We start from the raw sequence: 144,179 nt of genomic DNA on the forward strand, positions 1-144,179 counted from the left end.
CTCTAAGTTGTCTATTCTCATTGGCATTTCGTCAAATTTTTTTTCAAGGTTCTTAGTTTCTTTTCATTGGGTTAGAACATGTTCTTTTAGCTCACAGAAGTTTCTTACTACCCACCTTCTGAAGTCTGATTCTGTCATTTCATCACACTCATTTTCCATCCAGCCTTGTTTTCTTGCTGGTGAGGAGTTGTGATCTCTTATAGGAGGAGAGGTGTTCTGGTTTCTGGTGTTTTCTTTTTTGTGTATGCTCGTTTCTTCCCATCTTTGTGGATTTAACCACCTGTTGGCTTTGTAGTTGCTGACTTTCATATTGGGTCTCTGAGTGAACTTCCATTTTGTGGATGATGAAGTTATTTCTGTTTCTTAGTTTTTCTTCTGACAGTCTGGCCCCTCTACTTGTAGGACTGCTAAGGTCCACTCCAGGCCCTGCTTGCCTGGGGATTACCTACAGCAGCTGCAGAACAGTAAGAGTTGCTACCAGTTTCTTCTGCTTCTATCTTTGTCCCAGAAGGATACCCACCAGATGTCAGTCTGTTCTCTCCTTTATGAGGTGACTCTTTAGATATACAGGAGTCAGGGAGCTGCTTGAGGAGACAGCCTGTCCTTCATACAAGCTCAAGTACTGAGCTGTGAGCTCTGTTGTTCATTCAGAGATGCTGGGCAGGTACTTTTAGGTCTGCTGCAGCAGAACTCATAAACTCCTTTTCTTTTTCCCCAGGTACTCTGTCCCAGGGAGTTAGGGCTTTATTTATGAGTTTCCATTGTGCCACTGCCTTTTTTGGGGGGTGGGGGTGGCTGCCCTGTCCAGCGAGGTGGCAGCCTAGTCACTTGCAGAGGCTTTGCTGAGCTGCTGTCGGCTCCACCCAGCTGCCGTGTGATCTTCCCTGCAGTCCTGTTTATGTGGGTGTAGTTAGAACTGCCTCAGCAATGGTGGCCCGCCTCTGTAATAGCGGACTCTCTCTGTAATGGCAGGTTGCCTCGGCAATTGCGGACTGCCTCAGGTGGTGGCAGACTACCTCCATAGTGGTGGAGTGTCTTGGTAATTGTGGACGCCCCTCCCCCACAGAGCTGGACCATCCTGGTTTAGCTGTGCTTGCTGTGAAACTCTCAACCCAGAGCATTTTCAATTGCTGTTTTTTTGGTTTTTGGTTTTTTTCTTTTCTTTTTTTTTTTTTTTTTTTTTGTAGGGGTGGGACGAGCCAAGCCTGATCACCTGGCTCCCTGACTCAGAGACTTTTTTTTTTTTTTTTTTAATTGAACGGCTGACTCTCTCCCAGGTGTTCCAGTCACCTGTAGAAAAGGCGCTGGGGTCTGTGTGATTTCCCATGTGGCAACTCACTGCGCCAGCTGAAACAGCAGTGCTGAGATTCCTGGAGGGTTTTTGCCTGGGAGTCTCCTGGCCTGGCTCCCTGTTTCAGTTACCTTTTAAATCAGATGAATGGGTGATCTGCCTTCCTGGGGCTCCAATTGCCAGCTAAAAGGGCACCCGGACCAGTGTATTTTGTACAGAGAACCGCCACACCAAGGCACTGGCAAAGCAGCCATGCTGGCCAAAACAGCTGCACCAGCCAAGACAGCCCCACCAGCCAAAACAGCTGCTCTGGCCACTCGTGGGGCTTTTCTGCCTGGGAATCTCCTGGTCTGTGGGAAATAAAAATTCGTCTGGAAATGCAGCGTCGACCCACCCTCTGCGCTTTCACTGGGAGCTGCAATCCTGAGCTGTTCCTAGTTGGCCATCTTGGATCCTCCTTCAGTTTGCTAGTGTTTTGTTGATAATTTTTGCATTGGTGTTCATCAGTGATATTGGCTTCAAGTTTTATTTTTGTGTATGTGTCTGTCAGCTTTTGGTATTTAGGTGATGCTGGACTCATAGAATGAGTTGGAGAGACATTCTTTATCCTAAAAATTCTAGAATAGTTTCAGTAGGATTGGGATGAGCTTTTTTTAATGTCTGGTAGAGTTTATCTGTGAATTAGTTTGCTCCAGCACTTTCTCTGGTTGCTAGGTCTTTTATTACTAATTCACTTTTAGAACTTGTCATTGGTCTATTTGGGGCTTCAGTTTCTTCTTGTTCAATCTTGGAAGATTGTGTGTTTCCAGGAATTTATTCATCTCTTTTAGGTTTTCTAGTTTGTGTTTATTAAAATTGTTTGTAATATTATCTGAGTGTTTTTGTATTTCTGTGACTTTGTTGGTAATGCACTTTTTGTCATTTTTGATTATGTCTATTTGGATCATTTTTCTATTTTATTACTAGTCTAGCTAGTGTTCTATCAATCTTATTTACTCTTTGAAAGAACCAAATTTTGGTTTCATAGATCTTCTATATGGTTTTTCTAAACTGCATTTCATTCAGTTCATCTCTGATTTCAGTTGTTTCTTTTCTCCTAGTTTAGGGTTGGTTTGCTTTTATTTTTCTCATTCTGCTATATTTGATATTAGATTGGTAAGTCTAGATCCTTCTAACTTTTTGATGTGGGCATTTAGCATTAAAAACTTTTCTCTAACACTGCGTTAGTTGTACAGAAGCAATTCTGGTATGTTGTATGTTTACTATCAGTAGTTTAAAACATGTTCAGATTTTTGTTTTAATTTGATTGCTTATCCAAAAGCCATTCAGAACAGATTGGTTAATTTCCATGTAATTGTATGGTTTTGAGAGATTCTTAGTATTTATGTTTACTTATTGCTCTGTAACTTGAGACTGTGGTATGATTTGGGTTTTATTTTATTTTTTTAAGCATTGCTTTATGATTGACCATGTGGCCAATTTTACAGTATGTGCCATGTGAAGATAAGAAGGAGATATATTTTGCTGTTGTTTGGTGGAGTGTTCTGTAGATGCATGTTAGTCACATTTTGGCAACTGTCAGCTTTAGGTTTTAAATATATTCAATAGTTTTCTGAGTATATGATCTGATACTCTCAGTAGTGGGCTCTTGAAGACACCATCTACTCTTGTAGGGTTATCTAAGTCTCTTCATAGGTCTCTAAAAACTTGTTTTTATGAATTTGGGTGCTCATGTATTCAGTGCATATATATATATATATATATATATATATATATATATATATATATATCTTTTTTATTGCATTTTAGGTTTGGGGGTACATGTGAAGAACATGCAACATTGTTGCATAGGTACACGCATGACAGTGTGATTTTCTGCCTTCCGTCCCCTAGTCTGTATCTGTCATTTTTCCCCATGCTAACTCTTCCCACATTCCCACCCCCCATCCCTCGCCCATTTCCCCTCAACGGACTCCAGTGTGTAGTGCTCCCCTCCCTGTGTCCATGTGTTCTCATTGTTCAACACCCGCCTATGAGTAAGAACATGCGGTGTTTGATTTTCTGCTCTTGTGTCAGTTTGCTGAGAATGATGGTTTCCAGGTTCATCCATGTCCCTACAAAGGACGTGAACTCATCATTTTTGATGGCTGTGTAATATTCCATGGTGTATATGTACCACATTTTCCCTATCCAGTCTATCATCGTTGGGCATTTGGGTTGGTTTCAGGTCTTTGTTATTGTAAACAGTGCTGCAACGAACATTCGTGTGCAGGTGTCCTTATAGTAGAATGATTTATAATCCTTTGGATATATACCCAGTAATGGGATTGCTGGGTCAAATGGGATTTCTATTTTTAGGTCATTGAGGAATCACCACACTGTCTTCCACAATGGTTGAATTAATTTACATTCCCACCAACAGTGTAAAAGTGTTATATATATATATATATATATATATATTTAAAACAGATATTTTTCTTGGATTGACCTCTTACCATTATGTAATGCTCTCCTTTGTCCTTTTCAATCATTGTTATTTTCAAGTTTGTGATAAGATTTGGCTCTGTGTCCCCACCCAAATTTCATGTTGAAGTATAAACCCTATAATTCCTACATGTCATGAGAGGAACCCAGTGAGAGGTAATTGAATCTTGTGGGTGGTTTGCCCCATGCTGTTCTTGTGATAGTGAGTTTCCACAAGATCTGATGGTTTTATAAGGTGCTTCTACCTCTGCTCATCACTTATTCTCTCTCCTGTCACCCTGTAAAGAGATGCCTTTAACCATAATTGTAAGTTTCCTGAGATTTCCCCAGCCATGCAAAACTGTGAGTCAGTTAAACCTCTTTTCTTAATAAGCTGCCCAGTATTGGTATTTCTTCAAAGCAGTATGAGAAAAGACTAATATAGTCTCTTTTGTCTGAAATTTGAAGAGCAACCCCTGCTTTCTTCTGTTTTCCATTTACTTGCTAGATTTTTCTCTTTTATTTCACTTTGAGCCTATAAATGCCATTGCATGTAAGATGGGTTCCTAGAAGACAACATACAGTTGGGTCATTTTTCTTTATTTAGCTTGCCACTCTATAACTTTTAATTGGAAGCATTTAGCCTGTTTACATTCAAGGTTAATAGTGATATGTATGAATTTGATTCTGTCATCATGTTTTTAGCTGGGTTGTTATGCAGACTTGATTGTGTAGTTGCTTTCTAGTGTCAATGGTTTATGTACTTAAAATTGGTTTATTTGGTGGTCAGTAGTGGTCTTTCATATCCAAGTTTAACACTCCCTTAAAGAGTTTTCCTATGACTTCTGAATTTCTGCTGAAAGATCCACCGTCATCCTGACAGGGTTCCCTTTGATGTTGACCTTACCTTTTTCCTTGGATGCCTTTAATATTTTTTCTTTCACATGGACATTGAACAAGTTGATAAGTACATGTCTAGGGGTTAGTAATTTTGTATAGTACCTCACAGGGGTTCTCTTAAGGATGCAGATTTGAATGTTGACACTTAGATTTGATAAATTTTCATGAATAATAGCCCCAAATATGTTTTTCCAAGTTGCTTGCCCTCTCACCCTGTCTTTTTTTTTTTTTTTTTAATTTTATTGCATTTTATTGCATTTTAGGTTTCGGGGTACATGTGATGAACATGCAAGATTGTTGCATAGGTACACACATGGCAGTGTGGTTTGCTGCCTTCTGTCCCCTCACCTGTATCTGTCATTTCTCCCCATGCTATCTCTTCGCACCTCCCCACCCCTCCGTCCCTCCCCCATTTCCCCCCAATGGACCCCAGTGTGTAGTGCTCCCCTCCCTGTGTCCATGTGTTCTCATTGTTCAGCACCCGCCTATGAGTGAGAATATACGGTGTTTGATTTTCTGCTCTTGTGTCAGTTTGCTGAGAATGATGGTTTCCAGGTTCATCCATGTCCCTACAAAGGACATGAACTCATCCTTTTTGATGGCTGCGTAATATTCCATGGTGTATATGTACCACATTTTCCCTATCCAGTCTGTCATCGTTGGGCCTTTGGGTTGGATCCAGGTCTTTGCTATTGTAAACAGTGCTGCAATGAACATTCGTGTGCACGTGTCCTTGTAGTAGAATGATTTATAATCCTTTGGATATATACCCAGTAATGGGATTGCTGGGTCAAATGGGATTTCTATTTTTAGGTCCTTGAGGAATCGCCACACTGTCTTCCACAATGGTTGAACTAATTTACATTCCCACTAACAGTGTAGAAGTGTTCCTATTTCTCCACATCCTCTCCAGCATCTGTTGTTTCCCGATTTTTTAATGATCGCCATTCTAACTGGTGTGAGATGGTATCTCAATGTGGTTTTGATTTGCATTTCTCTGATGACCAGTGATGATGAGCATTTTTTCATATGTTTGTTGGCCTCCTGTATGTCTTCTTTTGTAAAGTACCTGTTCATGTCCTTTGCCCATTTTTGAATGGGCTTGTTTGATTTTTTCTTGTAGATCTGCTTTAGTTCTTTGTAAATTCTGGATATCAGCCCTTGTCAGATGGGTAGGCTGCAAAAATTTTTTCCCATTCTGTTGGTTGCCGATTCACTCTACTGACTGTTTCTTTTGCCGTGCAGAAGCTGTGGAGTTTGATTAGGTCCCATTTGTCTATTTTGGCTTTTGTTGCCATTGCTTTTGGCGTTTTGGTCATGAAGTCCTTGCCTACACCTATGTCCTGAATGGTTTTGCCTAGATTTTCTTCTAAGGTTTTTATGGTGTTAGGTCTGATGTTTAAGTCTTTAATCCATCTGGAGTTAATTTTGGTGTAAGGTGTCAGGAAGGGGTCCTGTTTCTGCTTTCTGCACATGGCTAGCCAGTTTTCCCAACACCATTTATTAAACAGGGAATCCTTTCCCCATTGCTTGTTTTTGACAGGTTTGTCGAAGATCAGATGGTTGTGGGTATGTTGTTTTTCCTGTGAGGCCTCTGTTCTGTTCCATTGGTCTATATCTCTGTTTTGGTACCAGTACCATGCTGTTTTGATTACTGTAGCCTTGTAGTATAGTTTGAAGTCCGGTAGTGTGATGCCTCCTGCTTTGTTCTTTTTGCTTAGAGTTGACTTGGCTATGCGGGCTCTCTTTTGGTTCCATATGAAGTTTAAGGTGTTTTTTTCCAGTTCTGTGAAGAAGGTCATTGGTAGCTTGATGGGAATAGGGTTGAATCTGTAAATTACTTTGGGCAGTATGGCCATTTTCACAATGTTGATTCTTCCTAACCATGAACATGGAATGTTTCTCCATCTGTTTGTATCCTCTCTTATCTCATTGAGCAATGGCTTGTAGTTCTCCTTGAAGAGGTCCTTTACGTTCCTTGTTAGTTGTATTCCTAGGTACTTTATTCTCTTTGTAGCAATTGTGAATGGCAGTTCGTTCTTGATTTGGCTCTCTTGAAGTCTATTACTGGTGTACAGGAATGCTTGTGATTTTTGCACGTTGATTTTGTATCCTGAGACTTTGCTGAAGTTGTTTATCAGTTTCAGGAGATTTTGGGCTGAGATGATGGGGTCTTCCAGATATACAATCATGTCATCTGCAAATAGAGACAATTTGATTTCCTCCTTTCCAATTTGAATACCCTTTATTTCTTTTTCTTGCCTGATTGCTCTGGCTAGAACTTCCAGTACTATATTGAATAGGAGTGGTGAGAGAGGGCATCCTTGTCTAGTGCCAGATTTCAAAGGGAATGCTTCCAGTTTTTGCCCATTCAGTATGATATTGGCTGTTGGTTTGTCGTAAATAGCTTTTATTGTTTTGAGATACGTTCCATCAATACCTAGTTTATTGAGGGTTTTTAGCATAAAGGTTGTTGAATTTTTTCAAAAGCCTTCTCTGCGTCAATTGAGATAATCATGTGGTTTTTGTCTTTGGTTCTGTTTATGTGGTGAATTACGTTTATGGACTTGCGTATGTTGAACCAGCCTTGCATCCCCGGGATGAATCCTACTTGATCATGGTGGATGAGCTTTTTGATATGCTGTTGCAATCGGTTTGCCAGTATTTTATTGAAGATTTTTGCATCTATGTTCATCATGGATATTGGCCTGAAATTTTCTTTTCTTGTTGAGTCTCTGCCGGGTTTTGGTATCAGGATGATGTTTGTCTCGTAAAATGATTTGGGAAGGATTCCCTCTTTTTGGATTGTCTGGAATAGTTTCAGAAGGAATGGTATCAGCTCCTCTTTGTATGTCTGGTAGAATTCCGCTGTGAACCCATCTGGACCTGGGCTTTTTTTGGGTGGTAGGCTCTTTATTGCTGCCTCGACTTCAGACCATGTTATTGGTCTATTCAGGGTTTCGGCTTCTTCCAGGTTTAGGCTTGGGAGGGTGCAGGTGTCCAGGAATTTATCCATTTCTTCCAGGTTTACTAATTTATGTGCATAGAGTTGTTTGTAATAATCTCTGATGATGGTTTGGATTTCTGTGGAATCTGTGGTGATATCCCCTTTATCGTTTTTTATTGCATCAATTTGGTTATTCTCTCTTTTCTTTTTTATTAATCTGGCTAGTGGTCTGTCTATTTTGTTGATCTTTTCAAAAAACCAGCTCCTGGATTTATTGATTTTTTGAAGAGTTTTTGTGTCTCTATTTCCTTCAGTTCTGCTCTGATCTTAGATATTTCCTGTCTTCTGCTAGGCTTTGAGTTTTTTTTATCTTGCTCCTCTAGCTCTTTCAATTTTGATGATAGGGTGTCAATTTTTGACCTCTCCTTTCTTCTCATGTGGGCACTCATTGCTATATATTTTCCTCTAGAGACTGCTTTAAATGTGTCCCAGAGATTCTGGAATGTTGTGTCTTCGTTCTCATTGGTTTCGAAGAACATCTTTACTTCTGCCTTCATTTCATTGTTTATCCAGTCAACATTCAAGAGCAAGTTGTTCAGTTTCCATGAAGCTGTGTGATTCTGAGTTAGTTTCTGCATTCTGAGTTCTAACTCGATTGCACTGTGGTCTGAGAGACTGTTTGTTATGATTTCTGTTCTTTTGCATTTGCTGAGGAGTGATTTACTGCCAATTATGTGGTCAATTTTAGAGTAGGTGTGATGTGGTGCTGAGAAGAATGTATATTCTGTGGATTTGGGGTGGAGAGTTCTGTAAATGTCTATTAGGTTTGCTTGTTCCAGGTCTGAGTTCAGGTCCTGGATATCCTTGTTGATTTTCTGTCTGGATTATCTGTCTAATATTGACAGTGGGATGTTAAAGTCTCCCACTATTATTGTGTGGGAGTCTAAGTCTCTTTGTAGGTCATTGAGAACTTGCCTTATGTATCTGGGTGCTCCTGTATTGGGTGCGTATATATTTAGGATCGTTAGCTCTTCTTGTTGCAGTGATCCTTTTACCATTATGTAATGTCCTTCTTTGTCTCTTTTGATCTTTGTTGCTTTAAAGTCTATTTTATCAGAGATGAGAGTTGCAACTCCTGCCTTTTTTTGCTCTCCATTTGCTTGGTAGATCTTCCTCCATCCCTTTATTTTGAGCCTTTGTGTATCCTTGCATGTAAGATGGGTTTCCTGGATACAGCACACTGATGGGTTTTGGCTTTTTATCCAGTTTGCCAGTCTGTGTCTTTTGATTGGGGCATTTAGTCCATTGACATTTAGGGATAGTATTGTTATGTGTGATTTTGATACTGTCATTTTGATGCTACCTGGCTGTTTTGTTGGTTAGTTGATGCAGATTCTTGATTGTGTCGATGCTCTTTTACCATTTGGTGTGTTTTTGGAGTGCCTGGTACTGGTTGTTCCTTTATAAGTGTAGAGCCTCTTTCAGGAGTTCTTGTAGAGCAGGTTTGGTGGTGATGAAATCTCTGAGCGCTTGCTTGTTCACAAAGGATTTTATTTTTCCTTCGCTTATGAAGCTTAGTTTGGCTGGATAGGAGATTCTGGGTTGAAAGTTCTTTTCTTTAAGGATGTTGAATATTGGCCCCCAATCTCTTCTGGCTTGTAGGGTTTCTGCTGAGAGATCTGCTGTGAGTCTAATGGGCTTCCCTTTGTGGGTAACCCGACCTTTCTCTCTGGCTGCCCTTAGCATTTTCTCTTTCATTTCAACCTTGGTGAATCTGACGATTATGTGCCTTGGGGTTGCTCTTCTTGCGGAATATCTTTGTGGTGTTTTCTGTATTTCCTGGATTTGAATATTGGTCTGCCTTACTAGGTTGGGGAAGTTTTCCCGGATAATATCCTGAAGAGTATTTTCCAGCTTGGATTCATTCTGTTCATCACATTCAGGTACACCTATCAGACGTAGATTAGGTCTTTTCACATAGTCCCACATTTCTTGAAGATTTTGTTCATTCCTTTTTGCGCTTTTTTCTCTGTTCTTGCCTTCTCTTTTTATTTCATTGAGTTGATCTTCGACCTCTGATATCCTTTCTTCTGCTTGGTCAATTCGGCTGTTGAAGCTTGTGCATGCTTCACGAAGTTCTCGCGTTGCGTTTTTCAGCTCCATCAATTCACTTATACTCCTCTCTATGCTGTCCATTCTCGTCAGCAGTTCGTCCAATCTTTTTTCAAGGTTCCTATTTTCTTTGCGTGCGGTTAGAACATGTTCTTTTAGCTCGCTGTAGTTTCTAACTACCCACCTTCTGAAGTCTGATTCTGTCATTTCATCACTCTCCTTCTGCATCCAGTCTGGTTCCCTTGCTGGTGAGGAGTTGTGATCCCTTTTAGGAGGAAAGGTGTTCTGGTTTCGGGAGTTTTCATCCTTTTTATGCTGGTTTCTTCCCATTTTTGTGGGTTTATCCACCTGTTGTCTGTCTCTGTCCCAGGGAGTTGGAGCTTTATGAGTTTCCGTTGCACTACTGCCTTTTTTTGATTTTTCTTTCAGGTCTGACCCGCCCAGCTCGCAGCAGGCCTAGCCACTGCCTGCCCACAGGGGCTTTGCTGAGCTGCTGTGGGCTCCGCCCAGCTGCCCTGAGCTCTTCCCTGTAGTCCTTTTTATATGGGAGTTGTTAGAACTGTCTCGGCAACGGTGGCCCCGCCTCTGTTATGGCGGACTCTCTCTGTTGTGGGAGGTTGCCTCGGCAACGGCAGCCTGCCTCTGTAGCGGTGGAGAGTCTCAGTAATGGCAGAAGCCCCTCCCCCACGGAGCCGGGCCGTCCAGGTTCAGCTGTGCTTGGTTTGAAGGGCTCAACCCAGAGGGTTTCCAATTACTGTTTTTGTTTTGGTTGTTGTTGGGGGTGGAAGGCTGGGACCAACCGAGCCTGATCACCTGGCTCCCTGACTTCGAGTCTTTTCTTTTAAGTTGAACGACCCCGCGTTCCGGTCGCTTGTTGAAAAGGCGCCGGGATCTCCCGTACTGCGACTCACGGAGTCGGCTCGGACTGCGGCGCCGGCTCCTGGTGGATTTTCTGCCTAGGAATCTCCTGGCCTGACTCGCTATTTCAGATGAATGGCCCACTCTGCCGTCTCAGGGCTCTGCTCGTCAGCTAAGAGGGCTCCCAGACCAGTGGTTTTTGTACGGAGGACCGCAGCAACAGGGAGTGGTCACAGCAGCCGCGCGGGCGGAATCAGCCCCACAGGGGCCAAAACAGCCACACCGGCTGGGACTGCGACACTGGCGACCCCTCTGCCTGGGTATCTCCTGGTCTGTGGGCAATAACAGTTCGTCTGTAAATGCGGCGTTCACTCACCCTCTGCACTTTCACTGGGAGCTGAAGTCCTGAGCTGTTCTTAGGCGGCCATCTTCCCAGCATTCCTCACCCTGTCTTTTAAGAATGCCAATGTGTTATAGGCTTGAGCTATTTGGTATGTTGTGTTTTCGTTTTAGTATTTGTCAAGGAATTTTTGTGATTATCCTTTTCAATATTTTAAACTCAATGGCTTATATGAAATGTGTTGTGTAATTTCCACATATTTTTTAAATTTTCAATTTTACACCTGTTATTGATTTATATTTTCAATTTTGTTCAAAACAGATACGTGATACAATTTTAACCCTTTTAAATTTGTTTGGACTTGTTTTGTAACCTAATACATAATCTATCCTGGTTTTCTTGTGATGTAGTTTTCTTAACTTTTTTAAAGTTCTCACAAAGGTATTTTGGGTCACACTTTGTTGTTTATTTGGTGTTTCAATGGGAGAACAAGGGTTTTGAGCTTCTTAATCTGCAATCTTACTGATGTCATATTTTATCATTAATTGATTTTTGATTGAGATACAAATATATTCTGTGGGAGAAGTCAGTCTATTCAGCAAATGGTGGAGGGAAAATTGAATATCCATATATAAAAAACATAACTTTGAATCATATCTTATTTAAAAATGAAGCCAAAATTGATATAGATTTTAAAGTAGATTTCAAAAGTTTTAAACTTCTAGAATAAAACCTAGAAAAGGATCATGATTTCGGATTAGAAAAAAGTTATTAGGTATACCATCAAAAACATAATATATAAAAGAAAATTTAATAAACTGTATGATATGGTTAGGTTTTGTGTCTCCACCAAAATCTCATCTTTAATTGTAGTTTCCATAATACCCATACGTCATAAAAAGGGCTAGGTGGAGATAAATGAATTCCCTCATCCTGCTCTCATGATAGTGAATAAATCTCAAGAGATCTGATGGCCTTATAAAACCCTATTTTAAAAGGCTGTTTCCCTGTAGTAGATCTCTTGTCTGCTACCATGTGAGAGATCTCTTTCCTCCTCCTTCACCTTCTTCCATGATTGTGAGGCCTCCTCAGATGTGTAAAACTGTGAGTACATTAAACTTTTTTTCCTTATAAATTATCCAGTCTCAGGTGTACCTTCATTAGCAGTGTGAAAATAAACTAATATACTGTATTAAAATTAAAATGATGACTGCTTAAAAAGACATCTTTAATCAAAATTTAAAAATCCACATGCTGGACTGAAGTATATTGGAATTATATATGTGAAAGAGAACTTGCACACAACTCATTAATCAGAAAAACAATCTTGAACATCCTCAAGACACATAATTGTTAGACTGTCCAAGGCCAAAACAAAGAAAGAATGTTAATGGCAACGACAGAGAAAGGGCAGGTCATCTACCAAGAGAACCACATCAAGCTAACAGCGGACCTCTCATCTTAAACCCTTCAAACCAGAAGAAACTGGGGACCTATATTCAATATTTTTAAAGAAAAAATCTTCAACCTAAAATTTTATATGGAGCCAAACTAAGCTTCCTAAGCCAAACAGAGATAAGATCTTTTTAAGATCAGCGAATGTTGAGGAAATTGGCTATTATCAGACCTGCTTTACAAGAGATCTTAAAACGAGCTCTAAATATAGAATGTCTACACTAGCTAATATAAAAACACAGTTAAAAACACAAACCAGTGTCACTCTAAAGCAAACACACAGACAAACCAGTATTAAAATCAGCTAATAGCACAAATGACAGAATGAAATTCACAAATATCAATTCTAAACTTGCTAAATGCCCCGTATAAAAGGAAGAGAGTGGCAAGCTGGATATAAACAGAAGATTAAATTGTATGCTATCTTTAAGAGACCCATCTCAATGTACAATCATGTCATCTGCAAGGAAAAACAATTTGACTTTCTCTCTTCCTGTTTGAATTCACTTATTTTTTTTCTATTGCCTGATTCCTCTGGCCAGAACTTCTAATACTATGTTAAATAGGAGTGGTGAGAGGGCATCCTTTTCTTGTGCCAGTTTTCAAGGGGAATGCTTCCAGCTTTTGCCTATTAAGTATGATATTGGTTGTGAGCTTGTCATACGCAGCTTTCATTATTTTGAGATATGTTCCATCAATACCTAGTTTATTGAGAGTTTTCAGCATGAAGGGGTGTTGAATTTTATTGAAGTACTTTTCTGCATCTATTGAAATAATCATGTGTTTTTGTGTCTTTGGTTTTGTTTATGTGATGGATTACATTTATTGATTTGTGTATGTTGAACCAGCCTTGCATTCCAGGGATGAAGCCAACTTGATTGTGGTGGATAAGCTTTTTGATGTGCTGCTGGATTTGGTTTGCCATTATTTTACTGAGGATTTTCACATTGATGTTCATCAAAGATATTGGCCTGAAATATTCTTTTTTGTTGTTGTTGGGCGTTTGCCAGGTTTTGGCATCAGGATGATGCTAGCCTTATAAAATAAATTAGGGAGTCATCCCTCTTTTTCTATTGTTTGGAATGGTTTCAAAATGAATGGTACCTGTAAGGTTTATTGCCAATGTAAAATGAGGAATCTGAGGCTAGTATAAAAAATTGAGAAGCCAATTTATTCAGCTCCTGGGTGAGGTTCTGTGGTCCAGGAAGGGGCCATAGAAGTTGCGCCCAGCTGCTTACATCATGGGGTTTTATTGGGGTGGAAGGCGATTGATTGGCTATTGGGGAAACAAAGCAAAGGCAATTTTATTGGCTGTTAGGAAGCAGGAGATGCTTGGAGCTAATGGGTAAGGGTCAGTGGGCAGAACCTTGGACCTTGATTGACTGTTGGGGAAACAAAGGGAAGGTAATCTTATTGGATGTCAGGAAGTAGGAAGTGCTTGGCACTAGTGGTTATGGGTAGGTGGGCAGGACCTTGGGCCTTGATTGACTGTTGGGGAAACAAAGTGAAGGTAATCTTATCGGCTATTAAGAAGCAGGAAATAATTGGAGCTAGTAGTTATGGGTAGGTGGGCTTTCTGGGGGCATACAGAGCAGACTGCTACCAGGCAGGGTTTGATGGGGCTTCTTTAAAAAATTTTCCTGCAGTGTTTATCAACAGCGGACTGGGTGTTGAATGCATAACTTAGTGTGGAATATGGGCTTGGATCTGGTATGCGGAGGCGGGTGCGGGAAAGCCATGAGGCAAGGCCTGATAACGGGCTTGGGTGATGATGCAGTTATCAGGCATGGAGAGAGATGGATGTGTCCGTTTTAACCCTCTGTGAGGTAGCTGGCCTTACATTCCGACCTTTTTCATCATATAGCATGTTGCTTCTTTCTGGCTACTTCTTGCTGAACAGGGGCAGAGTGGGGGGGTCAGTTGTCTGGTGCCTCGGTTGTGAGTCGGTTGTAGGGGTGAAGCAGCATTTGATTTACATCTACCCTGGAAATTTCCCTTATGCGAGCTTGTAAAAACCTGAGAAAGAAAGAGGCTAGCATTAACAAAGACAAATTAAAATATTGGTAGTGATGATAGGAGTTGGCCAGGTAAGTATGGGGGACTGTCACCAGTTAAGAGAAGAGGCTGGTACACTTTGTCTTCTTTGAAGGTCTTCTTGAAGATGATAGTGTTGACATTCTCCTCCCCTAGACTGGTTTTATTAATGTAATAACAACATTGTTTCTGGAGAAATAAGTAGGTACCTCCTTTTATTTGCTGTTAACAGGTTTAGGGCCCACCAATTTTGGAGAGTTACCTGAGCCAGTGACGTGATTTGTTGTTGGAGGAATGCCAGAGAGGCAGCTTATGTTTTAATGGCTACCCGGAGTTTGTTTTCCAGTTGAGGGGCTGAAGTGACCCTGTAACTTAGAGTGCCACTCCCTACTCTTACGGTTGGTAGACAGGAAGCTAGGGAGAGGCTGACCATTATTGGGAGGAAGATTAGTTAGCCCTCCCGAGGTTTAGTAAGTGTATTTATGAGTTTAGGACAGAAATAGGCTGGGGAGGGAGAGTGAAGCAAAAGAAGAAGCAGAGTAGCTGGGTTGAGTGGAGACGTAGGATGGAGGCTGACTGAATGATTTTTAATAAAGAGTAGATTAAACTTTTGTAGGCAAGAGGATCTTAGGTGAGTGAGAGATTTGTGTGAGAGAAGGTCAGTTAGCTGATGAGGTGAGAACACTGAAATGGACTAGCCTAAGGTAAGTTTTAGGATTTTTTGGTTAATTGTGTTTTTGCTTTTAGGGCTTGTAGGCAAGGCTGCCACCCTTTGACTGTGGGGTTAAACTGTTTGGACAAATAGGCTACAGGACAATATGTGGGGCCCAGAGGTTGGGTTAAGACACTGACCACTATTTTTTTTTTTTTTTTTTTTTTTTTTTTTTTTTTTTTTTTTTTTTTTTTTAGTGGACAGGTGGAAGGGGCGGTTAAGATTTGGCAATTGAAGTGGGGGTGCCATGGACAAGACAGTTTGTAGGGTTGTAAAAGCTTGTTTTACAACCCCTGGATGGGAGAGGGGTGAAAAAGTGAGAGACTGGGTGTCCCTCGAGGTTACAGGCTAAGGAAGGAGTCTGGTTAGGGCAGGAGGGCTTTTCATTAATTCCCATAATTGACACCTGGGAAGGTATGCTAGGTCCTGAGTAGGAAGGCAATACAGAATAAGTAGCCCCCATATTTACCAAGAAGTAAATGGACTTACCCTCTACTTGTAGCATCACCTTGGGCTTGGCAAGGGTGATAGGGGTCTACGAGTCTGGGCCACATTAGTCATCCAGGAGGCTGAGGAGTTCAAATGAAGGGACTGCATCCTTTGGACCGGCTTGCCCCTCACATGGAGGTGTGGAGGGTGAGCCCGTAGTCCAGAACAGGCCGTCTACCTTCCAGTATCCGGTCCATTTTCAGGTAGGGCAGGGTCCAGGGGCCGGATGCAGACAGGGGCACTGTCGGGCCCAGTGTCCCTCCTGGCCACATTTGAAACAGGGCCCAGGTGGGACCTTTGAAGCAGTCTGAGTGGGTTCAGAGGGTCCTGAAGGACCCTCTTGAGGGGCTTTGATAGGACTTTTGCACCAGACACTTGGTGAGTTGTCAGCCTCAAAGCCATTACAAGAGCTTGGGTTTGGAGGCTTACCTGTTGCTGTAAATGGGCCTGGTGGGTGGCCTCAGCCTTTTCCTCTCGGCCATTAAAACTTTAAATGCCAGATTTACCAAGTCTTGTATGGGACTTTGGGGGTCCTCCTCTGCCTTCTTTAATTTTTTCGTAATATCTGGGGCTGACTGGGAGATAGAATGGACCGCTAGGAGGGTAGTCCCAGCTAAAGAGTCTGGATCTACTTGGATATGAAGGACCATAGCATTAGTTAGTTGGTCTAGGAAGGCAGCTGGATTTTCAGTAAGACCTTGAGTTATTTCCCGCAGTTTATCATAACTAACTACCTTCTGGGCTGCATTTTTCATGCCCACTAGGAGGCACTGCAGCATCTGGTCTAGGCGGCGGTGGCCATTTTGGCCAGTTTGATAGTCCCAGTTAGGATTAGCCTTAGGGACCACCACTGCACCCACTGGCATCTGAGGATCAGTGAGATGTACCTGATCAGCGTATGCCTTGGCTGCCACAATCATATGCTGAGTGAGATAATGAAATTCCTTGATGTAAGCAGTAGGATTAGCGGAGAATGACCCTAAATGTTTTTTAATGGCGGACAAATCAGTAACGGAGAAAGGAACGTGCACTTGGACAGCACCCTCTGCTCTGGCTACCTCACGGAGACGACAAAGGAGGGAATTTTTGTCACTGGGCGTGCAGGACAAGCAAGTGTGAGCACTAACAGGAGAGTCTATGTCAGAACTTGGAAGAGGAGGAGCAGGAGGGGATTGGGGGTCCGTATATGGTGGAGGAATTAGAGGGTCAAGTGGGGGTAGGGAGAGTTCCTCAGGCAGATTGGGGTCAGCAAAAGAAGAGGAGGAGGTTGGCGAAGGGGCTGAGGGCAGTGCAGGGACGTTTTTTGCCAGGAGTACTTGGGCAGTACTACAGGATGAGCAGAGGCCGGGGTGGGAATGGAGATGCCAGAAAGCCTGAATATAGGGAACCTCCACCCACTTGCCATTCTTCTGGCAAAAGTTGTCTAGATCTGTTAAAACGTTAAAGTTGAGGGTGCCCCTTGGAGGCCACTTGGACTGGTTGTTTAGAGGATACTGTAGCCAGGCTACAGAGGAGAGGAAGAGTAACCTTTTCTTTTTTATAGAAAGACCCAGTTTGGGTAGATTTTGGACCAGGCATCCTAGTGGTGACTGGGGGTCTGGGCGGGATTTCTGACTACCCATATGTTATTTTCCCCGTGGTCTAAAGGTGAGAAGTGGATACAGAAAGAAATTACACCCAACATGGGCAGAAAAGCTCTTTTCCCAGAGGGGGTGGCTGAGAGAACCTACAGGCTGCAATGACAACAATGAGAAAGAAAATAAACATGGACAGGGCTAGAGCTATTTGCCACATGGCAGAATTAGAGAAAGTGAAAAGAGTGGAACCGGGAAATGGGGTTTCACTGGCAGAAGAAAAGTAGAAAGAAAAAGGAGAACAGAATTATTTTTAGAGGCTAGAACTTAATGAAGGTCCCCTGAAGCCAGTGGTCTGTTACCTACTGTAGAATATCTGTTACCTCAAGGGAAGCAGGCTTTAACCACTGTATATTGGCTAGTAAGCTAACAAAGCTGGCAAATCTACAGTAGAGACAAGACCACATATAGGATTGACAGACAAAGGGTGGGTGCTCCCAGGTGGGAGACCAGTCTGATGCCTTCCCCGCCACATCTCTGAAGAGATGTTTCAGGGGCATCTTGGCTAAGGTGTACCCTTATAACCCCCCGAGCCTTGTCACCTCAGAACTGTTAGCCCTGAGGTGAATCACCGTTATGCCTTATGACGTCCCCGTGGAACCGCGAGTGGAGGCCCACACAAGCCCTGTAGCCGTTAAGCCATAAAACTACACATAAACTCACTCACTCGCACACTCTCTCAGGAATAAAGAGAGAGAGAGAGAGAGAGAGTGAGAAACCAAATGTACCTAGGTGGGAGCTGGCCTGCCAAAGGGCAAGTTTTGAGATTGAAAGCCAAAGGTCTGATTTTAGTCCTGGGCAGAGCCCAAGCTTGTGAACAGGGCTTCTGATCACCCAAACTTTAGCCACTGCTGCAGAGATGATCGGAAGTGCAGCTCAGCATCCCGGGCCGTCCCCTCAAACACCGGAGACTACAAGAGGGTTCAGGAAGGTGGGGACGTCTCCCTCAGATTCCTGGCCCTGTGTTACCCCTTATGAGGAGAATACAAGAGTGTAGGGACATCCCCGCTATGCTCAGGTCCTCGGAATGAGGCCGGGGCCCCAGGCCCATGGCGAGAGACGAGAAGGAGTCCCCAACGTGGCCGTGGTTACAAGCAGGGAGTCCACAGAGCAGGCAGCAGGAAAATTTATGGGCAACAGAAGGCTTACCTCATGGCAGAGTGGCTCCTAGTCTGGCCTCAGGTGGAGGTGTCAGTTTCCCCCCAAGGAGGGGGTCTTACAACTCCTCCCGGGTTTCCGGCACCAAATGTAAGGTTTATTGCCGATGTAAAATGAGGAAACTGAGGCAAGTATGAGAAAATGAGAAGCCAATTTATTCAGCTCCTGGGCGAGGTTCTGTGATAGAAGTCGCACCCAGCTGCTTACGTCATGGGGTTTTATTGGGGTGGAAGGCGATTGATTGGCTATTGGGGAAACAAAGCAAAGGCAATTTTATTGGCTGTTAGGAAGCAAGAAGTGCTTGGAGCTAATGGTTAAGGGTAGGTGGGCGGAACCTTGGGCCTTGATTGACTGTTGGGGAAACAAAGGGAAGGTAATCTTATTGGCTGTCAGGAAGTAGGAAGTGCTTGGAGCTAGTGGTTATGGGTAGGTGGGCGGGACCTTGAGCCTAGATTGACTGTTGGGGAAACAAAGTGGAGGTAATCTTATCGGCTATTAAGAAGCAGGAAATGTTTGGAGCTAGTGGTTATGGGTAGGCAGGCTTTCCAGGGGCATACAGAGCAGACTGCTACCGAGTAGGGTTTGATGGGGCTTCTTTAAAAAATTTTCCTGCAGGGTTTATCAACAGCGGACTGGATGTTGAATGCATAATTTAGTGCTGAATCTGGGCTTGGGTCTGTTATGCGGAGGCAGGTGTGGAAGCCGTGAGGCAAGGCCAGATAACGGGCTAGGGTGATGATGCAGTTATCAGGCTCAGAGAGAGATGAATGTGTCTGTTCTAACCCTCTGTGAGGCAGCCAGCCTTACAGTACCAGTTCCTCTTTGTATCTCTGGTAGAATTCAGCTGTGAATCCATCTGGCTTCTTTTCATTGGTAGGCTACTAATTACTGCCTTGATTGCAGAATTGTTATTGATCAATTCAGTCATTTGACTTGTTCCTGGTTTAGTCTAGAGAGGGTGAGGGTGTCCAGGAATTTATTCATTTCTTCCAGATTTTCTAGTTTATTTGCCTAAAGGTGTTTATAGTATTCTCTGATGTTAGATTTATTTTTGTGGAAGTTGTGGTTTCCCCTTTACCATGTTTTATTGTGTCTATTTGATTTTTCTTTCTTTTCTTCTTTATTAGTCTGGCTAGCAGTCTATCTATTTTGTTAATCTTTTCAAAAAAACAACTCCTGGATTCATTAATTTTATGAAGGGTTTTTCCAAAATCTCCTTAAGCTGTTAAGCAATTTCAACAAAGTCACAGGATACAAAATCAATGTACAACAATCACAAGCATTCCTATACACCAATAATAAACAAACAGAGAGCCAAATCATAAGTGAACTCCCATTCACAATTGCTTCAAAGAGAATAAAATACCAAGGATTACAACTTACAAGGGATGTAATGGACATCTTCAAGGAGAACTAAAAACCACTGCTCAAGGAAATAGGAGAGGACACAAACAAATGGAAAACATTCCATGCTGATAGATAGAAAGAATCAATATTATGAAAATGACCTTACTGCTCAAATTAATTTACAGGTTCAATGCTATCCTCATTAAACTACTATTGACTTTATTCACAGAATTAGAAAAAACTACTTTAAATTTCATACGGAACCAAAAATGCGCCTGCATAACCAAGAAAATCCTAAGCAAAAAAACAAGCAAACAAACCTGGTGGCATCACACTAACTGACTTCAAGCAATATTACAAGGCTAAAGTACAGCATGGTACTGTTACCAAAACAGATATATAGCCCAATGGAACAGAAAAGAGGCCTCGGAAAGAATTCCACATGTCTACAATCATCTAATCTTTGACAAACCTTACAAAAACAAGCAATGGTGAAAGGATTCCCTATTTAATAAATGGTATTGGGAAAAAATAGCTAGCCAAATGCATAAAATTGAAACTTGCCCCTTCCTTACACCTTATACAAAAATTAACTCAGTATGGATTACAAGTGAAATGTAAGACCTAAAACTGTGAAACCCCTAGAAGAAAACCTAGGCAACACCATTTGCACATAGGCATGGGGAAAGACTTTATGACTAAATCAACAAAAGCAATGGCAATACAATTCAAAATAGACAAATGGGATCTAATTAAACTAAAGAACTTCTGCGCAGCAAAAGAAACTATCATCTAAGTGAACAGGCAACATACAGAATGGGAGTAAATTTTTGCAATTTATTTATCTGACACAGGGATAATATCCACAAGTTCTACAAGGAACACAAACAAATTCACAAGAAAAAGAAAACCCCATCAAAAAGTTGGTGAAGGATATGAACAGACACTCCTCAAAAGAAAATATTTATGCAGCCTAGAAGCATATTTTAAAAAGTTTATCATCACTGATCATTAGAGAAATACACATCAAAACCACGATGAGATATAACCTCACACCAGTTAGAATGATGATCATTAAAAAGTCAGGAAACAACAGATGCTGGAGAAGATGTGAGGAAATAAGAAGGCTTTTACACTGTTAGTGGGAGTGTAAATTAGTTCAACCATTGTGGAAGACAGTTTGGCAATTCCTCAAGGATCTAAAACCAGAAATACCATTTCACCCAGCAATCCCATTACTAGGTATATACCCAAAAGATTATAAATCATTCTACTATAGAGACACATGCACACGTATGTTTATTGCATTACTATTCACAACAGCAAAGACTTGGAACCTACCCAAATGTCCATCAATGATAGACTGGATAAAGAAAATGTGACACATATACTCCATGGAATACTATGCAGCCATAACAAAGAATGAGATTATATTCTTTGCAGTGACATGGATGAAGCTGGAAACCATCATTCTTTGCAAACTGACATAGGAACAGAAAACCAAATAATACATGTTTTTACTCGTAAGTGGGAGTTGAACAATGAGAGCATATAGATACAGGAAGGGGAACATCACACACCAGGCAGCTAGGAGAGTGGGGGGACTAGGGAAGAAATAGCATTAGGAGAAATACCTAATGTAGATGATGGGTTGATGGGTGCAGCAATCCACAATGGTACATGTATACCTATATAACAAACCTACACATTCTCCACATGTATCCCAGAACATAAAGTGTAATAATAATTAAAAAAAAGATACCCATCTGACACATAATGTTCCTCAGAGTTTCAAAATAAAGGCATGGAGGAAAATCTACCAGGAAAATTAAAAACAAATAAATAGGAATTGCAATTCTAGTTTTAGACAAAATGTATATTAAAACAACATAGATCAGAAAAGACAAAAAAAAATGGCAATACATAATGGTAAATGCTTAATTTCTGCAAGAAGAGCTAACTATCCTAAATATATATGCACTGAAAACAGGATCACCAAAATACATAAAGCAAGTTCTTAGATACCTATAAAGACACATAGACTCCTACACAATAATAGTGGGAGATTTCAACACTCCACTGACAGTATCAGACAGATGATGCATAAAATTACCAAAGGTATTCAGGACCTAAAGTCAACATTGGACCAAATAGATATGATAGACCTTTACAGAAGTCTTCACACAAAAATAATAGAATATAAGTTGTTATTATCAGCACACATGCTACATACTCTAAAATCATCCACATAATTGAACATAAAGGAATATTTAATAAATAAAAAACTTAAATTATATTAAACACACTCTCAAACCACAGTGCAATAAAAGTAGACATCAAGACTATGAAAATCACTTAAAACCATGCAATTACTTAAAACCGTGCAATTACTTAAAACCATGCAATTAATTTAAACCATACAATTACTTCCATGCAGTTGTTTAATGGAAATTAAACAACTGGCATCTGAGTTACATCTGGGTCAATAATAAAATTAAGATAGAAATGAAAAAGTTCTTTGAAATTAATGAGAAGTAAGATAAAATATAACAGAATCTCTGGAACACAGCTAGTGCAGTGTTAAGAGAAAAATTCACAGCATTGAATGCCCACATCAAAAAGTTAGAAGATCTCAAATTAACAACCTAACTTCACAACTGAAGAAATTAGAGAAGCAAGAACAAATGAACCCCAAAGCCAACCGAAAACAATAAATAATAAAATCAGAGCTAAACTGAAGAAAACTAAAACATAAACACCCATTCAAAAGATCAGCTAATCCAGGAGTTGTTATTTTGAAAAAAATAATAAAATGATAGGTCACTAGCTAGACTAATAAAGAAAAAAAGAGAGAACATCCAAATAAACACAATTAGAAATGATGAAGGGAATGTTATTACTAACCCCACAGAAGTGAAAACAACCACCAGAGACTACTATAGACTTCTCTATGCACACAAACTAGAAAATCTAGAAGACACAGATAAATTCCTGGACACATTTACTCTCCAGAGACTGAGCCAGTAAAAATAATTTTCTGAAGAAACCAATAATGAGCTCTAAAATTGAATCAGTAATAAATAGCCTACCAAAAAAAGAAAGCCCAGTACCATATGGATTCATAGCTGAATTTTACTAGATGTACAAAGAAAAGCTGGTAACATTCCTACAGAAACTATTCCAAAATGTTGAGAAGGGACTCCTTTCCAACTCATTGTATGAGGCCATCATCATCATGATTTCAAAACCCGGCAGAGACACAACACCAACAACAAAACACCTTAAGACCAATATTCTTGATGAATGTTGATGCAGAAGTCCTCAGAAAAATACTTGTTACCTGCATTCAGCAGCCCATCAAATAGCTAATTTACCATGAACAAGTAGGCTTCATCCCTGGGATTCAAGATTGGTTCAACATATGCAAATCAATAAATGTGATTCATTGCATAAATGGAACTAAAGACAAAAAATGCATGATCATTTAAATAGATGCAGAAAAGGCATTTATTAAAATTTAAAACCTGTTTATGTTAAAAACTCTCAATAAACTATATATCAAAAGAACATACCTCAAAATTATGAGTGATGTACGACAAACCCACAGCCAACATTGTAACAAATGGGCAAATGCTGGAAGCATTCCCCTTGAATATTGGCACAAGACAAAGATTCCCTCTCTCAGCACTTCTATTCAACATAGTATTGGAGGTTCTTAGTCAGAGAAATCAGGCAAGACAACAAAATAAAGAACATACAATGAAGAAGAGAGGAAGTAAAAATATTTCTGTTGACAGACGACATGATTCTATATGTCGGAAACCCTACAGTCTCAGCCCAAAAACTCCTCCAGCTGATGAACAACTTCAGCAAATTTGCAGAATACAGAATCAATGTACAAAAATTGCTATCATTTCTATACACCAACAGCCAAACTGAGGGCCAAATCAGAAATAAAATTGCATTCACAATTGCCACACAAAAAATAAAATACCTAGGAATACAGCTCACTAGCCAAGTAAAAGATATCTACAATGAGAATAAAAAAAACACTGCTCAAAAAAATCAGAGAAGACACAAACAATTTTTTTTTAAAATCTCATACTCATGGATTGAAAGAATTAATATTATTAAAATGGCTATATTGCCCAATGCAATTTGCAGACTCAATGTTTTTTTCTATTAAACTACTAGCAACATACTTCACAGAACTAGATAAACTTATTTTAAAATTCATATGGCACTAAAAAATAGCCCAAATAGCCATGGCAATACTAAGCAAAAATAACAAAGCTAGAGATATTACATTACCTGAGTCCAAACTATATTGCAAGGCTGCAGTAACTGAAACAGCATGGTATGGTACAAAAACAGATACATAGAACAATAGAATAGAGAGCCCAGAAATAGGCCACACATTTACAACCCTGTGATTTTCAACAAAGCTAACAAAAACAAGCAATAGGGAAAAACTTTCTATTCAATAATGGTCCTAGGATAATTGGCTAGCCATATGTAGAAGATTGAAGCTGGACCCCTTTCTTACTTCATACTCAAAAATCAACTCAAAATGGATTCCAAACTTAATTGTAAAACCCATAACTATAAAAGCCCTTGAAGACAATCTGGACAATGCCATGCTGGACATAGGAACATGCAAAGATTTTATGACAAGAACTCCAAAGCAATCACAATAGAAGCAAAAATTGACAAATGAGTCTTAATTAAACTAAACAGCTTCTGTGCAGCAAAGGAAAGTATCAAGATGATACACAGATGACCTACAGAATGGCAAAAATATTTGCAAACTATGCATCTGACAAAGGTCTAATATCCAACATCTATAAGGAGCTTGTTATGGTTAATATTGAGTGTCAAAGTTATGGGATTGGAGGATGCAAAATATTGTTTCTAGGTGTGTCTGTGAGAGTGTTGCCAAAGGATATTAACATTTGAGCAGTGGACTGGGAGAGGTAGATCTACCTTCATACTGGGTGAGCACAATCTAATCAACTGCCCGCATAGCTAGAATGAAAGCAGACAGTAGAACGTGGAAGAATTAGACTCATTGAGTCTTCTGGCCTTCATCTGTCTCCTATGCTGGATGCATCCTGCCCTGGAACATCAGACACCAGGTTCTTCAGCTTTTGGACTTACACTTATACCAGTGGTTTGTCAGAGTCCCTTGGGCCTTTGGCTACAGGCTGAAGGCTGCACTGTCAGCTTTTTTATTTTTGAGGTTTTGGGATTCATACTGGCTTCCTTCTCCTCAGTTTATTCTGGAGCTTCACCCTGTAATTGTGTGAGTCAATACTTCCTGATAAACTCCCTTTTATATATAAATCTATCCTGTTATTTCTGTTCCTTTAGAGAACTCTAACAAAGAGCTTAAACAAATTTGCAAAATAAAAACAACCCCATTAAAAAGTGGACAAAAGACATGAGCAGACACGTCTCAAAAGAAACATAGGTACTGCCAACAAGCCTGTGAAAAAAGCTCAATATGACTGGTCATTAGAGAGATGTAAGTTGAAACCACACTGAAATATCATCTCACACCAGTCAGAATGGTATCATGGTATCATTAAAAAGTCAAAAACATAACAGACTGTGGATAAAAGGGAACAATCATACACTGTTGGTGGGAGTGTAAATTAGTTCAACCGTTGTGAAAAGCACTATGGTGATCCCTAAGAGTTAAAAGCATCACTACTATTTGACTCAGCAAGCCCATTACTGGATATATACCCAGAGGAATATAAATTATTCTACTATAATGAAACATGCATGTGAATATTTAGTGCAGACATATTTCCAATATAGAAGACATGGATTCAACCTAAATGTCTATCAATGTGGTACATATACACCATGGAATACTGTGTAGCCACAAAAAGAACAAGATTGTCTTTCTTGAGAACATAGATGAAGCTGGAGGATATTATCTTTAGTTTAAGAAAATCAAATATCACATGTTCTCACTTGTAAGTGAAAGCTAAATGATTGGGATACAGGGACACATAGAGAGGAACAACAGACATAGGGGTCTACTTGAGTGGGGAGGGTGGCAAGAAGGAGAGAATTAGAAATGATAACTATTCAGTACTGGGCTTAATATATGGGTGATAAAACAATATGTACAATAAACTTCTGTAACACATGTTTACCTATGTAAAAATCTTCACATGTAACCCAAATCTAAGATACAAGTTTTTAAATATCTCAACTTAAAAATGAGACAAAGATTTTAATATACATTTTACCAAAAAGATATACAGATGACTAATATATGTAAAAAAATGCTTTATATTATTGGACATTAAAGAAATACAAATTTAGATTACAATAAGATATCACTCATTCACACTCACTAGAATAGCTGAAATAAGAAAAAACACAATGCAAATGTTAGTAAAAATGAAAACAAAATAGAACTGGATATCAACTCTCATTACTACTGGAAATTTAAAATGGCACAGCAGCATTTAAAAGTAATTTTTCAAGATCTTACAATGTTAAACAAAAATTTACTAATGACTCAGAAATTCCCATCCTAGTTATTTATATAAAGAAAGGGCAAACCAAAATATGCACAAAGACTGGTATGCTCAAAGATCGATACATTTACATCATTATTTAAAATAGTCAAAAACTGGAAACAATCCATATGTCCATCTGGTAAATAAATGAGCATAATGGGTAGATTTATACAACAGAATATAATTCAGCAATAAAACAAAATAAACTATTAGGAGATACAAGATGGCCAAATAGGAAGAGCTCTGGAGTGCACTTTCCAGTGAGAACAATGCAGAGGGTGTGATCACTGCATTTCCAAATGAGTTTTTAACGCCCACAGACCAGGAGATTCCTGGGCCAAAAACCCATGGGGTTTTTGCACAAAAACAGACAAATCTGGGTGGCTGTTTTAACTGGCACTTGGAATGTCTGGGAGACAGAGATGCCCATTCAACTGAAAAAGAGGGAGCTGAAACAGGGAGCCAGGTGATCTGGCTTGGTGCATCCCACCCCCACAAAGACTAGCAATCTGAGACGTTCTGGACTGAGAGTTCCACAGCAAGTGCAGCTGGATCCAGGATGGTCCAGCTCGGTTGGGAGAAGGGCATAAACAATTACCAAGCAGTCCACCACTCCAAAGGCAGTCTGCCATTACAAAGGCAGTCCATCATTACCAAGGCAGTCCACCATTACAGAGGCAGACTGCCATTACTGAGGCACTTCTAACTGTACCTTTGTAAAGAAAACCACAAGGAAGTTTTCACAGCAACTGGGCAGAGCCCATAGCAGCTCAGCAATGCCTCTGCTGACAGATGTGACTAGACTACCTCCTTTCTGAGCAGGGCATCTCTGAAAGAAGGCAGCAGCATATCAGGAACTTATAAATAAAACTCCACCTTCCCAGAACAGAGCACGTTGGGAAAGAGGCAGTTATGAGTTCTGCTGCAACAGACTTAAATGTACCTGCCCAGCAGCTCTGAATGAAACAATGGAGCTCTCAGCACAGCACTTCAGCTCCTATAAGGGACAGACTGTCTCCTCAACCAGCTCTATGATCCCCGTATATCCAAAGAGACACTTCATAAAAGAGATCTCAAGCTGTCATCTGGCAGGTATCTTTCTGGGATGAACATAATAGAAGAAGAATCTGGCAGCAACCCTTACTCTTCTGCAGCCTCGGCAGGTGATCCCAAGGCAAGCAGGATCTGGAGTGGACTTTCAGCAGTCCTACAGCACAGGGGCCTTACTGTTAGAAGAAAAACTAAAAAACTGAAAGAAATAGCTTCAACATCAACAAAAAGGACATCCACTCAGAGACTCGATTCGAAAGTCACCAACTACAAAGACCACAGATAGATAAATCCATGAAGATGGAAAAAAAAAAAAAAAAACCAGTGCAAAAAGGATAAAAAGACTAAAAAGCAGAATGCCTCTCCTTCTTCAAGGGATCCTAACTTCTCAACAGCAAGGGAGCAAAGCTGGATGGAGAATGAATCTGATGAAGTGACAGAAACAGGCTTCAGAAGGTGGGTAATAACAAACTTCTCTGAGATAAAAGAACATGTTCTAACCAATGCAAAGAAACTAAGAACCTGAGAAAAAGGTTAGACAAAATGCTAACTAGAATAAACAGCTTAGAGAAGCATATAAACAACTTGATGGAGTTGAAAAACATGGCACTAGAACTTCACAAAGCATACAGAAGTTTCAATAGCTGAATCAACAAAGCAGAAGAAAGGATATCAGAGACTGAAGATCAACTCAGTGCAAATGAGAAAGCAAGATTAGTGAAAAAAGAGTGAAAAGAAATGAACAAAGCCTCCAAGAAATACAGGATTATGTGAAAAGACCTAATATACATTTGTAGGTGTACCTGAATGTAATGAGGATAATGAAATCAAGCTGGAAAACACTCTTCAGGATATTTTGCAGGAGAACTTCCCCAACCTAGGAAGACAGGCCAAAATACAAATGCAGGAAATACAGAGAACACCACAAAGATATTCCTCAAGAAGAGCAACCACAGGCACATAACCATCAAATTCATCAGGGTTGAATTGAAGGAAAAACTGCTAAGGGCAGAGAGAAAGATGGCTTTACCCACAAAGAGAAGTTCATCAGACCCACAGCAGATCTCTTGACAGAAACCCTACAAACCAGAAAAGAGTGGGAACCAATATTCAACATCCTTAAAGAAAAGAACTTTCAACCTAGAATCTTCTAGATTTCCTGGTTTATGTGCATAGGGTTGTTTGTAGTAATCTTTCATGGTAGTTTCTATTTCTGTGGAATCAGTGGTGATATTCCCTTTATCATTTTTTGTTACATCTATTTGATTCTTCTCTCTTTTCTTTATTATTAGTCTGGCTAGTGGTCCATTTTGTTGATCTTTTCAAAAAAACAGCTGCTGGATTTATTGATTTTTTGAAGGGTTTTTGTGTGTGTGTCTCTATCTCCTTCAGTTCTGTTCTGATCTTGGTTATTTCTTGTCTTCTGTTAGCTTTTGAACTTATTTGATCTTGCTCTTCTAGCTCTTTCAATTTTGATGATTGGGGTTCAATTTCAGATCTTTCCTTACTTTTTATGTGAGCATTTATTGCTATGAATTTTCCTCTAGAGACTGCTTTAAATGTGTCCCAGAGATTCTGGTACTTTGTGTCTTCATTCTCATTGGTTTCTAAGAACAGCCTTATTTTCATTGTTTATCCAGTTGTCATTCGGGAACAAGTTGTTCAGTTTTCATGTAGTGGCCCAGTTTTGAGTGAGTTTCTTAATCCTGAGTTCTAATTTGATTGCACTGTGGTCTGAGAGACTGTTTGTTATGATTTTTGTTCCTTTGCATTTGCTGAAGAATGATTTACTTCCAATTATGTGGTCAATTTTAGAATAACTGTGATGTGGTACTGAGAAGAATGTATATTCTGTGGCTTTGGGATGTAGAATTCTGTAGATGTCTATTAGGTCCGCTTGGTCCAGATCTGAGTTCAAGTCCTGGATATCCTTGTTAATTTTCTGTCTTATCGATCTGTCTAATATTGACAATGCAGTGTTAACATCTCCCACTATTATTGTGTGGGAGTCTAAGTCTCCTTATAGGTCTTCAAGATCTTGCTTTGTGTATCTGGGTGTTGCTGTATTAGTTGCATATATATGATACTTAGCTCTTCTTGTTGCATTGATACTTTTACCATTATGTAATGCCCTTTTTCATCTGTTTTGATCTTTGTTGGTTTAAAGTCTGTTTTGTCAGATATTAGGATTGAAATGCCTGCTTTTTCTTTGCTCTCCATTTGCTTGCTAAATCTTCTTCCATTCCTTTATTTTGAGTCTATGTATGTCCTTGCACATGATATGTGTCTCCTGAATACAGAACACCAATGAGTCTTGACATTTTATCCAATTTGCCAGTCTGTGTCTTTTGATTGGGACATTTAGCCGATTTACAACTAAAAAACAAAATTTCAGACCAATATAAATGATGAACATAGATACAAAAATCTAATATAATACTGCCAAAATGAATACAACAGCACATCAAAAAGCTTATCCATTGCAATCAAGTAGCTTCATCCCAGGGATGCAAGACGGGTTCAACATATGCAAGTTTATAAAGGTAATGCATCATATAAACAGAACCAAACAAAAATCACATGATTATCTCAATCAATGCTGAAAAGGCCTTCGACAAAATTCAAGAGTGCTTTATGCTAAAAACTCTCAATAAAGTAGGTATCAATAAAACTTATCTCAAATTAATAAAAGCTATTTATGACAAAACCACAGCCAACATCCTACTGAATGGGCAAGAACTGGAAGCATTCACTTCAAAACCAGCAGTAGACAAGGGTACCCTCTCTCATTATTTCTATTCAACATAGTATTGGAAGTTTAAGCCAGAGCAATAAGGCAAGAAAAAGAAATAAAGGGTCTTTGATTAGGAAAAGAGGAAGTCGATTTGCCTCTATTTGCAGAGGACATAATTGAATATTTAGGAGACCCCATCTCCTTGCCCAAAATCTTCTTAAGATGGTAAGCAACTTCAGCAAAGTCTCAGGATACAAAATCAATGTGCAAAAATCACAAGCATTCCTATACATCAATAACAGACAGAGCCAAATCAAATGCGAACTCCCAATCACAATTGCTACAAAGAGAATAAAATACCTAGGAATACAACTAACAAAGATGTGAAGGACCTCTCCAAGGAGAACTACAAACCACTGCTCAAGGAGATAAGAGAGGACACAATCAGATGGAAAAACATTCCATGCTCCTGGTAAAAAAGAACCAATACTGGGAAAATTTCCATACTGCCTAAAGTAATTTGTAGATTCAATGCTATCCTCATCAAGCTACCATTGACCTTCTTCACAGAACTGGAAAAAAACCACCTGAAACTTCTCATGGAACCAAAAAAGAGCCCTCATAGCCAAGAGAATCCTAAGAAAAAAGAACAAAGCTGGAGGCATTATGCTACCTGACTTCAAACAACACTACAAGGCTACAGTAATCTAAACAGCATGGTACTGGTACCAAAACAGAGGCATAGACAAATTGAACATAACATAGACCTCAGAAGTAACACCGCATGTCTACAACAATCTGATCTTTAACAAAGCTGAAAAAAGCAAGCAATGAGGAAAGGATTCCCTGTTTAATAAATGATGTCGGGAAAACTGGCTAGCCATGTGCAGAAAGCTGAAACTGGACCACTTCCTTGCATTTTATAGAAAAATTAACTCCAGATGGATTAAAGATTTAAACATAAGATCGAATACCATAAAAACCCTAGAAGAAAACTAGATAATACCATTCAGGACATAGGCAAGGACTTCGTGGCTAAAACCCCAAAAGCAATGGCAGCAAAAGTCAAATTAGACAAATGGGATCTAATTAAACTAAAGATCTTCTGCACAGAAAAAGAAACAATCATGAGAGTGATCTGGCAACCAATAGAATGGGAAAAAAATTTTGCAAGCCACTCATCTGACAGAAGGTAATATGCAGAATCTACAAAGAACTTAAACAAATTTACAAGAAAATACAAACAACCCTATCAAAAAGTGGGTGAAGTATATTAACAGACACTTTTCAAAAGAAGACATTTATGTGGCCAACAAACATATGAAAAAATGTTCATCATCACCGGTCATTAGAGAAATGTAAATCAAAACCACATTGATATACCATCTCATGCCAGTTAGAATGGCAATCATTTAAAAATCTAGAGACAAAAGATGCTGGAAAGGATTTGGAGAACTAGGAATGCTTTTAGAGTGTTGGTGGGAGTGTAAATTAGTTCAATCATTGTGGAAGATAGTGTGGTGATTCCTCAAGGATCTAGAAATAGAAATACCATTTGACCCAGCAATCTCATTACTAGGTATATACCCAAAGGATTATAAATCATTCTATTATAAAGACACATGCCCACGTATGTTCATTGCAACACTGTTTACAATACCAAAGACCTGGAACCAACCCAAACGCCCATCAATGATAAACTGGATAAAGAAAATGTGGCACATATACACCATAGAATACTATGCAGCCATAAGAAATGATGAATTTATGTCTTTTGCAGGGACATGGATGAATCCGGAAACCATCATTCTCAACAAACTGACACAAGAACAGAAAACCAAACACCACATGTTCTCACTCATAGGTGGTTGTTCAACAATGAGAACGCATGGACACAGGGAGGGGACATCATACACTGAGGTCTGTTGGGGAGTGGAGGGCTAGGTGAGGAATAGTGGGGTGTGGGGAGATCAGGGAAGGATAACATTGGGAAAAATACCTAAGGTAGGTGATGGGGGGATGAAAGCAGCAAACCACCATGGCATGTGTATACCTATGTAACAATTCTACAAGATCTGCACGTGTACATCAGAACTTAAAGTATAATTAAAAATATATACATTAAAAAAATGTTTGACCCCTTTCCCATATACCAATTCTATATACCTGCTATTTATTAGGCCCCTTCTGACCAGATTTTCCCAAAGGTATATACTACCACATAGGCATATTTGGGGTTAGTGTATATAGGGTCCTCTTGACCTTCAGTATACTTCAGAGCCTGGTTAAGGACATATAATTCACATGTCTGGGCTGACCAATTATTAGACAGCCTCTTCTCACATTAGAGTTGTCTGTTTCTATCAGTGATAGTGTAGCCATTATGTCTTTTACCATCTATCACTTGGGATGACTCATCCACAAACAGCCTTATTCTATCATGTAGTGGAGTATTTTTTAAGGTCTGGTCTAACTTTAGTTTGATATTATATGATATTTAAACAGGTATGGTCTGATATCTTCTCATTCTCCTCTACTTTCCTTAAGAAATTGGCTGGAATTATGTTAGGCACCACCCCAGGGCCCACTGACCCCAGGGAAGAAACTTAGGGAGGCAAGAGACTGACCAGCTGGCCAAGGTGCCTTTGGCCCAGCCCTTCTGGGTTTGGCTTTAGGTCAAGAGGTGCAGGTTTGAAGAGCTGCCAGCCTGTGTGTCTTCCCTGATAATCCCTTTTATCAGCAAAGGCATTCCTGGTTTTGCCCTCCTTCTTTCTTTGTTTTGAAGGCACCATCCATCGCCCTGGCAGGCCAAGGGCTGCACTGTTTGTATTCCACTCCAGCCCCGCTCATAACCCATCAACTGCAAAGGGTCTCCAGTTTGTCCCACTGTAGGAGGGGACTCAGTGGCTTTACCTCCTTCTCAGCTATAATGATTCTCCCCTGGCCCAGCCCTGAAGCCCTTCTTCTCATTATTTGCTGGCCCAGTAGTCATTTGAGTTTAAAACCTAGTTCTGATTTTTCTTATGTAGCCTCCCCACCCCCAATCCCCCGCCCGCCATTCTGCAGCCTTACTAACAGCTGCCCCTGGTGAACTTACAACCTCTCAGTAAAACAAAACAAAACATTTATGATCGTCTCATCCATTTACCCTTCCATAACATGAATCCTTTCTACTGCCTCCTGACAAACAGCCACCTAGTCTTTGCTGTAGGCAAGCCACTACTACTCAAGCAGCCCGATCCTAAACTCTCATCCACATTCCTTTCTCACTTGCATCCCCCAGTTCCCAGGCTCTGTTCCTCATCAGTGGCTGCATTGCACCCTTTCCCTGCACTCCCTTGATGCTTTGAGCCTCCAGAACCTTCCTGAAGCCCTACCAAACTCTCTGCATCCTCTCACTTCCTCTTTTACTCTTTGTTCCTTTTACATTATTTTTCTCCCCAATCTCACCTTCTATGTCTCTTTTTGATCTATCTTTTTCAGTCTCTCTCTTGCTCATTTCTCTCTCTCTCTCTCTCTCTCTCTCTCTCTCTCTTTCTCTCTTTCTCTCTCTCTCTCTCAGTCATCCTGTTTACTTTCTCCTTAAACTCAGTTGCTTTCTTTTTGTCTCACTGGGCATGAGCTGAGCCATGCTGTGCCCTGACTTCCCACTGTCAATCTGCAAAAATGGACAGATTTGACTGTCTTTCTCTGGGCACCAGCGTACCTGCACGGTGTCTTACACTGTGTGTCCTGTCTCTGCTGCTTGGTCAAGTGGCTCCCCAAAACATAGCTGTGCTGCCAGCTCTCCCTTGCCTTCAGGGTTAGCAGCTTAACTTTTTCTCTCTCTTCTCTGGCCCTCTACATTTGCCGTTTTTTCCCCCTTTCTCTTTTGAAATTTTTTTTATTGTACTTTAGGTTCTGGGGTACATTTGCAGATCATGCAGGATTGTTGCATAGGTACATACATGGCAAGGTGGTTTGCCACCTTCATCCTCCCATCATCTATATCTGGTATTTCTCTCCATGTTATCCCTTTCTACCCTCCCCACTCCCTGCTATCCCTCCCCTAGCCCCCCCAGCTGACCACAGTGTATGATGCTTCTCTCATTGTTCAACACCCGCCTATGAGTGAGAACATGTAGTGTTTGGTTTTCTGTTCTTGTGTCAGTTTGCTGAGAATGATGGTTTCCAGATTCATCTATGTCCCTACAAAGGACACAAACTGATCCTTTTTTATGGCTGCATAGTATTCCATGCTGTATATGTGCCACATTTTCCTTGACCAGTCTATCATTGATGGGCATTTGGGTTGGTTCCAGGTCTTTGCTATTGTAAACACTGCCACAATGAACATACGTGTGCATGTGTCTTTATAACAGAACAATCTATAATCCTTTGGATATATACCCAGTAATGAGATTGCTGGGTCAAATAGAGTTTCTATTTCTAGGTCCTTGAGGAATCGCCACACTGTCTTCCACAATGGTTGAACTAATTTACACTCCCACCAACAGTATAAAACTGTTCTTATTTTTCCACATGCTCTCCAGCATCTGTTGTCTCTAGATTTCTAAATAATTACCATTCTAACTGGCATGAGATGGTATCTCAATGTGGTTTTGATTTGTATTTCTCTAATGACCAGTGATGATCATCACGTTTTCATATGTTTGTTAGCCTCATATATGTCTTCTTTTGAAAAGTCTCTATTCATATCCTTTGCCCACTTTTTGGTGGGGCTGTTTTTTTCTTGTAAATTTCTTTAAGTTATTTATAGATTCTGGTTATTAGTCCTTTATCAGATGGGTAGATTGCAAAAATTTTTTCCCATTCTGTAGGTTGCCAGTGGTTCACTCTATTTATTGTTTCTTTTGCTGTGCAGAAGCTCTTAAGTTTAATTAGATCCCATTTGTCTATTTTGTCTTTTATTGCCATTGCTTTTGTTGTTTTAGTCATGACGTTCTTGCCCATACCTATGTCCTGAATGGTACTGCCTAGATTTTCTTCTAGGGATTTTTATGGTGTTAGGTCTTATGTTTAAATATTTAAATCACCTTGAGCTAATTTTTGTATAAAGTGTAAGAAAGGGATCCAGTTTCAGCTTTCTGCATATGGCTAGCCAATTTTCCCAACATCATTTATTAAATAGGGAATCCTTTCCCCATTGCTTGCTTTTGTCAGGTTTGTCAAAGATCAGATGGTTGTAGATGTGTGACATTACTTCCGAGGCCTCTGTTCTGTTTCATTGGTCAATATCTCTGTTTTGGTACCAGTACCATGCTGTTTTGATTATTGTAGCCTTGTAGTCTACTTTAAAGTCAGGTAGCATGATGCCTCCAGCTTTGTTTTCTTTTTGCTTAGGATTGTTTTTGCTATGCAGGCTGCTTTTTTTCCATATGAAATTTAAGATAATTTTTTTCCAATTCTGTGAAGAAAGTCAATGGCAGCTTGATGGGGATAGCATTGAATCTATAAATTATTTTAGGCAGTATAGCAATTTTCAGGATGTTATTTCTTCCTCACAATGAGCATGGAATGCTTTTCCATCTGTTTGTGTCTTCTCTTACCTCCTTGAGCAGTGGTGTGTAGTTCTCCTTGAAGAGATCCTTCACATCTATTGTTAATTCTATTCCTAGGTACTTTATTCTCTTTGCAGCAATTGTGAATGGAAGTTCACTCATGGTTTGGCTCTCTCTTTGTCTATTATTGATGCATGGGAATGCTTGTTATTTTCACATATTGCCTTTGCAGTCTGAGACTTTGCTGAAGTTGCTTATCAGCATAAGAAAATTTTGGACTGAGACAATGGGGTCTTCTAAATATACAAGGATGTCGTCTGCAAATAGAGACAATTTGACTTCCTCTTTCTCTAACTGAATATCTTTTATTTCTTTTTCTTGCCTGATTCACCTAACCATAACTTCCAATATGATGTTGAATAGGAGTGGTGAGTGAAGGTATCCTTGTCTTGTGCCGAAGGATATGAAAAAAACACTTCTCAAAAGAAGACATTTATGCAGCCAACAAAATTATGAAAAAAAAAATCAGCTCATTATCACTGGTCATTAAAGAAATGCAAATCAAAACCACATTATGATACCATCTCACACCAGTTAAAATGGTGATCACTAAAAATTCAGGAGACAACGGATGCTGGAGAGAATGTGGAGAAATAGCAACACTTTTACAGTGTTGGTGGGAGTGTAAATTAGTTTGATCATTGTGGAAGAGAGTGTGACAATTCCTCAAGGATCTATAACTAGAAAGACCTTTTGACCCAGCAATCCCATTACTGGATATCTACCCAAAGGATTATAAGTTGTTCTATTATAAAGACACATGCACACGTATGTTCATCATGGCACTGTTTATAATAGCAAAGACCTGGAAACAACCCAAATGCACATCAATGACAGACTGGATAAAGAAAATGTGGCACATATACACCATAGAATACTATGCAGCCATAAAAAACGATGAGTTCATGTTCTTTGCAGGGACATGGACGAATCTGCAAACCATTGTTCTCAGCAAAATGACACAAGAACAGAAAACCAAACACTGCATGTATTCACTTATAAGTGGATGTTGAACAATAAGAACACATGGATACAGGTAGAGGAACATCACACATTGGGGCCTGTCAAGGGGTAAGGGGCTAAGGCAGGGACATCAGGGTGTTAGTAGGGGTAGGGTTGGGATAGCATTAGGGGAAATACCTAATGTAGATGATGAAATGATGGATGCAGCAAACCACCATGGCACCTGTATACATATGTAACAAATCTGCAGGTTTTGCACATGTACTCCAGAACTTAAAATATAATAATAATAAATTTTATAAAGAAAGTGTCTCATCAATTATGTGTTGCGTGCACAAACAAATAACTGAATGTGAAGAATAACGCAGTGTTTGATGGTGTAGACCCTGCACTGGCGTTTGATGTATGAAACAGATTATTCACCAGGGATTGAGAACCAGATGAGCCATTATTTAGAGTTCACAAGGCACTTCAAGATCATAGTCAGTCTGGGCTGAGTCTGGGACTCTAGGTCTGAGAATATCTTTTTAAGTTATGACTGAAAGGTGCTCATCTGGGATTTTGGTAAGACTCCTATGTTGTATTCTGAAAATTCCAAAGCCTTCAATGACGCAATGAGAGTAGATGAGAGGGTTGGGACTATGGGAGAAGCACTGGGCTTTAATGATGTTTAGTTGTAACAGAAACAAGTCTGAGACAGAAGGAGGGAAGCATGCCATGCTCATTTCTTGCAATTTGAAGTAATTTTATGATCAGGCCTTGGAGTTCCACAGGACAAGAGGCCAGAGGAATTTTACTCACTAAAATAATGGTTACATTGGAAGCTCACTTTGGGGTCCAAATTTCTTTCTTTTTTTTTTGTCATCCTTTTTATTTCATTATAGGTTTGGGGGTACATGTGAAGAACATGCAAGATTGTTGCACAGTTACACACGTGGCAGTGTGATTTGCTGCCTTACTCCCCATCACCTATATCTGGCATTTCTCCCCATGCTATCTCTCCCCAACTCCCCACCCTCAACTGTCCCTCCCCTATTTCCCCCCAACAGACCCCAGTGTGTAGTACTCCCCTCCCTGTGTCCATGTGTTCTCATTGCTCAACACCCACCTATGAATGAGAACAAGTGGTGTTTGATTTTCTTCTCTTGTGTCAGTTTGCTGAGAATGATGGTTTCCAGGTTCATCTATGTCTCTACAAAGGACACAAACTCATCTTTTTTGATGTCTGCATAATATTCCATGGTGTATTTGTGCCACATTTTCCCTGTCCAGTCTACCATTGAGGGGCATTTGGGTTGGTTCCAGGTCTTTGCTATTGTAAACAGTGCTGCAATGAACATTAATGTGCATGTGACCTTATAGTAGAATGATTTATCATCCTTTGGATATATACCTAGTAATGGGATTGCTGGGTCAAATGGAATTTCTATTTCTAGGTCCTTAAGGAATTGCCACACTGTCTTCCACAATGGTTGAACTAATTTACACTCCCACTAACAGTGTAAAAGTGTTTCTATTTCTCAACATCCTCTCCAGCATCTGTTCTCTCCAGATTTTTTAAGGATTGCCATTCTAACTGGCATGAGATGGTATCTCAATGTAGTTTTGATTTGCATTTCTCTGATAACCAATAATGATGAGCATTTTTTCATATGTTTGTTGGCCTCATGTATGTCTTCTTTTGTAAAGTATCTGTTCACATCCTTTGTCCACTTTTGAATGGGCTTGGTTTTTTTTGTTTGTTTGTTTGTTTTGTTTGTTTGTTTGTTTGTTTCTTGTAAATCTGTTTTAGTTCTTTGTAAATTCTGGATATCAGCCCTTTGTCAGATGGGTAAACTGTAAAATTTTTTTCCCATTCTGTTGGTTGTCGATTCACTCTAATAACTCTTTCTTTTGCCATGCAGAAGCTGTGGAGTTTGATTAGGTCCCATTTGTCTCTTTTGGCTTTTGTTGCCAATGCTTTTGGTGTTTTGGTCATGAAGTCCTTGCCTACGCCTATGTCCTGAATGGTTTTGCCTAGATTTTCTTCTAGGATTTTATGGTGTTAGGTCTTATGTTTAAGTCTTTAATCCACATGGAGTTAATTTTAGTGTAAGGTGTAGGAAGGGGTCCATTTTCTGCTTTCAGCACGTGGCTAGGCAGTTTTCCCAACACTATTTATTAAACAGGGAATCCTTTCCCCATTGCTTGTTTTTGTCAGTTTTGTCAAAGATCGGACAGTTATAGATATGTTATGTTTCCTCCGAGGCCTCTGTTCTGTTCCATTGGTCTATATCTCTGTTTTGGTACCAGAACCATGCTGTTTTGATTACTGTAACCTTGTAGTATAGTTTGACGTCCAATAGTGTGATGCCTTCTGCTTTGTTCTTTTTGCTTAGAATTGACTTAGCTATGCAGGCTCTCTTTTGGTTCCATATGAAGTTTAAGGTGTTTTTTTCCAGTTCTGTGAAGAAGGTCATTGGTAGCTTGATGGAGATAGCCTTGAATCTGTAAATTACTTTGGGTAGTATGGCCATTTTCACGATATTGATTCTTCCTAACCATGAGCATGGAATGTTTCTCCATCTGTTTGTGTCCTGTCTTATTTTGTTGAGCAGTGGCTTGTAGTTCTCCTTGAAGAGGTCCTTTACATTTCTTGTTAGTTGTATTCCTAGGTATTTTATTCTCTTTGTGGCTATTGTGAATGGCAGTTCGTTCTTGATGTGGCTCTCTTTAAGTCTATTATTGGCGTATAGGAATGCTTGTGATTTCTGCACATTTATTTTCTATCCTGAGACTTTGCTGAAGTTGCTTATCAGTTTTGGGGATGTAAAGCTGGTTCAACATATGCAAGTCTATAAACGTAATTCACCGCATAAACAGAACCAAAGACAAAAACCACATGATTCCCTCAGTTGATGCAGAGAAGGCCTTTGACAAAATTCAACAGCCATTTATGCTAAAAACCCTCAATAAAGTAGGTATTGATGGAACGTATCTCAAAATAATAAAAGCTATGTACGACAAACCAACAGCCAATATCATACTGAATGGGCAAAAACTGGAAGCATTCCCTTTGAAATCTGGAACTAGACAAGGATGCCCTCTCTCACAACTCCTATTCAATATAGTACTGGAAGTTCTAGCCAGAGCAATCTGGCAAGAAAAGAAATAAAGGGTATTCAAATAGGAAAGGAGAAAGTCAAATTGTCTCTATTTGCAGATGACATGATTGTATATCTAGGGGTCCAAATTTCCTAAGAGCTTAGAGACTTGAGGCAAATGGACTCCTACCATTCAGATCTCAATTCATATTTTTAATTTGTAACTCTTTGAAACTGATTTCTTCTCTCACCAATAATATTTTTAATTGAGCCAACTAAGTATTTTTTTAAGAAAAAAAAAAAGCAATAGAGAAGAATTTTTTTTTCTTTTTTTTTTTATTGCATTTTAGGTTTTGGGGTACATGTGATGAACATGCAAGATTGTTGCATAGGTACACACATGGCAGTGTGCTTTGCTGCCTTCCGTCCCCTCACCTGTATCTGTCATTTCTCCCCATGCTATCAATAGAGAAGAAATTAATAGAATAAAAGGAGTGTGAAGTAAAGGCCTTTCAAAACCTGGATTAAAGAAATGATTATCTAGCAAAATATAAATCACCAAACTAAACACTTTAGAGTTAAAAATTTTCAGTAGATAAACTGCCCCAGAAGAACTTGTGGGATTTATCAGAGATCTACCCTCTCCTATCCACCAACATACTCCAGCCCCTTCAGGGTTTTAGCACTTCCCAAACTGATTTCAGTTTCTCTGTCATCATCTCTGATGAAAATTGAGCTTCCTCCAGAGAGAAGAAAGGAGTTTGAGGGGCAAGCTACAAGTTCAACTTGTTACCTTTAACCAGTACACTGCTGCAGGTGAGTCATGTAATGATATCACTGACCAAACGCAGGTGTTGAGGTATCCCCCAACAGGAAACTGTTAGCCCAGGACCTAATGCTATCACTTGCTTGGGTAAATTTCTTCAGCCACCTATCTAAAGGCCCAAGTGGTTCACGTTCTGACAACCACAATTCTAGGTTACTCACCATCAATTGGCTAAATAAGAACTAATGTTTTCACTAATACCTTCTAGCAGGGTGAATGTCCAAGGCTTTGCAGACCTGATAGGGAGTTTTCCATCCAACACTGCTTTACTGGTGCTGAGAATGTTAGACTTGCATGAGACCTTTGGAGAACATAGTACAATACTGTCTCCTCGCAATCCTAGTTCTCTCATTACAAGTGGGAAAGCCAAGACTTCAAGGAGTGAAGTGAAATGCCTGAGGTCTAAGGGTATGAAAGTGGAAGCCTCAGGATTCAAACTGAGACTCCTCATCGCCATTCGATTGTTTTTCCAAGCCACAGCTTCTGAAGCTAATAGTCTAAGTCTACTGCTCAGATCCCACAGTATAGTGAGAAGAGGAGGTGGGATAAGAACCCCTACCTTGAAAGCAATGGGAAAGTGGAACTAAAAATACAAGGTGCGATATATGGGCTGGCTGCAGCCTTTGCTGTAAAAAGACTTTTGTGCCTCTGTCATCTGTGTTCTATCCCCAGGTTCCTTTAACTGAATAGGTGGTGGAAAAACTCACATCATGGCCTGACTTGTCTTGAAGACAAGTTTCATTTGTTCTATAAATAGTTTTAATGCTCTTGAAAATGAGTTCCTCACCACTCCTAATGTCTTATACCAGGCCAACTCAAAGAGGAAAGAGTGCAACTATGTTGGCATGGATCTGCTATGTGTGCTTGTGCTTTCATGTGAATACATACAAATCCTCACATATGTGAATAAAACCTGCCATCTAATAACATATTAGGAATCCACATTTAAGGGCATTGAAACAAAATAGGCTCCCATGAGGTGTATATAGTTTTTGGGGAGATGATATCTGCTGACATACATAATTATACAATTACCTGTGTGCAAGGTTATGAGAAAGAAACCAGTCTGTCTGCATCTGTAAGTGTGGGAGTTATCTGCTGACTTGGTTTTTGTGAGACAATTGGAATGACACCACTGAAGTTGTTCATACAAGCAAGTGTTCAGGGTAGGACTCTCCAAGCCATGGCTCTCCCAGCCCCTGGAGGCCAGGCTCTTGGGCAGAGGGTCTCAACCGGTGTGATCTTTCCTCACCATACCGCCCTCTTTAGACCATAGGTGAAAGAATCCCTGCCCTGCCTCTGGATTTGGATTTAAGGAGAGCACACCTGTCAGCACCAGGGCCATGGCAGTTCTTTTTACTTCTCTGTTTGTTGTGTTTCAGAAACAGAAAGATTGCTAGTGTATTTAGAGGCTTTTGCAGGACAGATACCATAACAGAAAGTGAGATTAAAGAGTTAATTCGATATTACCATATTTGGTAGGTGATAAGGAGTGTGTAACAAGAAACCGTGGGAGAGTTCTGAGCAGAGAAACGGCATAATCTTTCATACAAATGTCAGTCTGGTGCATCAAAGATAGACTGTAAGTGGGGAAAGGCAATAACAGAGGGTCCAGTTAGAAGCTATGGTGATAACAGAGGTAAAAGATGGCAATGCATTATTACCAGAGTGATACATATGAAGGGGAATGAGAAGTATGAGAATTTTGAGTTTCTTTTGAAGGTAGAAACGACAGTATCCATGAATGTGGGATGAGGGTGACAGGAATTCAAAGTGTCTCCAAAGGTTTTGAATAGAGCAAGGGGAAGGATGGAATTAATATTTCCTAGCATGGGGAAAATTATGGGAACAATGGATTTAATGGAAAGGTAATCAGGGACTTAATCTGTGTATCATGAATTTGAATTTAAAATGACTTTCAGAGATCCAAGTGGTGATGTTGAGTAGATAATGGAACATAAACCTGGAGTCCAGAAAGAGGACTGATCTTGAAACATTAATGTTGATCACATTATGTGTGGGTATAATCAAAGACCTGGATGGAACTGTGTATGGTTCTTAGCAAGTGAGCATAGGTGAGAAGAACATTTCTGAGAGACCAACCATAGAGCACTGCAATGCAAAGAGGCCAAAGCAGTGAGGAGTAACTACCCGTGACTCTGAAAAGTTGCAGACACTGATGTAGAAGCACAAACAAGAAACAGAAATGTTCTGTAAACTAAATGAGAAAAGTATTACAAGGAGGAGGAAGTGATCAACTGTCAAATTCTACTTTGCAATCAAGTAAGACCAGTACTGAAAAATAATCACTAGGTTTAACAAAATGCAGGTTATTTGGGTACCTTGAGAAGAGCTATTTACGTGGAGTGGTGGAGACAAAAGCTTGAGTTAGGTGGGTTCAAGAAAAAAGTGGGAGTAGAGAAAGTGAATAAATCAAGAACCGATAATGATTTTTGAGGAACTGTTGTGTAAAGGGCAAATAGAGAGATGATGCAGTAGATGGAGTGGGTTGTACAGTCAAGGTAATGTGTTTTGTTTCTTTCTTTTTTGTTTGTTTTGCATGGGAGACTTTGTGTAATGTGTAGGTACTGATGGGAATCACCCAGTTTAGAAGGGTAAGTTGGTGATGTATAAAAGAGCACAGGAAGCATTGTGGGGTTCATGCATTGAAAAGTCAAGAAGGGATATAATCTAGTGGCCAACTGCAGGGATGGGTTTTGATAGGAGTGTAGAGAGTTTTATCCATTGTGAAAAGAGGGAAACAGAGTATCTAGTTACAGATGCAGGGAGGTGAGAAGTTTTGTAAAGCTTTTCCTTTACTTTCATGTTCTCAATGTCATCAGTTGAGACTGCAGGTATTCCAGTAGTAGATGGAGGTTTGCAGAGAATAAGATGTGAACGCAATGTCTAAAATGGAGTGAGTAGACATGCGATGTGCATGAGGTTGCACTGCCATATTCTTGACACTATTCTAGGCACAAGAGATACAGCCATGGGAATGCACATTTGGAGCATACATTCACTCATGTGTGCTAATTTGGTAACAAGGTGGAGTGAGAAGACGTATATGGTATCTGCTCCTCTTACCCAGATTCAAGACAAAGGACACATATTCTGGGCAGAACACAGACCTTGTCTTCCTTATAAAACAAAATTTATTCTGACTACCCCTCACCTGAAGGCACAGGGATGGAGGATGGGGAATAGACTCTGTTGGAACACTGGAGGGCCTAGTGGCCTTTTTTTCTGCAGCTGAGAGTTAAGGTATTTTCCTCCTGGAATCAGCCACTCTCCAATAGATACTCCAATAACTTTTGCTGTCAAATGTCAGGCTGATTCTCCTACTCTGTCTGGCTTCTGGTTGCTATGGCAATGTGACCAGGAGCACTGCTTCCCCAGTATAAATGAGTGAAAGCCTGTGAATGTAGACAGGGTGCATTGTGGGGCCAGGAGAGAATTCTTGAAGGCAAATAGCCTAATACACTTAGGTCCTTTAGTGATCAACACCTCCCACAGCCCCTCCATCAAACATTTGCAGCACCATTTCCAGAAGGCATGTGAGGTACATTGTAAACAGGGAGCCTTAAAGCAGATAGCAGAGCCTTTTACTAGTGTCATTTCCCAGAAAAAAAAAAAATTTAATGTGTTAAAAAGATTTTACTTGCTCATGTTCCAAAGGTGGTATCACTGTACTCTCACTAGTAGTACTCTATCTTACAGGACTGTTGAGCACCAAGCACAATGATGTCTTTAAGTATACACTAGGTAACTTTTTTTGGGAGGTGGTTATGTTTTTTATTTCTATAAACATTTTTATACAGCCTGTGACATAGAAGTCATGAGTTAACTTTAATTCCATTCTTTCTTTCTTTTTTTTAATTGCATTTTAGGTTTGGGGGTACATGTGAAGAACATGCAAGATTGCTGCATAGGTACACACATGGCAGTGTGGTTTGCTGCCTTCCTTCCCCTCACCTGTATCTGTCATTTCTCCCCATGCTACCTCTTTCCACCTCCCCACCTCCCTGTCCCTCCCCCATTTCCCCCCAACGGACCCCAAGGTGTAGTGCTCCGCTCCCTGTGTCCATGTGTTCTCATTGTTCAACACCTGCCTATGAGTGAGAACATGTGGTGTTTGATTTTCTGTTCTTGTGTCAGTTTGCTGAGAATCATGGTTTCCAGGTTCATCCATGTCCCTAAAAAGGACGCAAACTCATCATTTTTGATGGCTGCGTAATATTCCATGGTGTATATGTACCACATTTTCCCTATCCAGTCTATCGTCGATGGGCATTTGGGTTGGTTCCAGGTCTTTAATATTGTAAACAGTGCTGCTATGAACATTCGTGTGCATTGTGTCCTTATAGTAGAATGATTTATAATCCTTTGGATATATACCCAGTAATGGGATTGCTGGGTCAAATGGGATTTCTATTTTTAGGTCCTTGAGGAATTGCCACACTGTCTTCCACAATGGTTGAATTAATTTACACTCCCACCAACAGTGTAAAAGTGTTCCTATTTGTCCACATCCTCTCCAGCATCTGTTGTCTCCAGATTTTTTAATGATCGCCATTCTAACTGGTGTGAGATGGTATCTCAATGTGGTTTTGATTTGCATTTCTCTGATGACCACTGATGATGAGCATTTTTTCATATGTTTGTTGGCCTCCCGTATGTCTTCTTTTGTAAAGTGTCTGTTCATATCCTTCGCCCATTTTTGAATGGGCTTGTTTGTTTTTTTCTTGTAGATCTGTTTTAGTTCTTTGTAAATTCTGGATATCAGCCCCTTGTCAGATGGGTAGACTGCAAAAATTTTTTCCCATTCTGTTGGTTGCTGATTCACTCTACTGACTGTTTCTTTTGCCGTGCAGAAGCTGTGGAGTTTGATTAGGTCCCATTTGTCTATTTTGGCTTTTGTTGCCATTGCTTTTGGCATTTTGGTCATGAAGTCCTTGCCTACACCTATGTCCTGAATGATTTTGCCTAGATTTTCTTCTAGGGTTTTTAACAAGAAGAGATAACAATCCTAAATATACACTAGGTAACTTAATAGGAACTGTGGATACTCAATGAAAAGGAAATGCTTACAGATGTAGGTTTGTGACTAGGGCAGAGTTAGCCTAAGGACACAAGCTTCTTCAATGTCCAATTCAGACATTCATCTTTAATAGAGGACAGCCCTTTTTATTCTCACTCTCTTGTTTTCCTTCCAAGAAGCACACTGCGACAAAGATAAAGTTCAGGTTGGGGTTTTGTCTGAAATTCTTAGCTGCTCATATGCCTCTTCTCTCTAGCTGAGAGCCTCTTCATCTTAATTACATCAGTCTTGCTCGGCCATCCAGATTTCCAGACCCATAATAAGCTTTGAGTGTCAATGTCCATACGCACAATGGTCTAATTTGCCTGGTGGCATGTTGCTACAGCAATCCTATGAAGAGCTTTTCTTCCTATATGAAATAAAAAAAACAGCATAAAAAAGGGTGGATGGCTGCTCATGTGGAATAGGGGGGAAACTGTAATTTGAAAATTGTAATTAATAGAATTTTGAGATTAACAGGCCCAAAACACAGTTCAAGGCACCAGAGGACTTTATGGGAAAAGACAGCTTCAAACAAGTAGAAAAAGACTTTTGTTTCATTCAAGAAACTTCTATAGAATAAAGCTGAATGATAAGGAAATGTGTCACCAGATTAGGAGTATGACTCAAGGTGAATTCAGTAATTGGCACTGTTTCACAATCCAGATACAAATCCTTTTATTTGGAGCACATTGGCAGGAAGGTGTCCAGAATTACTTTCCTGGGAAGAGAATAAGCTTGGTGCCCCTCCCTCTGGCCTGGTGGCTGAGGGCACATATCAAAATGTTGACACCCAGACCCATGGCTCCCATGGTGTTTAGGTTGGGAATGGTTTGAAGCACTCAGCTATACTGCTTGTCCACCTTTTTGTAGCTAAATTCTGTCTTGGCTTTTTTCTTTTAGCCTCTCTCCTCCAGCTAATATTCTGGACTTTATAATCAGCTTTTAGGTGTCTAATGACTCAGTCATGGCTTAATTGGCCCTAGCTACTGGTTGCTATGGTGATGCAGCCAGGAGCTCTGCTCACTAAGTTAAGATTAGAGAGAACCTGAGTTAGACCGGGAACAGTGCATGGAGAGGGCCAAGATTGAAGTTGAGAATAAGCTAATTACACTAATTGATAGGCATTGCTGATTAAAATTTATAAATCCAGGCCCCAGGGCAAAGGTAGGGAGAGCTTACATGGGAAAATAAAGTGTCAAGCACAAAGGAAAAGGCTTTTACTACATCCAATTTCCAAGAAGCAATCCAGAGGAAAAAAGGGTCTATTTGCTCAAGATCAGATGATATGTGTCTTCTTATCAACACACAGGTATATTAGGGAATCAAGGCCCTCATTTGCAAGAGTTTAAGACTTCTCCATTGCTGGTTATGGCTGCTTAGATGGAGAACTGAGGCTCAGAAGTGGAAAGGGATTAGAACTAAATCAAATGCTAGGTTAGTAGTAGAGCTGTAACTGGAGCTCTTGGCCCTGGATCACCATGCCAGAGCTCTCTCTATGACCCCAACTTGCCTCCAGATGGAGCCAAGGATAATCAAATGCCTCATTTTACAGTTGAAGACATGAATCTTTAAGAGGGGAATAAAACGCCTGGGTCACAGTTTTTTTCTGTGTTGAGAACACAGTCCTCCTCGCTTTTAATGTAGATCACATAAATGGCCAGTCAGATAAGAATTAAGTCAGAGACAGTGGATACAGACAAAGAAGCACCTTACCCTTCAGGGATTCTACAGCATTTGTAAGCCAGTGTAGGAAAGATTCTCAGTGATTCTAAGTGATGTGAAGGAATGGGTACCATTAACAGTAATAGGGAGAAAGGAACAAAAGAGAAAAAAAAAGACACAAAAAATACTCCCCTGTTTATGACTGTGATTTTCTTTGGAACCAGCCTCTTCCTTGAGCAGTAGCTAGAAATAATATTCAGAGGTTTTTCTCCCAGAATATCTTCCTAGAGAGTCTAGGGAGGTGTGATACTAATTTGCAGATATCTGAGAGCACCCTTTCCCATCAGTGTATAGATGGAAAAACGAGTATACCAGAGTGAGAAAATAGGATCTCCAATATAAGACTCTGGTTAGGGTCAAAGCTGTAAGTCGATCCCAGCCCTCATGAAGACCTTGCCAGGGTTCTGTCTCGTAGGAGTGTGGGCGGCAGGAAGAGCACTTTCTATGTGCCAGGCACTTCCATAGGGAAAGTGTTATTACACCTGGGTGTCAGGGAACATGGTTTGAGAAAAGCACCCCCATGCACTTACCTGAAGGGATCTGGTTCCCTTTCCTCTGGCCTGTGGGCAAAGGATATGTGATTCCAACCAGGAAGATTTTAAAGTATAGCAGGAGAAAATGAAAACTGTGGTCATAATTGACATAGATGAAATTAAATGCAAAAGGTGATTAGTTACCACACGGGTCTTGTAAAGAACTTGGCTGATGCATGCAAGGAATCAGAAGATTTAAAATGATTAATGAAAATATTAGAAAATTTGAGGTAGGGGAAATCGTGGAAATGGGTTCAATTTAGGAGACTTAGAGTAAGCCAGAGAAATAACCACAGGAAAGATGACACATGATGTAGGAGGGTCTCTGCAAGGATTAACTGAATATAGATATATGGAGGGGTGGGGACAGCTGGAAATAGATCCTATGTGGATAACTGGAAGAGTATTAAAGCTGTTAACAAAGAGCAGAAAGAGCAAAGGAGAGAGGAGAAAGAAAAAAGAGAAGAAAGAGACAAAAAAGATGAAAACAAAAAGATGAAGAAAAAGAGGAAATGAGGGAAAAGAAGAAGAATGAGGAGATAGAGGTGAAAAAAAAGAAGTGAAGAGAAGGAAAGAAGACAGAACCTTGTCCATCACTGCAATATTTGCTTGAAAAAATGCAAGACACACAGCTTAGCCTAACCCTACAGCAACTAGAAATGATTTACAGCTGTATATGTGTATGCACACACATATGCACACATTTATAGAAAAGTGGCTGATACTTTGGCTGTTACTTCTGTCCTTGAGAAAAGCCCTTTTCTTCCATCCTTTGGTCCCCACTTCTGCTCCAGTTATGGCCTCTTTCTAGAAATCTTTTGGCTGGACGTTGTAGTTCATGCCTGTAATCCCAGCACTTTGGGAGGCTGAGGAAGGTGGATCATGAGGTCAAGAGATCAAGACCATCCTGGGCAATGTGATGAAACCCTGTCTCTACTAAAAATACAAAAGTTAGCTGGGTGTGGTGGGGCATGCCTGTAGTCCTAGCTATTTAGGAGGCCGAGGCAGAGAATCACTTGAACCCAGGAGGCAGAGGTTGCAGTAAGCCGAAATTGTGCCACTGGACTCCAGGCTGGCAACAGAGTGAGACTTTGTCTCAAAACAAGAAAAAAAAGAGAGAGAGAGAGAAGAAATCTTTTTAGGCTTCTAGGTTTCTGGCCTGTCCTACTCCTGGTGAGTAGTACTGTTCTTTTGAACACAGAGCAGAGCCATTCTGGGAAAGGCAGACCCTCATGAACAGCCGTGCAAACCAGGAACACACAGATATGGAAGGAGCAGACAGCCAGAGGTTGATGCAAATGTGCATAGGCAGGTAAGCAGGGAAGGTCCACCAGACCACAGGCAGAAGCTGTCTTCCCTTCTATTACTTCAGCACAGCTGAACAGCCCCTTCATAACCAGAAAAAAATTGTCAGTTTCAGTCCTTTATCTCGGGAGGTCATGATATGAAAACTGTCAAGAATATGGTGGCAGGAGATCCTCTTTCTCTCTAACTTGAAAACAGTGAAGAGATAGACATGGTCAGTATCAGCAGTGACAGTGTGTTTAAGTGAGAATTTATGAGGGACAGTCTGGTACCTTTAAAATTCTGACCCAAAGTACTCCCATAGGCCTCTGTGTTTCAACTTTATTTGCCTCTGTGATAGCCTATCTTTCTTCTAAAAGCCTTCAGTTGTCTGTAAATCAGAGTTCAGGAGAACATTGGCTATCCTTAGAATTGCAGTGAAGTTTTGATACACTGAGTGTTCATTCGTGAAGGACAGTTTGTCCCTGCAATCTGAACATTAATCTCCTGGTTCTGGTCCCTAGGAAAACATGAAGGAAACTGCCCTGCAGACCTCACCAGTGGGTATATCTGATCTATTTGTTGCAAGAGTAAGGCCCGTGGTAGTTCTTCTCTCCTGCAAGGTGTAGAGTTGGGGAGCTACCAGGGACAGGGGTGAGGAAATCATCTTGTAAGAAATCATTAGAAGCCCTTAAGTAGTCTGAGGACCAAAAAATGAAATAAAGATCGCCTATGAAATAAAATTACTTCAAAAGACCAGGCTAAGAATTATTGGTGATCAGGAAAGAGTTGATCTAGAGCAAAAGGGAGAAAGCTTATTCAAATAAATAATAACAAAAAAAACTTTCCAAAACTAGAGAAAGATGTAAATTTTCACATATAGGAATGTAAGAGAACACCAAACAGACTGATCCAAATAAGATTACTCCAAGACATATAGTTATCAAACTGTCAATAGTCAAGCACAAAAAGAAGATCCTAAAAGCAACAAAATAGTAAATAACATGTAAAAGAGATTCAATTTATCCAGCAATAGACTTCTCAATATAAACCATAAACATCATTAGAAAGCAGGACCATATTTTCAAAGTACTGAAAGAAAAAAAAAAAAAACAAAAAAAAAAAACTGCCATCCTAGAATTCTGTATGCTACAGAACTATCCTTCAAGTTGAGAGAATTAAGCACCACTAGATCTGTCTTACAAGAAAGGCTAAAAGGAATTTTTTCATCTAAAAAGAGAAATGCTAAAATACAGAAAGAAAACATTTGAAGGTATAAATCCCACTGGTAAAATTAAGTATACGAACAACTATAAAACACTCTAATACTCTAACTGTACTGTACATTTCACTCAAAACTCTAGTATAAAGGCTAAAAGACAAATTTATCAAAGCATATCAATATAGGCTAAGAGAGAGGCAATATTAAGATATGTAAATTGAGACAAAGAAATTTCAAAATGGGTTAGATGAAGTTAAATTGTGGTGTGAATTTTTAGTTTTTTCATTGTTTCTATTCTATTTTTGCGATCTAAGATAAGTTGTCACCTGTTAAAACAACTTGTTATATCTGTATGATGTGTTTTGAACACCTCATGGTAACCACAATGCAAAAACCTGTAATGGATACTGTAAAAATAAAATAAAACAAATTAAAGCATACTACCTTAGAAAATAACCACAAAGTAATACAGAAAAAAAAAAAGAAATACACGAGTTACAAAACAACCAGAAAACAAGCAACCAAATGACAGTACTAAGTCCTTATTATCAAGAGCAACAATAAATCTAAATAGACTCAGTTCTCTAATTAAAAGACATGAAATGCCTTGAATGAATTAAGAAACAAGATCCAATTATCTGCTGCCTACAAGATGCTCATATTACATGTAGAGACACACATAGGTGGAATGTGAAGGGATTGGTAAACATACTCCATGCAAGTGTAAGTTAAAAATAGGAAATGTAGCTATATTCATATCAGATAAAACATACTGCAAATCAAAGACTATAAAAAGAGATAAGAAAGACACTATATAAAGTAAATTCAGCAAGATGATATGACAAGCATAAAATGTCCATGCACCCAACACCAGAGGACCCAAGTATACAAAGCCAGCATTAATAGCTCTAAAAGGAGAGACAGACTAAAATACAATAATGGTATGATACTTTGACACCACACTCATTAATGCACAGATTGCGCAGGCAGAAAATCAACAAATAAAAAAATTAGTGTTAAAGTACATAATAGACATAATAGGCCTAAGTGACATTTGTGGAACATTTCAAACCATTGGTGCAGAATACATTTTCTTTTCATCGTCACATGGAACATTCTCAGTGTGACTTAAGATAGACAAATCTCAATAAATCCAATAAAGTAGAAATTATATCAAGTACCTTTTTCCTGAACACAATGAAAACAAACTAGAAATGATTTATAAGAGAAACCACAGAAGTTATACAAAAACACGGGAATTTTGAAATACGCTCCAGAATCACCAATGGTTTTATGAAAAAAAATTTAAAAGAAAAATTTAAAATTTATTGAATCAAAGAAAAGGAAAATATAACATTTTCAAATCCATGGGACACAACAAAAGCAGTACTAAGAGATGAGTTTACAGCAAGAAATGCCTACATCAAAAAAGAAAGACCAAAAGAAAGAAAAAAAAAAAAAAACTAACCATACACCTCAAAGAAATGCAACAGCAAAAACAAACCAAATACGAAACTTGTAGTAGAAAGAAACAATAAAGAACAGAACAGCAATAAATGACATTGAGACTAAAAACAATACAGAAAAACAAAAAAAGTCATTTTTAAAAAGATAAACAAAATTGACAAATATTTAGCTAGACTAAGAACAGACAGAAAACTTAGGTAAATAAAATGAGAAATGAAAAAGGAAACATAACATTTGAGAACCCAGAAATACAAAGAATCATTAGAGACTATTAAAAATAACCATATGCCAACAAATGGAAAACCTAAAAGAAATGGGTAAATTTCTGGTCACATGTAATTTACCAAGATTGAACCACGAAGCAATAGAAAACTTTAATGAACCAATAATGAGTAATGATATCAAAGTCATAATTCAAATTATCTCATCAAAAAAAAAAGCCTAGGATCTGATGGCTTCACTGCTAAATTCTATCAAATATTTAAAGAAGAACTAATACCAACCCTCATCAAATTTTTCAAACATTTAAAGAGGGAACAAATCCAAACTTGTTCTACAAAGCCAGCATTAACCTGATAACCCAACCAGACAAAAACACAGCAGCAAAAAAAAGGACATTTAAAACATCATTTGGCACCATCAGGTGGGATTCATCTTGGGGATGCAAGGATGGTTTAACACATACAAATAAATAAACATGATACAATACGTGAACAGAACCAAGAGCAGAAACCATGTGATCATTTCAATAGATGCTGAAAAAGCATTTGATAAAATTAAAACTCCATTATGATATAAAACCATCAGTGAACTGAGTATACCAGAAACACATCTCAAAATAATAAAGGTAAATAAGAAAAACCGAGCCAACATTACACTGAATGAGAAAAAGTAGGCAGCTTCTTCTCTAAGATCTGGAAGAAAAGAAGAATGCTCATTTTTACCACATTTATTCACTATTATATTGGAGGTCCTGGCCAGAGCAATTGGACAGGATAAATAAAGAGCATCCATATTGGAAAAGAAGAAGTTAAATTAGCCTTATTCACAGGCATGATCATATATTTAGAAAACCCTAAACAATTCCCCAATAAACCTGATAGAATTGATAGATGAATTCAGTAAAATTGCAGGTTACAAATAAACATATAAAACTCAGCAGCACTTGTATGTGCCAGTAGCAAACAATCTGAAGAAGAAATCAAGACAGCACTCACATTTATAATACCTTCAAAAATATATAATAACTAGGAATGAATTTAACCAAAGAAGTGAAATATTTATACAAAAAATTATAAAACATTGATGAAAGAAATTGAAGAGGACAGAATAAAAACAGAAATATATTTTATGTTCATGGATTAGGAAAACTAATATTTTTTAAATGTCTATAATACCCAAAGCAATTTACAGATCCAATACATTCCCTATCAAAATACCAATAACATTCTTCACAGATGTAGAAGAAAGTAATCCTAAAATTTATATGGAAGCACAAAAGACCCAAAACAGACAATGTACTCATGAGCAAAAAAAATAAAGAAATAAACCTGGAATCATCACACTATCTGACTCCAAAATATATAACAAAGCCGTAGTAATAAAGTCAGTATGGTGCTGCCCTAGAAATTGGTGTATAGATCAATGAAGCAGAAAAGAGAAACCGAATGTAAATCCACACATTTGCAGTGCACTCATTTTAGGCAGAGATACTAAGAATGTTCAATGGGAAAAGGACAATTCCTTTAATAAACGGGACTCAGAAAACCATATGCAGAAGAATGAAACTAGAGCCCTATCTCTCACTATATACAAAAATTAAATCAAAATGGACTGAATAATTAAATATAAGCCCTGAAGCTATAAAACTGCTGAAGAAAACTTTGAAAAAATGCTCCAGAACATTGGTCTAAGGATTTTTTTTAGTAAGACTGCAAAATCACAGGCAACCAAAGTAAAAATACATAAATGGTGTTATGTCAAGGAGAAAACCTTCTGCACAGAGAAGAAAACAATCAATGAATTAAAGAGACAGTGTACTAAGTGGGAGAAAATATTTACAAACTATACATCTGACAAGTGAATAATAACAAGAATATACTAGGAGCTCAAACAACTAAATAAATAAATAGCAAAATAATATAATAATCTAATTTTTAAATGGGCAAATGCACTACTGGGTGTCTACTCAGAGGAAAAGAAGCCATTATACAAAAAAAAAAAAAAAAAAAAAAAAAAAGATACTTACACATACATGCTTATAGCCAGCAAAATTGAAAATTGCAAAATCGTGGAACCAACCCAAATGTCCATCAATTAACCAGTAGATGAATAAGCCGTGATACTTATACATAAGATGGAATACTGCTCAGCCATAAATAGAAATGAACTGACAGCATTTGCAGCAACCTGGGTGAGACTGGAGATTCTCATTCTAAGTGAAGTAAATCAGGGATGGAAAAAAAAACATCATATGTTCTTACTGATATGTGGGAGCTAAGTCATGAGGATACAAAGGCATAAGAATGATACAGTAGACTGTGGGGATTTGGGGAAGAGTGAGAGGGGACGAGGGATAAAATACTACAAATATGATGCAGTATATGCTGCTTGGGTGATGGCTGCACCAAAATCTCATAAATCACCACTAAATAACTTACTCATGTAACCAAATGCCATCTGTATCTTAATAACTTATGGATAAAATAAAATAAGCATAAATATAAAATACAAATAAAACTGGACAAGTGGTCTGAATAGCCATTCATCAAAGGAAGACCTACAAATGATTGAAAGGTATATAATATAATGTTCAACATCAATAATTTATCAAGGAAAAGCAAATCAAAACCATAATAATGTGTCATTTCACCCAAGTCAAAAAGCAGGGAATAATAAATGCTGGTGAGGGTAAGGAGAAAGGTGACCTTGTACATTGTTGGTAAGAATGCAAATTAGTATAGCCACTATGAGAAACAATATGAAAGATTCTCAACAAACTAAAAAACAGATCTGCCATAAGATTCAGGAATTCCACACCAGGTAGATATCCAAAAGAAAGGAAATCAATATATTGAAGGGATATCCGCATTCATGTTTACTATAGCACCATTCACAATAGCCAAAATACAGAATCAACCTAAGTATTCTTCAGTGTACGAATTATTAAAGAAAATGTTATGTATAAACACTGAGATATTATTCATCTGAAAAAAGGGATGAAATCTTGTCATTTGTAGCAACATGGATGTAACTGGTGGTCATTATGTTAAGTAAAATAAGCCAGACATAGAAAGACAAATATTGCATGTTCTCATGTCATATGTGAGACCTAAATATTGAGTACACATTGACACAAAGAAGGGAACAATAGACACTGGGGCCTACTTGAGAGTGGAAGGTTGAGGAGGATGAGGATGAAAAAACTATTACATTGGTGCAAAAGTAAGTGCTGTTTTGTCATTACTTTTAATAAGCACAGCACTTTTCAGGTACTGTTTATTATCTGGATAATTTAATAATCCGCACACCAAACACACGTGATACACAATTTGCACATGTAACACATCTGTACATGTATCTTATGGACCAAAATAAAAATTAGTGATAAATAGAAACTGGGAATAAAGGAGAACTTCATCAATTTCATAAAGAATATCTACAAAAAACCTTCAGCTCACTTCATATTTAACGGTGATACCCTTACTGTCTTTTTAATGTCTATAATATCTATACAGTTGACTCATGTTTTATAATTCACATTAATAAATTGTTTCCTGGCTTTTTTCATCATTTTTGCTAAGAGATTGCCAATATTAATAATCTTGCCATGAATTCATCTATCAAGTTTGTTGGCTTTTGATACTGTTCATTTTTTAAACAAAATATTTTATTGTGGTAAGAAGACACAACATAAAACACAAACACTCTTTTGGGAAGTGTGTGTTCATATACTTTGCCCACTTTTTGTTGTTTTGTTTTGTTTTGTTCGTAAATTTGTTTAAGATCTTCGTAGATTTTGGTTATTATAACTTTGTCAGATTGGTAGATTTCAAAAATTTTTTCCCATTCTGTAGGTTGCCTGTTCATTATGATGATAGTTTCTTTGGCTGTGCAGAAGCTCTTTAGTTTAATTAGATCCCATTTGTCAATTTTGGTTTTTGTTGCAACTGCTTTTGGTGTTTTAGTCTTGAAGTCTTTGCCCATGCTTATGTCCTGAATGGTACTGCCAAGGTTTTCTTCTAGGGTTTTTATGGTTTTATGTGTTACATTTAAGGTTTTTGTTTTTTGTGTTTTTTTTTTTTTAATTTATTTTTTTTATTGCATTTTAGGTTTTGGGGTACATGTGATGAACATGCAAGATTGTTGCATAGGTAAACACATGGCAGTGTGCTTTGCTGCCTTCCGTCCCCTCACCTGTATCTGTCATTTCTCCTCATGCTATCACTTCCCACCTTCCCACCCCCCCGCACCTCCCCCATTTCCCCCCAACGGACCCCAGTGTGTAGTGCTCCCCTCTCTGTGTCCATGTGTTCTCATTGTTCAACACCCGCCTATGAGCGAGAATATACGGTGTTTGATTTTCTGCTCTTGTGTCAGTTTGCTGAGAATGATGGTTTCCAGGTTCATCCATGTCCCTACAAAGGACGTGAACTCATCGTTTTTCATGGCTGCATAATATTCCATGGTGTATATGTACCACATTTTCCCTATCCAGTCTATCATCGTTGGGCATTTGGGTTGGTTCCAGGTCTTTGCTATTGTAAACAGTGCTGCAATGAACATTCGTGTGCACGTGTCCTTGTAGTAGAATGATTTATAATCCTTTGGATATATACCCAGTAATGGGATTGCTGGGTCAAATGGGATTTCTATTTTTAGGTCCTTGAGGAATCGCCACACTGTCTTCCACAAGGGTTGAATTAATTTACATTCCCACCAACAGTGTAAAAGTGTTCCTATTTCTCCACATCCTCTCCAGCATCTGTTGTTTCCCGATTTTTTAATGATCGCCATTCTAACTGGTGTGAGATGGTATCTCAATGTGGTTTTGATTTGCATTTCTCTGATGACCAGTGATGATGAGCATTTTTTCATATGTTTGTTGGCCTCCTGTATGTCTTCTTTTGTAAAGTATCTGTTCATATCCTTCGCCCATTTTTGAATGGGCTTGTTTGTTTTTTTTTCTTGTAGATCTGCTTCAGTTCTTTGTAAATTCTGGATATCAGCCCCTTGTCAGATGGGTAGACTGCAAAAATTTTTTCCCATTCTGTTGGTTGCCGATTCACTCTACTGACTGTTTCTTTTGCCGTGCAGAAGCTGTGGAGTTTGATTAGGTCCCATTTGTCTATTTTGGCTTTTGTTGCCATTGCTTTTGGCGTTTTGGTCATGAAGTCCTTGCCTACACCTATGTCCTGAATGGTTTTGCCTAGATTTTCTTCTAAGGTTTTTATGGTATTAGGTCTGATGTTTAAGTCTTTAATCCATCTGGAGTTAATTTTGGTGTAAGGTGTCAGGAAGGGGTCCTGTTTCTGCTTTCTGCACATGGCTAGCCAGTTTTCCCAAAACCATTTATTAAACAGGGAATCCTTTCCCCATTGCTTCTTTTTGTCAGGTTTGTCGAAGATCAGATGGTTGTGGGTATGTTGTATTTCCTCTGAGGCCTCTGTTCTGTTCCATTGGTCTATATCTCTGTTTTGGTACCAGTACCATGCTGTTTTGATTACTGTAGACTTGTAGTATAGTTTGAAGTCCGGTAGTGTGATGCCTCCTGCTTTGTTCTTTTTGCTTAGAATTGACTTGGCTATGCGGGCTCTCTTTTGGTTCCATATGAAGTTTAAGGTGTTTTTCTCCAGTTCTGTGAAGAAGGTCATTGGTAGCTTGATGGGAATAGCGTTGAATCTGTAAATTACTTTGGGCAGTATGGCCATTTTCACGATGTTGATTCTTCCTAACCATGAACATGGAATGTTTCTCCATCTGTGTGTATCCTCTCTTATTTCGTTGAGCAATGGCTTGTAGTTCTCCTTGAAGAGGTCCTTTACGTTCCTTTTTAGTTGTATTCCTAGGTACTTTATTCTCTTTGTAGCAATTGTGAATGGCAGTTCATTCTTGATTTGGCTCTCTTGAAGTCTATTACTGGTGTATAGGAATGCTTGTGATTTTTGCATGTTGATTTTGTATCCTGAGATTTTGCTGAAGTTGTTTATCAGTTTCAGGAGATTTTGGGCTGAGATGATGGGGTCTTCCAGATATACAATCATGTCATCTGCAAATAGAGACAATTTGATTTCCTCTTTTCCAATTTGGATACCCTTTATTTCTTTTTCTTGCCTGATTGCTCTGGCTAGAACTTCCAGTACTATATTGAATAGGAGTGGTGAGAGAGGGCATCCTTGTCTAGTGCCACATTTCAAAGGGAATGCTTCCAGTTTTTGCCCATTCAGTATGATATTGGCTGTTGGTTTGTCGTAAATAGCTTTTATTGTTTTGAGATACGTTCCGTCAATACCTAGTTTATTGAGGGTTTTTAGCATAAAGGTTGTTGAATTTTGTCAAAAGCCTTCTCTGCATCAATCGAGATAATCATGTGGTTTTTGTCTTTGGTTCTGTTTATGTGGTGAATTACGTTTATGGACTTGCGTATGTTGAACCAGCCTTGCATCCCCGGGATGAATCCTACTTGATCATGGTGGATGAGCTTTTTGATATGCTGTTGCAATCGGTTTGCCAGTATTTTATTGAAGATTTTTGCATCTATGTTCATCATGGATATTGGCCTGAAATTTTCTTTTCTTGTTGAGTCTCTGCCGGGTTTTGGTATCAGGATGATGTTTGTCTCGTAAAATGATTTGGGAAGGATTCCCTCTTTTTGGATTGTCTGGAATAGTTTCAGAAGGAATGGTATCAGCTCCTTCTTGTATGTCTGGTAGAATTCAGCTGTGAACCCATCTGGACCTGGGCTTTTTTTGGGTGGTAGGCTCTTTATTGCTGCCTCGACTTCAGACCATGTTATTGGTCTATTCAGGGTTTCGGCTTCTTCCAGGTTTAGGCTTGGGAGGTTGCAGGTGTCCAGGAATTTATCCATTTCTTCCAGGTTTAGTAGTTTATGTGCATAGAGTTGTTTGTAATAATCTCTGATGATGGTTTGGATTTCTGTGGAATCTGTGGTGATATCCCCTTTATCGTTTTTTATTGCATCAATTTGGTTATTCTCTCTTTTCTTTTTTATTAATCTGGCTAGTGGTCTGTCTATTTTGTTGATCTTTTCAAAAAACCAGCTCCTGGATTTATTGATTTTTTGAAGAGTTTTTTGTGTCTCTATTTCCTTCAGTTCTGCTCTGATCTTAGTAATTTCCTGTCTTCTGCTAGGTTTTGAGTTTTTTTGATCTTGCTCCTCTAGCTCTTTCAATTTTGATGATAGAGTGTCAATTTTAGATCTCTCCTTTCTTCTCATGTGGGCACTCATTACTATATATTTTCCTCTAGAAACTGCTTTAAATGTGTCCCAGAGGTTCTGGTATGTTGTGTCTTCGTTCTCATTGGTTTCAAAGAACATCTTTATTTCTGCCTTCATTTCACTGTTTATCCAGTCAACATTCAAGAGCAAGTTGTTCAGTTTCCATGAAGCTGTGCGGTTCTGAGTTAGTTTCTGCATTCTGAGTTCTAACTCGATTGCACTGTGGTCTGAGAGACTGTTTGTTATGATTTCTGTTCTTTTGCATTTGCTGAGGAGTGATTTATTGCGAATTATGTGGTCAATTTTAGAGTAGCTGTGATGTGGTGCTGAGAAGAATGTATATTCTGTGGATTTGGGGTGGAGAGTTCTGTAAATGTCCATTAGGTTTGCTTGTTCCAGGTCTGTATTCAGGTCCTGGATATCCTTGCTGATTTTCTGTCTGGTGATCTGTCTAATATTGACAATGGGGTGTTAAAGTCTCCCACTATTATTGTGTGGGAGTCTAAGTCTCTTTGTAAGTCATTAAGAACTTGCCTTATGTATCTGGGTGCTCCTGTATTGGGTGCATATATATTTAGGATCGTTAGCTCTTCTTGTTGCAGTGATCCTTTTACCATTATGTAATGTCCTTCTTTGTCTCTTTTGATCTTTGTTGCTTTAAAGTCTATTTTATCAGAGATGAGAATTGCAACTCCTGCCTTTTTTTGCTCTCCATTTGCTTGGTAGATCTTCCTCCATCCCTTTATTTTGAGCCTTTGTGTATCCTTGCATGTAAGATGGGTTTCCTGGATACAGCACACTGATTGGTTTTGGCTTTTTATCCAATTTGCCAGTCTGTGTCTTTTGATTGGGGCATTTAGTCCATTGACATTTAGGGATAGTATTGTTATGTGTGAATTTGATGCTGTCATTTTGATGCTACCTGGCTGTTTTGTTGGTTAGTTGATGCAGATTCTTGATTGTGTTGCTGCTTTTTTACCATTTGGTGTGTTTTTGGAGTGGCTGGTACTGGTTGTTCCTTTATATGTGTAGAGCCTCTTTCAGGAGTTCTTGTAGAGCAGGTTTGGTGGTGATGAAATCTCTGAGTGCTTGCTTGTTCACAAAGGATTTTATTTTTCCTTCACTTATGAAGCTTAGTTTGGCTGGATAGGAGATTCTGGGTTGAAAGTTCTTTTCTTTCAGGATGTTGAATATTGGCCCCCAATCTCTTCTGGCTTGTAAGGTTTCTACTGAGAGATCTGCTGTGAGTCTAATGGGCTTCCCTTTGTGGGTAACCCGACCTTTCTCTCTGGCTGCCCTTAGCATTTTCTCTTTCATTTCAACCCTGGTGAATCTGACGATTATGTGCCTTGGGGTTGCTCTTCTTGAGGAATATCTTTGTGGTGTTCTCTGTATTTCCTGGATTTGAATATTGGTTTGCCTTGCTAGGTTAGGGAAGTTTTCCTGGATAATATCCTGAAGAGTATTTTCCAGCTTGGATTCATTCTCTTCATCACATTCAGGTACACCTATCAGACGTAGATTAGGTCTTTTCACATAGTCCCACATTTCTTGAAGATTTTGTTCATTCCTTTTTGTGCTTTTTTCTCTGTTCTTGCCTTCTCTTTTTATTTCATTGAGTTGATCTTCGACCTCTGATATCCTTTCTTCTGCTTGGTCAAGTCGGCTGTTGAAGCTCGTGCATACTTCACGAAGTTCTCGTGTTGCGTTTTTCAGCTCCAATTCACTTATACTCCTCTCTATGCTGTCCATTCTCGTCAGCAGTTCGTCCAATCTTTTTTCAAGGTTCCTATTTTCTTTGCGATGGGTTAGAACATGTTCTTTTAGCTCATTGTAGTTTCTTACTACCCACCTTCTGAAGTCTGATTCTGTCATTTCATCACCCTCCTTCTCCATCCGGTCTGGTTCCCTTGCTGGTGAGGAGTTGTGATCCCTTTTAGGAGGAGAGGTGTTCTGGTTTCGGGAGTTTTTATCCTTTTTACGCTGGTTTCTACCCATTTTTGTGGGTTTATCCACCTGTTGTCTCTCTGTCCCAGGGAGTTGGAGCTTTATGAGTTTCCGTTGCACTACTGCCTTTTTTGATTTTTCTTTCAGGTCGGACCCGCCCAGCTAGCAGCACGCCTAGCCTCTGCCTGCCCACAGGGGCTTTGCTGAGCTGCTGTGGGCTCCGCCCAGCTGCCCTGAGCTCTTCCCTGTAGTCCTTTTTATATGGGCGTTGTTAGAACTGTCTCGGCAATGGTGGCCCCGCCTCTGTTATGGTGGACTCTCTCTGTTGTGGCAGGTTGCCTCGGCAACGGCGGGTTGCCTCGGCAACGGCAGCCTGCCTCCGTAGCGGTGGAGAGTCTCAGTAATGGCAGAAGCCCCTCCCCCACGGAGCCGGACCGTCCCGGTTCAGCTGTGCTTGGTTTGAAGGGCTCAACCCAGAGGGTTTCCAATTACTGTTTTTGTTTTGGTTGTTGTTGGGGGTGGAGGGGTGGGACCAACCGAGCCTGATCACCTGGCTCCCTGACTCAGAGTCTTTTCTTTTAAGTTGAACGACCCCGCGTTCCGGTCGCTTGTTGAAAAGGCGCCGGGATCTCCCGTGCTGCGACTCACGGAGTCAGCTCGAACTGCAGCGCCGGCTCCTGGCGGATTTTTTGCCCAGGAATCTCCTGGCCTGACTCGCTATTTCAGATGAATGGGCTATTCTGCGGTCTCAGGGCTCTGCTCACCAGCTAAGAGGGCTCCCAGACCAGTAGCTTTTGTACGGAGAACCGCAGCAACAGGGAGTGGTCACAGCAGCCGCGTGGGCGGAATCAGCCCCACGGGGGCCAAAACAGCCGCACCGGCTGGGACTGCGACGCTGGCGACCCCTCTGCCTGGGTATCTCCTGTTCTGTGGGCAATAAGAGTTCGTCTGGAAATGCGGCGTCCACTCACCCTCTGCACTTTCACTGGGAGCTGAAGTCCTGAGCTGTTCTTAGGCGGCCATCTTCCCAGCATTCACGTTTAAGGTTTTAATACATCTTGAGTGTGTAAGGAAAGGGTCCAGTTTCAGTTTTCTGCATATGGCTAGCCAGTTTTCCCAGTATTATTTATTAAATAGGGAATCTTTTACCCATTGTTTGTTTTTGTCAGGTTTGTCAATAATCAGGTGGTTGTAAATGTGTGGTGTTATTTCTGATGTCTTTGCTCTGTTCCATCGGCATTGTAGTATATACTTTGAAGTTAGGTAGCAAGATGAGTCCAGCTTTTATGCAGCTAAGAAAAATATATTTTTTAAAAAGTTCATCATCACTGATTATTAGAGAAATGCAAATCAAAACCACAATGAGATACCGTCTCTCACCAGTCAGAATGACAATTATTAAAAAGTCAGGAGACAACGGATAATGAAGAGGATGTGGAGAAACAAGAACACTTTTACGCTGTTGGTGGAAATGTAAAATAGTTCAACCACTGTGATTTCTCAAGGATCTAGAACAAGAATTATCATTTGACCCAGGAATCCTATTACTGGGTATTTACCCAATTGATTATAAATTATTATACTGTAAAGACGCATACACACATGTGTTTATTGCAGCACTATTTACAAGAGCAAAGACTTGGAACCAATGTCCATCAATGATAGATTGGATAAAGAAAATGTGGCACATATACACCATGGAATACTATGCAACCATAAAGAAGAATCAGATCAGATCATGTTCTTTGCAGGAACCTGCATGAAGTTGGAAACCGTCATTCTCAACAAACCACCACAGGACCAGAAAACCAAACATGGCATGTTCTCATTCATAAGTGGGAGTTGAACAATGAGAATACGTGGACACAGAGAGGAGAATAGCACATACCAGGGGCTGTCAAGGGGTGGGGAGCAATAGTAGGGAGAGCATTCGGACAAATACCTAATGCATGCAGGGCTTAAAACCTAGATGACAGGTTGATACGTGTAGCAAACCACCATGGCACATGTATACCTATGTAACAAAACTGCACATTCTACACATGTATCCCAGAACTTAAAGTAAAATAAATGAAAGAAAGAAAGAAAGAAAAAAAGAAAGAAAGAAAGAAAGAAAGAAAGAAAGAAAGAAAGAAAGAAAGAAAGAAAACAAGCTGCACTCAGGGAGGGAAAGAAAGAAGGAAGGAAGGAAGGAAAGAAGGAAGAAAGGAAGGAAGGAAGGAAAGAAAGAGAAAGAAAGAAAGGAAAGAAAGAAAGAAAAGAAAAGAAAGAGAAAGAAAGAAAAGAAAGAAGAAAAGAGAGAAAGAAGAAAAAGAAAGAAAAGAAAGAAAGAAAAGAAAGAAAGAAGAAAGAAAGAGAAAGAAAGAAAGAAAGAAAGAAGAAAGAAAGAAAGAAAGAAAGAAAGAAAGAAAGAAAGAAAGAAAGAAAGAAAGAAAGAAAAAGAAAGAAAGGAAGGAAAAGAAAAAGGAATTTACCCTTTCATCAAATTTTTAGGTACAATACATTATTGTTGATTATAGGTACCATGTTGCACAACACATCTCCAAAGCCCATTTATACTACTTGACTAAAACCGTGTGACCATTGATTTATAACTTCCCTTTCCTCCAACTCCCAGAAATCTCAATTTCACTCTCTGATACCATGAACTTGACTGGTTTAGACACCTCGTTTAAGTGGAATCATGAAGTATTTGTGACTGACTTATTTTACTTAGTATATTCTCAAGGTTCATAAATGATGTCACATATTTGAGGTGTTCCTTATTTTTAAAAGTTGAATATCATTTAATTTTGTGCCTACAATATTTCAGGTATCCATTCATCTGTTGATGGACATTTAGGTTGTTTTCACATCTTGGCTATCGTGAATAGTGCTGCAGTGAGTATAGGAGTGTTGCTATATTTTCAAGGTCCTGATTTCAATTTTTTTGAATAAATACTATGAAGTGAGATTGCCAAATTATATAGTAGTTCTATTTTTAAATTTTTAAGAACCTCCATATTGTATTCCATAGTGACTGCACCATTTTTTATTCTCACAAACCTTGTACAATGGTTCCAATTTCTTCACATCCTCACCAACACTTGTGTTGTTCTTTTTAAAATAATAGTCATCTTGAGAGATGTTAGATAATATCTTACTGTAGTTTTTAATTTGCATTCCCCTGATGCATTTTTAGGATATACTTGTTGACCTTCTCTGACTTCTTTGAAAAAATGTCTACTCAAGTTCGTAACCAGTTTTTAATGAGATTATTATTTTTTTAACTGCTGAGTTGAATTTTCCTATACATTTTGGAGATAAACCTCTTGTCAGATATGGTTTTCAAATATTTTCTCTCATTTCACATGTTGCCTATTTACTCTGTGGATTGTTTTGTTTGTTGTGCAGAAAATTTTCTTTTAATATAGTTTCACTCTTTAATTTTTTTTGCCTTTGCTTTTGATGTCATATCCATAAAATCATTGCCAAGACCAATGCCCTGTAGCTTTTTTCCTGTTTATTTCTAAGAGTTTTATAGTTTTCAGTCTTCCGTTTAAGTCTTTAATCCATTTTGAGTACATTTTTGTGAAATGTTTAAGATGACAGTTTAATTTTATTGTTTTGCACATGAATATACTGTTTCCCCAGCACCAATTGTTGAACAGACTATCTTTTCCTTATTGCATATTCATTGTGATAGTGTTGCAGATCAGTTTACTGCATATGTGTGCATTTATTTCTGGGCTCTCTATTCTGTTCTATTGTTCCATGTGTCTGTTTTTATTTCAGAACCATACTCTTTTATTTATTATGTATTTGTATTAGGATTTAAAACAGAAAGGGTGATGATTACAGCTTTCTTTCAAGATTGATTTGGCTATTGGTAGTCTTTTGTTGTTTTATATAAATTTTAAAGTTGTTCTGTTTCTGTAAAAAAAAAGTCATTGAGATTTTCATATGGATTGCATTGAATTTGTACATCTTTTTGGGTAATGTAGACATTTTAACAATATTAGGTCTTACAATACATGAACACAAGATTTTTTTTTTTACTTGTTTGTGCCTTATTTAATTTCTTGTATTAATATTGTATAGCTTTCAGTATATGAGTCTTTCATCTTCTTGGTTGCATTCATTCCTAAAAAAAAATTTTGGTTCTATTGTAAATGGGAATTTTTGCCTAATTTTTCTCAGAGGGTTCATTGTTAGTATGTACAAATGTGACTTATTTGTATATGTTGATATTGTTACCTGCAGCCATACTGAATTGGTTTAAAGTCCATTTTATCAGAGATTATGACTGCAACTCCTACTTTTTGCTCTCCATTTTCTCAGTAAATCTTCCTCCATCCCTTTATTTTCAGCCTATGTGTGTCCTTGCATGTGAGATGGGTTTCCTGAATACAGCACACAGATGGGTCTTGGCTTTTTATCTGCTTTCCCAGTCTGTTTCTTTAGATTGGGGCATTTAGCTCATTTACATTTAAGATTAATATTGTTATGTATGACTTTGATCCTGCCATTTTGATGTTAGCTGCTTGTTTTGCCCATTAGTTGATGCAGTTTCTTCATTGCATCATAAAGCATTTTATTTCTCCTTTGCTTATGAAGCTTAGTTTGTCTGGATATGAAATTCTAGGTTGGAAGTTCTTTTCTTTAAGGATGTTGAATATTGGCCTCCACTCTCTTCTGACTTGTAGGGTTTCTGCCAGGAGATCTGCTGTGAGTCTAATGGACTTCCCTTTTTTGATAACCTGACCTTTCTCTCTGGCTGCCCTTAGCATTTTTTCCTTCATTTCAACCCTAGTGAATCTGACGATTATGTGCCTTCGGGTTGCTCTTCTTGAGGAATATCTTTGTGGTGTTCTCTGTATTTCCTGGACTTGAATGTTGACCTCCCTTGCTAGGTTGGGGGCGTTTTCTTGGATAATATCCTGAAGAGTGTTTTCCAGCTTAGATTCATTCTCCCCATCACATCCAGGTACACCTATAAGATGTAGATTAGGTCTTTTCACATAATCCCATATTTCATGGAGAGTTTCTTCATTTCTTTTCACTCTTTTTCTCTAATCTCGCCTTCTCATTTTATTTCATTTTGTTGATTTTCAATCTCTGATATTCTTTCTTCTGCTTGGTTGATTCGGCCTTTGAAACTTCTGTATGCTTCACAAAGCTCTCATGCTGTGTTTTTCAGCTCCATCAAGTCATTTATGTTCTTCTCTAAGCTGGTTATTCTAGTTTGCATTTCGTCTAATCTTTTTTCCACGTTCTTAGTTTCTTTGCTTGAGGTTAGAACATGTTCTTTTAGCTCGGAGATGTTTGTTATTACCCACTTTCTTAAGCCTGCTTCTGTCAATTCATCAGACTCATTCTCCATCCAGCTTTGTTCCCTTGCTGGTGCGGAGTTGTGATCCCTTGGATGAGGAGAGGTGTTCTGGTTTTGGGTGTTTTCATCTTTTTGCACTGGTTTCTTCTCATCTTCATGGATTTATCTACCTGTGTTCTTTGTGGTTGGTGACTTTCAGATAGGGTCTCTGAGTGGATGTCCTTTTTCCTGATGCTGAAGCTATTTCTTTCTGTTTTTTAGCTTTTCTTCTAACAGTCAAGCCCCTTTGCTGCAGGACTGCTGGAGGTCCACTCCAGACACTGCTTGTCTGGATATTACCTGTGTGGGCTGCAAAAAAGTAAGGGTTGTTGCCAGTTTCTTTTTCTGTTATCTTCATTCCAGAAGGGTACCCACCAGATGTCAGCCAGAGGTCTCCTATATGAGATGCCTCTTTGAATATACTAGGGTGAGGGAGCCACTTGAGGAGACAGTCTGTCCCTTATAAGAGCTCAGATGCTGTGCCGGGAGCCCTATTGTTCTGTTCAGAGCTGCTGGCCGGTATGTTTAAGTCTACTGCAGCAGGACTCATAATTGTCTCTTTCCCCTGGTGCTCTGTCCAGAGAAGGGGGGGGGGCTTTATTTATAAGTTTCTGATGTGCTGCTGCCTTTTTTAAAGAAATGTCCTGCCCAGCAAGGAGGTAGTCTAGACACAATCTGCCAGCAGAGGCATTGCTGAGCTGCCATGGGCTCTGCCGAGCTGCTATGTAAACTTCCTTGTGGTTTTGTGTATAGAGGCACAGTTAGAACTCCCTCAGTAATGGCAGACTGCCTCCGTAATGGTGGACTGCCTTGGTAATGGCAGACTTTGTTGGTAATGGCAGACTGCCTTGGTAATTGCAGACTGCCTTGGTAGTGGTGGATTGCCTTGGTAATGGTAGGCATCCTTCCCCCAACAGAGCTGGACTGTCCCAGGTCCATCTGCATTTACTGTGAAGCTCTCAACCCAGAGCATTTCAGATTGCTGGTCTTTGTAGGGGTAAGACTCACCGAGCCAGATCAACTGGCTCCCTGTTTTCTGCCTCCACTTTTTCAGTTGAATGGGCGGCTCTGTCTCCAGGTGTTCCAGGCACCAGTTGAAATGGCTGCCCACATTTGTGTGAGTTTTTGTGCAGAAACCTGTGGCACCAGCTGAAACAGCTGTGGTGGAATCTTGCGGCATCTTTTGGCCCAGAAATTTCCTAGTCTGTGGGTGGTAAAAACTGCAGGAGAAGCACAGTATTTGAACCAGAGTGCTGGAGTGGATGGAAAAGCCCCAAGTGGCATCTGTTGGTTAGGGAGGGGTGTCCTTTGGGGATTGCACTTCCCAGGTGAGGCAGTGCTCTACCCTGCCTTGGCTCTCCCTTCTTGGGCTACACCCACTGTGCAACCAGTCCCATTATGATGTACCTAGTACCCATTTGGAAATGCAGAGATCACTCACCCTCTCTGTAGCTCTTGCTGGGAACTGTACTGCAGAGCTGTTCCTATTCTTCCATCTTACTCAACTCCCCCACCCAGGCCTATTTATTTATTTTTGAGATGGAGTCTTGCTCTGTCCTTCAGGCTAGAGTGCAATGGTGCAATCTCAGCTCATTGTAACTTCCACCTCCTGGATTCAAGTGATTCTCCTGCATCAGCCTCCTGAATATCTGGGACTACAGGCACCCACCATCATGCCTGACTAATTTTTTGCATTTTTGTTGAGATAGGGTTTCACCATGTTTGGTAGGCTGGTTTTGAACTCCTGACCTCAGGTGATCTACCTGCCTTGTCCTGCCAAAATGCTGGGATTATGGGCATAAGCAACCGTACCCAGACTATCTAGCATCTCTAAACCAACTTGCAAGAACTTAAACCGATGTAATAGAAAAAAAACAAACATCATTAAAAAGTCGGCAATGCACATAAACAGAGACTTTTCAAAAGAAGACAAAAAGGTAGCCAACAAGCATATCAAAAAAGCTGAATATCACTGATGATTAGAGAAATGCAAACAAAAACCACAATGAGATAGCATCTCACACCAGTCAGAATGGCTATTATTAAAAAGTAAAACATAACAAATCTTGGCAAGGTTGTGGAGAAAAAGGAATGCTTATACACTGCTGGTGGGAGTGTAAATTAGTTTATTGTGGAAGACAGTGCAGTTATGCCTCAAAGACCTGTAGACAGAACTGCCATTCAACCCGGCAATACCATTACTGGGCAATACCTAAAGGAATATATATTGTTCCACTATTAAGACACATACATGTGTATATTTATTGCAGCACTATTTTCAATGATCAATGATAGACTGCATAAAGAAAATGTGGTACATATACACCATGGAATACTATAAAGCCATACAAATGAATGAGATCGTGTCCTTTTCAGGAGCATGGATGGAGCTGGAGGCCATTATCCTCAGCAAAGTGACACAGAAACAATAAACCAAATACCACATGTTCTCATTTATAAGTGGGAGCTAAATTATGAGAACACATAGACACATAGAGGGGAAAAACACATACTGTGTTCTATCAGAAGGTAGAAGGTGGAAGGAGGGAGAGGATCAGGAAAGATAACTAATGGATATTATGCTTAACACCTGGGTGATAAAATAATATGCATAACAAACCCTATGACACACATTTACCTATGTAACAAACCTGGACATCTTGTACATGTACCCTGCAAACATAAAATAAACTTTTCTTTTTTAAAGAAATGTTTTTTGATACCCTGGACTCAGTTGAATTGGAGCTATTTCTATTCATAAAAGCTAATCATTAAATAATCAGAAATACTGTGAGCAAGTTATTAACTATAAGTAGCTTAAAGTCAGTGATGTTAAGAATGTTTGCAATACATGCACACGTATGTTCATTGTGGCAATGTTTACAATAGCAGAGACCTGAAACCAACCCAAATGTCCATCAACGACAAACTGGATAAAGAAAATGTGGCACATATACGCCATGGAATACTACACAGCCATAAAAAATGATGAGTGCGTGTCCTTCATAGGGACATGGATGAATCTGGAAACCATCATTCTCAGCAAACTGACACAAGAACAAAAAAACAAACACCACATGTTTTCACTCATAGGTGGGTGATGAACAAAGAGAACACATGGACACAGGGCATCAGACACTAGGGTCTGTTGGGGTGGGAGCTAGGGTAAGGACAGCATGGGGTGGGGAGGTTGAGGAGGGATAACGTGGGGAAAAATGCCAGATATAGCTGACGGGGGTATGGAGGCAGCAAACCACCTTGCCATATATGTACCTAGGCAACAATCCTGCATGATCTGCTCATGTACCCCATAACCTAAAGTACAATTAAAAAATAAATAAATAAATATTGAATATTACACTTTTGTTAAATAGTTAGTTTGCATTTTTTCCCATTCTTTAGGTTGCCTGTTTACCCTGTTGATATTTTAGTTTACTCTACAGAAGCTTTTTAGTTTAATTCAATACCATTTGTCATTTTAACTATTTTTTTTTTTTACAATTGTGGCATCTTCCTCATGAAATCTTTGAACATACCTATGTCTTGAATGATGTTGCTTAGGTTGTCTTCCATGCTTTTTACAGTTTGGGTTTTTACATTTAAGTTCTTAATAAATCTTGAGTTAATTTTTATATGTGGTTTAAGAAAGGGGTACAGTTTCAATTTTCTGCATATGGCTAGCCAGTTATCTCAGCACCATTTACTCCCCACTGCTTGTTTTGGCCAAATTGGTCAAGGATCAGATAGTTGTAGGTGTGTGGTCTTATTTCTGGGTTCTCTATTCTCTTTCATGATCTATATGTATGTTCTTGTACTGGTACCATGCTGTTTTGGTTACCATAGCCCTGTAGTACAGTCTGAAGTCAGGAAGCATGATATATTCAGCTTTATTCTTTTTGCTATTTGGACCCCTTTTTGGATCCATATAAATTAATATTATTTTTTGTCCTGTGAAGAATATCAATGATAGTTTAATGGGAATACCATTGACTCTATAAATTACTTGGGCAGCATGGCCATTTTAGCAATATTGATTCTTTGTATCTCTGAATGTAGATCGTTTTCCCATTTGATTGTGTTATCTCTGATTCCTTTGAGCAGTGGTTTTTAATTCTCCTTGTAGAGTTCCTTTACCTCCCTTGTTGGCTTTATTTCTAGGTGTTTTATTCTTCTAGTGGCAATTGTGAATGGGAGTTTGTTTGTAATTTGACTTTCAGCTTGACTGCTATTGGAGTATAGAAATGCTAGTGATTTTTGTATATTGATTTTGTATCCTGAGACTTTGCTGAAGTTCTATATTAACTTAAGAAGCTTTTCAGCTGAGACAATGGGGTTTTCTACATATAAGATTATGTCATTCGCAAACAGGGATAGTTTGATGTCCTCTCTTTCTATTTCAATATTCTTTATTTTTTCTCTTGATTAATTGCCCTGACAAGAATTTCCAACACCAGGTTGAATAGAGGGATGAGAGGTGTCATCATCTTTTTGTACCAGTTTTCAAGGGGGATGCTTCCAGCTTTTGAGCATTCAGTATGATATTGGCTATGGGTTTCCTATATATGGCTCTAATTATTTTAAGGTATATTTCTGCAATACTTCATTTATTGAGAGTTTCTAATATGAATGAATGTTGAATTTTATCCAGAGCATTTTCTACATATATTGAGAAAATTGTGATTTTTTTTGTTTTTAATTGTTTATGTGATAAATCAAATTTACTGATTTGTGTATGTTGAACCAACTTTCCATCCCAGGGGATGAAGCCTACTTTATAATTGTGGATTAGCTTTTTAATGTGCTGCTAGATTTTGTTTGCCAGTATCTTCCTGAGGATTTTTCATCAATGTTCACAAGGGATATTAGCATGAAGTTTTCCCTTTTTGTTGTGCCTTTGCCAGGTTTGGTATTAGGATGACACTGGTCTCATAGAATGAGTTAGAAAAAAGTCTGTCTTTTTCCATTTTTGGAATACTTTCAGTAGGAATGGTACCAGACCTTCATTTTACATCTGATAAAATTCAGCTGAGAAGCCATCTGGTCATGGGCTTTTTGTGTTTGGTAGGCTAATTATTACTGCTTTCATTTCAAAACTCATTGTCGGTCTCTTCAGGGATTCAGTTTCTTCCTGGTTTAGTCTTGGGAGGGTGTATGTGTCCAGGAATTTATCCATTTCTTCCAGATTTTCCAGTTTATGTGCATAGAGATGTTTATAATATTCTCTGATGGTTGTTTATATTTCTCTTGGGTCCCCCTTATAATTTCTAATTGTATTTGAATCTCCTGTCTTTACTTCTTTATCAGTCTAACCAGCAGTCTATCATTTTTATTATTTTTTTCAGAATACCAGCTCCTAGATTTGGTAAGGTTTTGAATCTTGTTTTACATCTATATCATTCAGTTCAGTTCTGTGTTTTGTTATTTCTTACCTTCTGCTAGCTTTGGGCTTTGTTTGCTTTTGGTTCTCTGGTTTTTGTAGTTGCGATGTTGGGTTGTTAAAGAGATATTTCTATCTTTTTGACATGGGCATTTAGTGCTATAAATTTTCCTCTTAACACTGCCTTAGCTGTGCCCCAGAGATTCTGGTACATTTTCTTTGTGTTCTCATTAGTTTAAAATAAATTCTTGATTCTATCTTAATTACATTATTTACCCCAAAATTATTCAGGAGTAGTTAATTTAATTTCCATGAAATTTTATTGTTTTGAGTGAATTTTTTTTGTCTTAAGTTCTAATTGAATTGTTCTGTGGTTCAACATACTGTTTGTTATAATTTCAGTTTCTTTGCATTTGCCTAGGAGTGTTTTACTTCTGATTATGTGATCAATTTTTTTTTCCTTTTTTTCTTTTTGAGATGAGGTTTCACTCTTGGTACCTAGGCTGGAGTGCAATGGCGCGATCTTGGCTCACCGCAACCTTCGCCTCCTGGGTTCAAGCAATTCTCCTGCCTCAGCCTCCCTAGTAGCTGGGACTACAGGCGTGTACCACCATGCCCAGCTAATTTTTGTATTTTTAGTAGAGATGGGGTTTCACCATGTTGACCAGGATGGTCTCGATCTCTTGACCTTGTGATCCACCCATCTCGGCTTCCCAAAGTGCTGGGATTACAGGCGTGAGCCACTGCACCCGGCCTGATCAATTTTATAGTAAGTGCCATGTGGCACTGAAAAGAATTTATATTCTTTTGGTTTCATGTGGAGAGATCTGTAGAGTTCTATCAGGTCCATTTGATCCAGTTCAGATTCTGAATATTTTTGTTAATTTTATTTGTCAATGATTTAATATTGACAGTAGGGGTGTTAAAGTCTCCCACTATTATTGTGTAGGAGTCTATGTCTCTTTGAAGTTCTCTAAGAACTTTATGAATCTGGGTGCTCCTGAGTTGGGTGCATATATATTTATGATATTGAAGTCTTCCTGTCAAATTGAACCCTTTATGTTGAATTGGAGCCTGTTTAATTGAACCCTGTTGAACTACCCCATTATGTATTGCACTTCTTTGTCTTTGTTGATCTCTTGTTGGTTTAAAGTCTGTTTTGTCAGAAACCAGGATTGCAACCCCAGATTTTTTCTGCTTTCCGTTTGCTTGGTAAATTTTTCTTCATCCCATTATTTGAACCTATGTGTATCATTGCATGTGAGATGGATCTCTTGAAGACAACACATGAGTGGGTCTTGGTTCATTATCCAGCTTTCCTCTCTGTGTCTTTTAATTGGGGCATTTAGGTCATTTACATTTAAGGTTAGTATTGTTATGTGTGAATTTGATTCTGTCATTGTGATGTTAGCTGATTATTTTGCAGACATTTATGTGGTTACTTTATAGTGTCACTGGTCTGTGTACCTCGGTGTGTTTTTGTAGTGACTAGTAATAGATTTTCCTTTCCATACTAAGTGCTTCCTTCAGGAGCTCTTGTAAGGCAGGTCTGGTGGTAATGAATTTCCTCAGCATATGCTTGCCTGAAAAAGAATTTTATTTCTTTGCTTATGAAGCATAGTTTGGCCAGATATAAAATTATAGGTTGAAATTTATTTTCTTTAAGAATGTTAAATATTGGCCACAATTTCTCCTGGCTTTGAGAGTTTCCACTTAGGGGTTCACTTTTAATCTGATGGGCTTTCCTTTGTAGGTAGCCTTGTATTTCTCTCTGGTTGCCCTTAACATTTTCTGTTTATTTCAGGCTTGGAGAATCTGATGATCATGTGTCTTGGGGATGATATTCTCATGCAGTATCTTACTGGTGCTCTCTGCATTTCCTGAATTTGAATGTTGGCCTGTCTAGCTAGATTAGGAAAGTTTTCATGAATAATATCCTAAAATATGTTTTTCAAATTTGTTCCATTCTCCCCACCTCTTTCAGATACACCAGTCATAGATTTATTTTTTTTACAGAATCCCATATTTCTTTGAGGTTTTTTTTATTCTCTTTCATTCTTTTTTCTCCATTTTTGACTGCCAGTCTTATTTCAAAAAGAAAGTCTTCAAGTGCTCACATTTTTTTCTCCATTTGGTGTATTCTGCTGTTAATATTTGTGATTGAATTATGAAGTTCTTTTAGTGTGTTTTTCAGCTCTATCAGGTCAGTTACATTCTTCTCTATACTTGATATTTTGTCTGCCAGCCCCTGCACTGGTTTATTATGGTTTTTACCTTCTATGCATGGAGTTACAATATGTTTCTTTAGCTCAGTGAAGTTCATTTTTATCTGTATTCTAAATTCTACTTTTGTAACTTCAGCCATCTTAGTCTCAACCAAGTTCTGAGCCCTTGCTGAAGAGATGATTTGGTCATTTGAAGGAACAAAAGCCCTCTTACTTTTGAGGTTTCAGTGTTCTTGCACTAGTTCTTTCTTATCTTTGGGGGATTTTCTACCTTTAATCTTTGAGGTTATTGACCTTCAGATGGGTTTTATTTTCTTTTAACAGTCTGACCACTTTTCAGTAGGGCTGCTGCAGTTTGCTTGGGTCCACAATCCTTAGTCACCTTGGATTTTCCAGTATCTAGCGGTATCACCAGTGAAGACTGCACAACAGCAAAGATGGAAGACTGCAGCCTTCTTTGGGAGCTTCACCCAGGGGTATACAGACTTATTGTCATCCTAAATGCACCTGTAGGAGGTTGCTGGAGATGTTGGTTGAGAGGTCTCACCCATTCAGGAGAAACAGAATTGAAGACCTGCTTAAAGTGTCAGTCAGCAATGCTTTCATAGACCAGGTGTGCTGTGCTGGTGTACTGCTTCCACCTCCAGTCAGGCTGGGATCTCCAAAGCCTGGAGACTGAAATGGCTAAGTCTCAGAAACACCAAAGATGGCAAACCATTCCCCCCTCTAGCATCTCTGTCCCAAAAAGTTTTCAAATTTCTATCAGCTAGAAAACATTGGCAGGAATAGCTGGAGTTTCCAGTTGGGAGGTTTTCCCTAGTGAAAAGGAGCAAATTAAAGACTCACTTAAGGAAGAGTGTGGCCATGCTTTTATACAGCAGCTGTGCTGTTCTGGGGTGCCAGTTCTGCCCTGGTAGGCTTGGGCTTTTCAAAGCCCACAGGCTAGAACTGCTGAGTTGCTCAAGGAGCGAAGATTGTGGCCTGCTCCTCCCCTTGGGAACTTCATCCTGTCCCATGTCCCAAGTAGGTGCAACACTGTTGCTGGTGGCTGGCTGTAATTCCAAGTCAGTGAGTCTTATCCTGTGAGGCACCATAGAAGTGGGACCTGCAGACCATCGCTGCTCAGTACCCTATATTCAACCTCGTATTATGGTTATGTACGAGAGTTCAACCTCCTGCCTTGCCTAAGTTATAGTCATCTTTGCCAGGGTGTCTGGAGCTGGAGTATGTATATCTCCTGATTCTCCATGCATTCCTGAGTAGCTGCCCTGTTAAGACTCCATGGAGCTCTGTGTGTCAGACCAAATGCCCTGGTGGAATGGGTTCTTGAGGGGATCTCTTGACCCAAGGGTTGAAAGATCTTTGAAAGATGTGTGGTTTTCTGGTGTTGTACATTCATTCACTGCTGCCCTGGCTGTGGGGAGGTTTCCTTGGCTCTGTGTTGCTCCCTGGTAGGCCATAGGCCATTGATTTTCCCTGTTTTTCTCCATTTTCCATGTGTTGAGCTATTTCCCTGATCAGTCCCAATGCAAGTACCTGGATATTTCAATTGAAGGTGCTGCATTTGCTGATTCCTCTTATTTCTCCCTGTGAAAATCAAAAACTGCAGCTGCTTCTAGTCAGCCCCCACCTATGCCTTTATATCTCTGGACAGTTTCTTTCTGGGACCAGAGAGATTAGAATACTGTCTCAACAACTTCCAATGTGAGTGACTTTGGTATTATATCTATCCTTTTTATACCTCAAAATCTTTGCCTACAAATTGAAGATAATGTTACTACACACCTCATAGTTTTATTGTGAGCTTTAAAAGTGATAATTCTCATGATGCTCAGAAATATGTTCTTGGCACAGTGTTGGTACTCAGTAAATGACAGCTATCATCATCATAATCACCATCATCATTATTAGGATAATCATCATGGCTCTTTCTGAAACCACTGCAAAACAGTATGGGAGATAAATTAGAGGAAATTATAGATGAGTGAGCCAGAAGTGACATCTCAGGAGCCTTTATTTCCTGACTAGTTCCAGAGAAGGCATGCAAGACACTGTCATGCAGACCCACCTAGTGGTGGGCCTACATAATCTGCAACAAGAGTGCAGTCCACAAAATGTATTATGGCATTCATGGTATAGAGATGAGTTTCACTTGAAGGCAGTGGCAAGGTAATCGCCTTGAAAGAAACCAAATCCCTCCTTGTCTCTGTAGGAATATTCACAAATAAATTTTACATCTATTTCTTTATTGTGAAGTCGCAATTGAAAACAGCATTATCTTTGGGTCAACAGAGCACCAGGGTGAGTTATCACAGGTACACTGGCTGTGAATGGTATTCATGACCTTAGTGCAAAAGTCCTGAACTATTCAAAGGCTTAAAAAATGTTAATTTCCGAACCTCTGGATGGCCTTTCAACTGGAGGGGTTCCTACAAAGACTGAGTCTTAGGAGAGAGATCTCACAGGAGTAAGGAGTCTGGAATTAAGAAATGACAGACTGGGGAAGTAGTATAGTAAGGAATATTAGAGTACACACTCTTCCTGAAGATGACATGAGCTATATGTTGTCCTCTGAGACTGAATTTAGACACGTACTTAAAGCAAGCTTCAGAAGTGTGGAGAAACAGGCTGGGTGCAGTGGCTCACACCTGTAATTCCAGCACTTTGGGAGGCAGAGACAAGAAGATCACTTGAGGTCAGGAATTCAAGACCAGCCTGGTAAACATGATGAAACACCATCTCTGCTAAAAGTACAAATTTTTTTTTCGAACATAAATACTATTTTTATTTGTCCATTTTCACACTGCTATAAAGAACTACCTGAGACTGAGTAATTTATGAAGAAGAAAGACTTAATTCACTCACAGTTCTGCAGGTTTAACAGGAAACATGGCTCAGAAGCCTCAGAAAACGTAGAATCATAGCAGAAGAAGAAAGGGAAGCAAGTATGTCTTTCTATGGAGAAGCAGTAGAGAGAGACCAAGAGGGGATCTGCCTCAATTTTTTAAAATTGCATTTTAGGTTTTGGGGTACATTTGAAGAAAATGCAAGATTGTTGCATAGGTACACACGTGGAAGTGTGATTTGCTGCCATCCTCCCACTCAAATATATCTGGCATTTCTCCCCATGCCATCCCCCTCCAACTCCCCACCTCCTGCAGTCCCTCCCCATTTCCCTCCAACAGACTCCAGTGTGTAGTGCCCCCCTCCCTGTGTCCATGTGTTCTCATTGTTCAACACCCGTCTATGAGTGAGAACATGCGGTGTTTGATTTTCTGCTCTTGTATCAGTTTGCTGAGAATGATGGTTTCCAGGTTCATCCATGTCCCTGCAAAGGACGCGAACTCATCGTTTTTAATGGCTGTATAATATTCCATGGTGTATATGTGCTACATTTTTCTTGTCCAGTCTATCATTGATGGGCATTTGGGTTGGTTCCAGGTCTTTGCTATTGTGCTGCAATGAACATTCGTGTGTGTGTGTCCTTATAGTAGAACGATTTATAATCCTTTGGATATATACCCAGTAATGGGATTGCTGGGTCAAATGGAATTTCTATTTCTAGGTCCTTGAGGAATTACCACACTGTCTTCCACAATGGTTGAACTAATTTATACTCAAAACTCCCACCAACAGTGTAAAAGTGTTCCTATTTCTCCACATCCTCTCCAGCATCTGTTGTCTCCAGATTTTTTAATGATCGGCATTTTAACTGGCGTGAGATGGTATCTCAGTGTAGTTTTGATTTGCATTTCTCTAATGACCAGTGATGATGAGCATTTTTTCATGTTTGTTGGCCTCATGTATGTCTTCTTTTGTAAACTGCCTGTTAAAACATACCTTTAAAAAAAAGCACTGTGTATACACACACACAATTTTCCTTTTGAATGAGGCCCCAGTATGGCTTGTCAAGTGGTCAAATTACTGATAATTAAAACCACTGGATGCAGTGACACAAAATTCTATTACTAGTCATTGTATCCTTCACCACCAGGTAGTTATAGAATAAAAAAGAAAAAGAAAAACGTTTTCATTTAAAAATGACTATTTTCAGTGAGGCAGGTTAAAACCTGATCCTCGTGAATACATGTGACAAAATGGGAATAATGTGTAAAGCAATGAATAATAAAGTATGATTGTTGTTTCTTTAAAAAAATACACATTTGAGTGTTTGAATTGTCGTATTCCATTTTTTGATGGAATAATCTTTTTACTTGAAAGAATGACTGGCAGAAAAACTACCAATTTTCAGAGCTGGATACTGGCAGATTTCTTGAACATGAATGAAGGGAGAAACACATGTCATAGAAAAAAAGATAAGAAGACCTCATTTGTTCCCAGTGATAACACTTGAGCCTCAAAGTAAGTGGCTTTTTTTGTTGTTGTTGTTGTTGGAAAATTTTTATTTGCTACCATTTTGCAATGAATTTTATCAACATTTGAAAAAATTATGTAACAAAATGAGCCAATATTTTCTGAAGGACAAATGCATGATTGTGGTAAAAATATCCATTCAAAGTATAAGATAGGCCAATAGATTTTAATGTAACAGTGTATGAAAAGTTCATTGGTATGGCTGCAGATACAATTATGTTATAAGAAACCACCACTTGCACAGTTTTAATATAATATCAAAAAATAATTTCCATGATCACTTGAAAAGATTATTAAACACTCTTTTCTCTTTCACTTATCTATGTGAGGTCTTATTTTCATTATATCCCTTACCAAAGAAAAATATCTCAATAATTGACTATAGAAGTAAATAGAAGAATCCAGTTGTCCTCTCCCAGGCAAGACATGGAAGAGATTTATAAAACCCATACCACCTTTCTTCTTAATTTCTTAAAATTTTTTATTGAATTTTAGGTGTTGGGGTACATGTGAAGAACATGCAAGATTGTTGCATAGGTACACATGTGACAGTGTGATTTGCTGCCTTCCTCCCCATCACCTATATCTGGCATTTCTCCCCATGCTATCTCCCCAACTCTGCACCCCCTGCTGTCCCTGCACTATTTTCCCCCAACAGACCCCAGTGTGTAGTGCCCCCATCTCTGTGTCCATGTGTTCTCATTGTTCAACACCCGCCTATGAGTGAGAATAAGCAGTGTTTGATTTTCTGCTCTTGTGTCAGTATGCTGAGAATGACGGCTTCCAGGTTCATCCATGTCCCTACAAAGAACACAAACTCATCGTTTTTGATGGCTGCATAATATTCCATGGTATATACATGCCACATTTTTCCTGTCCAGTTTATCATCGATGGGCATTTGGGTTGGTTCCAGGTCTTTGCTATTGTAAACAGTGCTGCAATGAACATTCGTGTGCATGTGTCCTTATAGTAGAATGATTTATAACCCTTTGCATATATATCCACTAATAGGATTGCGGGGTCAAATGGAATTTCTATTTCAAGGTCCTTGAGGAATCGCCGCACTGTCTTCCACAATGGTTGAACTAATTTACACTCCCATAAACCGTGTAAGAGTGTTCCTATTACTCCACATCCTCTCCAGCATCTATCTCTTCAGATTTTTTAATGATCGCCATTCTAACTGGCGTGAGATGGTATCTCAATGTAGTTTTGATTTACATTTCTCTGATGACCAGTGTTGATGAGCATTTTTTCATATGTTTGTTGGCCTCATATATGTCTTCTTTTGTAAAGTATATGTTCATGTCCACTTTTGAATGGGCTTGGTTTTTTTCTTGTAAATCTGTTTTAGTTTTTTGTAAATTCTGGATATCAGCCCTTTGTCAGATGGGTAAACTGTAAAAATTTTTTCCCATTCTGTTGGTTGCCGATTCACTCTAATGACTGTTTCTTTTGCCGTGCAGAAGCTGTGGAGTTTGATTAGCTCCCATATGTCTCTTTTGGCTTTTGTTGCCAATGCTTTTGGTGTTTTGGTCATGAAGTCCTTACCTACACCTATGTCCTGAATGGTTTTGCCTAGATTTTCTTCTAGGGTTTTTATGGTGTTAGGTCTTATGTTTAAGTTTTTAATCCCTCTGGAGTTAATTTTAGGGTAAGGTGTCAGGAAGCAATCCAGTGACTGCTTTGTGCACATGGCTAGCCAGTTTTCCTACACTATTTATTAAACAGAGAGTCCTTTCCCCATTGCTTGTTTTTGTCAGGTTTGTGAAAGATTGGATGGTTGTAGATATGGTGTGCTGCCTCCAAGGCATCTGTTCTGTTCCATTGGTCTATATCTCTGTTTTGGTACCAGTACCATGCTGTTTTGATTACTGTAGCCTTTCAGTATAGTTTGCAGACCGGTAGTGTGATGCCTCTTGCTTTGTTCTTTTTGCTTAGAATTGACTTGACTATGCAAATCTTTTTGGTTCCATATGAAGTTTAAGGTGGTTTTTTCGAGTTCTGTGTAGAAGATCATTGGTAGCTTGATGGGGAAAGCATTGAACCTGTAAATTACTTTGGGCAGTATGGCCATTTTCACAATATTGATTCTTCCTAACCATGAACATGGGATGTTTCTCCATCTGTTTGTGTCCTCTCTTATTACATTGAGCAGTGGCTTGTAGTTCTCCTTGAAGAGGTCCTTTATGTTCCTTGTTAGTTGTATTCCTAGGTATTTTATTCTCTTTGTGGCAATTTTGAATGGCAGTTTGTTCTTGACTTGGCTCTCTTTAAGTCTGTTATTCGTGTATAAGAATGCTTGTGGTTTTTGGACATTGATTTTGTATCCTGAGACTTTGTTGAAGTTGCTTATCAGTTTCAGGAGATTTTGGGCTGAGACGATGGGGTCTTCTAGATATACAATCATATCATCTGCAAATAGAGACAATTTGACTTCCCTCTTTCCTATTTGAATACACTTTATTTCTTTTTCTTGTCTGATTACTCTGGCTAGAACTTCCAATACTATATTGAATAGGAGTGGTGAGAGAGGGCATCCTTGTCTAGTGCCAGATTTCAAAGGGAATGCTTCCAGTTTTTGCCCATTCAGTATGATATTGGCTGTTGGTTTGTGGTAAATAGCTTTTATTATTTTGAGATATGTTCCATCAATACCTAGTTTATTGAGGGTTTTTAGCATAAAGCGCTGTTGAATTTTATCAAAGGCCTTCTCTGCATCAATTGAGATAATCATGTGGTTTTTGTCTTTGATTCTGTTTATGTGGTGAATTATGTTTATAGACTTGCATATGTTAAACCAGCCTTGCATCCCCAGGACGAAGCCTACTTGATTATGGTGGATAAGCTTTCTGTTGTGCTGTTGCAATTGGCTTGCCAGTGTTTTATTGAAGATTTTTGTATCTATGTTCATCATGGATATTGACCTGAAGTTTTCTTTTCTTGTTGAGTCTCTGCTGAGTTTTGGTATCAGGATGATGTTGGTCTCATAGAATGATTTGGGGAGGATTCCCTCCTTTTGGATTATTTGGAATAGTTTCATAAGGAATGGTACCAGCTCCTCTTTGTATGTCTGGTAGAATTCGGCTGTGAACCTGTCTGGACCTGGGCTTTTTTTAGGTGGTAGGCTCTTAATTGCTGCCTCAACTTCAGACCTTGTTATTAGTCTATTCAGGGTTTCAACTTCTTCTGGGTTTAGGCTTTAAAAGAGGCAAGTGTCCAGGAATTTATTCATTTCTTCCAGGTTTACTAGTTTATGTGTGTAGAGTTGTTTGTAATAATCTCTGATGATGGTTTGAATTTCTGTGCAATCTGTGGTGATATCCCCTTTATCGTTTTTTATTGCATCTATTTGATTATTCTCTCTTTTCTTTTTTATTAATCTGGCTAGTGGTCTGTCTATTTTGTTGATCTTTTTGAAAAACCAGCTCCTGGATGTATCGATTTTTTGAAGGGTTTTTTGTGTCTCTATCTTCTTCAATTCTGCTCTGATCTTAGTCATTTCTTGTCTTCTGCTAGGTTTTAAGTTGTTTTTTTTATCTTGCTCCTCTAGCTCTTTCAGTTTTGATGGCAGGGTGTCGATTTTAGATCTCTCCTTGCCTCTCATTTGGGCACTTATTGTTATATATTTTCCTCTAGAGACTGCTTTAAATGTGTCCCAGAGATTCTGGTATGTTGTGTCTTCATTCTCGTTGGTTTTGAAGAACATCTTTATTTCTGCCTTCATTTCATTGTTTATCCAGTCAACATTCAAGAGCAAGTTGTTCCATTTCCTGGAAGCTGTACGGTTCTGAGTTAGGTTTTGAATTCTCAGTTCTACCTTGAATGCACTGTGGTCTGAGAGACTGTTTGTTATGATTCCCATTGTTTTGCGGTCAGTTTTAGAGTAGGTGTGATGTGGTGCTGAGAAGAATGTATATTCTGTGGATTTGGGGTGGAGAGTTCTATATATGTCCATTACGTTTGCTTGTTCCAGGTCTGAGTTCAAGTCCTGGATATTCTTGTTAATTTTCTGTCTTATTGATCTGTGTAATATGACAATGGGATGTTAACATCTCCCACCATTATTGTGTGGGAGTCTAAGTCTCTTTGTAAGTCGTTAAGAACTTGCTTTATGTGTCTGGGTGCTCCTGGATTGAGTGCGTATATATTTAGGATCATTAGCTCTTCTTGTTGCATTGATCCCTTTACCATAATGTAATGTCGTTCTTTGTCTCTTTTGATCTTTGTTGGTTTAGAGTCTATTTTACCTGAGGTGGGAATTGCAACTCCTGATTTTTTTTTTCTCTCCATTTACTTGGTAAATCTTCCTCCATCCCTTTATTTTGAGTCTTTGTGTATCTTTGCAGTTTTATTTTTTGATGTGTCATTTTTTGCTTTTTTTCGCAGTAATACTGGCCTCATAGTATGAGTTTTGAAGTATCTACTCTTCTGTTTTTTGGAGCAGTTTAAATATAATTGGCATAAGGTCTTCTTTAAATGTTTCTTAGAATTCAACAGTGATGGAAACAGGTCTTGGGCTTCTGTCTAGTCAGTGACTTATTATGGCCTCCATCTCATTACTTGTTACTGGTCTGTTCAGGTTTTTGAATTGCTTCATAGTTCAATATTGGCAGGTTGTATGCATGTAGAAATCTGTCAATTTATTCTAGGTTTTCCAATTTGTTGGCATATAGTTAATCATAGTAGTCTCAATTCTTTGAATTTCTGCAATATCAGGTATAATGTCTTCTTTCTCATCTCTGATCTTATTGAATTGGGTCTGCTCTCTTTTATTCTTATTCAGCCTATAGGTTTCTCAATTTTGTTTACTCCAAAAACCAACTTTTCATCTCATTGATCTTTTGTAATTTTCGTTTAAATTTTATTTGTTTGTTCTCTGATCATTTTCATTTCTTTTCTGTCCACTAAGTTTGAGTTTGCTTGGCTCTTGTTTTTTTAGTTTATTTAGATGCATCATTATGTTGTTTATTTGAAGTTTTCTACTTTTTTATATAGGCACTTATTAATATGACGTTTACTGCTAGTACTGCTTTCACTCTATTCCATAGGATTTAGTATATTGTGTTTCCATTTTTTTTGTTTTAAGAGACTTGCTAATTTTCTTATTAATTTCTTCTTTGATGCACTGGTTCTTCAGGAGCATATTGTTTATGTGTTTGTTTAGTTTCCAAAGTTCCTCATGTTATTTATTTCTGGTTTTATTTTATTTTGGTCAGAGGAGATAGTTGATATTCAATCGTTTAAAGTTTTAATGTTTGTTCTGTGACCTAACATATGCTTTATTTTTTGAGTTTTATTCATGTCCTGAGAAGATGAATGTGTTTTCTGCATGCATTGGATAAAATGTTCTGTAAATATCTATTAGGACCACTGGGTCTATAGTGTAGGTTAAATCTGATGTCTCTTTGTTGATTTTCTGTCTGGAAGGACTGTCCAATGTTAAAAGTAGAGTGGTGAAGTCTCCAGCTGTTACTTTATTGGAGCCTATCTCTTTTTAGTTACAAAATTTGCTTTTTAGATCTGAGCATTCCAGTGTTGGGTAAATATATATTCACAATTCTTATATTCTCTTGCTGAATTTACCCCTTTATTAATATATAATGACACTATTTGTCTTGTTTTATTGTTTTAGTCTTGAAATTCATTGTATCTGATGTAAGTCTAGCTACTTTTGGTCTCTAAATATTTTTTTGGTTTCTATTTGCATGAAATATCTTTTTCTGTCCTACCTCAGTCTCCCAAAGTACTGGGATTACAGGCATAAGCCACCATGCCCAGACTTGACTGTGTATTTTCAAATAGTCTGTATTCAAGCTCACTAGTTTTTTCTTCTACTTACTAGCAATTCTGCTATTAACACTCGGATACATTCTTCAGTGTGTCAATTGAATTTTTCAGCTCCAGAATTTCTGTTTGAGTTTAATTGTTTCAAAGTCTTTATTCAATTTAGTGATAGGACTATAAATTCATTTTCTGTGTTATCTTGAATTTCTTTGAGATCTTTCAAAATAGGTATTTTGAATTCTCTTTCTAAATAGTCACATATCTCCGTATCTTCAGGATTGATGTTTTATTTAGTTCAATAGGTATTTTATTTAGTTCATTTGGTGAAATTAGTGTTTTTCTGGATGATCTTGACGCTTGTAAATGATTGCCAATGTCTGGGCATTGAGGAGTTAGGTATTTATTGTAGTATTCACAACCTGGCCTTATTTTACCTGTTTTACTTGGGAAGACTTTTCAAGTATCCAAAGGAAATAGGGTATTACAATCTAAATCTTTGGTCACTTCAGCAGCATATCCATTAGTGGACACCCCAAGTTCACTAACACTATGACTCTTGCAGACTTATAGTTATACTGCCATGGTGCTATTGAGTAAGATCTGAGGGAATTTCCTGGGTTAACAGGCAGATTTTTCTTCTCTTCTTTTGGGTAAAATTCGGGAGACTGTCACCCAAACACATGGAATCTCTCTATATTGAGCTGCCTGGAGCTGGAGAAACAGTGACACAAGCCATCTTGTGATCACCACCACTAGGACTGCTCCTGGTCAGACTCAAAGCCATCACAATAGTTGGTCTCACCCAGGGCCCATGGTGACTACTGCCTGGTTATCCACCATGTTTACTCAAGGTCTAATGGCTCCTAAGTTATCAGGTGGCAAATCCAGCCAGGCTTGTGTCCTTCCTTTTAGGGCAGCAAACTCCCCTTTGGCCCAAGAATGCTATCTGGGAGCCAGAAACCTGAGGTTGAGAAGCTTAGGAATATACTTGGTGATGTATTCTACCACTGCTGAGCTAGCACCCAATCCATAAATCAAAGTACATCCTATTCCTTTCTCTCCTTTTGTCCTACAGAAGGGATCTCTTCCTATGGTCACCACCACCCTAGACCCACATCAGGTAATACTAGGCTGCTGCTGATGTTCACTCAAGGTCCAAGTGCTCTTAATTCAGCTTGTCGTAAATATGGCCAGGCCTTGCTCTGTAGCTTTAGGGCAACAGGCTCCCATCTGACCCAGAAAAGACTTAGACATGCCATCCATGAATCAAATCCTGGAATCGGGTTCCCCAGGAGCCTAGTTGGTGCTCTACCCTACTTTGAGTGAGCTGGTACCCAAACTTTAAGAAATAAATACTCTTTACTCTTTCCTGTTCATCCCGCAAGCAGAAGGAGTCTCTTCCTGTGGCCCTCAAACAGCTAGAAACATGCTGGGTTACACCTGAAGCCAGCATGGCTCTAAGTCTCATCCAAGGCCCACAGCCAAGTACTCCCTGGGAGCTGCTCACATTTATTCAAGGCCCAAGGACTCTTTAGTTAGCAGGTTATAAATCCCGCCAAGACTGGGTTCTTCCCTTCAAGGCAGCAGGTTCCCTCTCAGCCAGGATGTGTCTAGAAGTTTCATATGGAAGATAGGGTCTGAAATGAGGGCCTTAGGACAGTGCCTGTTGCCCTATACAATTATGGCTGAGCTGATATCCAAGTTGAAAGACAAAGTATTCTTTACTCTCTCCTTTCCTCTACTGAAACAGGAGTTGTTCCTGAAGCTATGATCTGTGTTCTTGGGGTTTAAGGATGGATTATGCATGCACTCCTTTGGCCACTCTTGCTAGTGTCTCCCTAGGTAGCATGTACTCCATCTTTACTGGCTCTTAGCCCAGCATAGTACCGTAACTCATCCAAGTATTGCAGTACTTGTGGCCAAGACTGCCTTTCAAATATATGTAGGACCCCAGAGCACTTTAGCCTATGGTGGTGAGGCTAGCCAAAACTCAGTTTTCAACCACTGGAATGGATGATTTTTCACTGGTTTGTGCTGATCTAAATTCACCCTGTGTGAGTGCTGGATGAATTCTGCCCCATGTTGCTTCCTGCCATGACAGGGCTGCAAAGAGTTTCAATGCAAAAACTTATAATCACTGCGATCTGTCTCCACCAAGCACACAGTTTCTCCTTGACACATGATTGCCATCAGGAGATGGAGCAAGAATGGTGTCTGCAATTCAAGACTGCCTTTTCTACCCTCTTCAGTGCCTTTTTTCCTTAACATGATGCTAAAATCACGTGTTATAATTTCTCGCCTAATTTTTTCTTCTTATGAAGGTGCTTTCTGTGGATAGTTGTTCAATTTGGTGTTCCTGGAGTTGGGGTTGATTACTGGAGGGCTATATTTGGTCATCTTGCTCCACCTCCTCCTCCTTAGTAACCTGCCAATTTTAAAATTATTTCCATACAACTTTATGTAAATATTACTTGAGTAGTTCATCCTTCATTGCACCATTCTCTTGTTGTTGGACATTTAGTTTTATTCCATTATGGCACGAATATTTAAAATGTGATAAAAATTTAATGCAAAGATACTTTATTGCATTAAGGATTCCACTTGCAGGATAGTTCCACTAAAACCTTGAATATCCTTCCCAGCAAAACTATTATAGGTTGTAAAAATTACATACTAAAGAACCCTAAAGTTGATTGTGAAAATGACTATAAAAAACTTGCAAATATATTTAAAACATTAAATTCTACCCTTCGATGGGTAAATTTGATATCTAAATTATATCTCAATAAAGCCAGTTGCCAAAAACAATTTATTCATGAACGTTAATTGTAGCATTATATGTAATAGCCAAAAGTGGACCAGCCTAACAGATAATTAGATAAAATATTATATGTCTACATAATGGAATATTATTCTTCTATAAAAAAATAAAATTTTAATCCACGTTGTAAAATTGATGAACCTCAGAAACATTATTTTTAGTAAAAGAAGCCAAACACAAAAGACTACATATTGTATTATTCCATTGACATAAAATATCCTATAAAGGTGAATCTATAGAAATAGAAAGTAGATTTAATAATTGCCTTGAGATTGAGCTGGGGACACAGATTAAATGTTAATGAGATCTATATATCTTATTGGAAATAGGATAATGTTCTATAAAATGATTAAGGTGATGGCTTTGTAACTGTATTTTTTCTAAAAATTGTTATCCACACTATATAAAGAATATACAAATATTATTAAAACTTAATAGAGACTAAAAACACAATTTAAAAATGGGCGAAGTTTCAAATAGATATTCTCCAAGATGATATACAAAAAGGTACTATTTCATACCCACTGGGATAGCTAATAACCAAAGACTGACAATAAGAAATGCTGGTGCGGATGCCATAAAATAAGAATACTTATTCATTGCTGGTGCAATGGTGCAACCAATTTGAAACAGTACAATTTTTCAAAATGTTAAACATAGAGTTACCTTATAACACAGCAATTCTACTTCTAGGTGTAAACTCAATAAAAATAAAAATATGTCAGACTAAAACTTAAAAATGAATATTTATACCAACATTATCCATAGTAAACAAGTAAAAGCAGCCCAAATTTCCATCAGCCAGTGAATGGATAAACGACGTGTAGTATATCCACACAGTGGAATAAGAAACAAAGTAATGATCCATGCTACAACATGGATGAAATCAAAAAACATTTTGCTAAGTGAAAAAAGCAAAACGCAAAAGTCTATATACTGTATGATCCCACACATAAGAAATTCTAGAAAAGGAAAAGCTATGGAGACAGAGAGCCAATCAATAGTTGTCATTGGGCATTGATGGAGACAAAGATTGATGGTAAATAGAAAAGGACTTTTGGAAGGTGTTTTAAATCTGGTTATGATGGTGGTTGCACAATTATATATATTTGCCAAAACTCATTAATATATACATAAAATTACTGGATTTATATTTTGTAAAATATACCTCCAATACAGTTGTTAAACAAAAGTTCGTGGCCATAACACAAAATTATTTTTGTGGTGTTGTCACACAGGATTCATAACCTAAAAGGCTCAGGAATTTTTCTAGATTAAAAGACACCAAGAAGATATGACAGGTATTTGAAATGTATGATAATAGACTGTGTAAAGAAATTGTTAGCAAGATTATTGTCAGGTCAATTTAAAAAACAGCATTGGTAATATAAAGTCTTAAATGTCCTAAAGTTGAAAACGGAACTGTGCTTATTATGGAATTGACTGCCCTTGTTTTTTGGAAAAATAAAATTATTTAAATGTTAAGATCTATGAATTATATAACTTAATGTCAAATGTTTCAGCAAAGATAGATAGATTGATGATAAAGGGATATAGCAATATGTAAATAGAGAATAATAAACGTGGCAAGCTCTTAAACAGTCAGTCTGAACAAAGAATATGGGAGTTAGTTGCACTATTCTGGCATCTTTTCTATAAGATTTACATTATTTCTAAGTAATAATAAATAAAAAATGTATGAAAGGCAAATGCGTATCAAGGCTTTAAAAAGGCTACCACTAGCCATGCCCAGTGGCTCACGCCTGTAATCCCAGCACTTTGGGAGGCTGAGGTGGGCAGATCACCTGAGATCGGAAGCTGGAGATCAGTCTCACCAACATGGAGAAACCCAGTCTCTACTGAAAATACAAAATCAGCTGGGCGTGGTGGCACATGCCTCTAATCCCAGCTACTCAGGAAGCTGAAGCAGGAGAATTGCTTGAACCCGGGAGGTAGAGGTTGTGGTGAGCCGAGAGCACACCATGGCACTCCAGCCTGGGCAACAAAAGCGAAACTCCAACAGCAACAAAAAGCTACAATAACATTTAGATCATGACACACCACAGCAGTTATGCCTATGTTGGCTTCAATATCTTTACTCCCAAAAATTATACACGTAATCCCAAACTCATTACAGTATAATTAAAGTATTAATGTCTCATGATTCAAATGAAAAATGTCTAGTATAGTGAAAGCCTTAGAAGTTGGTTATAGAAAGACTTAAAAATTATAGGTTAACAAAAGAAACAATGCAATAAGAAAAATTGGCACCAATAAATAAATGCCAAAAATATTACACCAAAATGACAAATTGGCAAAGGACTTACAATAGAGAATTTATGACGAGAAAGCACAATTGCTAAAAAAAAAAAAAAAAAAAAAAAAAAAAGCATGGAATTGCTTAATCTCACTGATAATTTCAGATATGCAAATTAAAGAACATAAATTTATTTTTACCAAACACTCAAAGATTTTTTTAAGTAATAATCAGCAGTGCCAGCAAAGATAAAATGATCACATTTATACACCAGTGATGGAAGTAAATAGTTAATTGCTTCAAAATACACATTCCATACAGATGGGAATGTTTGTTTATTTTGTCCACTTCTGTCTCTCTAGAGGATAGAGCAGTTTCTAGCAAATGATAGGGACTCCCTAAATATTTGTTGAATAAATTAATAGTTTGTTTTTTTTTGAGATGGAGTTTCACTCTGTCACCCAAGCTGGAGTGCAGTGGAACGATCTCAGCTCACTGCAACCTCCGCCTCCCGGGTTCAAGTGATTCTTCTGCCTCAGCCTCCCAAATAGCTGGGACTACAGGCATGTGCCACCACATCTGGCTAACTTTTGTTATTTTTAGTAGAAATGTGGTTTTACCATATTGGACAAACTGGTCTTGAACTCCTGACCTCGTAATCCTCCTGTCTCTATCCTCCTAAAGTGCTGGGATTACAAGCATGAGCCACCGCGCCCAGCCAGATTAATATGTTTTTTACAAGTCAATAGATCAAGTAAGAAACAATTATTAAGAATAAAAAGGACTTCAGTAAAATATTTAACAACCCTGGTTTAATAGCTGTATGGAGTTATTAACACTAAATAAACACAGAATGAACATTGTTTTCATACAAACATGATACAGTCATAAAAATAACTATGAATACGGCAACAGAAAATGTATGTGTATGGGTGCATGATGTATCTGTGTGTGTGTATGAATGCATAGAAAAACGTAAGAATATACATTGAACTATTGAACTATCAGCACTACTTGCCTGGAAGGGTGTATAGAGAAGTGGGTTTGGTGAAGGAGAAATTTTCTTTTATGATATTTCTTAACTTATATTTTTCTATATTGTTTGAATTTTTTAGAAGAAGTATGTTTCCATGTATAATTGTACAATTAGAAACACAAACAAGAAAGTAGAGAACCCCAAAAACGGCCAGAAGGAAATATACAAATAGTTGGTATTAATGAGACTTGACATCATAGATAATTTTTGTCTTTTTGTCTTCTTTTTGGTTTTATATATTGCCCAGTGTGCCAACAATACTCATGTATTACATAAAAACATTTCAATAAATTGTATAATGAATTACAATGGTAAGACATGTTAACTATTTCATTATATGAGGAAGACAATGGGTCTTTATTTTCCTCACTCATTGTTAAACCACTTTCTAGTCACTATAAGGAAAATAGAAACTACTAGAAATATGTTTAAAAAGAAATATTCTGCAATGACACGAAAAAAGTGGTGAAACATTACTGGGGAATATAAAGAAATTAAATCAATAAAGGAATAAACTACATATTTGAATGAGAAAACTAATTATTTTGAAGATGTTACTTCTCAAATGAATATACAGATTTCAAGCAACATGAGTTTTAAAAATTCTAAATTGGAGGAAGTGTTGAAAAAGTAATTCAAAATTTAATCTAGCATTCCAGCCTGGACAACAGAGCAAGACTCTGTATCAAAAAAAATTTTTTATCACGATAAATAAATATAAAAATTATTAGCAACATACAAAAATAATAGATATGCATTATCTTAAAATTTTTAATTGAGTTATTTTAAAGGACATTAAGAAAAGCATTTATTGAAATATAGAGGGTCATAATACTAATTTAATTAAAAATTAGAAAGAAAATCTGGACAAAATATATAATATGAACCTCAAATACACCAAAACACCAGCATAGAGTCAGGAGATATATCAAAATTTTAATAGTGGCTCTGAATGTTCCTTTCTCTTTAACAACATTTCTGAAATTTCTAATTTTTTAATGAGATGTATTATTTTTATAATGGTAAAAAATAAGTTATCCTTTAAAACTCCTAAAAGAAAAATGTACAATAGAAGTAAAAATATAAATTAGAGAAAAATAACAGCCAATAAAAACATGTAAAGTTAAATTCAACCTTACAATTTTGAAAGATCATTTTTAAAAGATATTAATCTTTTTCATCTCACAGTTTTGCAAACGTATTTTGGAAGCAATATTTTCAAAGGAGAATTTCAGCATTCAAGGCAGCAAAAACACACCCACTTCTTTTTCATTTTATTATTATTTTTAACCCAAAGGGTGGATAAAGACATTGGTTTTTGTTTGTTTTTGTGGGGATACTCTGCTGCCATCTACAGAAAACTACATAAAAAGCAACTAATTATTTTCTTATCCTAAAATCCACTGCAGCAGATATGCCCGGAGTAAACCAGAAGCTGAAAATACTTGACATTTCTCTTGAGACTTTCTTTTCTCTGTAGGAACAGAAATAAAATGGAGGAGTTGGGTCAGAGAAAGATGGCTGAATGAAAGCCTCCACTCATCCACTCTAATGGAACATCAAATTTAAAGAGTGTCTACACACACACACACACACACACACACACACAAATAAAAACAAAAACAAACAAACAAACAAACAAAAAACACATTCATGACCACAACAAATCAGGTCTGAGCTTGGCCACAGTAGGATAGAGCACCAATTGGTAGAAGCTGGACACAGTGGCTCACTCCTGTAATCTCAACACATTGGGAGGCCAAGCTGGGCAGATCACTGGAACTTAGAAGTTAAACAGCCTGGGCAACATGATGAAACCCTGTCTCTACAACAAAATATAAAAATTAGCTGGGCATAGTGGCACATGCCTGTAGTCTCAACCACTCATGAGGCTGAGTTATGAGAATTATGAGCCTGGGGATTTTGAGGCTACAATGCCTGAGTGACAGAATAAGAGACCCTGTAAAAAAAAAAAAAGAAAAAAAAGAAAAAAAAAAAAGGACCCTCATCATTCCAACTTCCAGACCTTCATTCTTAGACTGCATTTGTAGACCTGCTCTGGGACAAAGGAGAGCCCACTGCCCTGAAGGGTAAGTCACAAGCCTGGTAGCATTCACCATGAGGTCACTGAAGAGTTCTTAGGCCTTAAGTGAACATTGGTGGTAGCCTGGCAGTACTCTCCATGGGCCTGTGATGCTGACAATCATCAAAATAGGTTCCTCTGTCTGTAAAAAACAAAAGAGCAAAGTAAGAAGGACTTTGTCTTGTGGTTTGAGTGCCAGCTTACCCACAGTAGAATAGAGCACCAGATTAATTTCTAAAGTTTTTGGCCCAAAGCCTTGGCTCCCAGACTGCATCTTATGACCTGGGGTAAGCCTGGGAGAACTCACCACTCTGAAAAGAAAAATACAAACTCACTGTCTTGATCACCTACTCATTCTAGAGTTCCAGATCCTTGAGCAAATATAGGTGGTAGCCTGGTAGTGGTTACAGCAGGCCTTGGGCAAGTACAATACTGGCTTCAGTTATGACCCAGTGTATTCCTTAGCGGTGGTAGCCACAGATATGCTTGTGTCACCCCTCACCCAACTCCAAATAGCTCAGCAGAGAGATAGAGAGACATTCCTTTTGTTTGGAAAAAAGTAAGACTGAGAACAAAATCTCTGCCTGATGCTCCAGAACATTCTTCCAGATCCTATCCAAGACCACCAAAGTGATATCTCTACAATTCTGCACAAACCACGATATTACTGGGCTTGGGGTTCCCCTCAGTGCAGATACATCTTAGATCACAACATCTAAGTCCCTTCAAATACCTGGTAAACCTTCCCAAGAAGGATGCTAAAAAGAAGCCCAGATTGTGAAAACTATAAGAAATACCTAACTCTTCAATGTCTAGACACAGATGAACATCTACAAGTATCAAGATTATCCAGGGAAACAGTATTTGACCAAATCAAAGCACCAGGTACCAATCCTAAAGAAAAAGGGTATATGTGACTTTTCCGACAGGGTAATCAAAATTGCTGTTTTGAGAGAACTCAAATAAATTTAAAATAACACACGGAAGAAATTCTGAGTTCTGTTAGATAAATTTAAAAAAAAGAAATAGTAGAATACATATTCTGGAGTTGAAAAACAAAAATGACAAAGAATGTATCAGAGTTTCTTAAGAGAATTCATCAAGCAGAAGAAAGAATCAGTGAGCTTGAAAACAGGTCATTTGAAAATACACAGTCAAAGGATGGAAAATAAAAAAGAATAAAAAACAATAAATTATGCCTACAGCATCTAGTAAATATCCCCAAAACAGCAAATCTATGAGTCACTGTCCTTAAAAAATAGGTAGAGAACGCAATAAGAGTAGAATGCTTATTCAAAGGGGTATCAGAGAACTTCTCAAACCTAGAGAAATAAGATTCAAGTACAAGAAAGTTATAAACACCAAGAAGATTTAATCCAAAGAAGACTGCCAAATGCATTTAATAATCAGACTATCAAAGGTTGAAAGTGAGAAATGATCATAAAAGCAGCAAAAGAAAATAAATAAATAACGTAAAATGGAGCTCCAATACATCTGAAAGCAGACTTTTAAGAGGAGATCTTACAGCACAGGAGTTAGTGGCATGACATATTTGAAGTGCTGAAAGAAAAAAACCTTGTACTCTTGAATAGCATATCTGGAAAAAATGTCCTTCAGACATGAAAGAGAAATAAAGACTTTCCCAGACAAAGAAAGCTGAGGAATTTAATCAATATCAGACCTATTCTACAAGAAATGTTGAAAGGAGCTCTTTAGTGAGAAGGAAAAAAAAAAAAAAAAAAAAAAAAAGGCCATCAGTGAGAAAAAAAGAAATAATCTGAAGGTACGAAATTCACTGGTAACAGTAAGTATACAGGAAAACACAGAATATTGTACATTAATTGTGGCATGCAAACTCTTATATTAACTAGAAAGACTAAAAAATGAACCAATTAAAATAATAACTATAACTCTACAAAACATAGTACCAAAATAAATAAAAGAAACAACAAAAAGTTAAAAAGCAGGGGGATTAACTTAAAGTGTAGAATTTTTTTATTTTACTTTAAGTTATGGGATATATGTGCAGAACATGCAGGTCTGTTTCCTAGATATACATGTGCCATGGTGGTTTGCCACACCCATCAACCATCATCTGTTTTAAGCCACGTATGCATTAGTTGTTCATCCTAATGTTTTTCTTACCCTTGCCCTGCACCCCTCAACAGGCTCCAATGTTAGCCTTCCTGTGTCCATGTGTTCTCATTGTTCAACTTCCACTTATGAGTGAGACCATGAGGCATTTGGTTTTCTGTTCCTGTTAGTTTACTGAGAATGATGACTTCCAACTTCATTTATGCCACTGCAAAAGACATGAACTCATAGAATTTTTATTAGTTGTATTTTCACGTTTGTGTGTTTTTTATGCAATTAGTGCAGATTTTTATCAGTTTTTATAAATTGGTTAGAAGATAGTATTTTGAAGCTTTATGATAAACTAGAATCAAAAAACACACAAGGTAAGCACAAAAAATAAAATGAAATAAATTAAAACACAACATCAGAAAAAAAATTGCCTTCACTTAAAGGAAGACAGAATGGAAGGAAAAGAAGACCACAAAGTAACCAGAAAAAAAAAGTAACAAAATAGTAGAAGTAGGTTTTTACTTATAAATAATACAATTGAAAGTAAATAGACTAAACTCTCCAGTCAAAAAAACATAGATTCCTGAATGGATTTTCAAAAAGACTCAAAAATCTGTTGTCTACAGAAAAAACAATTCACTTATGAAGACATGCACGGACTTTAAAAAGATAGAAAATAAAATCATGCCAATAAAAACAGAGAATAGGAGTAGCTATAATTATAGCAGACAAAATAGATTTCAAGATAAAAGTTATAAAAAGAGATTAGAGACAGTACTAACAACATTACCACTATATAATGATGAAGGGGTAAATTCAGTAACAAGATATATCAATTGTAAATATATGCGCACCCAACACTCAAGTACCCAGATATATAATGCAAACGTTATTAGAATTAAAGAAAGAATCAATATTGTGAAAATGGCCATACAACCCAAAGTACTTTATAGATTCAATACTCTCCCCATCAAGCTACCAATGACCCTCTTCACAGAACTAGATAAAACCCCTTAAACTTCATATGGAATCAAAAGAGAACCCACATAGCCAAGACAATCCTAAGCAAAAAGAGCCAAGCTGGAGGCATCACAATACCGGACTTCAAACTACACTACAAGGCTACGGTGATCAAAACAGTATAGCAATGGTTCCAAAACAGGGATATAGACCAATGAAACAGATCAAAGGCCTCGGAAGCAACACCACACATCTACAAGCATCTGATCTTTGACAAACCTGACAAAAACGAGGAATGGGGAAAGGATTCCCTGTTTAATAAATGGCGTTGGGAAAACTAGTTAGCCATGTACAGAAAGCAGAAACTGGACCTCTTCCTTACAGCTTACACTAAAATTAACTCCAGAAGGATTAAAGACTTAAACACAAGACTGAACACCATAAAAACCCTGGAAGAAAACCTAGACAAAACCATTCAGGGCATAGGCATAGACAAGGACTTCATGACTAAAACATCAAAAGCATTGGAAACAAAAGCCAAAATAGACAAATAGGATCTAATTAAACTCCAGAGCTCTGTACAACAAAAGAAACAGTCATTAGAGTGAACTGGCAACCAACAGAATGGGAAAAATTTTTACAGTCTACTCATCTGACAAAGGGTTGATATCCAGAATTTACAAAGAACTAAAACAGATTTAAAACAAACAAACAAACAAACAAACAAACCCATTCTAACGTGGGCAAAGGATATGAACAGACACTTTCAAAAGAAGACATATATGAGGCTAACAAACATGAAAAAATGCGCATCATCACTGGTCATTAGAGAAATGCAAATCAAAACTACACTGAGATACCATCTCATGCCAGTTAGAATGGCGATCATTAAAAAATCTGGAGACAACAGATGCTGGAGAGGATGTGGAGAAATAGAAACACTTTTATACTGTTGATTGGAGTGTAAATTAGTTCAACCATTGTGTAAGACAGTGTGGCGATTTCTCAAGGACCTAGGAATAGAAATTCCATTTGACCCAGCAATCCTATTACTAGGTATATACCCAAAGGATTATAAATCATTCTATTATAAAGACACATGCACACGTATATTCATTGCGGCACTGTTTACAATAGCAAATACCTGGAACGACCCCAAATGTCCATCAATGATAGACTGGACAAAAAAAATGTAGCACATATACACCATGGAATACTATGCAGCCAAAAATAAAGATGAGTTTGTGTCCTTTGTAGGGACATGGATGAATCCGGAAATCATAATTCACAGCAAACTGACACAATAACAGAAAATCAAACACCACATGTTCTCACTCATAAGCGGGTGTTGAACAATGAGAACAGATGAACAAAGGGAGGGAAACATCACACACTGGGGGCTGTTGAGGGGCTAAGGGAAGGACAGCAGGGGGTGGGGAAATTTGGGAGGGATAACATGGGGAGAAATGTCAGATAAAGGTGATAGGGGAGATGAAGGTGGTAAACCACCTTGCCATTTATGTACCTAAGCAATAATCTTGCATGATCTTCACATGTACCCCAGAATCTAAAGTATGATAAAATAAATAAATAAGTAAAAATAAAATTTAAAAAGGAAAGAAAGGGATACACCCAAATGCAATCATAACTTGAGACTTCATCACTTCACTTTCACCTTTGAACAAATATTTCAACAGAAAGTCAACAGAGATATCAGACCGAATCTGAACTATACACCAAATGGAATTAATATATATTTATAGGACATTTTACCTAATAGCTGTAGAATACACATTCTTCTCCTCAGCACATTAATTATTCTTAAAAACAGACTGTATATTAGGTCACAAACAAGTTTTAATACATTCAAAAAATTTAAATAAAATCAAAAGTCTTTTCTGACAATGATGAAATAAAACTAAAATAAAAAAGAAAATAAATTTTGGAAACTATATGAACAAATGATAACTAAACAATGTTCTGAATGACCAGTGGATCAAGAAAAAATTAAGAAGAAAACTAAAAAGTTTCTTGAAGCAAATAATAATGAAAACATAACATATTAAAACCTGTGGGATACAGTGAAAGCAGTACAAAGAGAAAAGTGTGTATATCAAAAAATTTTAAAAACTTGAAATAAACAGCCTAATACATCTTAAAGAATTAGAAAGGCAAGGGCAATCCAAACCAAAATTGTAAATAAAAAGAAATAATAACAAAGGTAAGAGCAAAAGTAAGTAATACATAAATGAAGAAAATGGGAGGGGGGTGCAAAAAAAGAAAAAATAATAAATAAATGAACAAAACAATACGAAAAGTCAATGAAAGAAAAACTTGGATTTTAGAAAAGTTAAACAAAATTGATAAAACTATAGCCACACTAAAAAAAAAGAAGACAAAGAAACGTAATTGGAGATGAAAAAGGAGACATTACAACTGATATTCCAGAAATTCAAAAAATTATTAGTGGCTACTATGAACAACTATATGCCAATAAATTGGAAAATCTAGAAGAGATTAACAAATACATAGGCACATATAACCTATGAAGCTTATACCATGAATAAATTCAAAACCTGAACAAAACAATAACAAGTATCAAGAGAAAAGCCATAATAAAATTTCTCCCAGCAAAGAAAATTTGGGACCCCATAGATTCACTGCTAAATTCTTCCATAAATTTAAAGAAGAAATTATACCAATTTTACTCTAACTATTATGAAAAATAGAGGAGGGACTACTTCCCCATTAATTCTGTAAAGCCAGTTTTTTGTTTTTGTTTTTGTTTTTTGAGATAGAATCTCACTCTGTCTCACAGGCTGGAGTGCAATGGCATGATCTCAGCTCCCTGCAAACTCCGCCTCCCAGGTCCCAGTGATTGTCCAGCCTCAGCCTCCCAAGTACCTGGGATTACAGGTGCATGCCACCATGCCTGTCTAATTTTTGTATTTTTAGTAGAGACGGTGTTTCACCATGTTGGCCAGGCTGGTTTTAAACTCTTGACCTCTGTTGATCCCCCACCTCAGCCTCCCAAGGTACTGGGATTACAGGCATGAGTCACCATGACTGGCCAAGGCCAGTATTACTGTGATGCCAAAACCAGAAAAAGACACATAATAAAAAGAACACTACAGGCTAATGTTACTAATGAATACTGATGCAAAAAATCCTCAACAAAACACTAGCAAACTGAATTCAACAACACATTAAAATGATTATTCATTATGACTGAAGGAGATTTGTCCCAAGAATGTGAATATGGTTCAACATACATAAATCAATTAATGCAGTATATCATGTCAGCATAATGAAAGACAAAATTTATAGGATTATTTCAATCGATGCTGAAAGAGCATTTGATAAAATTTGACATTTTTTATGATTTAAAAAATCCCTCAGCAAACTGGGTATAGATGGAACATGCCATAATAAAATAAAAGCCATACATGAGAGACCCCTGGCTAATATCATACTGAATGGGCAATAACTGAAAGCCTTTCCTGTAACATCTAGAACAAGACAAAAATGCCCACTTTAACCACTGTTATTTAACTTAGTACTAGAGGTCTCAGCTAGAGCAATCAGACAAGAGAAATAAATAAAAGGCATCCAGATTGAAATGGAAGAAATCAAAATATCCTAGTTTGTATATGACATAATCTTATATTTGAACAAACCAAAAGACTCCACCAAAAATACTAATTCTGGTACATAAACTCAGTAAAGTTGCAGGATACAAAATCAACACACGAAAAATTAGTAGCATTCCTATATGCAAACAGCAAAAAAATCTGAGCAAGAAATCAAGAAAATATTCCCATTTACAATAGGTACAAATAAAATGAGATACCTAGCAATAAACTTAACCAAAGAAGTGAAAGTGTTCTATATTGAAAACTATAAAACATAGATGAAATAAATTGAAGAGAATACAAAATAGCTGTAAAATATTCTATTGTTTATATAATGGAAAAATCAATGTCACCAAAATGTTCATATTACTCAAAGCAATCCACAGATTCAGTGCAATCTCTATTAAAATATCAGTGACATTCCTCATAGATAGAAAACAAAATAATTCAAAAATTTATATGAAACCACAAAAGACTCAGATTAGCCAAAGCAATCCTGAGAAAAAGAACAAAACTGAAGGAATTACATATCCTGACTTCAAATTATACTTCAAATTAACTTCAAACTCAAACAAAACAATATGGTACTGTCATAAAAACAGACACATAGAGAAATGGAACAGAATGCAAAACTCAGAAAAATTTGTATGTCTACAGCGAACTCATTTTCAATGAAGTTGCCAAGAACATACATTGGGAAAAGGACAGTTTTTTCAATAATTAGTGCTGAGAAACTGAATATCCATATGCAAAAGAATAAAAGTAGACCTCTACCTCTCACCATATACAAAAATCAAATCAAATTCCTATGCATTGAAGACATAAATCTAAGACCTCAAACTGTAAAAGTATACAAGAAAATACTGGGGAAACTCTTCATGATATTGATCTAGGCAAAATTTTTTTGAATAGTACCCCACAAGCACACACAAACAAAGCAGAAATAAACAAATAGAATCATTCCAAGTTAAAAAAGATTCTGCACGATGAGGCAATCAACAAATTGAGGAGACAACCCTCAGAATGTGAGAAAATATTTGTAAACTACGCATCTTACAAGGGATTAATAATGAAAATATATTAGAAGCTCAAACAACACTACCAAAAAAAAATTAATAATCTGAATTTAAAATGGGCAAAAGATCTGAATAGGCATTTTTCAAATGAAGACATACAAATGGTACTATGATTAATTTTACACACAAAATTTGAAAATTTAAAACAAATGAAATAATTCCTTAAAAACCACACACCATAAAACTCAATAAAGATGAAACAGACATCTTGAATAGTTCAAAGAGCTATTTCTCATTAAAACCATGTCTCACTAAATAGGGAATATTAATAAGGAGATATAAATTATTAAAAAGGAATGAAAACGAAATTCTGGAATTTAAAAGTAATTAAAATTAAAAATACACTAGATGGCCTTAACAGTGGATTTGAGCTGCTACAACATAAATGAACCTTGAAACCCTTATGCTAGATGAAAGAAACAAGACACAAAAGGAAACACCTTATAAAGGCTTATTTATATTATACATTCAGAAAAGGAAGTCCATAGAGGTAGAAACCAGAATGGTGGTTGTCAGGGGCTAGGGACAAAGAATGCAGAATGACTATGATATAAATTGAGTGTTTTGTCCCATCCAAATATTATACTGAAATGTGACCTCCAATGTTAGAGGATCACTGGGAATCAATGTTTGAATAATGGGGGTGGATCCTCCATGAATGGCCTAGTGCCATCTCCTTGGTAATCAGTGAGTTCTCACTCAGTTAGTTTACATGAGATCTGGCTGTTTAAGAGTGTCTGACACCTCACCCTTCTCTTTCATGCCCCCTCTTTCTTGTTCCTTCTCTTGTGATCTGATGCTCTGGCTCTCCCTTCATCTTCTGCCATGATTGTAAGCTTCCTGAGTCCCTCATCAGAAGTTGAGGATATGTTGGTGTTATGCTTGTACAGCCTGCAGAACCATGAGTCAAAATAAACCTCATTTCTTCATAAATCACTCAGCCTCAGGTATTGCCCTATAGCAATGCAAATAAACTAATACAGAATACTAATGTGTATTGGATTTCTTTTAGTGGTGATAAAAATGTTCTGAATTTAGATACTGGTAATAGAAGTGCAACCTTGTAAATATACTAAACACTACTGAATTGTATACATTTAAGTGAATTCTACAGTATGTGAATAATATCTCAATAAAAGAGAGATACCACTATTGGAATAACTAGTATAAAATTTGTAATAGCATATGTTGATAAAGATGGGGAGAATTGGACCACCCATACATTACTGTTGGGAATGTAAAATGCTCCAGTAATTCTGGGAAATTATTTGGTGATTTCTTATAAAACTAAATGCATGCCAACTATATGACTCAACCAATTGCACTCTGGGGCATTTATTTTGAAGACAAGAAAACTTTTTTCTCCACAAAAACCTGTACATGTATGTTTAGAGCAGCTCTATTCCTAAGAGCCCCAAACTGGAAACAACACAGATTGCTTTCATAAGTGAATGTTTAAAAAAAAAAAAAAAAACTATGGTACACTTGCCATGGAGTACTATCCATCAATAAAAAGAAATGAACTGGTCGGGCGTGGTGGCTCAAGCCTGTAATCCCAGCACTTTGGGAGGCCGAGGTGGGCAGATCACCAGGTCAAGAGATAGAGACCATCCTGGCCAACATAGTGAAACCCTGTCTCTACTAAAAATAAAAAAAACTAGCTGGGCGTTGTGGTGTGTGCCTGTAGTCCCAGCTACTTGGGAGGCTGAGGCGGAAGAATTGCTGGAACCCAGGAGGCGGAGGTTGCAGTGAGCCAAGATTGTGCCACTGCACTCCAGCCTGGCGCCTGGTGACAGAGTGAGATTCTGTCTCAAAGAAAAAAAAAAAAAGGAATGAACTATTGATATACCCAAATTGGTTGAATCCCAAGGGTACTATGCTGAGTGCAAAAGTCAAATTCCCAGTGTTGCATACTGATATAGTTTGGTTCTGTGTCCCCACCCAAATCTCACCTCAAATTGTAAAAATCCCCATGTGTCAAGGACAGGACCAGGCAGAGATAATTAAATCATGAAGGTAGCTTTCCCCTATCCTGTTCTCATGATAGTGAGTGAGTTATCATGAGATCCGATGGTTTTATAAGGGGCTTCTCTCTTTGCTCAGCACTCATTCTCTCTCCTGCTGCCTTGTGAAGAGGTGCCTTCCACCATGATTGTAAGATTCCTGAGCCCTCCCCAGCCATGCAAAACCATGAGTCAAATACACCTCTTTCTTTTACATATTACCCAGTCTTAGATATGTCATTATAGTAGCATGAAAATGGACTAATAAAATTTTTAATAATTCCATTCATATAATACATTTGAAATGTCAAATTTACAGAGATGGTGAAGAGATTTGTTGCTGACAAGTGTTAGGGACAGGGACAGAAAGCAAAAGAAATGGAGGTAATTATGGTTATAAAAGGTCAACACTTGGGGAATCTTTGCAGTGATGGAACTGTTCTGTATCTTGACTATGGTGGTGAATTTGCAAGCCTACAGGTGATAAAATTGCTTAGAACTAAATAGATACACATTCACAAATGAATACTATACATATATAACTAGAGAAATTTGAATTATATTAGTGGATTACACTAACACCAATTTGCTGGTTGTGATATTGTACCATAGCTTTGAAAGATATTATCATTAGGGAAATCCAGAAGGAATACGTGTGCTCACACAACTGCATATGAATCTACAATTACCTCAAATTTTAAAAATTGTAGAAAAATTATGCATAACTTAAGGGTTGAAGAGATTCCTAAGCAAGTCAGGGAATCTACAATTCACTAGAGAAACAAAAATGACAAATTCAACCCCATAAAATTAATAATTTTAAATGGCAAAAGATCCAACAAAAATTTAAAAATATACAAAGGGTATCAATTATCCATTCACAGATTAACAAATTCAAAATGCCCAGGAAGCATATGAAAAGGTGCCCATCCTCACTAATAGAGGAATACAAATTAAAGCTAAACTCAAATGTTCTTTCTAACCCTTATTATTGGTAAAAAGTTTCAAGTGTGATAATATTTAGCTCTGAAGGTAAGGTGGGGCTTGGTGAAAATGAGTATTGTTACATCATTGTGTATGTATATGTAAAATAATATGGTAATGCTAAATGCTAGAACTATAAATATTTTTCCACCTAGCAACCCTATGACTTGAAATTTATTGAAAAAAATGAAAAATGTTTATTGTAACATTGTGAGTAATGGCAAAAACAAACAAGGTAGAAACAAAGTGAATGTTAATAAATGGGAAATGATTGAACTAAATTGAGGAGTTTTTGTGGCTGTTGAAAAGAGTAAACAGTTATACATTGACTTTGAGGATTGCTAAGAGAGAAAAACAAGTCATGAACACAGCCTAGGTTATTATTATATATACATATATAATAATAATTCATGGACACAGCTTAGGTCATATATATATATACATATATATGTATATGTGTATATATATACATATATATGTATATACATATATATGTATATGTGTATATATATACATATATATGTATATACATATATATGTATATGTATATATATATATATATATATATATATAGTGACTATTAAAAAGTGAACAGTCTTATCAGTTGACTTTGAAGAAATTCTAAGAAAGCAAAGCAAGTCATGGACGCAGCTCAGGTTATAATATTGGTAACCTGGGACTTCCTGAAGACAGAAAGTAGTAGCAGAACATTTGTGATTTATTGGATCATAGACCAAATAAAAAGCTTTAATTAGAGAAAAATTCTGATTTGCAGGAGTTGGATTAGAAATAAATACTCATATTCCTAATTTTCTGAAAAACAGTTCTCATCCCCAGATCATTATAAGGCATAATTTTTAGCATATTTATAAGACATGCCATTCTGCTGGTGTTTTACTACCTATGGCAGATTTGGGAAAATCCATTTACTAGCTCTGTGGCTCTGGGCTAGATAACTTAAATAACCTCTCTTTCATGTATAAAATATGGACAACAACAGTACCTGCCTCATAGGGTTGTTCTGAAGATTAAGTGAGTCAATATGTGCAACATGCTTAGAATTGTACCTGACACAAAGTAAGCACTAAATATTGATGTTATTGTGTTATTATTTCCACCCAGATTATTAAAATAGGCTGTTTACTCAATCTCCTTCCTTTTGGAAGGCAACCTCTTCTTCCTTCAGTAGGTCATCATATCTGGTAGGGTTTATGTAATGAGAATAATATTATTAAGGGGAAAGAGAGCAGCGACTACAGATTCCAGGGGAGACCCTGTACCCCTAGGCCAAAGACTTGTTTGGTTACTATTCTTTGTCTGATTGTCTATTTAAGGGATATTCCTTCCCTTCTATTTCCTGCTTTGAGGAGTGTTTTATAGGATTTATAATGTGTACTGTGTAATAGGAGAAAGAATGTGTCCTGACAGTGAAGGATTAAGGGGTCTAGTTCAAATTCAGCAAACATATGGACTGATAAGGAGAAAGATAGCACATAAGCTGTAAAGCAGAGAGGAAATTGGGGGTTTAGGAAAGTCTAGCAAAAGTGAAGTCTACAGCTTTAAAAATTTTCCCCATGTTGCTGATCTCTTAGGCAACCATAACCCCCACACTCTGGGATGTATTATAAGATTAGTATGGTGGTTTCAAGGATGGAATTAGGAAAAGTTCTTTTGATGCAAATCTGACTATTCTTGGGTGGTCTATGAAGGCAGGTTTGCTCTTTGAATGTGTACAAGGGCTAACATTTCCTCTCTCTCTTCATTCATCTTAGTTTTGCCCCTTACCAATATCCTGATATAGGGACTTAAAGTATGACAGATAAAAACAAATTTCTTAGCCTTCAAAATTTTTTTTAATTCTGTTTTCTACAGATATCTGAAGTGCTCTAGAACAGAAGTCTCTATTATTCATTCTAGACAGTGTTGAGTATTGCCTTTGTTAAAATTTTTAATGATTCAATAAATGAAAAAGCATTATTTGATTACTGTTTATCTTTTAAAAATTACTTCTGAGATTAAGCATTTTCCTCCACTGTTTATTACCTATTCGATTGTCTTTTTAATTGAAATGCCTACTTTTATCCTTAGTCTATTTTTCTATTGGGGTTTTCATAGTCTAAGAAAATTTATCCTCCTCCACATTAAATTAACATGTCTTTGTTGTTGAGAATCTGAAAAATTCATCAATGCAGAATTTAGAGTAAAAAATATCTTATGATCATTCATTATTGTTATTTTGGTGGTGTTTTTCCAATGTAATTTTTTCTATTGACATGTAGTTCAGATAATTACACATACATGCACCCACATACATTATGAAATGGTGGCCATATTTTATAGATTTGTATGGGATGTTTTGAATTAATGAGCATTTTTTATCCCATAAAAAATTGTTCCAGAATATATCTCAACATAATAAAAGCCATACTTATACGGCAAACTGACAGCCAACAGAATATTGACTAGGGAAAATTTGAAATAATTTCCCCCAGCACTGGAACATAACAAGGATGACCACTTTCACCACTTCTACTTAACATAGTACTGGAAGTCCTAGCCAGAGGAATCAAACAAGAGAAAGAAATAAAGGGCATCCAAATAGGAAGGGAAGAAGTCAAACTACCTCTGTTTCCTGACAATATTATTGTTTACCTAGAAAATCCTAAAGACTACTCCAAAAGACTTTTATATTTTATAAATGAATTCAATAAAATCTCATGTTATGAAATCAATATACACAAATCTGTAGCACTGCTATGTAGCAACAATGACCAAGCTGAGAATCAAATGAAGAACTAAATCCTTTTTATAATAGCCGCAAAAAAAAAAAAAAAAAAAAAATGTATCTAGAAATATACTTAACCAAGGTGGTGAAAGATCTCTACAAGGACAGTTATTATAAAAAACACTAATGAAAGAAATTGTAGATGACACGAACAAATGAAAATACATCCAACACTCATGTCTCATGAAGTGAAAGAATCAATATTGTAAAATGACCATACGCGGTTTACAGATTAAATGCAATATCTATCAACATACCAACATTGTTATTCACAGAATTAGAAAAAAAATCCTAAAACGTATATGGAATCAGAAAAAATCACAAATAACTAAAACAATCCTAAGCAAAAAAATCAAATCTGGAGGCATTACATTACTTGATTTTAGTTATATTAAAGGTTAGAGTAATCAAAATAGCATGGTACTGGTATAAAAGTAGATACATAGAGCAATGGAACAGAAAAGAGGATTCAAAAATAAATCTAAATACTTGAAACCAGATGATCTTCAACAAAGCATTAAAAAAAAAAAAACATAAATTGAGGAAACTGTGCCCTATTAAATAGTCTTGTGAAAACTGGATAACCAAGTGTAGAAGAATGAAACTAAATCCCTATATCTGACCGTATACAAAAATCGACTAAACATATATTAAACATGTAAATATAAGACCTGAAGCCATTAAAATTCTAGAAGAAAACCTAGGAAAAACTTTTTTGAATAATTGCCCAGGCAAAAAATTTATGATTAAGACCTCAAAAGCAAGAGCATCCAAGATGGCTGACTGGAAACAGCTGTGGTACGTTGCTCTCAGGGAAAGGAATAAAAGGAGCAAGTGAATTTGACACCTTTAACTGATATATCCGGGTTCTTGCATTGGGACTGACTAGGCAAACAGCTCGGCCCATGGAGAGCAAAGAGAAACAGGGTGAGGTCATGGTCCACCCCGGAAAATCATGGAGCCAAGGGAACCCTCAACAACAGCCAAGGGAAGTGGTGAGTAATTGAATGATCCTTCCCAAGAAACCACAGTTCTCCCATGGATCTTTGCAACCCACAGATCAAGAGATCCCCTTGTGAACCCACACAACAAGAGCTTAGGGTACAATACATGGAGCTGTGCAGAGTGTTGGCAGACTGGCCTCTCGGGTACACACAGAGACCCCAAACGTCAGCATTCTCTGGCCCCAGGTTCCATGGCAATGCAGAAAATCCATCCATGCATGTTCCCAGGAAGATCTGAGTCTAAGGAGCCAAGTGACAATTATTCTGCGGCCACCTCATGAGTTGAGACTAATTGGCTTGGAATTCCAGCCAGCTGGTGGCAGCAGGGTGGAGTCTGACTGAGTTGAGACCAAGTTCATGGGGGGAAGGGCAGCTGCCATCTCTGCAGTTTAGTAGATTCAGTTGTTTCAGCCCACCAGCTTTGAATAATACAGGCAATCTGGACAAAAAGATGTCCCCCAGCATAACACAGCAGCCTTGCCAGACTGTGGCCAGACTTCTTCTTTAAGCAGGACCCTGATCCATCCCTACTTACTTGGGGAGACCTCCCTGCAGTGGCTTCAGGCACTCCAGCAAGGGTTCTACAGACAGCTAGTAGCTCTGGTGGGGAGGGGCAGCCAGCATCTCTTGTGTTTCAGTAGACTCAGCCATTTCAGCCTGCCAGCTTTGGAGAATACACATAGTCTAGATGAAGAACAGTCCCATCCAATGCAATGTACCTGCTCTACCACAGGGCAGAGAGACAGCTTCTTTGCAGGGGTTCAGGATTCTGTTCCTCCTGACTGGGAAAGACCTCCCAGCAGGAGTCTCCAGCACCTTCTACAGGAGAGTTCAGTCCAGCCACAGGTCAGTTCTCCTCTGGGTTTGAAATGCTAGAAGAAGCAGGCTGCTATCTTTGCTTTTATCTTTCCTTCAGTGGTGATAGCAAGCTGTTATATTTGCTTTCACTGAGGATACCTCCAGGTATGAGAAAAACTGAGGCAAATAGGGTCTGGAACAGACCTCAAGCAAACTACAGCCGGCCTATGGAAGAAGGGCCTGACTGCTAAAAGAAATGCAAACAAGCAGAAAACAACAATAACATTAACAAAAAAGGCCACACAAAAACTTCATTCAAAGGTCAGCAACCACAAGGATCAAAGTTAGATAAGCACACAAATATGAGAATCAATGCAAAAATGCTGAAAATGCAAAAAGCCAGAGTGCCTCTTCTCCAAATGACTGCAACTCCTCTCTAGCAAGGGCACAGAATTGGGCTGAGGCTGAGATGGCTGAATTGAAAGAAGCAGGCTTCAGAAAGTGAGTAATAATGAACTTTGCTGAGCTAAAGGAGCATGCCACAATCCAATGCAAAGAAGCTAAGAATCATAATAAAACAACACTGGAATGGACAGTCAGAATAGCCAGTTTAGAGAGGAACATAACTGACCTGGTGGAGCTGAAAAACACATCACAAGAACTTCACAATGCAATCACAAGTATTATTAGCAGAATAGACCAAGTGGAGAAAAGAAGCTCAGAGCTTGAAGACTATATTTTTAAAATAAGACAGGCAAACAAGAATACAGAAAAAAATAAAAAAGAATGAAAAAAGCCTTGAAGAATTATGGAATTATGTTAAGAGATTGAACCTACAACTTATTAAAGTGCCTAAAACAGATGGGGGAGAATGAAGCCAAATGAAAAACATACTTCAGGATGTTATCCAGGAGAAATTCCCCAACCTAGCAAGACAGGCCAACATTCAAATTCAGGAAATGCAGAGAACACCACTAAGATAATCCATGAGAAGATCAACTGCAAGCCACATAATAATCAGATTCTCCAAAGGTGAAATGAAAGAAAGAAAAAAAAAACCTTAAAAGCAGCCAGAGAGAAAGACCAGGTCACCTAAAAAGGGAAATCTATCAGACTAAGAGCAGACCTTCCAGTGGAAATGGTACAAGCCAGAAGTGGGAGCCAATATTCATCATTCTTAAAGGAAAGAATTTTCAACCCAGAATTTGACATTCTGCCAAAGTAAGCTTCATAAGCAAAGGAGAAATAAGATTCTTTCCAGACAAGCAAATGCTGAGGGAATTTGTCACCACCAGGACTGCCTTGCAAGTGCTCCTGAGTGAAGCACTAAATATGGAAAGAAAAAACCATTACGAGCCACAACATAAGCCGAAGTACACAGATCAGTGATACTATGAAGCAACAACGTAGATAAGTCTGCAAAATAACAGCTAGCATAATGATGACAAGATTAAATTAAGACATAACAATACTAACCTTAGATGTAAATGGGCTAAATGTCCCAATAAAAAGACACAGAATGGCAAGCTGAATAAAGACACACATAAGCTCAAAATAAAGGGATGGAAAAAAATTTACCAAGCAAATGAAAAACGGAAAAAAGTGGGGGCAATGATCCTAGTTTCTGACAAAAGACTTTAAACCAGAAACAACAAAGAAAGGGATTTATAATAGTAAAGGGTTCAATTCAACAAGACAAGCTAACATTCCTAAGTACATATGTAACCAATACGTGAGCACTCAGATGAATAAACCACGTTCTTAGAGAACTATAAAGATACTTAGATCCCTACAAAATAATAGTGGGAGACATCAACACTCCACTGTCAATATGAGACAGATCATCATGACAGAAAATTAATAAAAACATTCAGAACCTGAACTCAGCTCTGGATCAAGTGGATCTGATAAGTATCTACAGAACTCACCACCAAAAGACAACAGAATACATATTCTTCTCGTCACCATATGATGCTATTTCTAAAATCGACCACATAATTAGAAGTAAAGCTCTCCTCAGCAAATGCAAAATAATGGAAATTATAACAAACCATTTCTCAGACCACAGAGCAATCAAATTAGAACTCAAGATTAAGAAACTCACTCAAAACCACAAAACTACAGGGAAATTGAGCAACCTGCTTCTGATTGACTCCTGGGTAAATAATAAAGTTAAGGCAGAAATGACAAAGTTCTGGGATGCTGGGAAGATGGCCGCCTAAGAACAGCTCAGGATTTCAGTTCCCAGTGAAAGTGCAGAGGGTGAATGGATGCCGCATTTCCAGATGAATTTTTAGTGCCCACAGACCAGGAGATACCCAGGCAGAGGGGTCACCAGCGCCGCAGTCCTGGCCGGTGCGGCTGTTTTGGCCCCCACCGGCCTGATTCAGCCCGCGCGGCTGCTGTGCCCACGTCCTATTGCGGCGGTTCTCCGTACAAAAGCCACTGGTCTGGGAGCCCTCTTAGCTGGCGATCGGAGCCCTGAGACGGCAGAGTTGCCCATTCATCTGAAATAGCGAGCCAGGCCAGGAGATTCCTAGGCAAAAAATCCGCCAGGAGCCAGCGCTGCTGTTTGAGCCGACTCAGTGAGTTGCAGCACAGGAGATACCGGTGCCTTTTCAACAAGCGACTGGAACGCGGGGTCGTTCAACTTAAAAGAAAAGACTGAGTCAGGGAGCCAGGTGATCAGGCTCGGTTGGTCCCAGCCCCCCACCCCCAACAACAACAAAAACAAAAACAGTAATTGGAAACCCTCTGGGTTGAGCCCTTCAAACCAAGCACAGCTGAACCCGGGACAGGACAGCTCGGTGGGGGTGGGGCGTCCGCCATTACTGAGACTCTCCACCACTACAGAGGTGGGCCGCCATCACGAAGGCAACCCGCCATTGCCGAGGCAACCTGCCACAACAGAGAGAGTCCGCTGTAACAGAGGTGGGGCCACCGTTGCCCAGACAGTTCTAACTACGCCCATATAAACAGGACTGCAGGGATGAGCACAGGGCAGCTGGGTGGAACCCACAGCAGCTCAGCAAAGCCTCTGCAGGCAGACAGTGGCTAGGTGTGCTGCTTGCTGGGTGGGGCAGACTTGAAAGAAAAATCAAAAAAGGCAGTAGCACAACGGAAACTCATAAAGCCCCAACTCCCTGGGACAGAGCACCTGGGAACAAAAAGTGAATTATGAGTTCCGCTGCAGCAGACCTAAACGTACCTGCCCAGCAGCTCTGAACGAACAACGGAGCTCACACCTCAAGACTTAAGTCCCAATAAAAGATAGACTGTCTCCTCATGTAGCTCCCTGACCCTCATAGAGCCAAAGACTCACCTCATAAAGGAGAGAACGGACTGACAGTTGGCGAGCATCCTTCTGGGACAAAGATAGAGGAAGAGGAAACTGGTAGCAACCCTTACTGTTCTGCAGCTTCTGCAGGTGATCCCCAGGCAAGCAGGGCCCAGAGAGGACCTCAGCAGTCCTACAGCAGAGGGACCAGACTCTTAGAAGGAAAGCTTAAAAAAAATAAATAAATAAAAAAGAAGTAACTTCAGCATCCACGAACTACAAGCTCACTCAGAGACCCAATCTGTAACTACAAAGACAAGAGGTGGATAAACCCACAAAAATGGGAAGAAACCAGTGCAAAAAGGATGAAATCTCCTGAAATCAGAACACCTCTCCTCCTAAAAGGGATCACAACTCCTCACTAGCAAGGGAACCAGACCGGATGGAGGACAGTGATGAAATGACAGAATCAGACTTCAGAAGGTGGGTAGTAAGAAACTACAGTGAGCTAAAAGAACACGTTCTGACCCAACGCAAAGAAACTAGGAACCTTGAAAAAAGATTGGATGAAATGCTAATGAGAATGGACAGCATAGAGAGGAATATAAGTGAATTGATGGAGCTGAAAAACACAACACGAGAACTTCATGAAGCATGCACAAGCTTCAACAGCCAAATTGACCAAGCAGAAGAAAGGATATCAGAGGTCAAAGATCAACTTAATGAAATAAAAAGATAAGGCAAGAACAGAGAAAAAAGCACAAAAAGTAATGAACAAAATCTTCAAGAAATGTGGAACTGTGTGAAAAGACCTAATCTACGTTTGATAGGTGTACCTGAATGTGATGAAGAGAATGAATCCAATCTGGAAAATACTCTCCAGGATATTATCCAGGAAAACTTCCCCAACCTAGCAAGGCAGACCAATATTCAAATACAGGAAATACAGAGAACACCATAAAGATATTCCTCAAGAAGAGCAACCCCAAGGCACATAATCGTCAGATTCACCAGGGTTGAAATGAAAGAGAAAATGCTAAAGGCAGCCAGAGAGAAAGGTCTGGTTATCCACAAAGGGAAGCCCTTTAGGCTCACAGCAGATCTCTCAGCAGAAACCCTACAAGCCAGAAGAGATTGGGGGCCAATATTCAACATCCTTAAAGAAAAGAACTTTCAACCCAGAATCTCCTATTCAGCCAAACTAAGCTTCATAAGTGAAGGATACAAAAACAACGTGCAAAAATAACAAGCATTCCTACACACCAGTAACAGACTTAAAGAGAGACAAATCAAGAATGAACTGCCATTCACAATTGCCACAAAGAGAATAAAATACCTAGGAATACAACTAACAAGGAACATAAAGGACATCTTCAAGGAGAACTACAAGCCACTGCTCAATAAAATACGACAGGACACAAACAGATGGAGAAACATTCCATGTTCATGGTTAGGAAGAATCAACATCGTGAAAATGGCAATACTACCCAAAGTAATTTACAGATTCAACGCTATTCCCATCAAGCTACCAATGACCTTCTTCACAGAACTGGAAAAAAACACCTTAAACTTCATATGGAACCAAAAGAGAGCCCGCATAGCCAAGTCAATTCTAAGTAGAAAGAACAAAGCAGGAGGCATCACACTACCGGACTTTAAACTATACTACAAGGCTACAGTAATCAAAACAGCATGGTACTGGTACCAAAGCAGAGATATAGACCAATGAAACAGAACAAAGGACTCAGAGGAAATACAACATACCCACAACCATCTGATCTTTGACAAACCTGACAAAAACAAGCAATGGGGAAAGGATTCCCTGTTTAATAAATGGTTTTGGGAAAACTGGCTAGCCACGTGCAGAAAGCAGAAACAGGACCCCTTCCTGACACCTTACACCAAAATTAACTCCAGATGGATTAAAGACTTAAACATCAGACCTAACACCATAAAAACCCTAGAAGAAAATCTAGGCAAAACCATTCAGGACATAGGCGTAGGCAAGGACTTCATGACTAAAACGTCAAAAGCAATGGCAACAAAAGCTAAAATAGACAAATGGGACCTAATCAAACTCCACAGCTTCTGCACGGCAAAAGAAACTGTCAGTAGAGTGAATCGGCAATCAACAGAATGGGAAAAAATTTTTGCAGTCTACCCATCTGACAAGGGGCTGATATCCAGAATTTACAAAGAACTAAAACAGATCTACAAGAAAAAAACAAACAAGCCCATTCAAAAATGGGCGAAGGATATGAACAGGTACTTTATAAAAGAAGACATACAGGAGGCCAACAAACATATGAAAAAATGCTCATCATCACTGGTCATTAGAGAAATGCAAATCAAAACCACATTGAGATACCATCTCACACCAGTTAGAATGGCAATCATTAAAAAATCGGGAAACAACAGATGCTGGAGAGGATGTGGAGAAATAGGAACACTTTTACACTGTTGGTGGGAATGTAAATTAATTCAACCATTGTGGAAGACAGTGTGACGATTCCTCAAGGACCTAAAAATAGCAATCTCATTTGACCCAGCAATGCCATTACTGGATATATATCCAAAGGATTATAAATCATTCTACTACAAGGACACGTGCACACGAATGTTCATTGCAGCACTGTTTACAATAGCAAAGACCTGGAACCAACCCAAGTGCCCAACGATGATAGACTGGATAGGAAAAATGTGGTACATATACACCATGGAATATTACGCAGCCATCAAAAACGATGAGTTCGTGTCCTTTGTAGAGACATGGATGAACCTGGAAACCATCATTCTCAGCAAACTGACACAAGTGCAGAAAATCAAACACCGAATGTTCTCACTCATAGGCGAGTGTTGAACAATGAGAACACATGGACACAGAGAGGGGAGCACTACACACTGGGGTCCATTGGGGGGAAATGGGGGAGGGACGGGGGGGTGAGGAGGTGGGAAGATATAGCATGGGGAGAAAGAACAGATACAGGCGAGGGGACGGAAGGCAGAAAACCACACTGCCATGTGTGTATCTATGCAACAATCTTGCATGTTCTTCACATGTACCCCAAAACCTAAAATGCAATAAAAAAAAAATTAAAATAAAAAGAAATCATAAAGTTCTTTGAAACCAATTAAAACATAGAGACAATGTACCAGAATCTCTGGAATGCAGCTAATGCAGTGTTAAGAGGGAAATTTATAGCACTAAAAGCCCACATCAAAATCTAGAAAGATCTCAAGTTAACAGCCTGACATATCTGAAAGAAATAGAGAATCTAGAGCAAACACACCCCAAAACAAGCAGAAGAAAAGAAATAACCAAGATCAGAATAGAACTGAAAAAGACAGGGACATAAAAACCCCTTCAAAAAATCAACAAATACAGGAGTTGTTTTGTAAAAATGAATAAAATAGATAGACCACTAGCTAGACTAATAAAAAAGAAAGGCAAGAAGAATCAAACAAAAACTACCAGAAACAATAAGGAGCTTATCACCACTGACCCCACAGAAATACAAACAACTAACAGAAAATACTATTAAAACATCTATGCACATAAATGAGAAAATCTAGAAAAAAAATGGTTAAATTTCTGGAATTATACACCCTCCCAAGACTGAATTAAAGATAAATTGAATCTCTGAATAGACCAATAACAAGTTGTGCAAGTGAGGCAGTAACAAATAGCCTATCAACCAAAAAAAAAAAAAAAAAAAAAGCCCAGGACCAACAGATTCATAGCTGAAGTCTACCAGAGGTACAAACAAGAGCTGGTACCATTTGTACTGAAACTATTTCAAAAAATTGAGAAGGAAGAACACTCATTCTATGAGGCCAGCATCAGCCTGATATGAAAACTTGGAATAGAAACAACAAGAAAAGGAAACTTCAGGTCAATATCCTTGATGCATATCAATACAAAAATCCTCAATAAAATACTGGTGAACTGAATCTAGCAGCACATCAAGAATCTTATCCGCAACTGTCATGTCAGCTTCATCCTGGTATGCAAGGCTGGTTCAACATACACAAATCAATAAGAATAATTCATCACATAAGTGGAACTAAAGACAAAAACCACATGATTATCTCAACAGATGCAAAAAAAATTTTCAATAAAATTCAACCTCCTTTCATCTTGAAAACTCTCAATAAACTACGTATTGAGGAAAATATACCTCAAAATAATAAAAGCTATTTATAACAAACTCACAGTCAATGTCATACTGAATGGGCAAAAGCAAGAAGCATTCTTCTTGAAGACCAGGACAAAACAAGGATGTCCTCTCTCTCCACTCCTATTCAACATAGTATTGGAAGTTCTGGCCAAAGCAATCAGGGAAGAGAAAAGAATAAAAGATATTCAAATAAAAGAGAAAGTCAAATCACTTCTGTCTGCAGATGACATAATCCTGTATCTAGAAAAACCCACCATCTCAGCCCAAAAGCTTTTTAAGCTGGTAAGCATCTTCAGGATACAAAATCAGTGTGCAAAAATCGCTAGCATTTCTATACATCAACAATAGGCAAGCAGACAGCCAAATCATAAATAAACTCTCATTCACAACTGCTACAAAAAGAATAAAATACCAAAGTATGTATCTGACAATTGAAATGAAGGACCTCTTCAAGAACTACAAACCACTACTCAAATAAGTCATAGAAGGCACAAACAAGTAGAAAACACTCCATGCTCATGAGTAGAAAGAATACTATGAAAATGACCATACTACTCAAAGTAATTTATAAATTCAATGCTATTCCCATTAAGTTACCACTGATATTCTTAACAGAATTAGAAAAAACTATTTCAAAATTTATATGGAACCAAAAAAGAGCCTGAATATCCAAATCAATTCTAAGCAAAAAGAACAAAGCTGGAGGCATGGTGTTACATGACTTCAAACTGTTCTACAAGGCTACAGTAATGAAAACAGTATAGTACGGGTACAAGAACAGACAGACTAATGGAATAATGGAACAGAATGGAGAATTCAGAAATAAGACCACACACCTACAACCATCTGATCTTCGACAAACCTGACAAAATCAATGGGGAAATTATTCCCGATATAAATGGTACTGGGAGAACTGGCTAGCTATATGCAGAAAATTTAAACTGGACCCTTTCCTTATATCATGTGGAAAAATTAACTCAAGATGAATTGAAGACTTAGATGTAAAACAAAACCATAAAAACTCTAGAAGAAAATCTAGGTAATACCATTCAGGACATAGGCACAAAGAAAGATTTCATAATAAAAATGCCAAAAGCAATTGCAACAAAAGCAAAAATTGGTCAATGAGATCTAATTAAACTAAAGAACTTCTGCACAGCAAAAGAAACTGTCATCAGAGAGAATAGACAGCCTACAGAATGGGAGAAAATTTTTGCAATGTATGCATCTAACAAAGGTCTAATATCCAGAGTCTACAAGAAACTTAAACAAATTTACAGAAAAAAAAAACGCATTAAAACGTGGGCAAAGGGCATGAACAGACAGCTCTCAAAAGAAGACATGCCTGTGCCCAAGAACCATGAAAAAAAGCTCAACATTCTTTCATTAGAGAAATGCAAGTCAAAACCACAATGAGATATCATGTCATACCAGTAAGAATGGCGATTATTAAAAAGTCAAAAGCAACAAATGCTGGTGAGGTTTTGGAAAAAAAGGAGCACATTTACACTGTTGATGGGAGTGTAAATTAGTTCAACCACTGGGGAAGACAGTGTAGCAATTCATCAAAGACCTACAGACCATTTGACCCAGCAATATCATTACCAGGTATATACCCAAATGAATATAAATCATTCTCTTATGAAGATACATGCACATATGTTCATTGCAGCAGTATTCACAATAGTAAAGACATGGAATCAATCCCAATGCCCATCAATAATAGACTGGATAAAGAAAATGTGTTACATATATAAATCATGGAATACTATGCATCCTTAAAAAAAAAAAGGAGATCATGTCCTTTGCAGTGACATAGATGGAGTTGGAAGCCACTATTCCCAGCAAACTAATCCAGGAACAGAAAATCAAGCACTTCATGTTTTCACTTGAAGTGAGCTGAGTGATGAGAACACATGGACACATGGGTGTGTGTGTGGGGGAAATACACATCTGGTCTGTCAGAGGGTATGTGGAGGGAAGGAGAGCATCAGGAATAATAGCTAATGGATGCTGGGCTTAATACCTGGGTTATAGGCTGATCTTTGCAGCAAACCACTGTGGCACACGTTTACCTATGTAACAAACCTTCATATATGGCATATGTACCCCTGAACTTAAATAAAAGTTGAAGATAAAAAGAAAAGAGAGGCTGGGCATGGTGGCTCACACCTGTAATCCCAGCACTTTGGGAGGCCAAGGCAGGTGGATCACACTTGCACATGTATGTTTATCACAGCACAAATCACAATTGCAAACATGTAGAACCAACCTAAGTGCCCATTAACTGATGAGTGAATAAAGAAAATGTGACACACACACACACACACAGACACACACACACACACACCCCATGGAATACTACTCAACCACAAAAAATAATAAAATAATGTCTTTTGCAGCAATGTGGATGGAGCTGGAGGCGATTATTCTGAGTGAAATAACTCAGGAATAGAAAGCCAAATACCTTATGTTCTTATAAGTGGATATTAAGCTATGGGTATGCAAAGGCAGCCAGAGTAGTATAATGGGCACTAGAGACTCAGAAGCAGAGAGTGTGGGAAGAGGTGGGGAATAAAAAACTACATATTAGGTACAATGTACACTACTCAGGTGTTGGGTACACTAAAATCAGCCTTCACCACTATACAATTTATATATGTAACCAAAAACCACTTGAGCCCCAAAAGCTACTGAAATAATATATATTTATATATAATAAAATTCAAAAATTCTTCCAGAACGGTATTTCTAAAAGTTGTCAAATAATTCACCTGCCAAAGATCCATATATTATCATTAATTTACTCACTCTCTTATTACACATTTAGCTCTTCAGATTTTATTATCATTAGTAAAGTACAGTGACCATCATCTTTGTATATAATTATTTGGGAATGTACTTTAGTTGGTAAGATTAACTATATAATAATTATATTAATTTTGTATCATGTATATTGCAAAGTTTTCCAACTTTATTACAGTCTTTTTAAAATAAAAATTACTAAAAAGGTAATATATTTTATGCATCAAAAACCAAAGAGAAGAGGTATAAAGTATCTCTTCCAACTTAATCTCCCATCTACCCCATTCCCACCTTCTCCACCCACATAGTTAACTATTGTTATTTATTTTTTCTGTAAACTTTGTGTGTGTTTACATAAGGAGATGGCCCCACCCATTTTTTCATACAACTTGTAGCATACAACATACACTTTTTATTTAAGTTACTTAAATGCATCTTACTGGTCTTTCCATGTCAGTACATAGAACACATCCTCATTCCTTTTTATAGCTTATTTGCAAGGTTGTACCATAAATTATTTATTGTGTCATTTAATGATAGATATTAAGGTTCTACTTTTACAAACAATGCTGGCACATATGTTTTTAAAAATATGTGTAAATACCAGCATGTCTGTGGGATAAATTTCCAGAGGTTGATTTGTTGTGTTAGAGCTTTATGCATTCATAATTTGATAGACTCCCTAAATTACCTTCAACAGGTGTGCCAAATTATACTGTCACCAACAATGTGTAAAAATTTCCCATAGCCTTGCTAACAGTATTTTATCAAACTTTGGCTGATTTTTTGTCATTACAGTTGGTGAAAAAAAATAGTCACATATCTTTTCTTTTTATTAACGGGTTTCCAATTTTAAATGGTCTTTAATAAGCAGTGCTTGACGCTGCCTCTCCTAGCTTCTGACTAATAAGCCAAAGAAGATGCAGAAGAGGAGAAAAGCTTGCAGCAACTCTAAAAAGACTAAGACTGAGAAGGAAACCATTGTTAGAATATGTGAAATATTACCATAAATTCTAAAGTGAGTGATGTAGTACTCAATTATTGAATACTCTGTAGGAAAGTTTTTTTCTGTTTGTGCATGCACACACACACACTTCACTCATTTTTCCCTTGGGACTCTTCACAATGATCCTGTGAGTATGTCAAATTATGAGCTATATTTGACAAGTGAAAGAACTCTGTCTTGGAAAACTGAAGAGACTTACTTGTCTAAGTCCATATAATAAGAGCCACAGCTAAGGTTCAAACATAGGCCTGCCAGACTCTAAACTATAATTAAACTCTTTTGAATATTTCACATGCTTTATCCCTCTCAGACTTTGATTCCTGGCTCAGGAAAAGAAAAATTATATCAGTCAGAAAATTTGCCATCTCCGTCAAACTTTATTAGCAGCAATTTCTGAGGTGGTTCAAAATACCTTTCCTTTTTCTATTCCTTTCCACTGTTAGTATCTTCCTTTCTATATCGATAAATAAACTAGAACTTGGAAACTCAAAGTGTATGTGCAAGATAGGGGGAAAGATGAAGTGACATTAGGGCTGCAGCTTGTAGCCCATTGCATTCTGGCAAGTGGAGAAGATAACCCAATATAATAATGATGATTAATACAGATTGAGCTTTTACAGTGGTCAAGGACTTTGCTAAGTGTTTTCCAGGCATTACCTCATTATAACAGCTTCATGGGATAGGTACTATTATTATCCCTTCTTTCTAGAGGAGAAAATTGAAGCTTGAACAAGTTAAATTACTTACTGGGATGTTTGTTAAAAAGATCTTTTCTCTGGGAGTCAGGAGGATTCCGTGATACTGCTACTAGTTTACTGTATAGTTTTTTATAAGTGGCTGTCCCTTTTCCTGCTTCAGTGTCTGAACCTGAAATTGTTTTTTTGTTTTTTGGGTTTTTTTTAATGTGGTTTGAGAATCTAAAGTCATTAGGGGTGGAATTTTGAAGGGTGGTTAAGCATGAATAGGACTAGAAGGGAACACAAAATGTATTTGCTCAAGACATTAGTCTCAGCTGTACCTCCATATGTCTTTGCCCTGCTTCACCCCTTCTCACTTGTTCTCCGGCTTACGGCACTCATTCTCTTCCCTAGTTGCAGATTTAAGTTAAGCCCAATAGGAACTTGACACACTCAGAAAATTGAGGAAAATCCAAGGGAATGATACTTTTGGGACCAATGTGTGAGCTTTTTTAGGCTTCTGCCACCTGTCACAGTTTAAAAGATGTGGAGAGCCACTCATGATTGTCTGAGGTTGTGTCAAGGAAACAATAATTTTTAATTACCACGAGGTTTTGGCTTCCTCTTCTGGTGTCTACTTAAACCTGTACCATATGTCCTATAGAGATTTCAATTTCCTGATGGCGGCATTTCTGGCACAGACTTATGTTTTCCTATGGTTACTTATGCCCTTTATTAATGCACTCTGAGTTTCTCTCATGTTTTGGCTCCTCAGGAAGTCAGGTCATAGTGTTCAAGATATGGGTAAGGTACGAGGTCAAGAGAGAAATATTTGGCAGCTTTGGGAAGTTTCTGTTTCCACTGTTAAGGTATGGCCTGAATAAGAGCTGTAGAAGAGTCATCCGTGGCTGACTTCTTTGAGGCCCCAAACAGCTCTGGCCTGGGCTTCAAGGAATCTGAGACCTAGAGTATGCTCAGCCATTAACTCCCTGAATGACTGTGGGCAGACAACTTCACTTCCCTGAATCTTTGTTTCCTCAAACTTCTTCCAGCTCAAGTATTCTATAATTCATGAAAGCTTAACAGTACTGGGAATTTTTCTGCTCAGGATGATAATGATTTGAGCAGAGAAATGAATGGGCTGGGTAAAGTGTGACCTGCCAAGGGTACATAAAATATTTTTCCAATTAAATGCACATTTCCTAAGTCAGTTCCCAATTAGTAGAGCCGGTGTATGTCAGCCTTGTGATGGGGTTACATAAACAGGAATTTAGAATCCAGGAAGAAGGTGGGGCAAATAGGCCCACTCTGCTTCTTATCTGTCATAGCAAAAAAGGAGTATGGTGCTCAGAGGTAAGCATCACATTTTAGAGAGGACACAGTGAGGCTGAAGCTATTTCAGGGCCGTGGCTAAGGTGATGAGGGAACTCTGAACTATGCCATGTGAGGAAGAACTGAATGGCCTGAGGATAAGTAACCAAGAGAAGACCTCCAGCAACATCTTGGCCCCTGTTTTTGGCTCCTATGGGAAAGAGGGTGTATTAGTTTGTTTTCTGTTGCGTATCAAAGAATGCCTGAAACTGGATGATTTATAAAGAAATGGAATGTATCTCCTACAGTTACAGAGGCTGAGAAGTACAAGGCTGGAGGCTATATCTAGTGAGGGCCTTCTTGTTGGTGGGGACTGTCTGCAATGTCCTGAGATAACATTAATAAAAGGCATAAGAAACCCCAGAAAAACATCACATGGTGAGAGAGCTGAGTGTCCTTGCTCAGGTCTCTCTTCCTCTTCTTATAAAGCTACCAGTTCCACTGCCACAATGATCCATTAATCCATTAACCCATGAATGGATTAATCTATTCATGAGGACAGAGCCCTCATGACCCAAACACTTCTTAAAGGCCCTGCCTTTCCATACAGCCACATTGAAGATTAAGGTTATAATAGATAAAATTTGGAGGACACATTTAAACCATAACAGAGGTGTGTTGAGGGGGAAATGGGATGACTTAAAACCTGACTCAATAGCTGTACTGCAGGTTCAGTATATAGATACTACCAAGGGACAGATTTCACAGCAAAAGTTTGGGAAAAACTTCAAGGTAAAATCAAAGTTTTCTGTGGAATGAGATGATTATAGAACTATAAAACAGAAAATAATCTGAATTTTAGCTGGAGGAAATTTTGGACAAAAGACTGGATCTGTCTAAGGGCATGGTCCTTTCACTGTTTGACTCTAGAGAGAAATACAACTTTATATAAATTTTGGGTGTACCAGGTAGCAGATGAGAGTGATGTGACAAAGTGAGCTACTTAAGCATGTGTGGGAGTGCTAATGTGTCTCTCTATTAAGTATGTGTGAAAGCCCTAATGAAACGTCAGTAAATACTCCTGAGACTTCACTGGGAGGATAGAGCTGGAGGTCTTGAAATATTGCCTGGTACTGAAATAAGAGAGATATTACATTTTCAGGGACCTCTCCAAAATTCCAATTATATAAACTTCCATGTCTAACTTATGGGATTAATTAATCTTCACATCTCAAATATCATTAAATCTGGAATGGAGCAAGGCATGTCACTTCACAGTTAGTACAAAAGTGCCTATCAAATCACATCAAATAGAAAATCCTAAATGATTGTGTCTCAGTGATGTTCAGCATTGTTATGACATACAATAATCCCTCAGGCCACTTAGATAGTTCTTTCACCAGAAAAACGTATCAGAAGCATGTCCTTGTGGATCTTATTTAGTGTGGCTGCCACTAGTTTTGTTTCCAATACATAAATCTATGTGTGGCTTTTCCAGCTTACATGAATAGAATACTTACTGACATATTGCAGATCTCCTTGACTTCTAGTGCAAGGCCTTCTTGGGAGACCCTGGAGTTTTTAGTCAAGCTGTTCTACATGGGGACCTGGGTTTCGCCCATGTTCACCTCAGTTTACCTCTAAGCAAGACAAAATGATCACAGTTACAACGTAGGGAATATCCTGGGTAAGGAACACATTTTCTAGGCCCTGGGACTCAGGATACTGAAATAGACTCTTCATTCAGATGCTTAAAACATGAGAGATGGCAAACTTGACAGGATGAAATAAGGCAATCTACTTTGTTTGGTATGACCTCATTCTACATCTGTTAAACTTATTTAGGCTGCAGTAATTAAATTTACAGTCATTGACCAGTAGGCCTGTCTTAGACAGTTCAGGCTGCTATAACAAAGCAAGCTGGGTGGCTTATAAGAAATAAACATTTATTTCTCCATAGAAGTCTAGAGGCTGTAAGTCCAAGATCAGTGTTTTGATGAAGATCCTTCTCCAGGTTGCAGACTGCTGACTTCTCATTGTGTACTCACATGGTTGAAAAAGAGAGCTAGCTAGCTCTCTGGCCTCTTGTTATAAAAGGAGTACTCTCATTCACAAAGATGCCACCCTAATGACCTAAACAACCTCCCAAAGACTCCACATACAAATACCATTACACTGAGAATTAGATTTTAGCATATAACTTTGATGAAATATAAACATTCAGTCCAAAACAAAGCCTCACCAAAGTATTGCTGCTGAATCACCTAAAAAACCTTTGTTCAGCTTTCATATACTTTTTGTAAACTGGGTGGTTATTTGGAATGCTGCAGAGAGCTGTATTATTAGTTCTTGCCCAGAGCTATGGTGTAAGATGAATCACCTAAAGTAAAAGAATTCAGAATAGAAGCAAGATGCTCAAGTACTGCAAGTTCATGAGCCACATATTTCAGAAGAAAAATTGCAAAAGATGAGAAGGTAATTCCAATACAAAGTAAAGTCTACAACACAGCTGATTCAGGAGTCATGCAGCTAAATTCCAAAACTACTTTAATGATGATGGAGTTCAAGGCAAAGATAAGCTGTTCCTAGATTAGAATTAGGCTGATAAATCGGGCGTGTCTTGAAAAACAAACCTGAAGGACAGAAAACAAAAAAGAAACATACCTGAAGTGATTTAAAGCCAGGAAGTTTATAAAATTATTTATACACACATTCTACTAAACTGAATAGGCGACATTGCCCAGGCAGTAAAAGAAAAGATGAAGAAAAAAGTATTTATTAGACAAATAACCTCTTTGCTTCTGATATAGTAGTTGGTGCCCACCAGGACTTGCTTTGGATAGAAATTTTAAAAAGACAAATTTTGGTAATGTTCAGTCATACTGATCAGGCTAAAGAAAATTGCAAGAAAAATTTCATAGATTCGCATTAAGAGAAAATGTAAAATGAAAATCAAAAAAAGATAATCATATTTGTTTTCCTGAAAGGACCGAGTAGAATATTCACAGCTTCTTTTTCTGACAGAAAACATGGGTGTAAAGAGGGAAACATAATCCTCTGCAGGATTCACAGTATCCCTGAGATCGAATCTGACAAACTGCTCAGAAGGGGCTCCTATGCTTTCCCCTGAGATGAATGTCTCCCATCATCAGATGTCAGAATCTGGATCTATTTTCACAAGAGAGCTCACAGGATTCCTTCACAAATGGAAATGAGGGGTGAGTGAAACAGTGACATGAAGGATCACCCTTCTTTTCTTTGGCTTTGCTTACTCTGCCTCAACTCTCATTTTCTTCCTTCTTTCTTGTTTTACTTTTTTGTAGTCACAGAGCAATTTCTCATAGAAACATAAAACACTTTTTTTTTTTTTTGAGACGGAGTTTCGCTCTTGTTACCCAGCTGGATTGCAATGGCGCAATCTCGGCTCACGGCAACCTCCGCCTCCTGGGTTCAGGCAATTCTCCTGCCTCAACCTCCTGAGTAGCTGGGATTACAGGCACGTGCCACCGTGCCCAGCTAATTTTTTGTATTTTTAGTAGAGATGGGGTTTCACCATGTTGACCGGGATGGTCTCGATCTCTCGACCTCGTGATCCACCCGCCTCAGCCTCCCAAAGTGCTGGGATTACAGGCTTGAGCCACCGCGCCCAGCTAAACACTTTTTAAATGTTATTAACTTGGTCATTCAAGCCCCATCTTTAAATTTTCTCAGCTAGAATGTGGAAAAGTTTCTGCCTCAGTTGTGCTTTTTTAAATTAGAACAATTTGGTCGTTTAGGAATTGGACTAATTCTTCACTAAGAATTGTCTGAAACCTTTCTCACACCCATAATTCAGATCTCCATTCTCAAGAAAGGATATGGCACTGTATGTCAGAATATAACACCAAGCCTTCCTCTGTCTGAGCCTGGTGTTAACATCCGTGGCCATCACACCGAGGCTGGGGCTGCTAAGTATGCTGCTACAGAGCTCATTAAGTGAGCAACCAGAGGAGAGATAGGAATGAGACTAGTGATAAGCCTTTCCTGCTGACATGGTATTTACTCTGTTCTGATTCAGTCACATCTACAGGATAATTCAGGGCTCTGTACCCAGGAATAACCAGATTTCTCTAAGAATGGCTCCTTGGGGCTGGTGGCCCAAGAGTAACCTTTGTTTTGGCCACAGGCCCACCAGTTGCACTGATCAACTCCTTTGAGATGGAGTCATTTAGGCTATGCCAAGTGACTTGCACTGTTTTTGAACTCAGGAAAATAACTTGCAGCAGTCATTGGATTCATATTTGATCCGATATATGGGAGCTGGGCAAAGGGGACATGCCTGAAGAGGCAATGTAGTTCTCTCTTCTTCTGAATGGTACATACACTTTACTCAAACAGCCACAGTGTTGCATAGAGGGCCAAGCTGAGCTTCCTGGATATAACTTCCTTAGGAGGTCATTTTCTAGTATCCTTTTTAGTCCCTAAATCAAACAGTTCTCTGATAGAAAATAGTATCTTACTATCATTAAAACTTTTAATACCTGATTAACTTTGGTATCAATTATTTTCTTCTGTGAAAGATGGGATGGGTGAAAGAAGGCAGGGGGGTCATTTATGATGGTAACCACACATACCAAACAATGGCTGAAATGTAGCAAGTGACACATTTAATATCATCATAGTAGCATGCATACAACATTATCTTACTCCCATAAAAAATAGACTATTGGGAAGTAAATTTTAAAAAGTAAGAGTCATTGTACATTGGTTGTGGAATTATGGCAATCTTTTCCTTTATTGTGGAAATCTTTCCCTATTTTCCAAGTTTTCTCAAGTAAAGATTTCCAGTCTACATGGTGGGTTAAATATAAGAACAAGATCTGAAATGCAGGGCTGGCAGAACTGGTGAGAAAACCTTGAGTAAGCTGGTTCCAGAAGCATTGCCTGAGGGCATTCACTGAGGTAAAAGGAAGCAAGAGAAGCTTTCTGGGCCTTGACCCTGAAATGCAAGTAATTATTTATGGTATTTAATCTATCTTTGCCCCAAGCTATCCAGTGCACCTGTAAACTGATGAAGTCCTATAACATGTATACCAAAGTCTACATTTCTAAGGATTTACTTGCATTTCCTGCTGACATGGTATTTACTCTGTTCTGATTCAGTCACATCTACAGGATAATTCAGGGCTCTGAACCCAGTAATAACCAGATTTCACTGAGGTAAAAGGAAGCAAGAGAAGCTTTCTGGGCCTTGACCCTGAAATGCAGGTAATTATTTATGATGTTTAATCTATCTTTGTTTGCAAGGGGTTCTATAAATTAGTCCAATAGGCAGGATTGCTTTTCTTTTCTTTTCTTTTCTTTCTTTGTTAAAATTTTACTTTACATCTGGGATACATGTTCAGAATGTGCAGATTTGTTACATAAGTATACATGTGCCATAATGGTTTGCGGCACCCATCAACCTGTCATCTAGGTTTTAAGCCCCATATGCATTAGGTAACTGCCCTCATGCGCTCCCTCTCCTTGTCTCTCACCCCCTGACAGGCCATGGTGTGTGATGTTCCCCTCCCTGTGTCCATGTGTGCTCACTGTTCAACTCCCACTTATGAGTGAGAACACGTGGTGTCTGGTTTTCTGTTCCTGTGTTAGTTTGCTGAGAATGATGGTTTCCAGCATCTTCCATGTGCCTGCAAAAGACATAAACTCATTCCTTTTTATGGCTGCATCGTATTCCATCATGTATATGTGCTACATTTTCTTTATCCAGTCTATCATTAATGGGCATTTGGGTTGGTTCCAAGTCTTTGCTATTGTAAATAGTGTTGCAGTAAACATATGTGTGCATGTATCTTTATAGTAGATGATCTGTAATCCTTTGAGTATATGCCCAGTAATGGGATTGCTAGGTGGAATGGTATTTCTGGTTCTAGATCCTTGAGGAATCACCACACTGTCTTCCACAATGGTTGAACTAATTTACACTCACATCAACAGTGTCAAAGCATTCCTATTTCTCCACATTCTTACCAGCATTTGTTGTTTCTTGACTTTTTATTGATCACCATTCTAACTGGCATGAAATGGTATCACATTGCAGTTTTGATTTGCATTTCTCTAATAACCGAGGATGATAAGATTTTTTTCATATGTTTGTTGGCTACATAAATGTTGTCTTTTGAGAAGTTTCTGTTCATATCTTTTGCCCACTTTTGATGGGGTTTTTCTTTTCTTCTTGTAAATTTAGATTTCTTGTAGATTCTGGATACTAGACCTTTGTCAGATGGATAGATTGCAGAAATTTTTTCCCATTCTGTAGGTTGCCTGTTTACACTGATGATAGTTTATTTTGCTGTGCAGAAGTTCTTTAGTTTAATTAGATCCCGTTTGTCAATTTTGGCTTTTGTTATAATTGCTTTTGGCATTTTAGTCATGAAGCCTTTGTCCATATCTATGTTCTGAATGGTATTTCCTAGGTTTTCTTCTAGGGTTTTTATGGTTTTAGGTTTTACATTTAAGTGTTTAATCCATCTTGAGCTTATTTTGGTATAAGGTGTAAAAATGGGGTCCAGTTTCTGTTTTCTGCAAATGACTAGCAAGTTTTCCTAGCACTATTTATTAAATAGGAAATCTTTTCCTTATAGCTTGTTTTTATCAGGTTTGTCAAAGATCAGATGGTTGTAGATGTGTGGTGTCAATAGGCCAGATTTTTCAAGATAGCAATGGCTTAGAAATGGCACAGTGCCATTGAAACTGTAGCCACTGGTATATTTAATACTCAATTTCTATAACCCAGGTTAGGCTTCTGGAGATAATACAAATAGGGAGTAGGCAATCAAAACAGGTTAGTCAGGAGAAGAAAACTGTAAATGTTACCCATGTAAGGTGTCTGAACTACCACTGGCAGTGATGCATATGTGTCTGTAGCGACCTCAATACTTACCTCCTCAGAAGAAAGAACTCCAGTGAGGGACAGGAGGCAGAAAATGAGACCAAGGCAAGTTTCAGAGCAGGAGTGGAAATTTATTTTAAAGTGTTGAGAACATGAAAGAAAGTATACATGGAAGAGACTCCAGTGGGCATATGAAGGTCAAGTGTAATGTTTAACCTTGATCCTAAAACTTTATACTCTGTCCCATTTCCTTTAATTCTTCCATTAGGGTGGGCTACCCATGCACAGTACCCTCCTTACCCTTAGGAGGTGAACATGCACAGTGTGTTTAGGAAGTTGTACGGATTCCCACCTGAGGCTTTCTTCCCTTTTCTGGTGAAGTAGCCCTAGGAAGGTCATAATCCCTCATTTTGTCTCTTAATTCACATGCTCAGTTGCACTCCAACAATACCTGAGATTTTATTAGAAGCCCTTTTTGTTTGTCACTGGTATTCAGCTAATACGTTAATGTTAACAGCTATAGATCAGCAGGAGATTATCTCTCCCTGACTCCAGGTGCCAAGTTACTATTTTTACAGAGGCAACATAATAATTGTTGAACCATCATAGATCACCTGACATTCCAGGAGGGAGGTGGGGAGAGAGAACTCTCTTGCCTCTCTCATGCCTGTCTAACTACCGGTAACATGAAGGCGTGTTGGAATCAGATGCAAAAAGAAAGGCAGAGAAGGATGGCTACAAGCAGGTAATCTAACAGATATTTTGTTTTCTGGCAGGCAATAAATATGTATTAGGATGGAAGGGACTTGTCATGATCAATCTAATGGGCTCAAGTGGAACAAGTGATTGCATTTTTTTTCTCAGATGGTGGTCTACAGAACAAGAATTTATCATTAAACAGACAGGTAGGCCAGTGTTGCTGCTAGTGGAAAATGCAGCAATATACATGCTACTCCACGATGAGATTGGCCGATATGTTTTGGCCAAACGTGGGCATGCACAAGGGATGAACAAACTTAGAGAGCTGTCATATGTTGCCGTCAACAGCAAGATTTAAGGAAAGATCTGTGACCATGGTCATGTATGATGTAGCTCAATCACCCAGAAACAGAAGATGTTATTAAAAGCATAAGTTGATTCCAGTTTGGCTCCCTCAGAGTGAGGCCAGGAGAGGGGGCAACATGTTGGAGGGGAAGCCAGAGAGTTACCCAGCCATTAAATGCTGTTGGATCTTACCGGACAAGGACTGAGTGAGATCAGAAGCCATTGCAGGGCTGGGACAAGAGGAGATAACACAGCTCACAAAACACATCAATACAGAGAATTCAAACTTCTGAAAAACGTATTGGATGAGGAAATCAAGTCCAAATTAAAATGAGGAAGTCTAATCAGATAACAGACTTGAACACAAAGAGCATGCCACTGAGCACTACTTGGCCACAGATGTGGATTTAAGTTTTCTAGCCGCCAAAATGTAAAGAGGGAAACATAATCCTCTGCAGGATTCACAGTATCCCTGAGATCGAATCTGACAAACTGCTCAGAAGGGGCTCCTATGCTTTCCCCTGAGATGAATGTCTCCCATCATCAGATGTCAGAATCTGGATCTATTTTCACAAGAGAGCTCACAGGATTCCTTCACAAATGGAAATGAGGGGTGAGTGAAACAGTGACATGAAGGATCACCCTCAAGTCTATAGCATGAACAATTGTAAGGATAAGTGGCCTTAATTGTGAGGGCGTGGGGGTGGGGGGGCTAGAAGGGATGCTGCAGTGGGAGGAGGTTTCCAGGGGAAGATGGAAGAGTTCGATTTTAGACTTGTTAATTTCGGTTGACTCTTAGGCAATTTCCTCAGTGAATTAGAAAGGAAAGTCAGCAGCCAGATGTGAGCAGTGGGGAGACAGCGTTGGAGGCTTGCAGAGAGAATATAAGTTATGAAATAGAAGGGTGAATGGAGATGAAGGCTTGTGAGAAATGAGTAGTTGGAAGATTTGGACTACAAACCTGGAAGAAAGATGTTTGGCTTAAATAGATAGAGACACTGGATGTGTCAAGGTCAGACAACGTTCATTCTTTATGATCAAGCCAGAAAACTGTGGCTTTTGCTAGCCTTTCCCACCTCCGAACACGTTTGCCCTTGCTGGTGAGGGTGGTGTGGAGAGATCCGAGTGAGGAAATAAGTTATCAATGTTTACACTTATTTCTTCAGTCACGCTGAAGAGGCACAGATAGGCCTAACACATAATAGAACACAATCCACCCGGACTTCCACCTTATGCACAATTGCACTTCGAGTTTTGCTCACAGAGATAGCGCTCACACGATTAGGTAATTTGACCCAAATCGGAAAGTGAGAGGCCAGAAAGGACACTCAGAGGATAAAAGGGAAACCAGTAAGCCCCACTGTTTTATATGCTGTTGTCATCATGGTTTTACCTTCATGCTGAGCCACAGAATTGTTTAAGCTATCACAGCCCTGGTCACTTGTGCCAATTCTTCAAGGCCTCCAAAACTACATAGGAGATACTGCACCGCGGGCCCATTCCAAACTCTTATTCGGAAATTGAAGTTCCACTGGCTTTCCATTGGTAGCACTGGAGGTCTGTCTGTGACACTCTCCTTCATTACAGCAAAGCAAAGCCCCATAAGGACATAATCTGGAAGGATAAGATACCAGGGCCCATAGAACAAGAGGCCAGAGGAAAGACAGAGCACAAAGAAGTAGGAAACCAGACTTCCCCACCCCTCTGGGCTCCATGAGGGGTGGGGGTAGGGGGGGTGGATGAGTGGAAAACTTAACCTACGTGCTCAAGGCCCTAACCTAACAGCTTTTGTTGTTCACCCTGGAGTGCTGGCACTTCCTGACCCCGCTTAGCCCTTCTATTAGAATTTTGTAATCCAATGCTAGTTTTCAGGGTCTAGGCGCAACTGCAGGGAATGAAGCAGCAAAGCTATCTGCACGTTGTGATGATCTAAGTCTCTGTTAATAAGACCTGAGACAAGGCAAAACCAGGAAGAAGCCTTGACCCTTATCAAGGTCATCAAAGCCATGCAGGACCCTTCTTAATGTCTTAACTGGCATTTTTGAAAGAAGCCGAATCTGACCACCAAATATAAATGGGTATACCATCCACCGCATTTCTTTGCCATATCGTTAATGGAAAAGGGTCCCGATCCAGACCCCAAGAGAGGGTTCTCGGATCTCGCGCAAGAAAGAATTCAGGACGAGTTCGCAGTGCAAAGCAAAAGCAGGTTTACTGAGAAAGGACAGTGGTAAAAGGACAGCTACTCCATAGACAGAGTAGGATGTTCCCAAAAGTAAGAGCAGGAACGCGTCCACCCTAGGAACAATGCTTGTTATATGGGGAGGTGTGCTCTGCTGCAAGGGTTTGTGATAGAGGATTAATTTTAACTACCATATTTTGCAAGAATCAGTATTATGATCTTTAAAGCAAACTTAGGACTGCCTTTCTTCTCCAGTTATCGGGATATATGGACACTCCCAAGTCTGGGTCTGTTTAGCAAACAGTACTAATTTGTTCCCTTAACCATAAACATCTAGAAGCTAGGAATACCTCACTTTCTGGGAATGCAGCCCAGCAAGCCTCGGCTTCGTTTTCCTAGCCCTCACTCAGAATGGAGTCGCTCTGGTTCAAATGCTTCTGACAATATCATCCCGTTTTATTTTCTCACTATCACTTACCACTATCTGAATTTAAGTAGATAATTTGTTTACTGTCTGTCCCCACCCACTAGAGTGAATGGTCCCTGAGAACGCTGCCCTTGCATCCTTACGGGTGTCCGGCACATAATGGGTGCTCAATTAGTATTTGTTTCATGGATGAACGGATGTAGGAATGGCTGGGCGGATGACGCCCTTAGAAGGGGTTCCAGGGCTAGTTGGCTTTCTGTTTCTCCCACTCAAGGGCCCAAGCTCTACCCACAAAGTAAAAGAACAGGCGAAACTTCTCGCCAAATAGCTTCAAGGCAGAAACTACGCAGCTGCCTTGGGAATTCCGTACAGCGCGAATGCGCCTGCCCAGGCAGGACTGAGCGTCCATCTTCACATTACTCCTGGAGAGGACTCGGAGAAAGTCGGAGGGCTAAGGTCTTTCTCTTTCTCGCCCTCCTTCCTCCCAGTAACGTCCTCTACCAAAGAAGCCGTGCACAAAATAGACTTGGGGCGCTGGGTAGGAAGGAGAGGGCCGAATTCCCTACACCCATAATAAACATGCCGACACTTTTCAACCGGCACGGCGCTCCCGCCTCCCCAAAATGGCCGCGCTGGATGGAACAGAGGGAACTCCTGCTGCTGCTGCTCCTATGGCTGCCGGGGCGGAACCTCAGAAGACCTCCCCCCTCCCAGTTGCAAATCGACTTCCGGGGCACCCCCACCAGCTGCCCGGTGGGCTCTCTGCGCGGACTTGCGTCGCTTTTCCCTTCCCGTTTATCTTGTTCAGGTCCCGCAGTGGACTGGTCCGGATCTAAAGACCAGAAATCGGGCGCAAAGAGAACGTCTTCCCAGACTTTCTCCGTCGCAAGGTGAAATTATGCCCATTGGGTGGCAGTATGGATTCACAGATGCGTGCAGCTCTGCTCTTCCCCCGCCCTTCGCCTTTAGAAAAAAAGCGCGCTCCTCAGAGTCAAAACACTCCTTTTCTATGGAGGCACAGCTTTTAGAGTGGCCTCCTAACTCCTGCTTTTTCGTTTCTGAAATCTGTGTCAATCCGATGGACAGAAGAGTGACAAAAAATATTTTTAACGTGAGTTTCTTTGGTTACTAGTCTGTTTGTAAACTTTCTGACATATATGTCTTTTCTTCCTTTCTTTTTCTTTCTCTTTCTTTTTTTCTTTTTTTCTTTTTCTTTCTCTCTTTCTTTTTGGTTTGCCATAGTGCTGTGAACCCCTGATATCTCGGAGGTGTCTCAGTCAATTTAGAAAGTTTATTTTGCCAACCTGAAAAACACGCCCATGACAGCTTCAGGAGGTCCTGAGGGCATGTGCCCAAGGTTGTCGGGGCACAGCTTGCTTCCATACATTTCAGGGACACATGAAACATCAATTATTATATGTAAGATGTACACTGGTTCAGCCTCTAAAGGCGGGACAACTTGAATTGTGGAGGGGACTTCCAGGTCAGACGTAGATAAAGACACACTGGTTGCATTTTTAGCCTTCCATGTATATTTTTTTTTAATTTGAAAATACCCAATTAATGTAATATCTGTTATTTAATTTAATATAACTTTAGATTCTAAATTATGACCAGTTTTGTCTAAAGGCATTTATCTACTTATTTTTAACAGTTTAGATTATTTATGAAAACTGTGAGTCATGTTAAGTTATTTCCCTTCCAACCGTTTTATAGCTTGTGAGTTTCAGGTGTTTACCTAAGAATCTTAAGGTTAAATATACGGTTATTTCACTGAATAGTGAATAGCGATTTTCATTTTCCAATATTAATTCTTTTATTTATCAAAAATTACACAAGCAAAAATCATTATGTTTTTGCTGGATTTATAGTTGCGTAACCCTCATGACAACTTTTGACACCTAATAGTATTTGGCAAGGATAAGTATAAAATTGCTTGATTAATAAATGCAAGCAAAAATGTATGCTGCCAATTTTTAAGACATTTCTGTTATTAGTTTACCAATACTTTCAAGGCAAGCTTATTAAAGATTTTACTTAAATCATGAAAACATAAAAAGCATTTGGGTTATTATTTAATTTATGAGTACTTGTTAAGCCAGTGTAGTACCTTGTGGCCAAAAACAACAAAATACGTGTACATAGACATAAATGCACACATACACAGCTGTTTCCGGACCAACTGAGGGTCAGCTTACTTATTCCTGCCACCCAGTAATGAGATGCAGATGAAATGGCAAAGAAAAGAGAGAAAAGCTCTGGAAACCTTTGTAATTTTGAGTTAGTCTGCGATATTTCCCAAGCCGCCTCCTTGTGGAGAGACTATTGTCAGACCAATTCAAAATTAGTTTTCCTGAGTGTATATACCTTCTAAGCTATATGTTGACTTGTGTGTGTGTGTGCATTCATTTAAAGACATAGTGATTAACGTCTTCTCATCTGTAACTATGGTCTCAGTTTTGAATACCTTCCTCTGGAGCCTCCGTAAATTTTCTTAATCTAGCTGGGTCTAGGAGTTGGGGGTGATTACCCTTATCTTTTCTGCTGCTAAATCATGGAGGTGTGAGAAGTTTCTTTAGACCTCCAGTAAAACTTCTTTGTGGAGGTCTGGGGAGTTTCTTCAGACCCCCAGTAAAAATTTGTTTGATCCTAAAGGAGTCCTGTTAAGAATTCCTTTGTTAGCTTGTCATGCTTCAAGGCACAGGAGGGCCTAGGCAAAACTCTCCGTGGGCTTTTGTTTCATCCCAGCCTTTGTATAAGGGCACTGGATCTTTTCAGCTTTTAATATTTAACCAGTCAGTCAGTGCTGAACAGTTGTTAAAGAGGCCTGTTAGTGAGACCTGGCCTGCCACAGGACCAAAGATCCTGCAGATTTTACTTCGCAACAGTAGTCATGAGATACTATACAAATTTATTGGTTTTCAAAAACAATAACAAAAAGAAATGGTTAAATGTAAATAGTGGATTTTATCTCAGTAGAAAAGTAACAGCAGACTTAATGCAGGCAGGAAAGAAAGCAGAGACATACACAGAGAACTTAGAAACTTTATAGTTGCAGGTCGACCTTCGGGCTCTGAATTTTCCTTGCCGTAATTGTGCACAAAAGGACCATAGTATGTCGATTTTATACAAACACTTGCAAGAAGAGGTGCCATAAAACCAAGAGAGTGCCTGAAAGGGGGTCATTCCTGTTTTTCCTCATTCTTAGATTTCTTTTTTTAAGGAAGGAGCTTTTAGCTGTGGCCTAAGGTTTCAGTGGAGTGGATCTAAGTATGCTGGTTGTGGGCGGGATTCAACAGTGTGTCACCACTGTGTCATTTCTGCCTTCTTATGTGTCTCAGTTTCTCTCTCTGGAGGTCTAGCACCTATGGGAGGGCTCAAAGCAGAGTGATCGGCTCTCAAAGGCATTTCCTGGATGAGTTTTTAAAACTATTTGGTTGTAGGTTCCCTGTAGGGCTGCTGTTTGTCACAGAGATCAACACCCCCAGACACTCCCACTCAGCCCCCAGTAACCCAGGGGTGCATTTCTTCTGGGAGGAGCAAAATATCCTTTCTTTTTATAGGTCAGAAAACTCAGTATCTCATTTATCTATGAAAACTACAGTACAGTTCCTCACGCAGATGGACACAAAAACCAAGATTACTTTTGGGAGGAAAAGCAATGGAAAAGAAACTTCAGAATGCATCTCCAACTTAGATAAGGATCCTAAACAGTAACTTCCTAAGAGGACAAAAAAAAAAGGAATCTAAGACCATTTCCTGTAAACTGTCTTTAATCATGAGTAATTTTGTGGCTCTCATCTACCATTACACGCGCCAATGTCAAATCCTCTCACTGTACAAATGCACACACACACACGTCAACATATAGCTTAGAAGGTATACACGCTCAGGAAAACTTTGTAATTTTGAATTGGTCTGACAATAGTCTCTCCACAGGGAGAAGGCTTGGGAAATATCGCAGACTAACTCAAAATTACAAAGGTTTCCAGAGCTTTTCTCTCTTTTCTTTGCCATTTCATCTGCATCTCATTACTGGGTGGCAGGAATAAGTAAGCTGACCCTCAGTTGGTCCGGAAACAGCTGTGTATGTGTGCATTTATGTCTATGTACACGTATTTTGTTGTTTTTGGCCACAAGGTACTACACTGGCTTAACAAGTACTCATAAATTAAATAATAACCCAAATGCTTTTTATGTTTTCATGATTTAAGTAAAATCTTTAATAAGCTTGCCTTGAAAGTATTGGTAAACTAATAACAGAAATGTCTTAAAAATTGGCAGCATACATTTTTGCTTGCATTTATTAATCAAGCAATTTTATACTTATCCTTGCCAAATACTATTAGGTGTCAAAAGTTGTCATGAGGGTTACGCAACTATAAATCCAGCAAAAACATAATGATTTTTGCTTGTGTAATTTTTGATAAATAAAAGAATTAATATTGGAAAATGAAAATCGCTATTCACTATTCAGTGAAATAACCGTATATTTAACCTTAAGATTCTTAGGTAAACACCTGAAACTCACAAGCTATAAAACGGTTGGAAGGGAAATAACTTAACATGACTCACAGTTTTCATAAATAATCTAAACTGTTAAAAATAAGTAGATAAATGCCTTTAGACAAAACTGGTCATAATTTAGAATCTAAAGTTATATTAAATTAAATAACAGATATTACATTAATTGGGTATTTTCAAATTAAAAAAAAATATACATGGAAGGCTAAAAATGCAACCAGTGTGTCTTTATCTACGTCTGACCTGGAAGTCCCCTCCACAATTCAAGTTGTCCCGCCTTTAGAGGCTGAACCAGTGTACATCTTACATATAATAATTGATGTTTCATGTGTCCCTGAAATGTATGGAAGCAAGCTGTGCCCCGACAACCTTGGGCACATGCCCTCAGGACCTCCTGAAGCTGTCATGGGCGTGTTTTTCAGGTTGGCAAAATAAACTTTCTAAATTGACTGAGACACCTCCGAGATATCAGGGGTTCACAGCACTATGGCAAACCAAAAAGAAAGAGAGAAAGAAAAAGAAAAAAAGAAAAAAAGAAAGAGAAAGAAAAAGAAAGGAAGAAAAGACATATATGTCAGAAAGTTTACAAACAGACTAGTAACCAAAGAAACTCACGTTAAAAATATTTTTTGTCACTCTTCTGTCCATCGGATTGACACAGATTTCAGAAACGAAAAAGCAGGAGTTAGGAGGCCACTCTAAAAGCTGTGCCTCCATAGAAAAGGAGTGTTTTGACTCTGAGGAGCGCGCTTTTTTTCTAAAGGCGAAGGGCGGGGGAAGAGCAGAGCTGCACGCATCTGTGAATCCATACTGCCACCCAATGGGCATAATTTCACCTTGCGACGGAGAAAGTCTGGGAAGACGTTCTCTTTGCGCCCGATTTCTGGTCTTTAGATCCGGACCAGTCCACTGCGGGACCTGAACAAGATAAACGGGAAGGGAAAAGCGACGCAAGTCCGCGCAGAGAGCCCACCGGGCAGCTGGTGGGGGTGCCCCGGAAGTCGATTTGCAACTGGGAGGGGGGAGGTCTTCTGAGGTTCCGCCCCGGCAGCCATAGGAGCAGCAGCAGCAGGAGTTCCCTCTGTTCCATCCAGCGCGGCCATTTTGGGGAGGCGGGAGCGCCGTGCCGGTTGAAAAGTGTCGGCATGTTTATTATGGGTGTAGGGAATTCGGCCCTCTCCTTCCTACCCAGCGCCCCAAGTCTATTTTGTGCACGGCTTCTTTGGTAGAGGACGTTACTGGGAGGAAGGAGGGCGAGAAAGAGAAAGACCTTAGCCCTCCGACTTTCTCCGAGTCCTCTCCAGGAGTAATGTGAAGATGGACGCTCAGTCCTGCCTGGGCAGGCGCATTCGCGCTGTACGGAATTCCCAAGGCAGCTGCGTAGTTTCTGCCTTGAAGCTATTTGGCGAGAAGTTTCGCCTGTTCTTTTACTTTGTGGGTAGAGCTTGGGCCCTTGAGTGGGAGAAACAGAAAGCCAACTAGCCCTGGAACCCCTTCTAAGGGCGTCATCCGCCCAGCCATTCCTACATCCGTTCATCCATGAAACAAATACTAATTGAGCACCCATTATGTGCCGGACACCCGTAAGGATGCAAGGGCAGCGTTCTCAGGGACCATTCACTCTAGTGGGTGGGGACAGACAGTAAACAAATTATCTACTTAAATTCAGATAGTGGTAAGTGATAGTGAGAAAATAAAACGGGATGATATTGTCAGAAGCATTTGAACCAGAGCGACTCCATTCTGAGTGAGGGCTAGGAAAACGAAGCCGAGGCTTGCTGGGCTGCATTCCCAGAAAGTGAGGTATTCCTAGCTTCTAGATGTTTATGGTTAAGGGAACAAATTAGTACTGTTTGCTAAACAGACCCAGACTTGGGAGTGTCCATATATCCCGATAACTGGAGAAGAAAGGCAGTCCTAAGTTTGCTTTAAAGATCATAATACTGATTCTTGCAAAATATGGTAGTTAAAATTAATCCTCTATCACAAACCCTTGCAGCAGAGCACACCTCCCCATATAACAAGCATTGTTCCTAGGGTGGACGCGTTCCTGCTCTTACTTTTGGGAACATCCTACTCTGTCTATGGAGTAGCTGTCCTTTTACCACTGTCCTTTCTCAGTAAACCTGCTTTTGCTTTGCACTGCGAACTCGTCCTGAATTCTTTCTTGCGCGAGATCCGAGAACCCTCTCTTGGGGTCTGGATCGGGACCCTTTTCCATTAACGATATGGCAAAGAAATGCGGTGGATGGTATACCCATTTATATTTGGTGGTCAGATTCGGCTTCTTTCAAAAATGCCAGTTAAGACATTAAGAAGGGTCCTGCATGGCTTTGATGACCTTGATAAGGGTCAAGGCTTCTTCCTGGTTTTGCCTTGTCTCAGGTCTTATTAACAGAGACTTAGATCATCACAACGTGCAGATAGCTTTGCTGCTTCATTCCCTGCAGTTGCGCCTAGACCCTGAAAACTAGCATTGGATTACAAAATTCTAATAGAAGGGCTAAGCGGGGTCAGGAAGTGCCAGCACTCCAGGGTGAACAACAAAAGCTGTTAGGTTAGGGCCTTGAGCACGTAGGTTAAGTTTTCCACTCATCCACCCCCCCTACCCCCACCCCTCATGGAGCCCAGAGGGGTGGGGAAGTCTGGTTTCCTACTTCTTTGTGCTCTGTCTTTCCTCTGGCCTCTTGTTCTATGGGCCCTGGTATCTTATCCTTCCAGATTATGTCCTTATGGGGCTTTGCTTTGCTGTAATGAAGGAGAGTGTCACAGACAGACCTCCAGTGCTACCAATGGAAAGCCAGTGGAACTTCAATTTCCGAATAAGAGTTTGGAATGGGCCCGCGGTGCAGTATCTCCTATGTAGTTTTGGAGGCCTTGAAGAATTGGCACAAGTGACCAGGGCTGTGATAGCTTAAACAATTCTGTGGCTCAGCATGAAGGTAAAACCATGATGACAACAGCATATAAAACAGTGGGGCTTACTGGTTTCCCTTTTATCCTCTGAGTGTCCTTTCTGGCCTCTCACTTTCCGATTTGGGTCAAATTACCTAATCGTGTGAGCGCTATCTCTGTGAGCAAAACTCGAAGTGCAATTGTGCATAAGGTGGAAGTCCGGGTGGATTGTGTTCTATTATGTGTTAGGCCTATCTGTGCCTCTTCAGCGTGACTGAAGAAATAAGTGTAAACATTGATAACTTATTTCCTCACTCGGATCTCTCCACACCACCCTCACCAGCAAGGGCAAACGTGTTCGGAGGTGGGAAAGGCTAGCAAAAGCCACAGTTTTCTGGCTTGATCATAAAGAATGAACGTTGTCTGACCTTGACACATCCAGTGTCTCTATCTATTTAAGCCAAACATCTTTCTTCCAGGTTTGTAGTCCAAATCTTCCAACTACTCATTTCTCACAAGCCTTCATCTCCATTCACCCTTCTATTTCATAACTTATATTCTCTCTGCAAGCCTCCAACGCTGTCTCCCCACTGCTCACATCTGGCTGCTGACTTTCCTTTCTAATTCACTGAGGAAATTGCCTAAGAGTCAACCGAAATTAACAAGTCTAAAATCGAACTCTTCCATCTTCCCCTGGAAACCTCCTCCCACTGCAGCATCCCTTCTAGCCCCCCCACCCCCACGCCCTCACAATTAAGGCCACTTATCCTTACAATTGTTCATGCTATAGACTTGAGGGTGATCCTTCATGTCACTGTTTCACTCACCCCTCATTTCCATTTGTGAAGGAATCCTGTGAGCTCTCTTGTGAAAATAGATCCAGATTCTGACATCTGATGATGGGAGACATTCATCTCAGGGGAAAGCATAGGAGCCCCTTCTGAGCAGTTTGTCAGATTCGATCTCAGGGATACTGTGAATCCTGCAGAGGATTATGTTTCCCTCTTTACATTTTGGCGGCTAGAAAACTTAAATCCACATCTGTGGCCAAGTAGTGCTCAGTGGCATGCTCTTTGTGTTCAAGTCTGTTATCTGATTAGACTTCCTCATTTTAATTTGGACTTGATTTCCTCATCCAATACGTTTTTCAGAAGTTTGAATTCTCTGTATTGATGTGTTTTGTGAGCTGTGTTATCTCCTCTTGTCCCAGCCCTGCAATGGCTTCTGATCTCACTCAGTCCTTGTCCGGTAAGATCCAACAGCATTTAATGGCTGGGTAACTCTCTGGCTTCCCCTCCAACATGTTGCCCCCTCTCCTGGCCTCACTCTGAGGGAGCCAAACTGGAATCAACTTATGCTTTTAATAACATCTTCTGTTTCTGGGTGATTGAGCTACATCATACATGACCATGGTCACAGATCTTTCCTTAAATCTTGCTGTTGACGGCAACATATGACAGCTCTCTAAGTTTGTTCATCCCTTGTGCATGCCCACGTTTGGCCAAAACATATCGGCCAATCTCATCGTGGAGTAGCATGTATATTGCTGCATTTTCCACTAGCAGCAACACTGGCCTACCTGTCTGTTTAATGATAAATTCTTGTTCTGTAGACCACCATCTGAGAAAAAAAATGCAATCACTTGTTCCACTTGAGCCCATTAGATTGATCATGACAAGTCCCTTCCATCCTAATACATATTTATTGCCTGCCAGAAAACAAAATATCTGTTAGATTACCTGCTTGTAGCCATCCTTCTCTGCCTTTCTTTTTGCATCTGATTCCAACACGCCTTCATGTTACCGGTAGTTAGACAGGCATGAGAGAGGCAAGAGAGTTCTCTCTCCCCACCTCCCTCCTGGAATGTCAGGTGATCTATGATGGTTCAACAATTATTATGTTGCCTCTGTAAAAATAGTAACTTGGCACCTGGAGTCAGGGAGAGATAATCTCCTGCTGATCTATAGCTGTTAACATTAACGTATTAGCTGAATACCAGTGACAAACAAAAAGGGCTTCTAATAAAATCTCAGGTATTGTTGGAGTGCAACTGAGCATGTGAATTAAGAGACAAAATGAGGGATTATGACCTTCCTAGGGCTACTTCACCAGAAAAGGGAAGAAAGCCTCAGGTGGGAATCCGTACAACTTCCTAAACACACTGTGCATGTTCACCTCCTAAGGGTAAGGAGGGTACTGTGCATGGGTAGCCCACCCTAATGGAAGAATTAAAGGAAATGGGACAGAGTATAAAGTTTTAGGATCAAGGTTAAACATTACACTTGACCTTCATATGCCCACTGGAGTCTCTTCCATGTATACTTTCTTTCATGTTCTCAACACTTTAAAATAAATTTCCACTCCTGCTCTGAAACTTGCCTTGGTCTCATTTTCTGCCTCCTGTCCCTCACTGGAGTTCTTTCTTCTGAGGAGGTAAGTATTGAGGTCGCTACAGACACATATGCATCACTGCCAGTGGTAGTTCAGACACCTTACATGGGTAACATTTACAGTTTTCTTCTCCTGACTAACCTGTTTTGATTGCCTACTCCCTATTTGTATTATCTCCAGAAGCCTAACCTGGGTTATAGAAATTGAGTATTAAATATACCAGTGGCTACAGTTTCAATGGCACTGTGCCATTTCTAAGCCATTGCTATCTTGAAAAATCTGGCCTATTGACACCACACATCTACAACCATCTGATCTTTGACAAACCTGATAAAAACAAGCTATAAGGAAAAGATTTCCTATTTAATAAATAGTGCTAGGAAAACTTGCTAGTCATTTGCAGAAAACAGAAACTGGACCCCATTTTTACACCTTATACCAAAATAAGCTCAAGATGGATTAAACACTTAAATGTAAAACCTAAAACCATAAAAACCCTAGAAGAAAACCTAGGAAATACCATTCAGAACATAGATATGGACAAAGGCTTCATGACTAAAATGCCAAAAGCAATTATAACAAAAGCCAAAATTGACAAACGGGATCTAATTAAACTAAAGAACTTCTGCACAGCAAAATAAACTATCATCAGTGTAAACAGGCAACCTACAGAATGGGAAAAAATTTCTGCAATCTATCCATCTGACAAAGGTCTAGTATCCAGAATCTACAAGAAATCTAAATTTACAAGAAGAAAAGAAAAACCCCATCAAAAGTGGGCAAAAGATATGAACAGAAACTTCTCAAAAGACAACATTTATGTAGCCAACAAACATATGAAAAAAATCTTATCATCCTCGGTTATTAGAGAAATGCAAATCAAAACTGCAATGTGATACCATTTCATGCCAGTTAGAATGGTGATCAATAAAAAGTCAAGAAACAACAAATGCTGGTAAGAATGTGGAGAAATAGGAATGCTTTGACACTGTTGATGTGAGTGTAAATTAGTTCAACCATTGTGGAAGACAGTGTGGTGATTCCTCAAGGATCTAGAACCAGAAATACCATTCCACCTAGCAATCCCATTACTGGGCATATACTCAAAGGATTACAGATCATCTACTATAAAGATACATGCACACATATGTTTACTGCAACACTATTTACAATAGCAAAGACTTGGAACCAACCCAAATGCCCATTAATGATAGACTGGATAAAGAAAATGTAGCACATATACATGATGGAATACGATGCAGCCATAAAAAGGAATGAGTTTATGTCTTTTGCAGGCACATGGAAGATGCTGGAAACCATCATTCTCAGCAAACTAACACAGGAACAGAAAACCAGACACCACGTGTTCTCACTCATAAGTGGGAGTTGAACAGTGAGCACACATGGACACAGGGAGGGGAACATCACACACCATGGCCTGTCAGGGGGTGAGAGACAAGGAGAGGGAGCGCATGAGGGCAGTTACCTAATGCATATGGGGCTTAAAACCTAGATGACAGGTTGATGGGTGCCGCAAACCATTATGGCACATGTATACTTATGTAACAAATCTGCACATTCTGAACATGTATCCCAGATGTAAAGTAAAATTTTAACAAAGAAAGAAAAGAAAAGAAAAGAAAAGCAATCCTGCCTATTGGACTAATTTATAGAACCCCTTGCAAACAAAGATAGATTAAACATCATAAATAATTACCTGCATTTCAGGGTCAAGGCCCAGAAAGCTTCTCTTGCTTCCTTTTACCTCAGTGAAATCTGGTTATTACTGGGTTCAGAGCCCTGAATTATCCTGTAGATGTGACTGAATCAGAACAGAGTAAATACCATGTCAGCAGGAAATGCAAGTAAATCCTTAGAAATGTAGACTTTGGTATACATGTTATAGGACTTCATCAGTTTACAGGTGCACTGGATAGCTTGGGGCAAAGATAGATTAAATACCATAAATAATTACTTGCATTTCAGGGTCAAGGCCCAGAAAGCTTCTCTTGCTTCCTTTTACCTCAGTGAATGCCCTCAGGCAATGCTTCTGGAACCAGCTTACTCAAGGTTTTCTCACCAGTTCTGCCAGCCCTGCATTTCAGATCTTGTTCTTATATTTAACCCACCATGTAGACTGGAAATCTTTACTTGAGAAAACTTGGAAAATAGGGAAAGATTTCCACAATAAAGGAAAAGATTGCCATAATTCCACAACCAATGTACAATGACTCTTACTTTTTAAAATTTACTTCCCAATAGTCTATTTTTTATGGGAGTAAGATAATGTTGTATGCATGCTACTATGATGATATTAAATGTGTCACTTGCTACATTTCAGCCATTGTTTGGTATGTGTGGTTACCATCATAAATGACCCCCCTGCCTTCTTTCACCCATCCCATCTTTCACAGAAGAAAATAATTGATACCAAAGTTAATCAGGTATTAAAAGTTTTAATGATAGTAAGATACTATTTTCTATCAGAGAACTGTTTGATTTAGGGACTAAAAAGGATACTAGAAAATGACCTCCTAAGGAAGTTATATCCAGGAAGCTCAGCTTGGCCCTCTATGCAACACTGTGGCTGTTTGAGTAAAGTGTATGTACCATTCAGAAGAAGAGAGAACTACATTGCCTCTTCAGGCATGTCCCCTTTGCCCAGCTCCCATATATCGGATCAAATATGAATCCAATGACTGCTGCAAGTTATTTTCCTGAGTTCAAAAACAGTGCAAGT

Source organism: Saimiri boliviensis, chromosome X (genome assembly GCF_048565385.1).
Source record: "Saimiri boliviensis isolate mSaiBol1 chromosome X, mSaiBol1.pri, whole genome shotgun sequence".
Taxonomy (NCBI): domain Eukaryota; kingdom Metazoa; phylum Chordata; class Mammalia; order Primates; family Cebidae; genus Saimiri; species Saimiri boliviensis.